The sequence below is a fragment of the Mytilus galloprovincialis genome, chromosome 5 (assembly GCF_965363235.1).
Source record: "Mytilus galloprovincialis chromosome 5, xbMytGall1.hap1.1, whole genome shotgun sequence".
NCBI lineage: Eukaryota > Metazoa > Mollusca > Bivalvia > Mytilida > Mytilidae > Mytilus > Mytilus galloprovincialis.
Genome location: NC_134842.1, coordinates 43,946,567 through 44,090,745, shown reverse-complemented (window position 1 = coordinate 44,090,745; position 144,179 = coordinate 43,946,567). Strand labels below are relative to the sequence as shown.

The window sequence follows — 144,179 nt, the reverse complement described above, 5'->3', positions numbered from 1 at the left end:
ATAAACACTAAATCATTTTTTAAATTATTCCTTCATCAAGTTGAAAATAAACTACGCTAAACTATTAAGTTTATTCTACAACTATCATAAACTTATCAATTAGTAACGATCAAAGGACAATTGTTTATTGGATAAGGTTGATTGAACATTGATGCTTGGGAATTTGCAATAAGCCTTCGGTCACGTGCCTGCCACATGGCACGCGCTAAAAAAAAGTAAGTCAATTTCAAAATTATGATATATATTGATACCAAATTTTATATTTATGAGTTATATACTTAAATCTTCTCATATCCATGATTGTGGTCTCATAACATCGTTGTAATGTCCTTAGTGCACAAACTTTGTTCTTAGTGCACCAAGGATTTGTATAGTCCTTCAGTGCACTAAGAAGTCCTTTGCGGTATGTCTACACACCGTACAAAATTTGGCTGTGGTGTAAAATGTTAAAAAAAAACCATAAATTATAATAATTTTCAATTTTTTAAGATTAAATTATGCAGGGAAAAGTGTCTTTGCTTTCTCGCAAAATAATTTACCTTTTTTTTACACAAAGTTGTCGATAAATAAATTGAATACCCTGCATGTCAATAGCATATTATCAAATTGCTGAAACAGAGGCGGATTTAGAGGGGGGGCCCAGGGGGCCCGGGCCCCCCCTTTTTGGGAAAAAATTTGGTTGCTTATATAGGGAATCATTGAAGCGTGACTGGAGCGGGCCCCCTCTTAGGTCAGTCAGTGGGCCCCCACTTATGAAAATTTCTGGATCCGCCACTGTGAAAGATCTCCTAAATGTAATATATAAGCTATAAAGGGCCCCAAAATTACTAGTGTAAAACCATTCAAACGGGAAAACCAACGGTTTAATAGTTTTGTATTTTATATAACTTCCCAGATAGGTTGCTACATTCGTTTCCCTTACACCCACACTAATGAGCTGTGATTTCTGTTTGAATTATTTTTTTATGAAAGGTTTATTTTGCTTTGTATTGTTTATCATAAGTTTCAAAAGCTGCGTCTACTAATGCTGCCTCTTTAAAGGTCAAATGAAAGTGAGCCATTTTCACTCTACTATGGCATGGAACTAGAAAACTTTTTGCGGGGTATAGTTATAATATAACTGTTCTTTATACTTATAATTCAACTGCAAGCCGACAAGTTCAATTTGCTCTCTGGATGACTTTTGGTTCGTTTTTGTTTTGTTTGTTTGTTTGCTTTATTATATTTTGACGTCAATAAAACCAACAACAGTTACTCCTTATATGTTAAACGTAATTTACAGAACTCAAACTATATATCGTCGCTGTTATGCAAAAACCTCGTACAATGTATCTCATTTTTTTGCGGAAATCTTTTTATCGATTATTTAGGATTAAATATTTATGTTCCACTGTATGCGAAAATATCTGATCTTCTAACCAATCATTAACCCGAATTCTGACATGTGACGAAAAAGTGTAGTCGGATTTGTGAGACATTTTGTTGTGCGAAAATATCGTATCTCAAACAGAAAAACACATTTTTGACATTATAACAGGTACAGTTTTATCAATTTCAGGTTCTCAAAGATAATATAGCTTAGAAATAATGAAAAGCTTTGAAAATACAATATAGGTGCAGAAAGTTTTGCTCGTCTTGATAATTGATTGGTTAGAAGATTAGATAATTTCGCATACAGTGGAACATACATATTTAATTCTAAATAATCGATAAAAAGATTTCAGTTTTTACTGCCTGGTGTAAAATTATCAAAACCTTAGATACGAGGTTTTTGCATAACAGCGACGATATATTAATAAGAATGAAGGACGAAAATGCAGGTTTATATGTAGTATAATGAAATCAGAGATATGTATTTTAATTAGATTGTTATTACAGCTCTTGTACAGCTACAGTATTATTTTCTCTTAAAAACATATTTGTTACTTTTTCCACTATTCACGGTCATATATCGAAAATTTAAAAATCTAATAAAAAAACAAATAAGCTTTTAAATTTGTGATTTCACAAATTCACCATAATTATGGCCATGCCACATGCTATACGGATTCAGATTTTATTTTAGGAAATCTATTACTACACAATTGTATGTGTACCAATCTTTATGAACAAAATTTAACGTTATAATTCCATCTACAAAAAAGAGTGACAGTGGTGTTCTGTACCGCCCGGAAATCAATGCGTACTAGTTCTGTGTACAGGGGCGAATCCAGTCATTTTTTTAAAAGGGGTTCCCAACCAAGGATAAAGGGAGAAGATCCAATCTTATGTTCATATTTGAAAAAGGAGGGCAAAACCCCCATACCCCCTCAAATCCGCCACTGTGTGTACCAACGACATGACATTTTACAAATACGCAAACCGATACTTGATCTGAACGGACCGTTTTCAATTTTGTATAATAGAAGTAGGTGAACTATACAGCAGACATATATATGAAGAAGAAGAAAAAAAGAGGAGGTACACGTATGAGAGCCAAATGCGATATATTTCCACCCAAGACACAATCTGTTAAAGTAAGCATCATAATTTCCACGCTGAAAAGTAAGCTATAAAGGGACCACAATTTACTAGAGTAAACAATTCAAACCAAACCAAACAAAATGAGAAGAAAAAGTATCTAATAAATAAAAGAAATATAATGCAAATTTCGCTAAACATATTAGAGTTCACGTCCCTGTCGCACATACACATGGCTAACATCTGTATGGTTTTATTGGGGTTGGCAATTGTACGAGTCCTTTAAATTTTATTTAAAAAATCCAATATCTCCATCAGAACGAAAAACAAAACGAACTCCAAAGAAGAAAACAAAATGAAACTACAACTGCTTGCTTCATAACCTTCAGAACAAAGTGAACAGTTTAAAAAAAAGTCCAATTAGTATTCTACAGTAAATATCTTATGATGGAATAACGATCTTTCAGAAAGATGTTTGTACATGGAACAAAATAAAGAGATGTGGTATGATTGCCAATGGGACAACTTTCAACTCAAGTTCAAATGAAGTGCATGGATGTAAGTAATGATAGACAACCGTAATGCCTTCAACAATGAGAAGAATACATGACGTATAAGCGGCTATAAATTGTCCCGCTTGATGATTATATGTTGTTGTTTCCTATAGAGAAATAAATAATCGATTTAAATTATTTTTACATCATAAAAAAGGTACAATATCATAAAATCAATTTTGTGAAAAACGATGAAATTTTAGTGACCCCAATATAAGTTTGAACCCCTCTAAATCTTTCCCGTTTTTACGAGCACAAAATTCAAGGATCCCTATTTTTTTTTAACTGTCTTTATGAAAGTTGCTGCCCTCGTAAATTTTAGCACCGACGGTTAGCTTTACACTAGTAAGTTTGTCTTAAAGGTAATTGACTTTGTGTTAAAACTGTCGTTTCGTTGCTGTCTTGCGGACGAATACCCGAAATATCCGTGTCATCATCAATCATGTATGTAGTAATGGCTTTATATCGGGTTATTCAATACTCTGTTCTTTGCATAGAAATAATTCTTCGTTAATCTGAGCATTGAAAGAATACTTCATATCACAAGCTATAAATATGGATACAAAAAAAAAAAAAATGAAAATCTAAGCGATATTGATAATACCGCAAAGCATGAAAAAATGTGTTGTATTTCAGTAAATAACACGTGTTTTCATTTGATTGTAAACATGTTGTAGCCCATCATGCATTGTTTCTTGTTTAGTGGATTGGTAAAAAAAAGAGGTCAAAACAAATTACGTCACACGTAAATACATTATAACAAATGCTCGGACATACGTATGGTAATTCATGCATATCCCTTAAAGTTAGTGTTCTCGACCTGTTCAACTATTTTATTACTTCAAATAACATACGTGTGCATGAATATGAGCAAGAGTCAAAATTCATATTATACCGATGCCACACTACAGACTCTCCTTGGCGACGTGGAAAAGTGTAAAACTTTGCTTTTTGGAAAATTGTCATATGTTGCAACCAATTACATACAAATTATCTGTCAGAAATATTAACATCAATTCTCTGTAATAATAGACCAAATATGAAAATCTTTGGCCAGATTATTTTTTTTCGATTACGTTTTTTTAAGTGGAAATGTTCCAAACTAACAGTCAAATTGAAAAAAAAAATCAATAAAAAAATCTGTATAGTCTGGTTGCCATGGAAACAACGTGACATCATTTGTATATATTAGTATAGCAAGGAGAAATGGCTAATATTGTATTTTATGGTAAAAATGAGAAAAAGCATAACATTTTTTGTTATTTTCATTGGTATAAGAGACGATTTCAATCATTTAAACTGCTAACTGACACATTTTTTTAATAAAAACAATTTTTTGATACATAAGGTGGTTCAATTAACATAAAAATCGGCATGATTTTTGCCGATTTTTGGTATTTTTTACATTTAATTTTACCAAAAACGCAGAATTCCTCACATAAAAGACTATAAAATATAAACGTTTTGTCAACAAAATGGTGCAAAAAAATTTTTGGGTAAATGTTGCAGAAAGTTGCCAATAGAAGAATTGTAGTCATTGTAATTCACCCCGAAATTCCCCCTTTATTAGGCTCTATTTGTAAATAAATATGTCATATGACTATTTTCATGATAAAATAGTCCTTTCTTATGAAAAAACATATTTTTAGATGTGTTGAGGGTAATTATATCATATAACATATTCCAGCAATTGAAAATTTCATGCTCAAACTAATCTGGATGTAATTTTGAAAAAAATGAGTTATTTCGACGTTACGCACGGTATTGGTGCCACTCAGCATTACATGACGTTCCTAATAAAACGACGATTTTGACGTTGTTCCACGGAAAGTTTCAAACGTTGACCTTATATTCTACTCATTTGAAAATGCCGCTTAAAGTAAAGAGATGTCCGAAGTTACTTCTTTATATGGTTTTATTTTTTCAAGCCGGTGCAAATGCAAAACTCCATTGAATTAAAACAAAATTTTAGATACATGAACATTTTTTTTATTTTTGCGAAGAATTGTCTACAACAATAGCACAAAATGACAATTTGATGTCTTGTAAAATGATTTAAATATATAAAAAGAAGATGTGATATGATTGCCAATGAGACAACTCTCCCCAAGAGATCAAAATGACACAGAAATTAACAACTATAGGTCACTGTACGGCCTTCAACAATCAGTTTCTTCTATTTTTTAAAATTAAGCAATGCTCTCTCTGCCAGAAGACGTCTCCTATCTTTGCTAGTGAAATTGTAAATATTTCGTTTCTTGTTTCTGTCTCTTTTCCCCAATTACACGTTTGCATATGTTGTTGTAATTTGGTAATTTCCCTCCCTCAATTAATATTCAAATGCTTCTTGATTTGTCTTTGATTATGTGAAAGATGTAGGTAGTATATCGCAAGCTATTTCTTTTCATAATCTTATTTTATCAACACTTTAATCCTGAGACTATTATACTAACGTTAATATAAAATTCCAAGAATTTGTTTTTATTTAATTTTTCTTAAACAGTGACTTATAATTACATTACAATTAATATTATTTATTTTTACGTATAAGTAAGTCCACAATCTTAACATCAATCCCGATTTTATGGAAAATGTTTACTATATCATTATTTCAAAAATCTCTAACAAAAAAAACTTTACAAAATTTTTTAAATCAGGATTGTTTTACCAGGCAAATAATTAAGAAAATTCATGTTATGTAGGAATTTACACATTTTGCACATAAATCAGGCCGTTAGTTTTCTCGTTTGAATTGTTTTACATTTGTCATTTCGGGGCTTTTCATAGCTGACTATCAGGTAAGGGTTTTGCTCATTGTTGTTTGCATATAGAAATTATTAATTGGTCTTACACGGCCGCATCTTCTACCTAATTGTTAAAATGAGAACCGTTATTCTGTATTGTTTTGTTTTTGCTTTCGGAAACATATTTAGCAAGCTATCCTTTCATCTGATATTTCCCCACAAACTCAAGCTTCAAAAAAGGGTCGGCAATCAATACATTTTTTTAATATTTGAAATTATAGAATTTGGCAAAGTATGGAAAACTTTTACACAGACCAATACCTACATCACAGATTACCAGCAGGTCGAAATCCGATTTTGAATAACACAATTATTTTTTTTACTAGATGTTATTTTTTTTAAGTAACTGCTATATGTGCATGTTTACATAGTTCAGTGTTTTCTCAAGCGAACAACTATGGACCGTCAGGAATGCATTTCATGCATTTTTTATACTCAACAATATTTTTGGTTCCGCGCTTCCATTTTCAACATATAACTGAGTATCGGTTTACACAAAATCTTCTTTGACATTCATCTGATTATTTTTATGTTTTCGGTTTCAATCTTTTTGGTTTCGTTTTTACATTGTTTTAAAAGTATAATCAAAGTACTGAAGTACTGAACCTCGGATGACCGAAAGTTCTTGTTGATGGTCACAAGCACTTGTCTCAGAAAAAAAGTCACATTTCTATACCGGAAAACGGAGGCTTATGTACAGAGATATATTTTTTCTGAGACAAGTTCGTGCGTGGATGATGAATAAATGACAAGGAATTCAACTTCACTGCTTTAATATCTATTATATTGTGGCGATACAAATACGTATACTCTGGTTTGTTGTTATATATTATATTTATAATTGTATATAGCAGTTACATGTTTGTATGATTTTCATCCAATTGTATATAAAATGTTCTATTCTACGATTCTAATAAAAGTGCAGTACAAGTGCATGGTGGAAACTCTTCTATAACAATTCGATTTTTCCAATAGACTGGATTTGAGTAGACATTCATATTTTCCCAAAAAAACTTTCTTCTGATATTCTTCCGCATGCGTTAACACAATTTTTCTGTACGTGTGCATTTTTAAATGCATATAAATATTTGTAACGACATAATATTTTCGTATTATAAATTTCTGTTCTTATGAGTATTCATTGAAGAAGTGAATTTATAACAAGCGATAAGAAATATTATTTTGCACTCGATGATATCCGCGTATTTATACGATCGGTTACCAGTCAAAAACGAAAGTCAAATCTCTATGGCAACAATACATCGGAATGCCCTCACGGTCATCGCGATGTAAAAATTAAAATTCAAGCTATTTTTTGTGGCGTTTTGCGAAGATAAAAAGAAATGATCTACTTTACACCGCAGATTGATTGGTTGATTTTTTTCTAGAATGAGTTGGGAGTGTCTGTAAATTAATACCTTGGAGCTAGCTGCTACATGTTTGTGTGCCATCCATCATATATGTTTGGACAACTACTCTCTCACTCTCTCTCTCTTTCGTTCTTTCTCAAATTATGGTAAAAGAAAAGTTTCAAATTTCAATATACTAGTTTCATCACATGCCTATGTACCAGGCAATTCTGTTGGAGATTCGAGAAAATAATCTTCATTCTGCCACACTACTCCTAAGCGTAATAACCTTATTTTTCAAACACATATTGCTAGATAGATGACTAGGAATTGTTCTACTCAGAGTAGATAAAAAATTATCTTTAGCTATACTGAAATGTTTATGACATACAAGTATTTCTCTGATAAAACGTTTTGTTAAATGAGTCGATGCGACAAAAAAAAAAAAAAATGATTGCACGTTTTTAAATACTGAAATGTTCACGACTAAGGTGTACTTTTTCTCATACAATTTTTGTGAGAATTTTCATTCATGTGTATAGCTTCGAATTACAGATACTATCTGGCTTAGGAGGATAATTAAGAAGATTTCACTTTTGATCGCATTTTCTTTTTCAATGTATCTTGCTTTTATAAAGTGGGAGGGTGGTCATTAGTAAGTTATCTCTTTGTTATAGCTCCGAGGCCTTGTCTTTATGACGTATCCGAGTTAAATATTTCGACATCTTATATCCTTGAAACAATGCAGATCTATATTTTAATGCATATTAAACGAGAACTTTATTTTATATAGATCATACAATATCATGAAATTATGTTATGCCAAATATGCAAGAAAATTCGTATACAGTTTAACGTTATTATAACGCGAACGTCAAATTACGGTTACGGGGACATTTCATTGGACATCTTAGATCGTTTCGGATTTTCTAACAGCAACTCAAACAAAAGTACATATCATATCATTTTAAAGGAAATTAAATGTATTTTCCATTCATATCAGTAAACAGGTGTTAAAAAATTGAGATATAGTAGAATTTCGTTTGATAAAAAGTCTCTGAATTATTCTTTGTGTTATTTTGTCCATCGGGACATTTTATTGGACACAGGGGAAATGACGATGTTTTTAAAATAGGACCGCAGTAATTTAATGATGACTTCAGATAGCTTCTTCAGGACATGTATAATTTTTCTGATATTATTAAAATCCATTTTCGTCCATAATATCTTATGAAAGTGAAGACAGAAAAAAAATTACGGGTTGAGCAGCTAATTGGGACATTTTTTCTCTTTTTTCTTTAAATTCTTTTGACGACCTTCTTTCTCTTAAAATCAAAAACGTCTGTTACTTCATTTTAGGTTAAATGTATACAAAACAATTGCAAAATTTTTAACCATTCTACTTACTAATGAATCCGCACTGGGATTTTAAAGACTCGCATAAAACAAAATTGTAACAGCGGGACACCCTTGAAATGACGTTATAGGCATCGAAATGAGCAAAGTTTTTCATTAAAAAATAGACAAAGCACAAAATCATCTATGTTATTGATTTCTGTGGTTTATTTCCTTTCGAATGATATGCATAACATGGATATTTATTGTATAGGATAAGAGCTTGGATTTGAATAACCCGCCTTCTAACCCATATTTCCAAAGTGACACCAATATTGTGCGCAACGTCTCCCCCTTTTTGAAAATCTTCGTTCAAGAGATAGAAAAAAAATATATTCCACACATAGTGACATACTAAATTAAATTATAAATGTTGCCTGTCCATTTTTAAAACAATTTCCGGACATAATTTGTGACATTTATAACACTGAAATATCAAGAGCTATCTGCCCAGAAATTTTCAGATGAATTGGATAACCGGTTGTTGGGTTGGTGCCCCTGAATTGGTAATTTTTAGGAAATTTTGCCGTTTTTGGTTATTATCTTGAATATTATTATAGATAGAGATAATCTGTAAAAAGCAATAATGTTCAGCAATGTAAGATCTACAAATAAGTTAGGATGACTAAAATGATCAGTTGACCCCTTAAGGAGTTTTTGCCCTTTATAGTCATTTTTTACCAATTTTTCGTAATTTTTTGTAATCTTATACACAATTCTTCTCCTCTAAAACTACTTGGCTAAATTTAACCAATCTTAGCCACAATAATTATTAGGGTATCTAGTTTAAAAAATGTGTGCGTTGACCCATTCAACCAACCAAGATGGCCGACATGGCTTAAAATAGAACATAGGGATAAAGTGTAGATTTTGGCTTATAACTCTGAAACTAAAGCAATTAGAGCAAATCTGACAGAATTAAAATGTTTGTCAAGTCAATTTCTTTCTGCCCTGAAATTTTCAGATGAATTAGTTAACTGGTTGTTGGTTTGCTGTCCCCCTTCCCCCAACCGGCCCCTTGGCAGTTGACCCCTTTAAGAGTTATTGCCCTTTATATTCATTTTTTTAACAATTTTCATTAATTTGGTAAAGAGGTATGGCCAATTTCCCCTCAATTCTTTTCATTCGATAAGATAAGTAAATCATGTTTTAAATAGCCCGATAGATGCTTATTATAGTATATTAAAATATGTCACATAATCTATTGTTATACCTTGAACAGGTATTCCTACAAAAAACAAGGCCAAGACTATTGATTTTTTTATATTGATTTTATCTAATTGTTAACACCCTACATGCGCATAAGGTACCATAACACATAACTTGTCAAGACGCCAAATAATATTGAACAAATTCAAATGGGATGTTGTTTTTCTCATTTTGAATATATGTATATCTGGTCTTTTAAGGTTTTATCGTCGATAAAATAAGATAAGATAAGATAACATATATTTTAACCGGAGAACATCTTACATCAGCTGGCCATAGAACACCTTGTGTTACTAACACATGTGATATGGCCTTTTCTGGCATTTTAACAAATCGCCCCTTCGTTGTGATACAGATGCAACAGCTTCTTGATGTTTTACCTTCAATCATGATTTGTAGTGCAATTGATTTGTTCTGTGGTGTTGTCGTTTTTTTCTGATGACTTAGGTACCGGTGTAGGGACAGTAGTATGAATTTCAGTACTACTATCTACACAGTTAGTGAATTTGCGACAAAACTGATTGCTGTTGACTGCATTTGTTACATATCATACATTCATATATTCAAAAAAAGTTTCAAAATTGTTTGTGTTGTTTTGAAACTTGTATGCAATGGCCTTATTTTAATATGTTATGTGTATATTTCACACGCAACATTTGGGATTTATTGCTATAGAATCAATTCTTGTGTTATTGGTGATGTACAGGCAGGGGTACTACTTCAGTTTGACGGCAGTTGTTCCCTGCATATATGTTATCAATGTAAACTCATAATTATAAATTAAGTCAAGAATATGGACAGTCATAGGAATACACGCAATAAGCGATACAGTATTTTCTTTTAATAAAATGATTTATACTATATAGTCAAAATGAACCAGACTGCCTCTATAGATTAAACAAACACCCGAAAAAATATGATAGAAGTATTAAAATCTAATATAACAACACAAAAATGCAAAATGTCTTAGCGAGATTCGAATCCTAACTTGAAATCAATTTTTCATTTGTAGTTCTATGCTCTACTGATTTAGTCACCGCGATACTTGACCATAATATTCTTAATAAGGAGCTATATCGGTACAATTTAGAGAGGTTACATTTTTTTCCATTAAAAAGTGTTTTTTTTATATAATAACATGAATAAGGACACACTAAACCAATTTCATGTTTGAGAGAAAATGTAGTATAAATTGCCACAGTCACGAAAAACATAACTGTTTTTTTGGTTTGAATTGTCCTTCTTGGGGGATTCCCTGTTTTTCCCACTGAAAACGCCCTAAATTCCGCATATTGAACTTTCATCCTTTTTGAGGGTTAAATTAAATATTTATCACACATATCATAATATATGTAAATCGAGATATTGATCAAAAAGCATTTTTATTTTTTGTTTTTATAGTAAATTTTATTCTGTTGGCACTTTTTGAAATTGGCCCACAGGTGAAAAAAATCCGGACAAATTGACCCTACCTCTTTTTGTAATTTTTTACAAAATATGTTTCTCTGTAACTAAAGGGCCTTGTTTATTATAGATAGAGAAAATTGTAACTAGCAAGAATGTTCAGTAAAGTAAGATCTACAAACACATCACCATCACCAAAACACAATTTTGTCATGAATCCATCTGTGTCCTTTGTTTGATATGTGCACAAGGTGAGCGACACAGTCTCTTAAGAGCCTCTAGCTCTTATTCTTGTTTATAAAATATATTATTTAAAAATATTTTTACAACTGTATCATGTGTATGATACATATATTGATGTGAAACTTAATGGGTATTGACTCAAACCTTCAATACAAAATGATTTAAAGTTCAAGCAATTTAAAGTTTACACATTTATTAAAAATAACTTGAATACATGCGGAACTTATCATGTTGGGCCAAAGAGGATAAGTATCTATAAAGGCAATTAGCAATTGTCTATATATATAACAAAAAAAAAAAAAAAAAAAAAAAAAAAAAACACTTAAAAGAAAATACCAAAACCTTTTTTCTTTTAAAAATAATTCAAATATAATATGAATACGAAAGAACACCAGTAGCAAATTAGCATCTGCCTAAAGTACACTTCATCCCAAAATTACGTTTTTTCAACAAAGATGTAGTATTTTGTCCTCTAACCTTTACTTTAAATGAATTGAAGAAAACAAATTAACAAGTCATATGTTCAGTCTTGATTCAAAAGAGTTTTTACTTAATTACTCAAAGTATACCCTGTAAAATAAAATTGATTCTCAAAATCCCCAATTTTTAACATAAAACCCAAATTTTCCATAAATATAATGAACCTAGTAATGAACCCATTTTGTTTATCTCTGTATTGAAAGAAAATCATTTGAAGTATCCATACCAAAATTCTTTGATTTTAGTGCCTCTCTATTTCTAAATTTTTTGTGCAAAAAAAAAAAAAATATTATGTCACTACCTCCCCCACACCCCCCCCCCCACCTCTTTTTTTAAGGTTTGTTCGAAGGTTTTTTATTGTCAACCATAGGTCAGTCATTTGAACAAACATATTGAACAAACACCAACTTCAATATAACATGTAAGTTGGTTTATATGGTTGAAATTGTCTGGTATGATAGCAAACATAATTATGAAAAATTGGCCTAGATGAACTGTTTACACCCTTTATATGACCCAATTTGAATAATCCGCCATTGATTTAAAATATGTTCACCCAGATATATTTTTTCATAAATGATTAGATAAATACCTAATCTTTAAGTGTAGTGAGTCATGTTTTGGCTATATTTCTTCAAAAAAAATGTTTTAGGAACCAAATTTGGTCGAATTTTACTCTTTTTGCTTAAGATCCACAGTACCTAAAAAGCTATTAGCTCTTCTATTTTATACTGTATTTAACTCTTTTTGCTTAAGATCCACAGTACCTAAAATAGCTATGAGCTCTTCTATTTTATACTGTATTTAACTCTTTTTGCTTAAGATCCACAGTACCTAAAATAGCTATTAGCTCTTCTATTTTATACTGTATTTAACTCTTTTTGCTTAAGATCCACAGTACCTAAAATAGCTATTAGCTCTTCTATTTTATACTGTATTTAACTCTTTTTGCTTAAGATCCACAGTACCTAAAATAGCTATTAGCTCTTCTATTTTATACTGTATTTAAGAGGCTGTCCAAGTAAATATCAGGCAAATCCTATGATATTGGTGGCACAACATAATTTTTTTCCCACAGAATTTTTAGTTCCAATGCAATGTTTATATCATACAAAGGATATATATGTCAAAGATATTTTTAAATCAACAGTGGATGGCTCAGAAAATTATTTTAAAGTTCACTAACAAGGCAACAAAATTTAGTACAAAATGAAGAGTTATCTCCCCTTTTCAATGAATTTTCAGTGCTTTCTATGTATTTTTTTTTCTCTTTATTTGTTGCAGTTAATATAAAAACACAATTTAACTTTGAGAAAGAATGAATTTGTGATATGAAATAGATGAACAAATTTTGAAAACAAAATATATCATGTGCCATCCACTGCCTGGTTTTTCCATGGACACCCTCTTAACTCTTTTTGCTTAAGATCCACAGTACCTAAAATAGCTATTAGCTCTTCTATTTTATACTGTATTTAACTCTTTTTGCTTAAGATCCACAGTACCTAACATAGCTATTAGCTCTTCTATTTTATACTGTATTTAACTCTTTTTGCTTAAGATCCACAGTACCTACAAAAGCTATTAGCTCTTCTATTTTATACTGTATTTAACTCTTTTTGCTTAAGATCCACAGTACCTAACATAGCTATTAGCTCTTCTATTTTATACTGTATTTAACTCTTTTTGCTTAAGATCCACAGTACCTACAAAAGCTATTAGCTCTTCTATTTTATACTGTATTTAACTCTTTTTGCTTAAGATCCACAGTACCTAAAATAGCTATTAGCTCTTCTATTTTATACTGTATTTAACTGTTTTTGCTTAAGATCCACAGTACCTAAAATAGCTATTAGCTCTTCTATTTTATACTGTATTTAACTCTTTTTGCTTAAGATCCACAGTACCTAAAATAGCTATTAGCTCTTCTATTTTATACTGTATTTAACTCTTTTTGCTTAAGATCCACAGTACCTAAAATAGCTATTAGCTCTTCTATTTTATACTGTATTTAACTCTTTTTGCTTAAGATCCACAGTACCTAAAATAGCTATTAGTTCTTCTATTTTATACTGTATTTAACTCTTTTTGCTTAAGATCCACAGTACCTAAAATAGCTATTAGCTCTTCTATTTTATACTGTATTTAACTCTTTTTGCTTAAGATCCACAGTACCTAAAATAGCTATTAGTTCTTCTATTTTATACTGTATTTAACCGTATGTGATTTACTTTAATAAATATATTTTTATAAAGCATATTCTGTTGTTCATTTTTCAATGATAAACTATGTAAAGCTATCTGCCATAATAAATGAGCTGTTCATAATTAAAATTTTGTCATTTTGAGGTAAATTTGTCCTTGGTTGCTAAGGAAATTTATGTTCCTTAGCAACCGACAAAAAGGACTGGGATGATTAAGATTTGAAATTGATTTTTATGAATAATGCAACTAACTTTGATGTTAGAGTAAGTTTTTCTATCACATTATTTTTTTTTTTATGTGGTCAGCTGTTGGTTGATGCATACAGAGAATTGATGTTAAAGAATTGAATAACTCAAGGATTTGTATATATATATAGTAAATCCTTGATGTACCCTATAATCTGTATTGCTTTTGGAATTTGGAATAACGTTTTATATTATTGAAGTTTTTTTTTGGCGCAAATAAAAGATTGGATTTTTTTTCAAAATTAGCGCATATGCAATGCACTCCTCTTTAATTTGAAGTCCTCCAGAAAGGTTAAATTCACCAGTATTGGTATGTCTGGTGTATGTAAATCACACCTTGCATCTACAATAAACGGAAATGACACGGCCGGGTATTGTAAAGCTTTTGAGGGACTTTTAATGTCAAATTCATATCCCTGGGCGACGAAATTATCGGTTTGTAAAAAACACCGTGTGTACACTGACTTATAAAAGTGTTTTAGTCTTTCATGCTGTCTAGTCTGAGCAATTTTTGTAGGTTATAAATAAAAAAGGAAAACCGTCAAAAAAGTTATGTGAACGGAAAATGGGCTTTGTATACGTGTCTCTAAGGATATAGAAAATGTAGCATATGTGTAAATAATGAACATTTATATTATTTAGACTTTCATATTGTTGTTTTTTAATATTGTATTAAACAAATTCATGAAGATTTAGACCTTGGCATTTCGAGTAGACCCCTGTTTCTTGTTGAAGACTAAACATGCTGTCTTGATTTACCTATGGTGTTTTTGTCGTTTGGTTGCCGTCAAATTGAAGTATATCCCATATCTCCTAAATTATGTGCTTTAAAATCAGCTTATAAGAATTCATAATTGAAAGGGTTATTTGCATGAGTATAGATCAATTGTATGAATATGCTAATATATTAATCGGTGTGAGCTGTACCACATATTTATATATGAACTTTATTAATTTCGATCTCAAACATTTCCTATAAAGGAATAACAATTTTAAAATGTCTTGATAAATTCCAATGATCACAAGTCTAATCAAAATCCAATTTAATTATTTCGTGATTCTAAAATACGTTGTTCTTTTTTTTTTTTTTTTTTTTTTTTATCTGATATGACTTTAAAACACTGATTTAAGATACATTATGTTTACAAAGTATCACAATATTCCTAGTTTAAGGAGAACAAAAGATGTTTTTTTCTATTATTTTTTTTTACAAAGTTGTTAATTGTTTAAATTTGTCGTAATTTGTTAGTCAGTCAGTGTCGGATTCCGGGCGACATTGCGCACGCTTTGCCCTTTAATTTGAAAATATATAATATTAGCATTATTAAAATCTTTTTTTTTATCTGTGCTACACTCGATGTCTTTGCTTCCGCTGTATCAAAGCTAGTGAACTAGTCAAAATGTCCGTACAATGTATAGTAATATTTATTTTCATGACTTGTTTATTCTTAAATATAAGCGTTGGCTATTCTTATCTGACAAGTCCACACATTGACTTTTAATTAGTCTAGAAAGTTCGATATAGTGTTCCATTAATGTCGTCAGGCGCGTAGCTACGTGTACGTCAAAACGCCATGGCGTACACTTGAATTTTACACAAAAATTATTTTGATATATACAAATTAAATAGAACTGGTTGGAAGCACACGATCCTTGTGATTAATTCTTCGATAGTTTGTAATTGAAGATAAAAGTGACGAAATTGACTTTTTATCAAATGGTATCATATGGTATATGTGTTCATTTTCGGTTATAGTCCGGGGCCCGTATGCATAAAGCTACTTAAGTTAAGGCTTGTTCCGAACGGGCGGACTTTTCTACATGTCCTACGATAAATTAGTACTACGATTGGATATCTTTACTTAACCTGTAACATTTATGTCGTGGAAGCAAAACAAAGAGATCCTAAATTTCGTCGTCGGCGGCTTCATTACTTAGACTCGGTATTAAAAACAATTTAAACACCAATAACTTTGTCAAACCTTTATGAAAACAGAAGTTGGACAGCTTTTTATGATCAAAAGAGTATGCAGAGCTTTATGATGAAAAACTATAAAAATTTACTGATAAAAGCTTTTAAAGCAATATAAGTAGATACAGTATGGGGTTAAAGTTTGTTTCACATCAATTACTTTTTCAAACCCTCAACCAATTTACGGAACTTTTGCAAAAGCTTTTTTCACGACTTATTTATTAAGCCAAATTTTAAAAGTATAATTTTATTTCTTCATTTTTGAGTATCATACTGACAGACAGATTTGTCTTATTTTCAATTACAATTAACAGACGGTCTGGGATTATATTTTTTTTATATGATAAATTTATAAACTTTCACAGATTGTCATGAAATTTTGACAGTAGCGCTAATATTCAAGATAAAAAAAAAAAGATCTAAAGAAAACTTTTGATTATTTTTATACTGTATTTGATTGATAAATGGGATTCACTTTATGCAGTCAACGATTACACTTTTACACTGAAAGCAGCAATTACTGGCGAAACTTAGGGTCCTACGGAACTCTTCATGAATTAGACTGTAAGTAAAATTGAGAATGGAAATGGGGAATGTGCCAAAGAGACAACAACCTGACAATAGAAAAAAACAACAGCAGAAGGTCACCAACAGGTCTTCAATGTAGCGAGAAATTCCCGCACCCGGAGGCGTCCTTTAGCTGGCCCCTAAACAAATATATACTAGTTCAGTGATAATGAACGCCATACTAATTTCCAGATTGTACACAAGAAACTAAAATTAAAACAATACAAGACTAACAAAGGCCAGAGGCTCATGACTTGGGACAGGCGCAAAAAAGCGGCGGGGTTAAACATGTTTGTGAGATCTCAACCTTCCCCCTATACCTCTAGCCAATGTAGAAAAGTAAACGCATAACAATACGCACATTAAAATGCAGTTCAAGAGAAGTCCGAGTCTGATGTCAGAAGATGTAACCAAAGAAAATAAAAAAAAAAAAATGACAATAATACATAAATAACAACAGACTACTAGCAGTTAACTGACATGCCAGCTCCAGACTTCAAATATACTGACTGAAAGATTATGATTTCATCATATGAACATCAGGCACAATCCTTCTCGTTAGGGTTTTAGTATCATACCATCATAACATATATGAGAAGAACATAACCCGTGTCATGCCAACAACTGGTTTTTGAATAAATGTGTTTAGTTCCGATGCAAAGACCCTATAAGTGAATCAATATTAACGCCAAAATATGCAATCTTTAATGACCTGACAACAGTATTGTAACTATATCCCTTCTTAATAAGTCTATTCAAAGATTTTGTTAGTTTTTGAGGTGAATACTGACACCTTTGTGCTTTATAAAGAATATTTCCATAAAAAAAATGGATGTGAAATACCTGAACGTATAAGAAGTCTGCATGTTGAGCTATATTTACGAATGATGTCCTTATACCGATGATAAAATTTAGTAAATGTTTTGACTAGTTTGTGATATCGAAAACCCTGTTGTAATAATTTTTCAGTAATACATAAATGTCTCTCGTTAAAATCTAAAACATTGTTACATACACGAGCGAATCGTACAAGTTGAGATATATAAACACCGTAAGATGGTGACAAGGGAATGTCACCATCTAAAAATGGATAATTAACGATAGGAAATGAAAAAATCATCTCTTTTATCATAAATTTTTGTATTCAGCTTTCCGTTAGTGATATAGATATCAAGATCGAGGAAAGGGCAGTGGTCATTGTTAGTATTAGCTTTATTTAAAGTAAGTTCAATAGGATAAATTTCTTTAATATACATACTGAAGTCGTCATTATTGAGAGCCAAAATATCATCCAAATATCTAAAAGTATTATTAAATTTGTTTATCAGATGTTGTTTCGATGGGTCTTTGCTTATTTTTGTCATAAATTGTAACTCATAGCAATACAAAAACAGGTCCGCAATAAGTGGTGCACAGTTAGTCCCCATTGGAATTCCGATAATCATACATATAAAGTATTCACATAAACATATATACAAAGTATATATATATGTTGCTATTGAGTTCTTAATGACAGAAATAATCTATCATTCTCAATAACTTGTTTTATTCCTCGGGGCTTCGCCCAATCAAACCCACTACCAAGAGGCTCTCAGACCCCTGTAGAGTTTCGGGAGTACACGTAGCAATGGCTTAGCTACGCCACTGGTCTTAGTGTAGGTTCGAGAGCTTAGTGCACCAAAGCGGCCTAGGTGGTTTGTAGACGTACCGGCAAGTCCCTGGCCCACAATAGCACAAACGTCCTTTTGATGATCAATTTGTTAAATTGATGGGACTATCATACTAATAGCATAATAGTCCCCGTTAATCAGAGCTCTACCGTTAAATAGTAATTGTTATTAATGTTATTATTTTATTTTTACGCTGTCTTAATTTGTAAATAGTTATTAAGTATAATATAGCGTCTTGTAAGTTATTTTTGGGTAGGATATTGCTTGTTTTATAGTGTATTGGATAATTTTTATTGCAATCAATTTATAATTCATTATAATAAAAAAACTAAACTAGTAGGACCGTATGTCATCGCATACAAGACAGCTGATTGGATAAATATGATAGGTTGTTACGCCTACATTGATACTGATGTCGAATCGAATATCAGCAAACACCTGTCAGTAAAAACAAATTGCAAGCGTGGATAAATTAGAGATATATTTGTGTATTCGATATTTGAAAAATAAGTTAAACTATTCGTTTAATCTTTTTCAGGTGATAATAACTGTTTTGTTTCACTTTCTTATTTAATAAACAGGAGGGTATTTAAATATGAGTGTACCATATGCAACGGAATTTTACAAGCATTTTATATAGCGACTTGTGTTTTCCGGAACGTACTATTTTCAATATTTCACAGACCTCTGAAAAAGTTCGATCATACAGGTTTCATCTACCATGTGCATAAAGAAACACTATCAAATTATATTTGTAAATTGTAAAAGATTAAGAATATTTTGATATCTGTACTAAATAATCTGAAATAAAATAAAACATATTTCTCTCTGTCTGAATTCAATCGTAAGCAAATTTTCATACTTTTTTTTTTTTTTTTTTATCTATTTGCAAACGACGAAGAATTCTCCTTAAACTGTGAATTATTAAACAGACAGACTAACTTTAAAGGACAAAATACAAGCGTGTACTACCATCCAAGGGAATGAGTTTCTATAAAGTAAATAATCTTAGTGGTCATCGATGTGTAATATTTGACACTGGACATTATTTGTGGACTAATGCAATACAAATAATCTATACTATCAATCAAAATTAAATACTTTTGAATGTAACAATATACTACAAATTCATTTGATTCACTGAATTTTTATATTTTTTTTTTTATCTGAATGAAAATGTTATAAACTGCTCCCGGTTAATATAAATAAGAATATGTGGGATGTGTGCCAATGAAACAACTCTCCATTAAGTCACATGGTATAATTTAATTAGAGGTCAAAAGTACGGCATCAACACGGAGCTTTGGTCCTCATCGAACAGCAAGCTATAACGGTCCCTAAAATGACTAGTGTAAAACAATTAAAATGGAAAACAAACTGAGTCTACTCTATAAGTACGCTCACTTCGCTACCTTATTTTATAGCTTTTTGGTCAATTCCGAAATAGAAAGTAAGCGTCTCATTGTTTTTCAAAATGAGTAGTAACACTGGTGCCTAAAAAAATCCGATACGAAACTGAAATATAAACCGTACACTAGATTTTATCAATCGTGTCTTAACTAATATAAAAAAGAAGATGTGGTATGATTGCCAATGAGACAACTATCCACAAAAGACCAAAATGACACAGACACTAACAACTATAGGTCACCGTACGGCCTTCAACAATGATCAAAGCCCATACCGCATAGTCAGCTATAATAGGCCCCGATAAGACAATGTAAAACAATTCAAAATTAGAAAACTAACGGCCTTATTTATGTAAAAAAATGAACGAAAAACAAATATGTAAAACACAAACAAACGGCAACCACTGAATTACAGGCTCCTGACTTGGGACAGACACATACATAAATAATGTGGCGGGGTTTGATATTTTTTCTATGATATGATTTACTCCTGTATTTAGTTCGTGCCAAAAAAAAAAAATGACGATAAAAAAAAATTCAAGGGAGTTATCGACATCGGTCTTTATATGTATATAATGGTCAATATAAACTGTCAATTAAATTTTTAAAATATGCTTATACTGTTGTTGAATTTATTTTAAAAAAAAAATAATGTTTTATTTGTAAATGTAATAATTTAACCCGGTTTAACCTTATACTTTTTATATAAAAGATAAAACATGGAACTTCATTCATCATACGTCCACGAATGGGTAATTTTTTAGATATTTTATGATCATCCGTTTCGGTTGACTGCTTAAATAATCCGTTTATTAAAATGTAAATAACTTTCACCAAGCATCTGTCATCTGTGTAAAATTTTAAAATATAAAGTAAATTATAAACTTAAAATATACGTTTTTTGACCAAATATAGATAAGAACTATTACTCTACATTAGAAACAAAAAATGTTTAAGAACATCTTTGAGATATATTTAATACTGATCATTATATCTTTAGAGGCGGAATGCATACACACAGGACTACTGTATGTCAGAAAGCATGACTGCAAAGTTTTTATGACACATTTTCCGGTTACAACAATTAATCTTTTCTCATATAACCAATGAAATGTTAAAGATTCTATCGGAAATAAATGAATTGTTTTTAAAATTTGCATACTTCATTTAATGAAATAGATATACAGTCATATTAAAAGACCACAAAAGAATATCATCCAAGATATAGAGATTTTATACATAAAGGGGGAGTAACCCCTGATAAAAACAGATAAAGTGTCGCCCGTTTTATTCATAATATTTAAAATCTTAACACCAATGAACACGATCTTACAGCAACAAAACAGGTTTTTCACCTTTGGTCTTATTTGATCTGAACGTAATCTAATCAAGTCTTATTTGAATGCTAGATGAATCTGTCTTGTTTATCTTGACACGACTAATCCGACTGAACAGGGTATATCTTAACAGAGTCTGAGTGTCTAAACTGGTCTCAACGTTTTTCTCTAGCGGTATATTAAGTCGATTAAGACTTGATCAGACCAAAATGACCGTTTCAGACCAAAATCTGGCTACTAGTGCAGATATATAATATAAAAAAGAAGATGTGGTATGATTGCCAATGAGACAACTGTCCACAAGAGACCAAAATGACACAGATATTAACATCTATAGGTCACCGTACGGCCGTAAGACTGCAATTAACTATATACATATTAAAAAAAATGATCTATGTGTCATGATTATAGGGTAAATCATACAGATCAAAGGTGCCAAAGAATGAAAGAGCAAATCTAACTTTTTGATATAGTTTCAAATTAATAAACCAATAGATGTAACATTATCAAGTACATGTAATCATATTCATGGTATTGCCTTCAATCGTGTCTTTATAATTCCTTATAGAAAAGTGTTGGGACAACCGGTGTGGTCGAACACCAACTAAAGAATTTATAAAAAATAGATGTGAAAAAGAAGAGCCAGATACAAGACCATTTAGAGTATTTAAAGGTATCACTCCGCTAGATGTCCTTCCATATGACACAAATCGTTTCTACACATATTCAGGATCTCTCACTTCACCTCCATGTTATAAAACTGTACAGTGGATTGTTTATAAATGTCCAATTAAAGTTTCTGCCAAGGCAAGTATTGAAATAAACGCAATATATGAATTAAATGGACATCTATGAGAAAACCATGCAGATGGTGCTCCATGCAAAGTTGTTTGATTTTGATGAAACTTTGCTGACATGTTCAGGTTGACCTCATATGAAAGTCATGCAAGTTTGAAGCCCTTACACTGCTGGTAACCATGGCAACGATAGGGATTTAGGGTATTTTCGAGTTTATTTATAGATGCATTTACTGAAATGCATAGATTTCAGAAATTTCTCAAATAGAAATAAATACTATAATACTTCTGAGTGTTTAAATACTTTAATAGCACAGATAGGATGTGTATGAAGTATAAATCACATAATTTTATTAAACATAATGATATATATAGAAAATAAGGGTGTGGCAAAACACATAAAATGATAAAAAAAATATGGCCTTTTCATCAAATCACACTAAAACAGACACTACAGCCCAAAAGTCGCTTTAATTTACCCTAAATTTCAGAAATGCTTTGAAACGTCGCACGATACTGGTGTCACCTAACGTTACACACTCAAAGACGTAAGCCAAAATAAAAACGTTGGAATGCATGTTGTTCAGATGGCTTTTTACAATAAATTTTAAAGGATTGATTTTTTTCCCTAAGAAAGGATTAATTGTTTTTTTCTTAGATAAAAGATGTTAAGCTTTAGTTTTATTAAAAAATTAAAAATAAAAAAGTAACTTGAATTGAAACCATTTGTTTTATATACATTTTAATTATAAAGGCAATCGATTACTTTTTTAACTATGCACTGCAAATGCACTCATCTTTGCACTCCAGAATGTCAGGGCGAAAGGACTACGGCATATCTAGCATGTCAGTTCTGCACAAGTATATGCAAGGGAATGAGCGGGAACAATTATCATTGCTGGTTTTTTTTCTTTTTATTTGTATTATAGCGGATCCGACTATTATAGTCCGGAAAACACTTCAGTTTCGCGAGAAAATCTCTCCCAACCCCTTCTCTATGAATCGGTAGAGCTTCAAAATAAAACATTAATTTTAAAGTTTTCTTATTACATGTAAGCAACAAAATAAAATAGCCGTATTCCAAATCGTATGTGAAAACCGCAATAATGACAAGTAGACGGAACGTTAGAAGTATATTTTATTAAATAACGTCAAAATCGTATGTGGGGACATTGTATCGGACATTTTAGTTTTATCTAATATCTCGTATATTAGATTTAATTTAAGGGAATTTAATACCAAAATAGAGATAATTTTTTGTACTTTTATCCATTATAAGATTTTTTATGTAGCGAATGGCACTATATTGAATAAACATCATGAAAAAACAGAAAACGTAACCCTACGTTTAATTTGGTTTGAAGGGGACAAAATGTCGGACATTGCTATTCAACTCGAAAAATAAGAATTTATTTTTAAAATTCCTGATTATTGCATGAGGCGAAAGTGTGATCTTTGTACAAAATACTAGTATAAGAATTATTTACTTTCGACATGGGGATTGCTCTGGAATTCCCTTTTTTTGGACAATTTAACAAAAATTACGACAACCTTTCGTGCATGGGACACATAATTTGTATCATCTTGATCCCCTTTTTTTTATATTTCCGTCTTTTCGAGAGAAAAAAATCGACATTACGTCAACGCCCAATTATGAATTGCTTGTTCTATACAAACTTTTATATCGTTTGGTAATAAAATTTATATGTTTTTTACGGTATTCAGAATTTCACAAAACTAAAAGTGTAACGCGGGACAAGGAAATTATATTGCAAAATAAAGGTTTTATTGAGTTTTGATTAATGAAAATGGTCTGTTACATATACAAAATTGCAATAATCTGAAAGAAGAGTTTAACAGCTTTAAAATGATATACAACACTTTATAATATCAACTTTTATGTTTATAAATTAAGAAGATGAATGTGTCTTGTCCGTGATTTTACCAAAGTAACACCAGTAGCGTGCGACGTTTCTTTGCATTTTCTTTGGTTCAAAATATTTTGAAGGGATTTCGGTTGCAAATTAATTTTATAGATTTTATTGATCATTTAGATAGCCTCCCCCCCTTTTTTTGTATTTTCGCAATAAATTGAGGAAAGTCTCATATTTTAATGAAACCAAGCATTCAAAAATAAATACTTGAATTATACAGATTGTAACATGCAATATAGGTAAATCAAATAGAAAATTCAAAGTGAAATGGATTTTTGTGTCACAAACAATAGTAAGCATTAGGCTTAAAAAAGGGGGGGAGCTACCAAAGACAATGTTTTTTTTGGTATTTTTTTTTATTCCAAATTCCGTTAGTACACTTGTCCTTATTACTTTAAAGAGTAAAATCCATTCATTTCTTCCTAGTAATCCCATTTTTGGTTATTGCAGCTTGCTAATTACTAAAGTTGTATTCTGGTTACTGAAAAATGATATGAAAGTCAATGTCAAGTTCATCATATTGAAAAATCTTAAGTATTGACATTCAGAAGTTGTGTCTGACAGGTAAACAAAATTAAGACACGTTGCAACCTTTTACTTGCATGCTGGTTACCATATAAGTCATTTTGATCATGAGTACCTGAAACAGTGTGGATAAAATCTGAATTTCTATTGTACAAAGGGAGATAATCCAATAAAAAATGCTGATTTTTAAAACCTTAAAATTGCATGTACATATTAATTTAAACTAACATACATTTCATCAATTTCATAAAATATAAACATATCTCTATTTGGTTATCTGGAGAGAGAGTTAATAGTGCATTTGAGCATATACTATTGGTTTGCTTTTGTTGTAGTACTTTCTAAAATTCTCCTAAAAAAATGTCTAAATTTATAAATTCTCTTTTAGCATTGATAAATTTTTAAATATCTCAATCTGTATAAATGATCATCAATGTTATTATTTTTTATAGCATTAGTATTATATTTAACAATCAATGAAGATGATACAATAACACTAAATGGTGCTTACATGCAAGAATAAGATTATTATAAACATACATAAAAGTTAATTTGAATTGACATAAAAGTTAATTCGAACTGACTTAGCAGCACAAGACAATTGTTGCATTAGGTATGGAATTTAGGGAAGTATTAAATTGTTTCCATACTATCTTATAAGAATTTACATACATGTCACTACATGAAAGGTAATTTACTAATAATGCAATCAATAAAACTAGTTAGTCAATCTAAGAAACAATTTCTGACAAATGAAAATATTATTGTGTTTATCAAATGGCCAAGTACATTTGTAATCTTCTTGATTGTCTTCAATACTGACGACCATTTAGTACAGAAGTAATTTTAGACTTCGTATTCGCTGATGAGAAAGCCTTGCCGATGGTGAGACAGTGAGAACATTCTATTTCCTAGCAAATATCTCTCTCTTCTCATTTGTGTTGCAACTGTGTGTTGACTTGGTGGTTTTCAAGACTTCAGCGAGATTCACGTTGTCGTTTTTTTCCTTTTTTTTCAAAGCATATGAGTTCCATTTCAATTTATTTTTATTTGAGCTTGCAATTTTTTATCATCAACAGGAAAAATCAAAGACAGATCAGAGCCTTATTCAAGTATCAGTAATATTATCTAAGTTTTTCTTCATCATAAACATGTTTATCAACAAAAATGTGTCTCAGCAATCAGTCTTCTTTCATGAACTCCAGTTATTTTTGGATCACCAAATGTCTGTAAAAAATAATAAGAAAACAATTGTTATCCATTAAATGATTGAAATTTCCTAAAAAGAAATTACTTATTAACTTGGTCTTAGTGTGAAATGTATTTCGATTATTACAACTCTGACATTCCAGTACATAGAATAAGAAATAAAGTATACTAGCTAAAAATGGACCTAAATTTGATTTTTTTCTTATTCCAAGCTGCAGCAAACTTAATTTTAATAAAGTTAATTTTACAGATTTCATCTTGTATTTATGACGTTATGAGAATACAAAAATAGGGAGATGAGTATTCATTGCAAATGAGACAAATATCCACAAAAGTTCAAATGAAATGAATGTAAAGCCTCTGTACAACCTTCAACAATGAGAATAAAACAGCTCTAGGGTACATTCTATTACAAAATTGAAATGCAGAGATTGCACCTTCATCAGGTTGGGGGGGACACTATATAGACACTGCATTCAAACTTGATTCACATGATACAGTTCAGAATTTGGATTGTGATGAATTATTAGACACATCATACATGTAGGTTTCTGACACAGAATAAATGTGGTAAAAGAACTGATGATTTTGAAATTGGACTTGTGCCAATATCCAAAATCTAAAGTCTAAAAGACATGATTAGATTTATCATATCAAAAAACCCCATATATATGCAATTTTTAATGAATTTAAACAAAGTTTAAGTTTGGACCCCAATTTGAATCAACTTGAAAACTGAGCCCAAATCATAAATCTAAACATGCTAAATGCATGATAACATTTAGCATAGAAAAAAAAAAAACTTCAATAATATTTCAATAAACTAACAAAGGTTTTTTTGCCCCCGTGATCTTTTTTCAATTTGAAAACGAATATTAAAAATTTAAACATATAAGAAGTATTTAACCCAAAAAAGTACAATACACTGTTTAATTATGCATAATATCAAAGAACACCAATTATTCAATTGTTTTATGAAATCAAGTTTAACTTTGGACCCTTTTGACTCTATAGCTGATATAGACCAATTTAAAAACAAGCCAAAACATTTGAAATTGGTAAAACAATAAGCATTGGAAACAAATATATAATTAATTTTACAGCTAATTTCCTAAGGCATGTAACTCTAAGACTTCGGTTAGCTTGCATGGTTTGTTTGTATATTGTACAATTGCAATTGACATAACGTCTAATTAAATTTAAAAGTACTCCATAAAGGTTCTAATATGCCTATATTTATTGTTTGAAGATATCAACCTTAATTACAAAGCTTGAATCAATATTTATACAAACAGAGCAAGCAAACCTACCAAAGTTTTACTCTACACGCAGTAGGAAAATAGCTGTAATAATGGTAAAAGTGTTTTTTTCAAAAATGAAAAATACAAATGTAGTCTTCAGGTTTACCATAAATGCATGTATACTATTAATGAGGATCTCAGTGTCAAGCTGACAAGAACACATATTTTTTTCTAGGTTTAATTCTTATAAAGAGAACAATTTCAATGATGAGTAATGAAAATTTTGTTGTGTAAATTGTACTAATATGGCCCTTAATTCATCATAAAATAATAATTTGAGTGTTCTGTGTGTTATTTTTACTTTTTGTTCACCAGATTGAACTTTTAAAATTGAAGGGTTAATCTAATTTATTGATTATTTATCATGTTTTTACAATAATAAATGTAACTGGTTAATTTCCAATTTCTATATATGATTATATTTCACAAATAATGCCACAACACAGGTCTTATTTGCTGTCTATTTAGTAGTCTCTTGTTATGACTTGTTTGATTCATTTTTTTTACCAATTATATCATATATTTACCTATATGATCTTCTATCATATCTGCTTTCATTTTAACATTATTTTTGTGTTTTTCCATCTTCAACATTAACCTGTTGGTAAGAAATAGAATATTGTATATTTGTACATTTGCATGATCAGTACAGTGAGTTACATCTACATGTACATTGTACATTAAGTTGGCTTAACATAATGCATTGGTTCATTGAAAAAAAGGTTTTGTAGATATATAGATGATAATTAATTTGTGTAAATGTCATAAATGCTATGATATCAATCACATCATCAAGTAATTCATTTCTTCAGTATTGTTATTTTGAATTTGTTTTATCTGAGTAATCTGTAATGTAATAATCTCATGTTGCCCCTTCTGGGCCCTTTAATTTGGAATACATTTGTAAGCATATTCTATTCAGATTCTATTTTATTAACGATAGAAGTAAAGACATGTACAAGTTCTCTTTCCATGTTTATAACTGGGATACATGACCTGCACTAAGGAAATGTAAAGAAAAAGTCTCACAGTAACCAATTTTTAGAGAGAAAATAAACCAGCTCATAGTCTGTAAAACATTTTTTTGAGTTTGAGAACCATATATTGTATCAATCTAGCTGCATTGTACAATTTTAAAACATGTAGTACTGGTAAAGGAATGAATAAAGACAGGAAATTCACAACTCTTTGGGAGCTATATTGTGACTTAAACAGTGCTTAATCAAAACCTGTCACAAAAATCTTTAGGGTAGGGATAAAAATAAAGGTAGGTAAGGGTAGTGCGGTTAACACACATACTTTTTAGTACAGTAAATGTACAGTAGTTTTCGTATGTTTATGTAATTTATACGTGTTTCTCGTTTCTCCTTTTTTTATATAGATTAGACCATTGATTTTCCTGTTCGAAGGGTTTTACACTAGTAATTTAGGGGTCCTTTATCATGTTTATAGCTTGTTGTTCCGCGTTCACGAGCCAAGGCTCTGTGTTGAAGGCCGTACATTCACCTATAATGGTTTACTTTTATAAATTGTTATTTGGATGGATAGTTGTCTCATTGGCACTCATACCACATCTTCCTATATCTATCTACTGAATGTTTTCTATTTAAATGAGAAAAAAGTTTTTCTATTAAAATTTAGAAGGCAAACATATAAATCTTTTAGTTTCAGAAGAATTTTAAATCATTATAAATGTATGTCAATGAAAATTAAATCAGTGTTTGCTGCGAGAAAATTATGTAAATACCCCCCCCCCCCTTTTTTTCCCCCAAAGACAAATGGTCAATGCTCTTCTTCCTATATTTATGAGTAAATGTGATGTTATAGTCTCTTTTATATAGGAATTTCTAAAAGTGGTGTCACCTGCAAAACGCCCAGAAAGCGAGATTTTGCAAACTGTTGTTTATTGAATTTTACCAAAATGATGCGACTAAACGGGTTCTACAAATACAAATATAAATAGAAATCCTTATCTGTGATTTAACGTCAACATTAACATCATCACTCGAGATATATTTTACAAGTTTGGGTATTGACTCACTAGCACATAGACCCACAAATTTACATTATTAGCATTTATTACCAATGTTCATATTCACAAGTTTTCTATTATTTTTTTTTTGTATTATCTTTGGACATGCACACATCTACTTTTATAATATGTCGTACCACATATACTAAATTAATATTATTGACATGTGTTAATAATAGCAATTCTTTAACCCAAGTTGTTTTAACGTTTGGCAATTATTTTCCTTTAATATGATAGTTGTATATATAACTTGACACTTATGGATATCCCTGTTTGAATAGTCGCCTGTATATATGGTATCTTAAAAGCAAAACCATGGGAAATCTAACAAATCTAATGTCAAAATTGTAAGGTAAACCCCAAGTATATTGTACAACTTCACGCTGGTTGAAAAAAGATCTGTTCGGAATATACTAATGATATTGATATTATATCAATCTGAATAACTTGTACTTAGTGCTGCAATATAAAAATCTGAATAATTTGTACTTATTGCTGCAATATAAAATATGATTTACCATGAACCATACGAAAGGTGCCACACATGTTGAACATGCACCCCTACTTCCAGACCCTCTCGGTATACTTCAGTTGCGTTACCAAAATATAACTTGTCCATTCGTCTTTCAGCTCTGACTTTGTCTTTGGTGGCGTCCCCTTATTTTTAACTATACAATCATGCATTATCCTTTTCTAACAACTTGTTATTTAAACTTCATCATCTCTCATAAATATTAACCGTAACATGTGAATACACATTATTTTAGTATTAATGTGAATTCGACACAGTGTGTTTTTATTTTCAAATGCTTCAAAGTTAAAAAATAAACGTGAAGGTTTCTAGTAATCCATTACTTTCCATTGTATTTTTGTAGGCTTTAAAAATGTTACAGTTGGTGGAAGATTCACTCTTAAAACCCCTACCACAACTGGGTACGAAAAGACCTCAACAGGTAAGAATTATTTTATGTACAAAATATGTTCTTTAAGATTCAGTTTTCACTATTTTTCTTCCTGTGCACGTTTTGTTGCATTCTTTCATATGCATCATGGTGTTATATCTGCACTCGCAATATGCATTGGTCACACACAGTTCTATTGAGAGTTTTCATTGTTAGGATACATGCATACGAGAAATGATCGGCGAATCAATGAACGCGAATACTGTAATTCAAATGCAGTACATTAATAAAGATTTGCAAATATTGAGGGTTTTTTTTTTCGAAAAAAAATGCGTATGCTAAATCTGTTGTAAAACATTTAGTTTATCAAAAATTCCACTTTTAATCTAAATTTGAAGTTTCAAATGATTTTAACATAAAAACACCTTCATCTATCAAAACGTATCTTTTGAAAAAAAAAAGGATGATTACCCTATGTAACTTAATATACATCAATAATCAATAATAAAACATCGTAATAGACTATTTTTTTTTATCTGTGAAACATGCTGTTGTCAAATTTGATCTATTTCTGTTCACCTTGTCCACTGAAATGCGTGAAAACAATATTCAAAGCAACGCTAGGACAACGTAGTTCAAGTAGCTACGTGTATAAGAGACCGCCAACCATCTGCCAACGCGTTCACCTACGCGTTGCCTGTGGAAAAAGTCTCGTTTTTGGTTATTTCAATGAGTTTTGTTTGCTTAAAATATTTTTTTAAACTATTCCGTATGTTAGAGTACCCAAATCATATGCCAATTAAGCAATAACAAATAGTCAATAATAAAATTGAGAATGGAAATGGGGAATGTGCCAAAGAGACAACAACCCGACCATAGAAAAAAACAACAGCAGAAGGTCACCAACAGGTCTTCAATGTAGCGAGAAATTCCCGCACCCGGAGGCGTCCTTCTGCTGGCCCTAAACAAATATATACTAGTTCAGTGATAATGAACGCCATACTAATTTCCAAATTGTACACAAGAAACTAAAATTAAAATAATACAAGACTAACAAAGGCCAGAGGCTCCTGACTTGGGACAGGCGCAAAAATGCGGCGGGGTTAAACATGTTTGTGAGATCTCAACCCTCCCCCTATACCTCTAGCCAATGTAGAAAAGTAAACGCATAAATATACGTACATTAAAATTCAGTTCAAGAGAAGTTCAAGTCTTATGTCAGAAGATGTAACCAAAGAAAATAAACAAAATGACAATGATACATAAATAACAACAGACTACTAGCAGTTAACTGACATGCCAGCTCCAGACTTCAATTACACTGACTGAAAGATTATGATTTCAACATATGAACAAACACACAGATTATTCACAATAAATTGATAAAATCACTACAAGGAGATGGTTTTCATAAAAAAAACATAGAAAACATGGAAAAGGAACACTATTAATTTTTATGTATCGAATTTTCAATTCTATTAATACCATTTTTAGTTGCTTGTATCTGATCTGCAAAACAGAGAATATGAAACTTCGTTTTATTGTATAAATACATGAGGAGAAACACATCTGCATGTTTCGTGAGACTTGTTCAAACAAAGGGAACATTACAAATGCAAATTTAATCCATGTAATGCTTTTCCAATAAAAAACTAGATTGTGAAGATGGTTGATAGAAAAAAAACCTTGATTGATATTTCTTTTTTTTTCATTTTCAGAATATGAACGTACCTGTTTACCGCAGTTATTTGAAGTGAAATTGATAATCAATAGACACACATAAACAAAAGATGGCATTTTAAGTCATGAGGAATTGGATCCCACCATATTTGATATTATGTTAAAAATAACATTACAATTTAGCAATGTACTGAATACTGAACATGCTCGTTAATCATAAACTCATACATGTTATAGATAATATTGTTATCTTTTAATCCTTAAATTTTACGTTCGACATGGTTTTTATAGGTGACCTTAGGAATCTACGGAGTACCTAACATATTCGTTTATCATAATCTCATTATCAATAGTATTGTTATATTTCATATTTGTTAGTTTTCTTACCTTAAATTGAGCTACATGATACAGACACTATGTATTTGAGTTCATTTGATTAGCAAACACCGCTTATATTACTACAATATAATTAATAGCTTATAAAAGCTTATAAACATCATGCCAGAACAACTGAGAGGCGATATCGACATTTTGCACTAAACAGATGTTAAAACAAGCAGTCAAAGAAACATGCACAATAATATGTTTGACCAAAAGACAAACATCTGACTACAAAACACTACATATTAACTCAAGACAAGAACGGACTTTACCAAAACAACAAGGTAGTTTAGCAGGCTCTGGAAGTCAAAGCGGAGCATGTTCCAAGTTTTACTCCTTTGATAGAAGAAGGTGTGATATGAGTGCCAATGAGACAACTCTTCCAAGCCACAACATGTGAAAGAATCATTATATGTAAAAGTACTATAGGTAAAGTGTGTATTCAACACAAAGCCTTGACTCACACCGAACAGCAAGCTTTACAAGGCCCAAAAAATTACAAATGTAAAACTATTTAAACGGGATAACCAACGGTTTAAACTATGTAAAAGAACTAAAAACCAGGAAAACTTATGCCATTTATAATTTCATTAACCATGTAACTGGTATTGTATTAATAAATATAATCAGACAATCAATTACATTTTAATTATGTTTATCCTTCAGTGAAGAGTTATTGTATATGTGTTTCAAATAAATTGTTAAGTTCCATGAAATGTCACGGGTCTATTATAATAAAAGAAGAGAATAGGATAAAAGGGAGGAGGAAATGTTTTCTGTAGAAGAACAGGTATAAACATTGTCATACATTTTGACCCTACCAAAAATACGAATCAAACTTCTGATAATAACAAGAAAAAAAATATGACTGCTCCCGATATAGGAGGTGAACACACTAAAAAGAAGTCCGTTTAATAGAGGTTTCTTGAATTGATACGAATCAGGTACGGTTGGTACGTAATGCAACCTTTAGTGCTGTTTTCGAGGTATTTTTTTCAGCATGAAATTATTTTATTCATCTTGATAAACATGATAAAATCAAAAGAATTGAAAAACTAGCTTAACAATTTATTTTATAACGATGTCAACGTTACAAGAACTCTTTATTCATGATTATTTATGGGATGACTTAGTTATGTACAAGTGCATGAATCAAGCAGACCTTTTAACGAACTGAGTTAACACGGCCTTTATAGATTCTAAATAGAGATTTGCGTTTCAATTTGTTCAAAAATAATAATTGCTTTCTTACAGAGTGAGACTTTGGAATAATTAAGATAATAACTATAGACTAATTTCTAAAACAAATCATACTTGTCTTGGTTATATTTGCTAACGTGTAAAATTTGCAAAGTTTTCATATTATAATTAGTTTTTGCATGATTTTGAAATTAGATTTTATTATTCAATTAATCTATTTCGATCATTGCAGAAGAACATTTTTGAGATAGAATAAGGTAGCAGATATGTCATGTTGAATGATAAAATGGAATTCTACGATACATTTTTTCCCCCTAGAAATGCATTCTAGAAAGTTAAATTAAAAAGAGATTGATAAATCAGTATTCACTATTTGGTTGGCCATGAACAAGTCAATTCTTGAATCATTGAATGTTATTGACTAGAATAGTTTTGATATAATTGTACTAACACTTGTGTCCAATGAAAATTTATTTGAAAAAAGGAGAATGGACATGGGGAATTCATGTATGTCAAAGAAACAACAATCTGACCAAAGAGCAGATAGTAGCCGAAGGTCACCAATGGGTCTTCTATGTAGTGAGAAAATCCCGCACCCGGAGGTTGACCTCAGACGGCCCCCGAACACAAATGTATACTAGCTCAGTGAAAATAGACTTCAAACTAAAAATACTCATAAACATACAAATGAACTAAAATTAAGAAAAAAAAACATACATGACTAACAATGGCTTCTGTCTTAGGACTGATTAGTGTATCTATTAAGTGTGCCTTTATTCGTACTTTTAACGTTTAACTTTGTAAAATTTCTCATACGTGTGAATGACAAGTTTTGCCAAATTTCAGAAAAATATATGAATTGTATTAAAGAATTTGAACAACAAAAATTAACCTACAATACTAAATTCTAACAAAGAATGCAAAGATATCCTCCTAATCATTTACAAACACGTGGTTTACTTTAATACATTGTTATTTGGATGGAGAGTTGTCTCATTGGCACTCACACCACATCTTCCTATATCTAAGTCAATTGATCTCCGATTGTATATGCATATATGGTTATCACATAAATGAAAATCTATTGAAGATGAGACCCATTTTAGGGTAAGTTGTCCTTAATATTGCGAACAGAAAAAATTATTATTGGACATAGTAAACAGTTTTTGTACTAATTCTAAAGAATTACCCAATGATAAAACATAACTTAACTGTTCTCAAATGAGCATTAACCAACTTTTATATGCCTAGGATATGATGTTATTCAGTGTTCAGATATGAGATACAGGTGGAAACAAAATATATAAATGATGTTTGATTATTGTGAGATATGTCGTAATATTTATATAATACACATAATGTCTAACGCTCTGGACCTGTCCATAACATGATAGAGATATTTTAGGTAAATGTTTATATTTTTTCCAATAATATTGTGCATATTGTTGTTGTCACTGGTATTAAAGAGATAATCGTAACTGGAATTACGACTATCCCAATATGGCGACGGCAGATATAGGTAAAATCTTTACAGTCATTTTTCTCAAATGTAGCATGTTTTTGTCAATAGTTACCTAGCTGCAAGGTTGTTCTATACCATAACATCATATTTGAATCGTAACGGTGCACTAGAATTGCCTAAGCGCTTTGAAAATTGCCGTTGAAAAATTCGGGATGATAATCGTAACTCTATGGCATTTTTTGTTGTTGATAATCATAATTTCTTTATCGGATAATAGTAACTGCAAACATTAGAAATGTGTCTTTCAACATGTCAATGGTATTTTGTGTGTTAAAATGCAAATGTCCACTTTTAAACGATGATATTAACGCAAAAGAAAAATAAATGAAGAAAGTTACAGGTTAAAATCTAGGACAAATTTACTTATATATCTCGATTTATGGACGTTTTTCTATACCATAACATCATATTTGAATCGTAACGGTGCACTAGAATTGCCTAAGCGCTTTGAAAATTGCCGTTGAAAAATTCGGGAAGAACGACAAAATTATTTCATGTCTACCTGTGCGAATTTCAAACGCGCAATTTTACACCAGTACCCATACCCTCCTTCCTTGATGGGTGCATTTTACATAGACAAATATAATCGTATAATATAATCAAAATGAGGATGTTAATTTGATGTATGCCTTTTTGTGCTTCTTCGTTACATTTGTTGTTTTTATAGTGATTAAGATGATAACACGATGTTGACTGCTGTACCCCTATTTTTGACATTTTTACCTATTATGTCTGTTTGTTTTGTTCACGCATCGGTGACTATATAATGGAATTTGATGCGACTGTCATACAAGTGAGAGGTTTAGCTAGCTATAAAACCAGGTTCAATCCACCATTTTCTACATTTGAAAATGCCTGTACCAAGTCAGGAATATGACAGTTCTTGTCCATTCGTTTTTGATGCGTTTTGTTATTTGATTGTGCCATGTGATTATGGACTTTCCGAATTGATTTTCCTCTGAGTTCAGTATTTTTGTGATTTTACTTTTCAATAAAACGTGAGTTCTTGTCCCAGCCACAAAAATATGTTTGATCTTTACAAGTGATTGTTTGTGCAGTCAGTAAATTGAATTAGATTTAACATATTTAAGCAAAGAAACATACTATATCTAGAGGGATTAATAAGATATTGATTCATGAATGGTTCAAAATAACAAAAATTGGCATGTCCCTAGACGCCCTGTTCAACATTCATACTCTAAAATATTGTAAAAAAAGGTGGAAATAAAGTAACTTAATATAAGTTCTATAATTATTCAAAAGTATGTATAGAGGCTACATACATCTTTTAATAAACAGCTTTATACTAAGGATTTTTAATTTTAGAAGGTGTGTCCCTGACATTCCTGACAAAATGTCCACTACGAAACGAAGTCATTAAATTTTGCTAACAGACAGTTTTATAAAATCAATGTTTGCAAGAGATATAAACATTAGGGTCTAACAAAAGATTTTATGCTTTTATAGTGGCAGTTAAATTATTGCCCCCCCCCCCCCAAAAAAAAAAAAAATTAGCACATCAAATGGACCAGAGTGATACCGTATTTTTGTTAATGTCCACTTCGAAACGGTTCAAATCTCCTTCAGTATCTGGTTTTAAAATGAACAAGAATTAGTTTCATGTAATTTTATGTCTGTTTTATCAACATAGAATAGTGTTGATGTCAACTACGAAACTTTTTGTCCTCTACGAAACGGTTTTGTCCACTACCACACTCATCAAAATGTCCACTACGTAACATGAGTTGTACCTTTAAATGTGAAGTACTGTCTAATCCTTATCGAAAAAAAATGGTTCTCAATTTAGACAAAAATGCAATCTTTCTCGTTTATAAAGTAAAACAAACATAGGAGACATTAAAATGCAATAAAAGAGGGACGAAAGATACTAGAGGGACAGTAAAGCTCATAAATCGAAAATAAACTGACAACACCATGGCTAAAAATGAAAAAGACAAACAGACATACAATAGTACACATGCCACAACATAGAAATCAAAGAATAAGCAACACGAACCCTACCAAATAAGATGTGTGTTAAAAAGAAGTTTCGTAGTGAACAAATGTCCCCTACGAAACAGTTTATAAATTATGAAAATGATATCATTTTAAAGAGTATTTAAGATTGCACTTTTTATTAACAAACAGGTCTATGATCAAATGATAATAGAGGTATTCAAAATAACTCTAGAAATAAAATTTTAGACAAGTTGATTTTTCATTTTTTTTTTGGTCTGAAATTCACACTTTTATTAAAAAAAAACGCCCTTATAACTGACAACAATATGCATAATCTTTTAATACATACACGTACCTGTTAAAGATATGGAAAATGAAGCAGCTGTCGAGTCAGTTATTGTGGTAAGTAGATATTTTGATTTCTTTCAAAGTTTCAATGTTGTGTGCGCGTTTAAGTTTTTTTGGGAGGAGAAAAGGGGGAATTAGCAATATCCCATATCCCAAAAGTGCAAAAACTGTAGTTTCTAATTTCTCGTCAAACTGTCTCTGTCCCTGGACTAAACGTTTCCTGCTTCATTAAGGCATAATAGGGCATGGACTAGAAGTGAATCAGCAGTGGCCTATCGGGGGCAGAAATAGCACATATAGCCACCTGCAACAAATGAACTAAAACAATATTTACTATATTTACTATGTTTTTATTCAGGATAAATCAATGTTTTTTAACAGTCTTAATCACAAATCTGATGTAAGGTGATACATGCGTTTCGCTCGACAATTATTGCTATATATCATAACTTCTTTTAAAATTGTCTCTTTGCTCATTCCCATATTTTGTGACATTCCTAGTTTTTGGAGATTTTTGTATTTTAACATAGTTCGTGTTTTCCCCATTTCCCCATTTCTCGAAGCATATTCACCCTTTAAATTTTATGATTTACTAGTATGTAGCTGTTTTCATTAGAACTATTAATAATATATGCACAAAAAGAAGTGTCATACGATGTTGGAGCGTTTTCGTGATTAATTCATTACTTTAATTTCATCATATGCTGTCAGATATACGTTTTCAGTGTCAGTATCAATAAAACACTATCCGTTACGATTATCTTCTCATTTTTAATACCATAATTACGAATTTTTTTTCGAGTTACGATTACCATCCCGATTTTTTCAACGGCAATTTTCAAAGCGCTTAGACAATTGCAGTTCACCTTTACGATTCAAATATGCTGTAATGGTATAGAAAAACCATGAAGCTGAGTAACTATTGACAAAACCATGCTACATTTGAGAAAAATTACTGTAAAGATGTCACCTATATCTGCCGTAGCCATATTGGGATACTCTTAATTCCAGTTACGATTATCTCTTTAATACCAGTGGTTGTGGAATGATGCCCTACATGGATTCTAGATTAGATTCTTACATTTCTTATCTTATCTACTTATGGTATTCCTACAGACTTGCTCTTTCGTGTTTATATTCATCAAATTAGTTTTTTGTTATCTATATTAAGAAAAACATTAGATTTTGATGTGTTAAGAGTTGGATACAGCAGAGTTGAATAGGTGTTTTGCATTAACCTTTAACATTATATATTTTCAATGAGGTCAATTTTGTATTTCAAAATAGTACTTTTTGATTACCTTTTCTAAAAGCTTACCCCCGAGAAATGCAAACTTTACTATTTCAAACAATAACATCTGCAGTTTAACAGGCAAACATAAGATAAAGTATGAATGTGCTTTTTATAAGGTTCGTTTTATAGATGTAATTTCAGGGGAAATACATCTCAATTTACAAATGTTCGTTGCAACGGTTTGTTAAAAGCATAATCGAGTACACACAATATTGTTTGTTATGAAAAGGTAACATATCTACATGAAAGATATACCAAGTTTTAGTTAAAAATCATCTAATAAAATTGAGAAAGGAAATGGGGAACGTTTCAAAGAGACAACAACCCAACCATAGAGCAGACAAAAGCCGAAGGCCACCTATGGGTCTTCAATGCAATAAGAAACTCTTGCACCCGGAGGAGTCCTTCAGCTGGCCCCTAAACAAATATGTAACTAGTTCTCAGTGGTAATGAACGTCAAACTAAACTCCGAATTATAAGACTAATAAAGGCAAGAGGCTCCTGACTTGGGACAGGCGCAAATATGAGGCGGGCTTAAACATCTTTTTTGATTTCTCAATCCTCCCCTATTCCTCTAGCCAATGAAGATAAACAAACGCACAACAATACGCATTGTAAAAATCAGTTCAAGAAAAGTCCGAGTCCGATGTCAGAATAGGTAACAAAAGAAACTAAACAAAATGATAATAATATATAAGTTAACAAAGGACGACTGAAGCTACTGACATGCCAGCTCTAGACTTCAATTAAACATATATGTTTGATAATGATTTATGAAATATACATTGACATTAAGGGCATATATGATTTAATTTCAAAAGTTCAATTTCGGCTCCCAGTTCGTACTACGGTTGGTACTGTAGCAAATCGAGAAACCTCTAATACGGCATATGGCATTGCAACCTACGACACGGTATAACAAAGATAATAACCAAAGATTCAAGAAATTACGGAAAGCTTTGAATGGTCATATTTAAGTGATTTTAAAAAGGATCCTCTTAAAAGTTTAATCTATAAATCAGAGTTCACTAAATGAAGTAACTGTGTGAAATCATTGACAGCTGTACGGTCGCTAACATTAAAAAAAACCTTACCTTATAGCCGACATGACAAATACGAAACAATTCCATAAAGAAATCTAACAGACTAATTATTGACAAGAAAATAACAAAAAATAAACCTGAAAGACAAATCACTTAACTAAGCTCCTTACTTGGGACAGGCACATACAAATTGTGTCGGAGTTTTACATGTTTAAGCGCGTAACCCACCCCTCACCTTGAACAGCGATATGTTAACACAGCTATTAAAATCAGTTGAAAAAAATTTTTAGGACAAAGGGCACAGGGCAATGGTGCCTATTAACTAACTGTTTGCTTAATATTAGGCAGATCGAGAGATCAGGAGGCTCTCACCATTGCCCTGTGCCCTTTGTCTTGAAATTTTGACAATTTTTAGCTGAAAAGTGACAATCTAAGCCCTCCGTAGATATCAAAGATGACTTTATTCTGGGAAATCATTTTGATACAATCTTAATATATACAGAGTCTAATAATTCGTCGAATTTTATGGACATTGAAAGAACATGGATGTCTCACCGTCATTTAAGCGGTCTCAGGTTTTCACTAGTATATATTTCTTTTTTGGGGCTTTCCATATATATTTCTATTTGTTTTTCTAAATGTTTCTAGAGTTATCGGTTTTTGATTTTGTTTTTGTTTTAAAAAATATAAGTTATAAAATTACAGTTTTGGTGTCGTTTTATTGATAAAAATCTATATTACAAAAAGACAAATATGCAACTTACATAAGCATTGATAAGGGTTTATATTCGAGGATAACGAGAGTTTAAGACAACTTGAAGGGGTCATAAAACGATTTCCTACGTATCTTTTCACTCCTTTCAACTATGAAAATCATGCTTTTAATGTTATTAAATATTATATTTTTTTTTATGATTTTCAACTAAATTTGAGTATCGAACCGACTGCTAGCAGCCAGTTGGATATTGAATATCGAATATCAAAAAACGAACCGGCTGCTAACTTAACATCCATTAACTTATATCGTTTCAAAAAAAAAAAACATTCAGCAAATGCACAGACCGGACATGATAGGGTATTTATTCAGCACAACAAAACTAGATAGAACATTACAGATTAGAAAGCACTCGTATTTACTGACAGTTTTAAAACAAACCATGCATCTAAGACTAAACAATTCATCATTACATATCCAACGTCCAATGAAATATGTGTAAAGACGGCATTGTCAGTCAGAAAAAAACACCATATGGCCTTGTGCAATGACAAAAGATAGATGCGGACAGAGTGTAGCACAGTAAAAGTTCATATATGAATAACAATAATGTCTGTGATAAGAAGATGTGGGATGAGTTTGCATGAGCCAACTGTCCGTTCAAGTCAAAGTGTGTGAAAAGTGAACAATTATCGGTCAAATTATGGACACACAGATCCTTAGAACACACCGAACAGCAACCTAAGAAGGACCCCAAAATGGCTTATTTAAAACAATTCAAACATGAAAATGAACGGTCATAAGCATGGATTTAATCAACTGGTAGAAAAATCAACAATTATTCCTATAAAACAATATTCAAAGATCTTATTACAGTGTTGAATTGATAACCAGTTATAATAAGTTCGTTTACAGGATTGATAAGTTTACCTGGATATAAATTTCCGAACTCGGTAAAACCATCATCGAACTATGAAGTATTCAAACGTATTAACTCTGTTCAGATTGAACATGTATAAACACACAAAAGCAATTACCAAGGTAGCATTTCTTATAGAATATACGTCTTCCATTCAATTAGTAATACTGTAACTTATAAAGAATTGTTTGAAAATCTTGTACAAAAATACATTGATCATCTGACTAGATATTTATTCTGGTCAAAATTGATTTACGATCAAAGTCAGGATTGATACTTGGAGCAACCATAAGAAATAAACAGGAAAATAAAACATGGTCTTAAGAATATTTTCATGCTCTCAAAAACAAAGTCTTATGACAGATTTGTTGTTACCTGATATAAATCAGACTGAAGGATATTTTGTGACGAGTCTACATACAAGGTCATGTCGTTCCGTTTCAACTAATTGAACCTGGTCTATTAAAACATTTGGTCTGCACCATGACACTGAAGTCAAACAATTAAAATACTGAATTTAGAGTTTGTTAGTGCATATTTTGTTATATAATACCGACATAAAGAGGGGCGAAAGATACCAGAGGGACAGTCAAACTCATAGATAGAAAATAAACTGACATCGCCATGTCTAACAAAGAAAAAGACAGGCAGACAAATACATGAAATATTAGTACACTAAGAAAGAGAACTGAAGAATAAGTAACACGAACCACACCAAACAAACCTGGGGTGGTCTTAGGTGTTCCGGAAGGGTAAGCAGGTGCTGCCTCATATGTGTCACCCGTCCTGTGTATGTTATTTTGATCCGGTAAATATTCGAATTTTGATAGGTCACATTCGTGAAAAGAGAAAGAGATTGTAGTGGCGACATAAGGAACATATACGATATCATCTGTTAACGGTTACACCCCCCCCCCCCAAAGAAAACCGAAAAAAACTTATAATTCAGGAGCATTATTGATGCCCAATTTCCTTGATGTGATATATCAACTCGTGGTGGCGTCCGTAAAATACCATGATATGCTTCACATTAAGTTCACGAGAGATCTGACTCGGATGTTGAATTGATATTTTGAAAAGTCTTTATCACCATTGTTCAGTATGCTTATATTAGCATTCTTACTAGAATATATTTTGTTACTGATCTCCCTCTATAAAACATTTTGCTAACATTAATGAATTTCGTTTGAAAGGTAAATAAGATCAGTTTCGAGGAGGGATTTTATGTATATTTTTTTTTCTAGCAAATTTGCAGCTTTGATCAATTGAAACACGTAGTAGTCTGTGAATGTGTGTAAATCAATCTAAACATATGGAGATGCTCCGACAATCCATAGGAAAACACCTTTCATATCTTTTGAACACTTTCTTCTCTCTTTAGTACCCATGTTTTTGAACTCACGTTGAATAGGTTAGCTTTAATATGAGTGTTATAAGTGAACTGTAGGTCATATACTTAAGGAAGCTGGCTTGTCATCTTTAAGATTTTTTGTCATATTTTCAGAATCCTCTGGTTTTATCCATTTGAATGCCTTGAACAAATTTGCCCGGTAACCCCCATTGTTCTCTTTGTAAATCTTTTACATGTATAATGATAAGCCATCTGTAAAAGTCTTATAAAATTTTAATTACTTTTTAACAGTTTTTGAGAACTTCAACTTGTCAATGATAAAGCTATGAAAAGTCAAGAGAGAATATTTTCCCGCCAAAATTTCAATCGCTTATATTTCTCAAACAAGCACGGTGACCTATATATTTTTTTTGCCCTTTGGACACCTAAATTAATCCCCTAACTATATTAAATAGTGTTTTGAAAAGTTAATTACTTTGAAACTGAGAAGCGAACTCCCTTAAGGTTGTCTAGACATTTATTTAGTAACTATATATTTCATCTTGTATCTTTTTTTTAAATGTTCCAATAAGAACGTTAATTTAAAGCTTGTTAATCTTACTATATAATCTTCGTAAAGATCAAGGATTAGTTATGTTAACGGTTGTGAATATATGGTTGAATGAATTAGTGATTGGTTGATTGATTGACGAATTGAAGTGCGGTTTCGTTTACACACATTGATGATGTGTTACGAAATCAACATGATGAAATTACAAAATAATTTTGAAAAAATTAAAATCAAACAAATCAATTCTTCATGTTTATTAAATAAACCGTTGTTTCAATTCGCTCCACTAAATAAATTTATTTTTATTTTTAACATTGAATATTGTTGAATACAAATGTTTTGTCTTGCTCAACTAGGATTCCGGATCTTCATATAACTTTTAATGCATAATATGTTTTTTTTTATTTGTATTTTAACGATTTATTGCATAATTTCATGGCTATTACAATACTAAAGAAACGGGAAAAGATACATCATCCTCTAACAACTGAAAACTTATCACCTGCCTTCTATTGAAAAGGATCCCGACAACCCTAATCAGATGTGTTAAAGTAAGAGGGATGGTTCAGAAGTGATAGTAGAAATACTAATCTCAAGAGGGTATTTTGTTTGGATCGAACCAATCTTACCAAATGCTCATTCATGTTAAACATGCGACTATTAGACATTTGCGGAAACTAGGTCTATATCTAGGATTACACTTTAGACTTACGAATACAGGTGACAAAAACATGGGGTCATCTCAAAATACAAAAACAAACCAACAATACAGATACAAAATAGCAAATGGTGTCTTCTATATAAAAAAAAAAAAAAGATGTAAGCAGCACGTTAAAATTTCATGTGTCCGAAGCGCTTTTCTGGATTTACCATCAGGACCGAACAAAGCCGAATATTTGAAGACAAGGATTTATAAGGACCGAAGGTGTAGATAGATGAATGATATATATATATATAGTTCATTCCATGTTTTCTATTTCTAAGTAATGAAGATATAAAAGAACTAATTGCTTCACGCCCCTCCCTACCGCGCGTCGCGCCATGGGGATATGGTAATGGTCTCCGTCTATTTGTCCGAGAAACATCACTACTCACATACCGTTTGACATAAAACTGTCATACTTGTTTGGATTATTTGTCGTCATATTCACTCGACTTTGGTGTATCGTTAGTTTAATTTGAAAATTTTACGAGAGTCATTGAACTTTGAATTTTTTATTAGCCTTATCGCAATTTATTACACCCAGTGAATGCTTCTCCTCTGATTGCGTTTTACAGAAAGTTCTCATACTTCTTACTCACAATAACCATTATGTGAAGTTGATCATATAATACCGTCATTTTGATCCAGTATGAAATATTTTCATGAGAGTTATGGAACTTTTTTTTTTTAATTGTGTGACAATAACACCTTGTGAACGCAATTCCTCTGATGTCATTTCACAGGAAGCTCTTATACTTGGTTCTATTGTTTGCCATCGTTTGTAATTGACCATATTGTACCTGCATTTAGATTTGAAATAATTCCTTTGACCATTTGTTTGAGTATTGTAACAACATCACCTTGTGAATGCATTCATAGTTTATCTACGTCGAAGACGATTTCCCTGTTTGAAATTTGCTAAGTGCACTAGTCCATTATTAAAAACTATATGTTGACTGCTAACATCCATTTTGTTTTATCTTGTGTTGTTTTGTAGTTATCTTTTCGATTTCATCCCCCCCAAAAAAAACCACATCAGTACACTCTCTTTACTAAATAATGAATATGACTAAAATGCTATCTTATGTATTTATTAATTATTAAGAATTATACTGATGGTTCGTATTTAATTCGACCATTTAATACATCATAAATTTTGGAGGCTTAATCAGGTAATTTCATTTAACTATGAATTAGCCTATCAAATTTTAATTTTTCATCAGAAAATCTTTCTTCTAACAGTCTTGTTACCTGAAACCGAAACATAAATACTGCATGAAAATAATCTAATAATAAACAAGAATGCATCACAAAAGAAGGCAACACAAAAGTGTGTTTTGGTTGTTAGTTGAAGGCTTTTAATTACCAACAAATTTAACCAACGTAAAAATGTTTTAACAGCTTTGCAACTCTCAACATTATGCATTTTTAAAAGTATTTCCGATATCCTTTTATGAGTACTTCAGTAGCCGAGGAGAGCATACATAGGGTGTCCTGCTGATTTGATCCTGTCTTGAGAAACAGTTGAGATAGAAGTTCACTTTACGGGTACAATTAAATTTAACTGTCTTACAATACAAACTTTATAGATATAATTTCAATTAAAGACCTAAGCACACCTAAAATAATGCACGAATTATATTATACAAATATCTTTTTAAGGCAACACATAACAAGGTAGGTTGTGGTTTTGTGTACTATTGTTTGTTTTTTGGTCTTTTTCTTTTTTAGCCATGGCGTTGTCAAATTATTTTCGACTTATGAGTTTGAATGTCTCTTTGGCATCTTTCACCTCTCTCTTGTGTCCGTTCGTCTTATACAGGTAAGTGGGTAGAAATAATATTTTTACCAAATAGTTTATACTTGAATGTACTGTCACAAGTTTAAGGATTTTTTTTTGTTTTTAAAGCTCTTCAAATTCGTCTTTGATTTGGCCTTCCAACTGTTTTAATTCGAGCGCCACTGATGAGTCTTATGTAGACGAATTGAGCGCCTCGTGTATTAAATTAAAGTAATCTATCTTTGATCAGAATTAACTACCACTGGGTTGATGCCAATGTTAGTGAATCCGTCATGATCAAAGGTTTCATCAACTCAGTAGTCATCACATAAGAGACTCAAATCAAATACAAAGTTGGAGAGCAGTAAAAACGGAAAAATGAAAGAATATATGCGCATATGAATTTGCATCAGTATTGAATTATGGTACGTAAAGGAAATCTTTTTCGGGATGAATTATTGAAAATCTGATAAATGTGCGAAATTCAACTAAAGAAAATGTCTCATTTAAAAAAAAAAATCTATCGAAAGTGTTTTTTTCCCCAATGTTAACGTTTTAGTTATACAGTCGTACAGTTTTGTGCATCAAATAAATTTGACATGAATATAATCAATAAACCTTTTTTACATGCTTTTATTCTTCTATGGATAGCATTTACATTGTAGGTGATTTTTCAATATATATTCATTGAAGATATATCTGAATGAACAGTCTGATAAACAAACATAAGTTAAAACTTTATTCAATGAGATATGAAAAGACAGGTCTCGTTGATATAGGGATACAGGAATGCGACATAATGGAAAGATGTCCCTTGGAATCCTAGTTCCGTTCCTTTGATCTTCGAGTGAGTTAAATTCTCTTAATTTTAGTGAAGTGTGTTAATTGAATGATCTTTTAGTTATTGCACTATCCAGTCCCGCCGATAATCGCGTGTCATAGGAAAAACATAGAATGAGAGGAGCTTAGACCAGTGCTCTAACTTCCATCTCAGAAGTAGTTATTTCACTTTCTAGCTCCGCCTCTTTGGCCTAGTAAACAATGAAATCAGTGACCATAAAATGTCCTAATAAATTTAAATAAAATGAATAGTTACATAACAATTTATCAAAAACTAAACTCGGGATAAGGGAGGGGTGGCTTACCTTAACGCTAGTCAAACTTGTAAACCTAACCCTAAACTTCAATAACACATTAATTGCTCTCTAGTCTTTAAACCTTGATGAAAGTATCACGGCAACAATTATGAAGTATAAAATCAAATTCTACAGAAAAAAATCTATTACACGAGTCCATTTTCTGAAAAAAAGAGACGTTTTGTCATAGAAAGCTCCACTATTTGATTGACATATTTAATTCATTAAACTTCAACCTTTGGCATGTGTCATCGCCCATTAATGTAACAAATCGTATATAGCCACGCTTTTGCATTATCATATGTTTACCTTTGATAACTATTTAAAATACACTCAAAGCTACGTTATTTCTTAAAAAAAAGCGTGTTATATATGCAGTTTTCATTTGTTGAAACTGTAGAATAAAGGAGTAAATGAGCTTTATCTTGCAACTTGAACGTTTGGAAAATCTACTTGCTTGGTGTCTAAACTTACTGCGTCGAAGTAAAATGGAATACCACCTATGTCAAAGTTCTAAACCATATAAAGCATTATTTATGTTTCTCATGGAGAATTGTTTTTTTCGAAGTCAATTTTGTTTTAATTTAACTTACTATCTACACAATCTACACAGCTTGCAAACATCACACACTGTCGAGTTCTGAAGGACAGTTAAATGATAAAATTTCGTTGCTTGGTGTTCTGCAGAGAAAAGAGAAAACTGTTTAATAGACATATTCAATTCTATATTTGATGTGATACCAATTCTATTAAGCTCTCAATAAATGAGATCACAGAACCCATATGAGATTTACTGGCCTTATATAGGCAATAAAAGATAAACACATCATGTGAAATTTTATCGATGATCGTGAAAATTAGAGCTATGAACAATAAGAAACGATTTGAGAAAAATGGATACAGAGAGGTCAAATTGCTAATGATATACCAAGTATAAAAAGGTTAATGATTTTGAATATAAAATATAAAATTATAAACTTTATTAACGTTTTTCCAAATGTATGTACTACATGTATAGAAGATTCACTCAACGACCGTGCTGAAACTCTAAAAAGACATTCATGATGTATTAACTTTTTTCTCGAAACAAACTGTCCATATACCTCGTTTTGGTCATATAATGTACAATATGTTTAATATGTAAGTTACCGTCAATATAATAAACCATCGGTAATTTTGTCTTGTATCCGATATTGATTTTAGATTATTAAGTACCATCCAATTAAAATATTTTAATGAAGTCTACCATACTACATATTTTATTGATGGTGAATCCCCAATATTTTTTATCGGCCCGTTAGAAGTATATTGACTGGGACCAAAGTCTTTATACTAGCATGGGTCGTAAAAAGCATGTATTTCCATTCCCAATTTTATTAATCTATACGAAAAGTTTGATATTGAATTTTATAACAAGATATCATTCAAAGTCATATGTGTAGCAGGATCACCTTAATCTTACAGATCACATGAGATAACCCTCGGGTTTCTATTGGATTTGTTCTGATCAGTCTGCAGTTTTCTATGTTGTGTTTTTAAGCTGTTGTGTTTTTAAGCTGTTGTGTTTTTTTGTTTTTATGGCGGTTTTAGGTTTTTTTGTCATGAATTGTCAGTTCGTTTTCGACTTATGAGTTTGCATGTTCCTTTGGTATCTTTCGCCTCTCTTTTCAATAATCATTATAACCCATATAGTCTTTTCATCTCTATGTTATTTTGACGTTATGTTAGGTATGGGTTACCTTACCAGCAAATTGTCGGTGCTACAGCTTTTATTTTATTGAATAGTACAAAACAGTGTCCTAATATAGGGAAATCTAGTACACAGGAAATAATGTCGCTTAACCATTGGTAACATTTAATTATGCCAAAATGTTTATTCTTCGCAATATGGTTGCTGCACTTTAAAACAGTACAAATTTTAGAGTTCATTAAATGCAAGAAAGTAGCACCACGACCTAACATATTTGGAAGAGATTTTTGATACAATTCATCAATACGTTTAACACTTTAAGGATCATTCGTGAGTCGGCCTTTTGGCTAGCGCTATATTTCCAAACAGGCCTTCAATCACAGACTTTTTAAATGTTGGTATTTAGAAATATGAGGTAAATTGCAATCTAAATTTTGAACGTATTTTCTAATGGAGACATGTGACAAAAATGATCAGTAAGACATGAAAGGCAGAATGTTAACGAAGTTGTTGGTTTACTCTTTTCAGGAGTGAATAGATATAAGAAGATGTGGTATGAGTGCCAATGAGACAACTCTCCATCAAAGTCAACATTTTTAAAAGTAAACCATTATAGGTCAAAGTACGGTCTTCAACACGGAGCCTTGGTTCACACCGAAAAACAAGCTATTAAGGGCCCCAACATTTACTAGTGTAAAACCATTCAAACAGGAAAACCAACGGTCTCGTCTATATAAAAAAACGAGAAACGCTAATGAACCACATCAATAAACAACAACTGAATATCAGGTCCTTGATTTAAGACAGGTGCAAATAAATGCACCGGGTTGAAACGTTTTATTTGCATTATATAATGATTTGAATACATGTATTACAAAGGTTCCACTTACCAGGTTCGTAGTAGTCATAGACTCTAACAGCTGATGGTTTCAATTTAGAAACTAATCCAGTACGGATGGCTTTCATCGTTATACAAATAGGAGTTTGAGAAATCTGCAATAAGAATAATAATTCATCAAAACAGTGCGATAATATGTTAAAAATTGATTCTCAAGAGTTGAATAAAAAGTCATATAATACGTACTTACTCTTAAAAATAGATTCTATGATAACATAATTCATTTTCTATCTGAGATGGAACAGTGGTATGTTCCTTTAAAAATTAAAATATTGTGCCTCTTCATGTGGCTCAAATATGAATATTCTTCATTCATTGCCATTAGAGAAAGAAAACACACATACAACAGTTGAAAACACTTCGCCAAAATGTGAATTAGACAAAAATTTGGAGGGAAAATAAAGTGCTCGGGAGGGTTCAGTAGTTCCTGCTCATCTTGAGACGCCTGATGTGTTACTCTAAATATATAAATTGATTCAACAAAGCCGGTGATAATCGTCACATAAAGCGGATTGTCTTACCTTTTGACTGTTATAAATCGTCGGTATATGTAAATTCTTGTACGATAGTTCATTACTGGATATCAAAATGTAAAAGTGTGTTGCATCTATACAGAGCATTTCTGGTTAATTGAAGATAGCAGACAAAACATTAATAATAGCAATTCAAAACGAAGGCCAGAAAAGATTACAAAATTTTCATATGTAATGCTCCTTTATTTTCTTTTGACGGTTATTGAAATGATAATCGGTCTATGAATCGGAATAAGATAGTGATACCTAAATCAAATGAAATGAAGAGAAAAAAGAACAGCATCATGAGCACTTGATACGCCCGTCGCTTATTAAATGAGTAAGTCACAAATTAAGAACCTACATTTAACAAATTAAGAAATTGTATGTTACAAATTAACAAATTAACATATAAACGTATAATGATGGCGGATATTCTTTCCCATACCATACGTGGTTTTATGCATAGTTAACATATATATCTTGATCTTTATTTATTACTGTACAAACAAAAGATTATGATTATCATCTGACTTAAAGAAAACGTTTTAATATCGTTGTCTAATCAATTAACATATTACTTTTATTGTATGCATTTATTTTCATCATTTATATAATGTCAATATGATATTGTCAAATCATAAAATAATGTAAATCTACAGTTATAATTCGTTGGGGTTTTAATTCGTGGATAATTCTTATCCACGAAATAAACGAAATTAAATCCCCAACGAAAACTTCTGGTTTTACAATATATATCATGCCCTTTAGTTTTTCAGAAAACATTACGGAGTGATGTATACGTCAACAAGACAGCAAAACAACGATCTCATAAGACATTCTGAGGTGCATGGTCGAAATGCATATTTTGTTTTCTTCCCGTCATACACAACATGATAGTTTTTTTTGTTTTGCTTTTTTTGTTTTTTTTTTAAATTCAAATCCAAAATTGTCAGATACATTTTAAGTGCACATTGTAACACTCTTTTGTATTCAACAATTTTACTAAATGTCAAGAGTCAGCATAAATATACATTAGGAAGTTTTATATATGTCCAAATGCAAAATTCATGGTTTATTTTTCGAATAAGTTTTAACCTATTTATACTGTCTTACCAAGTCAGGAATATGACAGTTGTCATCCATTCGTTTGGTGTGTTTTAGCTTTTGATTTTGCCATTTGATTAGGAACTTTCTGTTTTGTATTTTCCTCGAAGTTCGTTATTTGTTATTGTACTTTTTACATCAGATAACAACCCAGGCATGTATTTTCAGATCATAAACGTAGTTGCATATCGCTACAAAAAACAGCACCAAACTTGTTGTGACTTTTTTTGTAGTATTCATAATTCAGAAAACGTTTTATTTTGGAGTTTAAAGTTTTCACCTCATCAAAATATAAAACAACTTTTTTGTTTTCCTCCTCAATTTTCTTTATTTCCCGCATAAGAGCAATTTCATCTGTTTTAGCTTCAAAACCGGTTGGAATTCCAATCTCTTGAACTGTCATTCCACTGGATCCTCCTAGAAGCCATCTTTAATAAAGAAATCAGTACTATTACACACAACATTTTAACACAAGCTAATTAAAAATAAATGCAAACAGCACTTTAAGTATAAACAAAGAGAAATTTAGAGTATGAAAAAAAAACAAGAACAAACTCATCCTATTATGGTAAAACAACTTAAAATATCATAAATATTTTAAATAAATCTTTGAATAAATCATCACACAACTTGTCCCACTGAATTCACCCTCGACGCTGTAATTATAAAATAGTTGCAACGATCAAATATATCCAGTTAATGTTTTATAAAGAAATTTCACAACAAAACTTAAAAAAAAAGATTTCATGAAGCATTAGATGTTTACAGTTTCTCTCTTTTTGCTAAAGATTTTAGCCCTCAACACATTAAAAAAAAAATCACTTTTACTTATTTAAGTTTCTATATATCCATAATAGTTTTCAGACATAAGGCAAAAACACAGAAAAATTATAAATCGTCATTAAAAGGCAACACCTCTTATAATTATATGGAGTCGTCTGTCGATTTTGACCATTGGATTTGTTTGTATATCTTGTCTTGTAGATCATTTTTGATATAGGAAGTTTCTTTCTATCTATTATATTTTTTTTAGATATAAGGCAAACATGAAAAAATTCAATACAATTCGCCATTAAACAATAACTCCCATAAGAAGACGTCTGACAGTTCTGAAGTATATCGACTATTTGAAGATCTTATCCTTTTGAACATTTTGGATGTTGACAGATTTTTTCCCTTTATATCGGGGTTTTAAGATTAAAGACCAATCTTGCATTTTACCCCTATGTTCTATATTATGATCCAACAGCTTAAGATGTATTAACATACATCACAGACATGCAAAACAACTGACTAAAAAGGTCATTTGTGCTTGGTTTATATATCATATTTCATATCATTCGCTTTTGCAGTTGCGCTTTAAACGTGTAATCACATACATTGTGTTGATAGAATGTAATCAATGTTGTACATGTAACATGTTCAATAAGATTTTAGTAATGAAAATGTTAAATGCCTTTCAATGACATATATTGTAGTATCAGGAAGCAGGAATTTTGAAGTGATACATAGGAGTATAGTGCACATTCTAGGTCAAGAGCAGTGACACAAGCGGTTTTCCTTTGATCATTATAAGTGTAGCATATAAGACAATTAATAGTGCCAACGTTATAAAAGGTAAATATAAATGTTATCATAGTTTATAAAATTAAGAGCGTTTTCATTCATCCACTATATTTTAACACTTAAAATTGGGGGCATGTCGTGTAATGTTTACCAGTAGAATGTAAAATTCACAAACCTTGTACAGATTTGTAGCTCTATCAAGTCAATAGTTTGCTTCAAAATCCTTATAGAAATATCAAATGAAGGCAATTCTCGTTTTCTGTGTTCTTTCTCAACATTATAAAATACAGCTACCTTTAATCATAATATAATAAAAATGAGTACATTTCTTTTCTTCATTTAAGTTGTTTTCAGAGATTTGATGAATATATAAAAAAACAAAAAAACAAGCAACAACTGGTAAGACTGATAAAACGCAGCAAAATTAAAATATAAAAAGAAAACAACTATGAATATAATTGAAAATTTCAGAAGTAGAAAGCTCCATTTATCATCAAAAATGGGCCTTTAGAAATAGTCTTAAAATATTTTCAAAAGCCTTTAAAATAGTTACTAGAAAATAGAATCTTTTATTACATGAACCATACAACAAAAAAGACCAACAGAGATAAAACATTGAAGGTAACTGTAGCATAGGAGTCCGTCAACTTAAGGTTTTTTTCTCTCTCCGAATTACAAATAATTGAGAGCAATAAGTACATACGTCAACTAGAGCTATTCCATGTCCACTGGCCAGGATTTGAACTTGCGATGGAAAAGGTTGTTGCAGCTAGAATTTTATATAATATATGTATATATAAATACATATAATTGTACAATTATAGCTCGAAACCAAGCATTGAAAGTATACTACACTTTTGAAATTGTTTAAAAAGAGGTGAAACTTACTAAATTGGCAATCATAACTTAAGAGATAACTAAAGAGATAAAACTGCACACCCACTATGAAATTGTATTTGATAATCTTACGAAGTACCTATTCTGATTGTTGAAACAATTCTTTCTTTGAGTAGCATTCGATATTTTTATCTTTGTCATATACTGTTATTTGTTTTGGCCAGTGCATACATACATGTATCTACATACATGAATATCTCTAACCATGACAACCGCGAGTAAATCAATACAAATAATACCAAAACAAACGCTTTTTTTCTATTGGACAGTTCTATATGATATCGCAATCGGACGTGTTTTATAACCATTGGAGAGAGATTTTTATGAGTAAATGATCATTACGTGGAACATATAGAATACGTTAAACATATATAAAATGAACGTACTTCAGCTGCTTGCAGAACTAAGGCTTTTACAGTGTTAACAGTGAAATGTTTTACTTGTGAACCTGCTGTGACCGATACAGTCATATTGGGTTGTTGTGAACGGATTAAAACATTGAACTCAGACAATGACTCTAGTGCTATCACTGTATCCTAAAATAGAATGTATTTATGTATGTATCTGTAGTTGTTAAATAAACACTTTACAGTCCTCGAAGATGAAGGTCAAACGGTACTTTTGTTTAACAAAATCAAACTAATAAATGTTTCTTTTCCCAGCTTTCATCAGTTTTTAACATGAAATATATTCCACCTATAACAAACTGATTATCTTTATACACAGATTTCATAACTTGATTTTGAAAAGAGGCATTCTATTCAGAAGTGAAATACCTTTTCATGATTAAATCAGAAAAGGGGGGGTAAGTATCCCTTCTAAATTAGAAACTGAACAAATCATTATCAAAAACCATGTTAAAATTCAATATAACCGTTATCTGGATTACAAATGGTTTGAACATTCCCGATGAAGGTAAATCCAGAAAAGCGCTTCGGACGCTAGCAATCTCAAAGTATAGATTATCTGAATTTTAAAAAATCAATTTCGTAAACTATCAGCCTCTTACAATAATGTGAATCTTTTGACGAGTGAACACAGCGAAAGTCAATTTTAAGCTGAAATAGAATTTTTGAATATTTTAATATATAAATGAAATTCGTATGGAAAGTGGTAAATAATAGTTCACCAAATGCTAAAAATATATATTAAAAAAACCCCATTAAAGTCTTATATACCTGTGTTGACACAAATCCACCATTAGAATTTCTTTGTGTTACTAACCATCTAAGCACATCAGATCCATCACCCGTTGACTTTAAACGAGCATAGATTAGAAGAGCATATGCTGTCATCTCAATATCAATAGGCGACTGATATTTATTTGATGCTGACGACGGTAATTTACTCCAATATTTAGTATTTCCTACAATGTACAATTTACCAATGTGTTTGAATGCTATATTATAGCAATCTACAAAACTATAAGTATGTATCAGCAAATAGTATATTTGATTTGTCTAACATTTTAGCCAAGATTTATCTATAGACGAATTACAAAATGAATTAGCAGTAAGATTAAAGGAAACTCTCACTATTCTTTTCATCTATTGTAAATAGGCAAACACTTTCCCTACCTTTTACAATGGCCAGCCTATTTAGTTTATCAAATATTCTGTTGAAAGCTAAACTACCGGAAACCGACAAAGCATAACTAACGATCGATAACCCATAGGCATCGTTAACATTGCTTATATGTCTTTCTAGGTATTGCTGTGCCTTTCCCAAAGCATCGACGATCCTCGAATGTATAGGCTATACAAATAGAAATAAACTTTGTTTTAAGCCATAATAGCTGACAAATAAAAAGTAGTATTCAATATTATGGTTTATTAAGTTAGGAATCAATATAAATTTAGTAAGGCAACAATATAAATTTAATATTTCGTTCTTTATAGCGCAGGTGAAACGAATTTGGCATTAAGAACTCTGTTATTGTGTCTGACTTCATAAAGTTTCATTTATTAAACAATAATTATAACTGTTCTATAGAACCCAAATTCAAATAGATAGCTCCGAACTTAGTATAGTTACATGTAGTGCAAAACATACATAAATCTCTTTTATGATGCAGTTCGAAATTTTATAGGTGGATCGTTAGTACGAATTTGGTGTTGAATATCATTCGATGATGTCACAATCGAGGGAAAGATATAAGTTGTATTGTTACATTTTTATTTAATATATATTGTATGGGTGAGGAGACAATATATGTATGTTTATTTGTGTCTTATCCACGCCTTTGAGCAAATACTACTTTGTTTAAACTAAAGTAAGAGGTAAATAGAATAGCCAGATTGGATTCAAAATCGGTAGTAGTACCATAAATAGTCAAGAACTCGATAGAAAAAAGTCTCTGGCGGGCTTTAACACTTAAAATGGAATACATTCCAAGTCATGGGTGTTCTTATGATTGTTACAATACACAAACTATTAAATTCACAAAAATAATAAATACATAAAGTCATCTTGGTCAATTTCCCACTCTAAAAGGTCTTAGTTTTCCCGTTTGAACTGTTTTGCATTTGTCATGTAAGCGTTTTTGTTGCATGCCATCCGGTAAAAAAACATTTCATTGTTGAAGGCCGTACTATGACCTATATTTTCATTCAATTTAAATTGATTGTTATGTCATTGTCAATCATACCATCTTTTTTTTAATTGATGTCTTTCATTATCTTAAATATAGTACTAGTAAAGTAAGATGGCTCTGTGTCTGAATTATTTTAAAAATCATGTGTGTTCAAATTCATTTATCAATCTATTTTGATTTCAATAATGTTATTTTGGGCTAGAACAGTCAACTATCTTAATCAAAATCTATAATTATGTGTGCAACACAACGTGTACATTATAGATATATTGGATAGTTAAAAAAACATACCCCTGTTAAAATCACATTCTCTTGCAATGCTATTAAGACGAATGCTGTCAAACTTTGTCCATTAACTGATCCTCCCTGCAACCATTGCAAAATCAAATGTAAAGAAAACTTGCATTTATTGCACGCATAACTAACATTTCATTTTAAGTTATAATTTGAAATGAAATGAAATAACCAAATTAATGATAAATAAAAAATCAGAGATACGAATTTTTGCTATAACTATCAAATGAGTTTAAATATTAATGCCATGATAGTTCTTGCATCATTTCAAACCCTTATAAAAATGGTCAATATAAAAATGGACGAACAAATCTATATTTCGGTTAAAACATATTTATTTATTTCAATACAAACCATTACAATGGTCATACTGCAAAGGACCTTACCTGCATATTTTTGTGTATAATGCGACCTGGTTCTGGAAAGGAGCCATCTGATGATTGTTGATTTATCATCCAGTAGATTGTTTTTTCTAAAACCGTATTGTCGATGAAAATGTGTCGTTTTGCTTTGCTAAATGTTTTAGCAACAAATGCAGATAACCTATAGTTATAAATTACTAAATGCAACTACATTTTTGAAATAAAGGTGACAGCATCTTAATAAATAATCGTTCTTTTTCTTTATAAGACACACGGAAAATTGTCAACACTTGTCTAGCGATCAAGGTCGACCGGAAGACTTAATTGTTATTCTTGTGATAACCCTTTTTTGATTTTTACATATCTTTTCTTTTTGTCTACGGAATTTTCTTCCAAAGTCCCGATGACTTTGTTTTATGCTGATTACAGAAACCGTGACAGCAAAACCGAAATGTCGGAAAGCTGGCATAACTCATAGTGGCATTAATTGCAGTTTGATTGACCGAAAGGATTTTCAAAATCCTCGATCTAAACTACTATATGCAAAACTTTATCCGATTCCGTCAAAAGTGTCGAACACAAAGCCATAATTCGTAAGTCTCCGTCGTTGAACACCATACATACAAGTTAAGAAAAAGTTAAAAAAAACCCATGAAAATTGTCATGGCTATTTATGCTATGTTCATGATGTTAGATAGTAATATTGTATTGATTCATTATTGCAGTATAGGAATAAAACATGTCACGTACGATGATTTCTGTGTCATTTGGTCTCTTGTGGAGAGTTGCCTCATTGGCTATCATACCACATCTTCTAAATTTTATATAGAAAAGATGTTTAAACATTTTTACTTAAACATGGTAATTTTAACCCTTAACCATGGAAAAGTAAACTCCCTCCTTAAGATATCAAATCTTAAAATTGTCGTATACATTAACGCTATGCTATATAGTAATAATGAATTGATGAATATTTGGTAGCAATAAAAAATTATCAAATTGCCATAGCTATACCAACTATGATACATATAAATAATGCATTTAAATGTTTCTTAGAGGAATAAAAAGAATTTTAGAAGACATTTTAAAATATTTTACTTAGCCATGGTATTTTGAACCTCCTATCATTGAAAGTTAAACTCATTTCCTACCGACACCAGCGTCACAAATTGCCATAGGTTTTCAAGTAATGTTATATATACTTAAAATGCATTGAATTAAATTTGGTAGGAATAAACAAATATTAGAAGATTTTTTTTTATTCTAACATATTTTATTAAGCAATGATATTTTGAAACCCTAACATTAAAATTTGAACGGCCTCTCTGGACCTTAAAATATCAAATTGAAATTGGCTTTTCAAACTACTTTAGACACTCTAATGCTTTCATAGGTGTTTGATAATGATAAATCATGTTAGAAAGCAGATAAATTGAGATTTAATGTTCCATCGGATGGGTTGAGTTTTCAATGTTGCATTTAAACCCCGGGGTCACTACTCGGCAGGGTTCAAAATACCATATGAAACTGGGAATAGGGAATTTACAATGCAAAAGTTGTCATTACCATTATGAAAATTGTATAGAAAACACATACCACATACTGCCAGCGCTGTCTCTGTTACCAAATGCACTAAACGAACCATCCGTACGCTGAAATGTAAGCTCACGTTGGTATCCTAAATAAAACAAACTAGGTTTAGTTACCTATTTATGCAGATTTCCCGACTATATACTTACCAATTGCATCATACGGTGACATTAAAGTTGTAAATTTAAATTAAAGGTATAAGATATCTAAATTTGAAGACGAAGCAAATTAATTTGCATGGTTTCAAAACTGCAACTTTATACATGAGTAACGTGAATCATAATCTGACAAGAAAGAGTGATCGTGTTCAATATATAAAAACTAAACTAAAATATATCGAGTTAATGATCGCCGGTCTGGAAAATTGTACAAATTGCTGTGCCTATATACAAGTATATACAACAATGCAAACATCAACAATGTGTAGTATTATTTGTTTGAAGATTTGAAGTGAAAGGAGCGAAAAGTGACATTCAACTTAAACACCCGTTCTGCCAAATGTGTTCTAAAATGAGTAATGCAATGCATATACTGAAATAAATGATGCGACGGTGATTTTGTTAATTGGAAACGTAGGCATGTCAATTATAATCAATTTTGAACTACGAATGTTAAATGGTCTATTTGGGTTTTAAAGTTGATATATTACCAAAATGTTTTGAAGCTTTTGATTTAATAGAATAATGCATAGAAGTTGTATCTGAAACATATTAGCGATATCTCTTCATTACCTAAAAACAAATATGGGAACTAACTATTGGTTTCCTAAAATGACTAGTAAGCACTTCTGTGTTCCTTGATCACATCCAGAAAAAGATTAATGTATGAGTTGCAGCTAAAATTTCACAATGCATTTAAATATGTTTTTTTAATATAGGATTGTTATGTATTATATATTTGTTTTTCTAGAATTGATGTTGACACAAATTGCGGAAACATGACTATGAAGTAAAGTCATTCTTCCGCCTTTGAAAATCAAAAAAGCTAAGATTTTTTTTTACACGAGCAACACTTAAAGTATTTGTATTGATATATATATGTTACAGTAAATAGGTGAAATTAGGAATTACACGTAATTACTAAACATTTCAGTAATTACCTGTAATTACTAGTCAATTTAGTAATTACATGTATTTACTAGTTGTTTCAGTGATTACAGGTATTTACTGATTGTTTTGGTCATTTTTACAGCTATTTACTAACTTGATATTTTTGTTTAAAAATTAAAGACATAATTCAAGATATCAAATAAGAAAGTAAAGGGGAAGGAATTTTTAGGGCTTACTTAAGGATTGGATTATAAGGCACATTAAAAGTGCATACTCTTTAGTGTTTGCAAGACAATCCAAAATTGTGAAAAACATTTTGGAGAAGTATATGAGAAGTATATAGGTAACTTAGCCTGCTCTTTTTTAAGATAGACATTAGCTTATGCCAAATTTGGTAAATTCATTTTACAAAATAAGTTTAACTAAGCCTCTTTTGTCAGACATTTGCAATGAAGCTGACATTCTTCGAAAACAAATTTATACAAGTTGATGGAGTTAAAAGTGACATTTTCATATTTCCGTGTTTTTGTGTTTCTCATTTTTTATGAGTTTTTCCAAACTAAAGCTTATATACCTGCAACAAAATTTTATCATCGTTTCTACCTGTATAAGAATGATCTTTTTGTGGATTGACTAAGTTAATTAAATTGCCCATTCCTTTTCTTTTACTTTCATTGTTGTCATTCTTTTCCTTTTTGTTGAGCTTGCATCTTTTGTCGCAAAAGCGAAACATAGCTTACCAACCTTAATTCCGACGCCAGCGGCGTAAACAAATATTCACTTTGTTGTTAAAGCTTTTTTTTTAATTTTTATAAGTTTCTTAAATTATCCTGAATTTCTACCAAACTCGAACAGAAGCTTGTTTATGATCAAAAGATAAATTTCAAGAAGTAAATTTTGTAAAAATAAAATCAAGTGTCTCTGTATTTTACTTAAAATGGACTTAGTTTTTATGCCAGTTAACATTACATTCACACTGTGGTTAAAGTTTTTTTTAAATTTTAATAACTTTCTCAAAATATCCTGGATTTCTACCAAAATTGGACAAAAGCTTGTTGATGATCATAAGACAATGTCCAGAAGTAAGATTTGTAAAAAAAAATATCCTTTTTCGTGTATTACTTATAAATGGACTATTTGTTTCAGTCAACATAATATACAATCTGCAGTTAAAGTTTTTGAAACATTTATTAGATTTCATTAATCATCCTGAATTTTTACCAAATTTGGACAGAAGCTTCTTACGGAACTTGTCAAAATATAGTATCTAGAGGAAAATTTTAATATTTTTTTCTTATTTTTGTTGGACCTGCGACTCACAGCAAAAGTAGGCGAGAAACTGGGTTCTGCGAAACCCTTTCGATTTTGATAGCTTAATAACCATCGGTAACCAATTTCCAGCTAGGGGTTGTATTGACGGCCAAATGAATATATATTCAATGAGGTCCAATTATTAACTTGCAAGTGCACAACTCTCATCAACCATGTTTCTCAGCGTATTTAACAAAATAGAAACAGATAGGCTGCTGAAAGTGAAATATAGTTTCACAATATAATTTTCATTAATGATTTAACAACAACAAAAATCATATTTTTTTCATTTCGTAGCTAATGGAACTATAGCAAAAAGGTACATTTTAGGCTGATCACTTTTTAAGAGTACTCACTGAATTTCTAGTTAGTATTACCATAACTTTTGATCAGTTAACCATATTACAACATTGTTTTAACAGTTAGTAAATAGGTGTAAAAATTCATTTCAAAATTAGTAATTACTGGTAATTACTGGACCGTTTTAGGAATTACTTGTATTTACTAAGTACATCGGGAATTACATGTAATTCCTAAATTTTAGTAATTACGTGTAATTCCTAATTTCACCTATTTACTGTAACATATATATATATTCTGAATTGAGAGTTTTGTACAAAAAATCAACTGTATATATATTCTGATATACAGTTGAATTTTTGTACAAAACTCTCAATTCAAATTCAAGAATTACGATTAAAGTCATAGCTCGTTCAGAAAGAAGCCCGAAATATAAGTTTTGTACTGCAAGGAACCGATGTTATTTGTATTTGAAAGTTACATTCAATGATCTTAATGCATTTGTATAAAATATAAAATAACACACCTTTTTCAATATAAGTCTTTAACTTATGTTCAAGTTCTTTTGTCAATTGGTTGGTTTCTGTCAGATAGTGTGCTACAAACACATCAGGAGCAAGTCCAAGCATAGTTTGTTCACCGCAACCTGTAGGCATGCGTAGTAATTGCTCTAAGTTTTGCAATGTTGGACCCATTACATCACCTTAAATTACAGGAAACAGATACTCTATGTTGCAAATCAACATGCAAGTATAACCGTGGATTTTCCGACAAAGAACGTCTGCCGTAAAGTGGTCACATTTAATGCAAATATATATAGTAAAAAGATTATGACTGAGGTTTATCTCGTGCTAAGAACACCAAACAAAATACACTATTTCACTATAAAAAGAAAAAGATAAACAAACGAGTCCCATTTGTGCTGACTAACCATCCTGAATTTGTCGAATAATCCCACATTATTTATTTTTTTGTGTTTTGCAGACTTTTTTTTGTATTTTTAGTTTTTTTCCATGGCATGGTCAGTTTGTTATTGCTTAGATACATGCAGGTTATTTTAAGTTTTTTTTTAACAATTTAATACTTGGGCGAGTTAAAGCTGGACATACTTCACATTATATAGCTACGATTGTTGTGAGTAAAACTCATCCCTACACCAAAATAGTTTGAGGACAGCATTCAAAAATACGATTGTTTAGTCGCTACAATAAGAAAATATCAAAGCACATACTAGTGTCTTGAATTATTGACTCTCTATATTAGCCTCATCCTTTACTAATCACTAACCAGTAACTGAAACTCGGACTCTTTGTGAACCACTAACAACTAACGCTGGAAAAGATATAGGGACATCTTTGTTTCTAGGATGGCCTTTGTCCACACCCAACAAAACAGGTGTGTTATGCTCTTGTGGAATACCTTCAGGCTTTAAAATAAAATTATGAGTGATGATGTCTAATATATATATATATATTTCAAATCTTTTGTTTTCCTATGAAAGTACACAGAACATAGGTTTAAACAAAATAACCTAAATTCTTTGACAAGAATACAAATATGATACATTTTGTACATCTAAATACCAAAGGCTGCAGTCTAATATTCATTTAAAGAATTTTCAAAATTAGTTTTAATGTTGGACGGCCAAAAAAACTCACGTTATACATGTTATATGTACACTGTATTTGTTATTTAAAGATACTTACTATAAACTATCATACATCTTACCATACAACGTACATGCTTTGTAATTTGACCTCTTGATACTCTTTTGAATTTTTGTTATTTAATGTTACTTATTAAGGGTTATATCTCGTCTATATATCAGCTTTGATAAGTGTTTGGTTTCACTTCGTCGTACTATGAACAACAAAATTATTTATTTTGTACAATATATTTCCATTTTCCACTTAAACTGTATAACTTACCAAAAAAATATTTGCATTTACCTGTGTATATTATTGTATATTCGCTCAGTCCTCAAAATATAGAAAGTGCAAAAAATACACATAAGCGATATAGGTTACATTATGTTTGGGGAAGGTTAACTTTCTGTTAATAAGACCCGTCACGGCCTGGCTGGGAAATTGGGTAGGCAAATGGTCACATCAATCTGTACCGATACAGGCTCTAACTGTCCTCATTTATACGCCATAACTCATGGTGGGGCTCCTTATAAAGAAGGCTCATACGAAGATAATAATCAGATATGGCGGCTTTGTGTTCAAGGTTATTGATTTTTTTAAAGTGTTTAACATCTTACAGCGGTATACTACTGTTGCCTTTATTTATTCATTTATTTTATTGATTTTGTGTTTACATTGGATTGTAGATCACATTTGTTGTTCAGTGCATGTTCACTAGTGGTAATTAAGTCTCCCAAACAAAGTTTGGAGACTTATTGTTTTTGCTCAGTTCTTATTATTTTTCTTCTTCTTCTTCTTCTTCTTCTTCTTCTTCTTCTTCTTCTTCTTCTTCTTCTTCTTCTTCTTCTTCTTCTTCTTCTTCTTCTTCTTTAAAGATAAACTTGTCCGCAGCGTTTCTCCAAAACCGCTTGTCAGATTTACTTAGGGTTTCATAGAATGGTAGACTAATATGTCTAGGTGAGCCATCAATCTTTAGTTTGTGCATTGGGGTCTATTAAGGGGTATTTTGGGGGGTAGCAAGGAGGGAGAAGTTAACTATAGAACCCAAAGGGATTTTATTTTCTAAAATTTTCAAATGAATATAACTTGAAAACTGTAAGTGATAGATACACGCAGTCTTCAGAAATGATTATAGGACAATAAAACAAATCACATGAAATATAGGGGGAGTCCCTGGGGGTGATCCCCACCCCGTTCAATTTGAGAATGTGCTATTATCTTGTAAACGGTCCAGATCCCCACCCCTAAACCATATATTTTCTTGTAGGGGACAATAGAACAAATGAAATGATATAAAAGGGAAGTCCCTAGGGGGTCACCCCACCCCCTCTGGTTTGAAAACTTATAAACGGTCAACATCCCCACCCCTAAACCATATATATTCTTGTATGGGACAATAAAACTAATCAAATGAAATTAAAGGGAAGTTCCTGGGGGTCACCCCCACCCCGTTCAATTTGAGAATGTGCTATTAACTTGTAAACGGTCCAGATTCCCACCCCTAAACCATATTTATTCTTGTAGGGGACAATAAAACAAATGAAATGAAATAAAAGGGAAGTCCCGAGGGGGTAACACCATCCCCTCTTGCTTGAAAACTTGTAAGCGGTCAACATCCCCACCCCTAAACCATATATATTTTTATAGGGGACAATAAAACAAATGAAATGAAATAAATTGGAAGTCGCTATGGGGTCACCCCACCCCCTCTTGTTGGAAAACTTGTAAACGGTCAACATCCCCACCCCTAAACCATATATATTCCTGTATGGGACAATAAAACTAATCAAATAAAATTAAAGGGAAGTACCTGGGGGTCACCACCACCCCCTCCTGTTTGAATACTTGTAAATGATGGAGATCCCCACCCCTAAGCCATATATATTCTTGTATGGGACAAAAAATCAAATCAAATGAATATGGGACCATATGAATGGCGAGTTATGGGAGCTTTGTTTGGGAGACTTAGTAACAGCATCCTGTTACAATTACTTCTTGTTATTAATATGTCTTTTGATTTAGTTAAGCAATTTCAATTGACATTTTATAGTGTGTCTTTCAATGTTGTAATGTTACACTATTGTTTCAGATAAGGGTGAATGTTGGTACCTATTAAAACGTTTAAACCCGCTGCATTTGTTTGCATCTGTCCTAGATCAGTAATCTGATGTTCAGTAGTTGTCGGTTATTGATGTGGTTCATAAGTGTTTTTCGTTTTATTTTATATAGATCTGGTTTACCGTTTGAAGGGTTTCACAATAGTAATTTTTGGGACCCTTTAAACCTTGATGCTCGGTGGAAGCCAAGGCTCCGGGTGTAATACCGTACTTTGACCTATAATGTTTTACTTTTACAAATTGTGACTTGGATAGAGAGTTGTCTCATATCTATTATACAAAAAATACAAAATGTTGAGTTAATGACAGATGAACCAAAACGGCTTGTTATGCCGTTTATCAAGAACCTAGTGTTAATAATCATTCACGCAAAGGCATGTTTACAATGTTACAAGGATATATCAACCCGAAAGAAGTATATTGACAGAGGACGAAGACCAAGGTTGATATACCTGGCCCTATTAGTATCAAAATACTCAGAGCATTATATTTTCAATTTATTTAGAATTTTACAGTATCATATTGTCACTTTGACAATAACAACATGGTATCTTATTAATGTTAAGATTGTTTTCCGGTAATCGATCATAAATATACACCTTTTATTTTTCTTAACACTATCATGAAATTCATCGGATTATTTCATGCACCACAATTAACGATAGGAACATTCGTCAACAATGATGATTGGATATACATACCTCTACAAGTAATTGTCTGCGCACACCATCCCAAGCAGTCGATGATTGGGCAGTAACTTCAATATAAATTGGTCCAATTGTTCCAGGTATGATTGGAAAGAAAACAGATGTAACTTCACCGGGAAAGACCTGTTTAAAATTGCATAATCACGATTAAAGTGTTGTTGCGATATGAAGTAAGTATTTTAAAAGAAATGAACAGTGTCAGAGTATATGAAATTAAAAAAAATTCTAAGAGTGAAAGAAAATAAAACAACCTAAATTGTAGCCATATAACTATAAAAAGATTTCGTTGGGTGGTTGTTAAAGGATACATAGACAGTTTCTTACTGATAATCACATCTTCTCGCCTAATTGATATACGGCATTAATGCGTGTATCTATAATACTAAAATAACGAGGTCCAATTTGTCAGCCGTCATGGGGTAAAAACGACAAATCAAAGAATTCAACTTTATATATAGCTAATATAGGACAATGGTGTAGATTAAAAATTACAACACTCCAGACCCTTTTGTTTTCCACATAATTAATATTGCCAATAATTGAAAAGTTCCGTCTCGAATCCGATATCGATATCAATAGTTTATTCACCTGTTATCTATTAACTTATCTGTACGTTCCGCATCTGACAGGCGCACCACCAAACGGTGTATTTAGGATTTTGCTATATACAATACACGGGTCATAATCACAGGGATGACACTACTAAATTCAATCATTGTCAAATTGTCCCCTATTGTAGTATTTTAATCAGTAAGACTTTCTCAGATAACAGTACGATTACTAAAAATCTGGACTTAAAATAAGGCGTATAGGTATAGTTTTCAATTTGTTAGCGGGCATGACGTAAAACAGCGAATCAAATAATTCAACTTTATTTATAACTAATATAGGACAATGCTGTTGATAAAAAATACTCCATTCCAGGACCTTTTGTTTTCCAAATAATTAATATTACCTATAACTGATAAGTTCAAGGTCGACGGGTTCAAACAGAAAGATTTGAAAGCAGAGAAAACTGTGTATCTTATAATTGGCATGACTTTATGAGATGACAATATCAATACTAAAATAAGGCTTACGCATAGTTATATACTTTAATTCAGTCACGGACCCGCGATATTACGGGTGTGTTCTAGTATAATGTAAAGAATAACCTTCACCTGTTTTCCTTAACAGAAGGTCGAGATGCCACACACGCGTTAATAGTCCAAGACGACAAATAAAGGTTTATAAAAACCTACGGAATTGCATGAGCATCAAAATATCGAGACATTATTAATACGAACTTCATAGACAATAATGCTGCTGTAAGTTTGAATTGGTTTAAACTGGGTATAAAGCAGTAGTTTCAAACTATAAACTGTATGACAAATACAGTTTTGAAAGACCTAGTGAAAGAAGCTTTATGCGGATGTAACAAATTACCAAGGGATTTTTTATATAAATGTCAGAAGATCATGAAAAGATACATCATGGGGAGTAGCAATGTGTAATCACAATGACCATGACTACGTTTGCGTCATGTATCAGAGTTGAACATATTAATCTCGTTTAGGGAGCAAATGCATTTCTTTCGTTTAATCAAAGTTTCGTAAATGATTATTGTTAGTTATGGGTTAGTTTTCCGATAATGCGCATTCGCAACAAAAAACGGAATGAATTATCAGACTGATTTAAATGTTGTTAAAATGTATTTGCATAATTGTTTAAGTCTGATCCATGGTATCACTTTCGTTTTTATAAATTGTCTTTCGGACATCCGCCATTTATATTCACTAACTGTTTATATGGCAAATCTTAAATGGTTTATGTGTGTGCGTGGTGTTTAAGCCTTATCTATTAGTATACATGACCGATCGATTACGATTAATTGCAGGAAGGAAACGATAATAGCAGAGTCTGTTGGTTGTCTAAGTTTCCATACAATTCATTTGTACTAGGTACCTACAAGTTTGAAGCTGAGACATCAAGGTGATATATGGCTATGCAATAATTCTCGTATTCTTACTCTTCATACGTACGAAAGAACTTTCTGTTTGGGTTCTCGAAATCAAGTGTTTGCTTCCATCAAATGATCGTACAATATTCTTGAAGTCATTGCTCTTTCTTAGTATAAACATTACCTAAAATAATTTAAAACTCTTATACAATTCATTTCTTTACAGTAACATTTTGGATTATTATTGATTCGGTTTATAGAATGATTACAAAATTTTCTCATGCGCATGGTTCTTGCATGCTCATTTAAAGTAAAAAAAGTACAATTTCAGTGAAGACAGTTATATAAATTTGTAAGATGTGATATTAATGTCGTAATAGTTTAGTTTATATGAAAACTAAATTTTTGATTCACCAAAAATGATAGATAAGCAACATTGAAGATAGATTTAATAATCGATTAATTGATGCAATAACGTCGAGTTTCACCTGAACACTTCATTATTATTGTTTGTGTTATTGTGTGTGTTAATTATGCGAATTATTTCGATATATGCTTACCGCCATACCTGTACCAGTGGACTGGTAATTAAAAACGTCAACCTGTAAAGATATTTCCTCTCCTCTCACAACCGAATATGGAAAATGCATACTGATAAAAAAATCCTTAAATCCTGTGATCTACAATGACAACACATTAGAATCTACATTGCTCATATCGCCTCAAATGTGTGCTTAATGGTTTAAACAAAAAGTTACCACAACGACTTCCATATATTTCTCGTCAAGATAAGATAAATGTCACACCTCGTATACAGAATGAATTAAAAAAAAATACGAATAAGCAGCTTCAAACTTATTACTTTGTTTCTTTTCTTGATAAATATAACAAATAAGTAGATGTGGTATGATTGCCAAAAATTGAAATAAAAGTATGGGAGCTATTATATGTAACCGTATTCCTTAAAGAACGAGAAAAACCTATACCGTATAATGGGCTTTAAAGACCCGAATCATATTAAAAGACATGTATCGCGGAAAATACTTTGCTTAGTATCTTAAATTTCTTCAGATGATACAAATATAAATGAAACCGATGGATATTTGAAATTCTTATTGGTAACTGACATCACTATAGCAATAAAAATATATAGCAATTTCCAGTTTGATGAATTCTAGTTGTATTCTTATTACATATCCCCATTAAATTGACGGTTGTATGTGAATGTAGATAATATGCTGCAAGAAAATACTTGTACCCAACTTGTTACAGTTATATATGATAATAAAATTTGAGGAACTAACTTTATCAATGTTTTTATGATTTTGCTACTTCAAAAATATAAATAGAACTTGCACACTGAGTGTTAAGCAACGGGCAATGGTTAAGTAATTATTGAAAATTAGAGAAATATATCCATTCATAATTCGCTCCTGTGCAAGATACCGTAATATGAAATAAATTAAAATGATAGTTATACCCACCTGAGCAGATGATGTGCTTAAACTAAATCCTGTGTCCTGGTTTAAAGCGAACGCACTACCAACCCATGATGTTATAGTGTCCGGTAAAACACTAGTTATATTGACGTAACCATTTCCTCTGAAGTATGTAATTTCTTATGAGAGACAAATATTTTACAGTGAAGATACATATTTTTTTTTAAGATAAATATAATACCCAAATAAAATTTTAATAAAAGAAATGTATTACGGAAAATTCTCTGTTTAGTATTATAAGTTTCATCAGAGGATACAAATATGAATGAATCCGATGAGACAATATTTGAAATTCACAAAATATTGGTTCTAAAAAATTTCTTATGAAGATCCCAATAGGCACAGAATATTACAAATTTCTTACTAAAATGTATAGACATTTTATATGTAGTTGTTTACTCTAATTTAAGGAATTTCCTTAGTACAGGTACATTTTTTGAAGGTATGTAATTGACAATAAAGCAAAACGAAATAAATTAATAATCTTATCAATTTGCTGAAAACAATTGAACTTAAATTTACTGACCGTATCATATAATGGAATATTGTAGGAAAGCAATTTGTATCTCAACAAATCAAAACGATTAGAAATTTCATTATCTACTGCAAAATAATATTGTATTGACATACAAAAAAAAGTTAAAATATGTTTAACCCTGCTTGTACATGCCAGTTTTATGTCATCTAAGGGTTGCGATAACATTCTGCCATTCATAATAATGCATACTCCATGCTAATTGTTTCATATAGTTATCAATTGTTTCACATTTTTTCATTTCATGCCTTTTACAAGCTTACTTCATATATTGTACAATGTGTAACAGTTTTAATCTTTGAAATTTGTTATGTTTGTTTGTAATCGATTAAACGACCTTGCCGATTATGACTTCTTTTAATTTTTTTTAGACCATCTAAAAAAGTTTCATACTTCATAATATACTGTAAAAGCGGAGTTGCCAATTTTTAAACATGGATATCATGACATGAATATCAATATTGTGGTCATTTTTATAAATTTCCTGTTTACAAAACTTTTAATTTTTCGAAAAACTAAGGATTTTCTTATCCCAGGCATAGATTACCTTAACCGTATTTGGCACAACTTTTTGGAATTTTGGATCCTCAATGCTCTTAAACGTTGTACTTGTTTGGCTTTATAAATATTTTGATATGAGCGTCACTGGTGAGTCTTATGTAGACGAAACGCGCGTCTAGGGTACTAAAATATAATCCTGGTACCTTTGGTAAAAGAGGGACGAAAGATACCAGAGGGACAGTCAAACTCATCAATCGAAAATAAACTGACAACGCCATGGCTATTTACCCCACTGGGTCGATGCCACTGCTGGTGGACATTTCGTCCCCGAGGGTATCACCATTCCAGTAGTCAACACTTCGGTGTTGACATGAATACTAATAATGTGGTCTTTTTTTTTATAAATTTCCTGTTTACAAAACTTTAAATTTTTCGAAAAAAATAAGAATTTTCTTATCCCAGGCATAGATTACATTAGCCGGCTTTGTCACAACTTGTTGGAATTTCGGATCCTCAATGCTCTTCAACTTTGTACTTTTTTGGCAATCCAAACATTTTGATATGAGCGTCACAGATGAGTCTTATGTAGACGAAGCGCGCGTCTGCCGTACTAAATTATTATCCTGGTACCTTTGATAACTATTTAAAGACGTCAGAGTTTAAATCATGTTGAGGCAGTAACACATTTGCAGATCTAACATCGGACGAATTATATATATATATATATATATATATATATATATATATATATATATATATATATGAGTCTGAAAGATTGTGTAACAATACCGATAAATAGATGGAAAACAAAACACTAAAAGGTGTTGAATATCATTGCACAAAGATGGAAAAACTGAACTTTCCATCTTTGTGCAATGATATTCAACACTTTTTAGTGTTTTGTTTTCCATCTATTTATCGGTATTGTTACACAATCTTTCAGACTCATATAATTTTTCCTGTTTGTGTAGTATTGTCAATTTTGATGATCCAATACCTATTAAGTTTACTGGTTGGTAGATTCGTATAGACTCTATATATATATATATATATATATATATATATACATGGTGTTAGCCCTGTATAAACACATGTTATCCCACGGAGAATGTCTATCATAAGGTTGTCATATGTTAAAACGTGTAGTATAAGATTAGAATTGGATGTGGCCGCATGTAAATTAACATTTTCAAACGACTAGATTTAACTGCTCGGAAAGGTTCAAAATCTACCTGAAACTATACATCATGTACTGTGTAATAATAATACTTTATTCCGAAAGCAATACAGCTTATAGGAAACATATACACAATTTTACACCAATATAAGAATTGTACAAGAGATATATAATATATATAAATATAAAGATGTGCATGAAAGAAAATATAATACATAATACTTAATACAAAATACGAAATACGAGCGGAGAATGATATAATACTTAAATGCTTAAGTTAAGACCCTAGATATATAGCCTAGAAAAATGAATTGCATCGACCATCAAAGGAACATGTTATGTAGCCAAGGTGGCCATGTCGACTCGACGCAAGACACGGCGCATGCGGTGTTTCAACGAAGTCAAAGACGCGAGGGTTCGAATCCTGTTGAGGAAAGAACAGAATTTGTTCTCACATTTTAAGGCTACATTTTAAACAAATCGTATCTATATTCATATAAACGTCCATATAAATAGCAGGACATAACATACAAACCTATTACAATGTTCATTAATCAGTACATAAATTGCATGTTTGTGTCTTAATCATAATCAATTACCGAGTTAAGCTACAAAACCATATCCATGTTTCTGAAAATGTTTTCCTTATTCGTTGAACAGGTTGTATGCGTGGTACTGGCCTCAATGTTTGCGGTGGGAAAGGAAAATAAGGCGCAAAAGTTTGCTGCCTACCAGGAGATGGAGTTTGACCAGGAAACGGTCCTACTAAAATAAATTTTATCTATACAAACATTTCTGATATTTGGAACATTGTGCAGCACTTAGACAGGAGATGCTACGTACACATGTTCTATGATATTTATTGCTAACCTCAAATGTAAACAAACACAAAATGTGTCCCCCTGAAAACTAACATTTTAATTGCCAGGATGGTGTCATATTTTGGGATTAAGTGTTTAAGATAAATAAAATGCGCTTCAGATTCAAGAAATGTATTATATGACGTATCATATCTTATCAGTAGCACTTAGTCGATATTATTGGGGTTCTCTCGCCGAGGGTATTGATAGCGCAGTATTTTAATTTTCAGTAATAAAAAATAAGAGGAAGACAACAAGGAGACTTTCAAAACAGTCTACGCCTTGGCAAACACGAAAAACGACAAAAAAAAAAGAACAATTCATCACAACACTGCATAGAAAACGAAAGACTGAGCAATACGATACCCGTCAAAATTAGGCGCGAACTTGTTTGCCCCGGATGGGTAAGCTCTTTCTGCTCCAAATGTGGCACCGCTCATGTATTTTTTTTTGTGATACATACATGGGGTAATTAAGGAAGTAATAATCCATTTCCCTCAGACAAATAGACCTTATATAAAGTTGACTATATTTATTTTTCCGGTTTGGGTACTCATCATTCACTCTTATGGAACGCCTTGAATGTCTTAGAGTGTAAATGTTTAATGTGTTGTGTCGCTTTGTTTTTACATTCTGTTATTTTTTTACTTTCGATATGTATAAGAGAATTTGTTTCTTTACACTGCATTTCTGTGTTATGTCGAATTCGGTATTTGTTTTGTTAGACAATTGTATGATATGTCTTTGCTATTCTGTGTTATTGGCAATAAGCATTGCCTTATGTTGTAACTACTGTATATCGTGTGAATACCTCTAAACTTTATGACCAACCACCTTTACATTCTTTCACGTATCTTCTATGTTGTGTGTGTTCTTTCTTTAAGCAATTCAGTTAATAATTATATCCTGTCATAAATGTGATTGTTATGTTGAATGCTATAAACGTTTTGTTTTGATACATCTCTGTTCTATGGAAACCTCATTATTTTATATTTTTTGGCTCTATGTTGTGTCAATACAAATGCATCTCACTTTTAAAAATATGATAAAATTTTATACTTTTTTGTGAAAAGTGGTTGCTGCTCTTTTTCTCAAGTTTTCCGTTTGAATGTTTCACGGATGTCATTACAAATTTGTTGACCGTTATATGATATCTGTAACAGAGTTATCTGTTTGGCAGTTAAAGTTGTAAAACTTGAATACGAGAAGTGTATACGATAAATAAAGCTGTGATGTTAGGGAAGAGGACTTCTATCGCATTTGCATGCACATATATACATTTTTGATTTAATTCTTTTTCAGTTAGTTTCAGGTCTTTCATAAACAGCGTTCACCCAATCAACAACCATAAAAAATTTCCACACGGTTTGTCCGATTCTATAAACGGTACATGTGCACCATATTTCATTTTTGAATATGTATGAAATATTACGCTAATTATGTTTTTTTTTTATTGTGATAGCACATACAAATTTTAACTCTTTTCAACATTAAAATCTCCGGAAATGCACATTATATTAGAAAATACCACACATTTAAACTTGTTAACATCAAACAATGAAATTCAAGGTAAAACAATCAGATTTTGTAATATTTTGTTATGTAATCGAATTACCCATTTAAAACTTTAAGATAACTCAAAATGCAAACACGTTTTGAGAAATCCGAGGCATGACCAAGTAAGCAAGAAATGACATTTCTTCAAATGTATTATGTATACGAAATATAAAAGTCTTTTTATGATGTTTTTTTATTTGGTTAAGTGTCGTCATATATTTATACTGAAAATAATTACTAGTAGTTCCGAAATGAAAAGTGTGTATAATACGTTTTTAAAACTGTTTCTTTAAACAAGGGCAACAGTAGCATACCGCTGATCGAAACTCATAATTCGATAGAATAAAACAAATCCGGGTTACAAACTAAAACTGAGGGAAACGATTTAATATAAGAGGATAACAACGAAACAACATTAAAATGTTACACACACAGAAACGAACTAAGCATTAGACAAAATCCGATGAGAATAACAAATATACATCCAAACCAAATACATGAATTTGGGATAGAAAAGAAGAAAAGAGGGACGAAAGATACCAGATGAACAGTCAAACTCATAGATCGAAAATTAACTGACAACGCCATGGCTAAAAATAAAAAGACAAACAGACAAATAATAATACAGAGGACAATACATAGAAAACTAAAGACTACGTAACACGAACCCCACCAAAAACTGGGGTTGATCTCAGGTGCTTTTATAGATTACACACTATTTTTCATTAAAAATATGAATAACAAAAAAAACAAATCAACAATAGCAATTCCCTTAAAAATACAAGGTGCCCATTTATTTTTATTCACTGTTGAATGTTAGAACAAGGAATGAACATTGATGGACAAAGAGTGTCGGACATTTTAACTAAACAAAGAACATATGTTAACTAAGCCTGCAATAATAAAATCCATTGAATTTTTGAAATAAGAAATGCAAAGTAAATGTTTTTGTAAATGAATGTATACGTCAATTTGATAAAAACACATTGTTATTGACTATGATTTCATATTAGAGACATGTTTGATTCAACAATGCAAGCTTAAATTTTAGTTTAAGTTTAATTAGCTTTTGCATTTGAGAGAACTGATATTTGCATATGCATACCAATATAAAAAAGAAGATGTGGTATGCTTGCCAATGAGACAACTTTCCACAAAAAACCAAAATGATACAGAAATGAACAACTATAGGTTACCGTTCCGCCTTAAAGAATGAGCAAAGCCCATACCGCATAGTCAGCTATAAAAGGCCCCGAAATGACAATGTAAAACAATTCAAACGAGAAAACTAACGGCCTTATCTATATAAAAAATTAACGAAAAACAAATATGTAACACATTAACAAACGACAACCACTGAATTACAGGCTCCTGACTTGGGACAGGCACATACATAATGTGGCGGGGTTAAACATGTTAGCGGGACCCAAACCCTCCACTAACCTAGAACAGTGGTATAGCAGTACCGCATATATATATAAGAACGAACTATCAAAATCAGTTGAAAAAGGCTTAACTCATCAGATAGACAAAAATACAAGTGGACGTGCCCGGGTACTTGTACATCCAAATAACAAAAAGACACTAGGAACAGATCTGAGAGTACTCGCAGTTATCCGTCAGCTAGTTCAAAGACAATACCAACTAATAAAAAAATCATGCATCTAAGACTAAATTATCAATCCGTACAAATCCAACATCCAATGGATTTAGTGTAGAGACGTCAGAAACAGTCAGAGAAAAACATGACCTTTTGCAATGGTAAGATACACGTATCGACAGATTGTAGATCAATGAATGTGTATATGTATATAACATATTAGTAATATTTAGTTTGCTTTTAATTTACTGATAACTAAATCAATACTTATACCAATAAAACAACATTCAATGATCTTATTACAGTGTTGAATTGGTAACCTTTTAGAATAAGTTTCTTTAAAGGAGCGATACGTTTACAATGATCATTTCTAAATTTCCGGGCACGCTTTTCCCCTCTCAATTGAATGACAGTTTCGAATCCATAACGTAAGGATTGACAGGATACTGACACAGTAAATGCACTAATATGACCACTTGGACACTGAGACCACTTAACGATTCGGACGATTCTTGTAAACAACTTAGCAAACCGAGGAGACGTTAACGTTTGTTCATGGAAACATTTTATGGTTCCAGTTACAGATCGGGACAGCTATCTATTTATCAAATATAATATACAAAATTAATATGAAATAAAAAAGCACATAATTATTCAAAATAAGTTAAAAATAGATTAACACATATGACAAAATTGTTCATCACAAAATATCATTTAAAGTACTGTAAAATGTTACTTACAATAATTAAAAGTGGTAGTGTAAAATGGATACGTAGGTGCAGCATATTCGTAAATTGTAGCATCAGTCAGCATCATGTATTTGGAATTCTTAAAAAGAAAAAAAATAGATACGATACAAGTGAATATAAGACAACAATGTTATACTTGGCAGAGGCTCAAGAGAAATGTATTAAATTTCAAAAGAAACCTGTAATAAAAATACAAATATCGGATGCCTCCATATATTGTTAGCCTTATAATCTGAATGTCATTGGTTCGGTTTTCATTGATCGTTACTCAATATTCATAAAACAAGTAAAAATATGCTGTAAGATGTTGATGAAACATAAAATGTTTTTTTTATGTCCTATTGACTTGTCTCCCGCTTTGCTATAATGATCATGAGTATATTAATGAAGGATATTTCTTATCAGAAATAATCAAAATTAACTATAAGATGCCAGCAAAATCGCAGTACAATATGGGAAGTGTTGAAACAAAGACTTTCTAAATTTGATAGGCAGTTCGTCGACTGAGCATGTGCGAAAGTGTTTAAGACAATGATAGATAACGGTCTCCGACTTAGGATATTTTTTTTTAAAACGGTGAAGTTGAAATAATTCCTTCGTTAATTTTACGGACGCCATCAACAGTTAGTTGACAGTTTTTTTTCCCGATTCACAGATGATATCAGATATGTTCCTGATGTCGTAACTACAATCCTGTTCCCTTTTCACGATCATTTGTTATCTACTGAAATCGACAATTTACCGAGTTTGTAATAACATGAGCAACACGACGGATGTCACAAGTTAAGCAGGTTCTGCTTATCCTTCAGAAGCACATGAGATCATCCCCAGTTTTTGGTGGGGTCGTTTTAATCAGTATTAAGTTTTATATTTTGTGCCTTATGTACTAATGTTCGTCAGTACTATTCTTTTTTAGCCATATCGTTGTCATTATATTTTCGATCTAAGAGTTTGAATGTGTGTTTGATATCTGGCCCTCATTTTACAAATATCTTACATGGTATTAAAATTTTGCCATGATAGCAAATCCGGATATCCCTTTTAAAATGAATTGTGTTCCAAAGTTGCCGTACAAAGTTTTGGTTGATTAATTAAGTTTCGTCAAAAGTTAAAGACATATACCCTAAAAGCTAACTACATAAGTACATGTATGTTTAAAAGTCAAAGGAAAATCCTATTTTTCTTTAAACTCTATTTTGTTTTGGTGAATATAAAATGTAATCATTTAAGTTTTACAGGGTATTGTTTAATTTTCACAATATGTTATTAAAAACTAATAATCTCTAACCAGGTATGCACTTTCAAATGAGCGTGCCTCCCGCATGATAAATTACTTTATAGTTTTTTTCCCTGATCAAAAGGACATATTTTTTTAATTCTTTTTAGATAAGTCTCGATCATGTCGATATATTTCTGATATAAGGTTTCTTAACTGTTGTCACATCAGTTATGTAACTTGTGTATGTAATCATAAAACCTATAAACAAGTATGAACTCTGGATTCATAATTATTAGTTAGATACCAACTTTCGTGTATTTCGTGGGTAGATGGGAACCATGACGTCAAATATTCAGCGAAATAACAGTTTACCTAATGCTTTGTGTGCTGAGATTGGCAAAAGCACCAAAAAAAAAATATCCACGAAAATGCAAGCTTCCCTTAATTCACAAAAACTGATTTAAGTTTTATTATCCTCAGTATAGGTGTGTTATTCAGGTGAAGGAATTGTTTTTAACTTGACTTAGACAAATCAGTAGATTTATTGTTAATGTATTGTGGCAGGTGTCGTGTCAGATAAAAAGAAAAGTATATAAATAGTTAAAACTAAAAATGGAGACGTTATTTGGTCACGTTTGCTTCAGACTGGTCGACCATCGTTCTGGCTTTGGTGGAGTTTGGTTCAGACCTTTGATCGAGTATAGTAAAGACAGAACAAAATAGGTCGAAAACTTGTCAAGAATAGTTTACGACTGTTTCAAACTGGTTGAGTAATAATAAAGACTTTTTCAATGACAAAAATAAGAGTCAAGTACAAAGTAAAAATGTCGAATTTGGTTAAGTTTTGGGTTGAGTAATATCAAGTAGAATTCAGACCAATTCAGACTGATCGAGTAAAAATATATATGTATAACATACATACCAGCAAACTTAAGAGGTACTTGATCGTCTAGACGAACCAGTACAAATAAGGAAAATAATTACTAAAGTCTCAAGATTTGTGTAAGGATATCGGAATGTTTGGCCGTTGTTTTTATGATTTTAACATATTCCTCGTATATCCCTTCTTCATTGTTGTTTTTGTTCGCTTTTGTAAAAGACATGTTCAACCGTACTTGCTTTTTCAATTCTTTTTATTTGTATTGTAAACGAAAACATGTATTGGGAACTATATTATATTTTCTAGATCTATGATAAGTTGCTATAACTAGAAAGTTGATGTCATTGTTTTATCAATTCAGTAGTCATGAATTCGGTACTGATATTATATATAACAAACCTTTCTTAAAATGTCCGTTTATAAATTAAGAAATTACTTAGATACTAAGGTTTAAAAAAAAAAAAAACTCATTCCAGGTTGACATATTGATTTGCTATTATCTTTATGATATTTAGTAATATGGGTCTTCAACTGTGTCGGTTTTTTCACATCATAAGCTCTCAATTTTTCGGCTTTGAGCATGCCTGGTGAATATAGAATCTAGATGAGCGCTTCGTATGCATTACATTTATCACGTGTTTATATTGTTGTGCTCATTTTGTCATTGGTGTGTTTTCGTAAACAAGACCCAATAAAAAAAAATTGCTATGCAACTTTCTATAAAAAGAAGAAATTACGTAAAATTTGTATCTTATTATTATTATCATATCTAAGACAACCTAAAATATATGGCAGTTTTATTAAGATGATAGTTTGAAACGATATTGAAAAAAATGCGTTTTAATTTTTCTACGGTTTTAATCTATGTATCAGATAAATCATTTCTTTTATCATTTCTTTCTTACATCCCGTCATCATGTTATTGTGGTATGGTTAATTTTTGTATTCTTGTCTTTCATGTTTTTTTAATATGCTGTGTATATAAACCTTTTTGAGTTTCTTTGTTGCATATTTGTTTGTTTTTATAGTGATAAAAGTTAACCAAAATGTTATCTGCTGTACCCCAATTTTTGATAATTTTACCTATCATGTCTGTTTGTTTTGTTTACCCGTCGTTGTCAATATAATGGAACTTTATGCGATTATCATACACATGATAATTAAATCTGAAATGACACATGATGATTAATCACAGCAATGGATAGTAAATAACCCCTGGATAAAAAGTCCAAATAACGTGAATTCAGCCATATCAATATTTGGATCTACTGAAAAACGACTACTTCGAAATTCTAAGAATATGCAAGTGCCTACGATGAACCGATCCAGATCACTATGCATTTTAACAGCTACTTCTGGCGACAGACCAAGGGGAGCGATTTCGACGCTTGCATTACATCAAACAGCAAAAATGTATCAACACATCTACTCAGATGCATAAAAAATGGTGGTAAGAAACAGTTATGTATATGATATATTACAGTCAGTTGAAAGTGTGGAAAATGCTCGTTTGATAACTAAGCAGACCGAGAAAATGCTGGCATGTGGAGGTTTCCACATTAAACATTGAATTATATCTGGAAATGAAAAATGCAGCAGTACATTACAATCCCAAGATAGCGGTGGTTAATTTAGATGAGTTTGCACATGAAAAAATTATCGGAATGAGGTGGGATCCAAAACTAGACTTGTTTGATTTCAAGGTTAAGATTAATTTTTACCCAAAGTACAAGAATGTTCGGAAAGGAGAAAATATAAGGAAATCACAGATTGAAAGTAGCGTACCTACAATATTAACTCCTCGAATGGGACTCAGCCAAGTTGCTAGTGTATACGATCTGTTAAGACTTGCTACTCCGCATACTTTAGCGGCTAAGGTTATGCGAAAGCTATGCATAGAAAACAATACGAATGACAAAACTATAGTCAATTCTCGATGGGATTATGCCATGTCAGCAGAATCACGATTAGAATGTATATATTTTTTCAAAGAATTTTTCGACATAGAACAGTTGAAATTTCAAAGATGTTTAAAACCCGATAATGTGGTTGGGGATCCCATGCTAGTCATATTTTCGGAAGGAAGTAAATTAGCTGATGGAACATGTGCATATGTCAGATGGGATTCAGCACACGGAGGATTTGAATCACGATAAGTGATAGCAAAGAACCGTATAGCACCAACTAAACAGATGTCTGTTCCAAGAATGGAATTATGTGGAGCTGTATTGGCAGCTAGAATTAGAAAAAAGTTAGTTGAGGAGATGGATTTCAAATTTAATAGTGTTATAGACATAGTCGATTCGATGATTGTTCATGTTGTTAGGGCACAAATTCAACGAGAGAGTTATGGATTCGGCACATTTGTTGCTAAAAGGGTAGCAGACATTCAAAATAAGACTGAACCGTCCGATTGGTGGTGGATGCCAAGTGAATTCAATGTAGCGGACTTCGCGACAAGGATTACATCTTCTATTGATTTGGTTAAGAACTCAATATGGAAAAATGGACATAAATTTTTTAATGATCCAATAGACCAGGGGCTTTTAAGGCCAGATTGTAATTTAGGTAATGACGAGCTACCCGACACGATAGGTATTATTATGTCATCTGACATCAAGAAGAACACCGATACAATGCCTGGTTTGGATTTCGAAGATGTTAAACTGGAAAACATTTCTTCATATTCAAAATGTTTGCGAGTAACATGCATACTGATGAAGAAAGAATGAGGTTGGTATAGTTGTTGTTGGTAAAATATTAGCTGATTGGCTGAAAGCAACATTGAACAGAACTGATTTAATGCTGTTACCTAATAAAGGACATTATGTGTTGTTATGTTAAAAGTCAGTACATGATCAGGATCACGCAGGAGTAGATGTAACATTAGCTGAAGGGACAAGCAAATTCTGGATAACAATGGGACCATTAACTTTGGGACGACTTCAACTGTCACCAGCGTTTTGGTACTGTTCAGTTGACCTTTTTGGACCTCTTTCAATCAAGGATACCGTTAAGGGGCTCACTTATGGAAAAGCATATGGCGTATTGTTCAATAGCATGAGCAGTAGAGCTGTGTATGTGGATCTCGCTGATGGATACGATACTTGTAGTTTTATTATGGTTTTACGACAAGAGGAAGTGAAAACAAATTGCATTGGGATACAATCAAAGTGTTTGGGAATGATTATGGTATGGAATGGGAATTCACGAAAGCAGCTGACGCCCCTTGGGAAAATAGATGCAGTAAGGCATTGACTAAATCTGTCAAGACAAGTTTGAGTCTTTCCATTGGACAGTCAATCATGACATTTTCTTAACTACAAACCGTGCTATTTGAAGTAGCCAACATTTTGAATGAGCGACCTATAGGAACTTCAATGTCTGATCCGAACGAGGGAACCTACTTATGTCCGCATGATCTTTAATCTTGGAAGAGCATCTTCGAATGTGCCAGTAGGACATTGTGATGAATCAGACAATTAAAAAAAAACGTTGGAAATGTGTGCAAGTATTTAATACAGGACAATAATCTATTGTGTAGTAATTGAAAATCTGGACAGATAGTTGAAGCAAAGTCAAGTAGAGATGGTGTGACGAGGGATGTAACCGTTCGATACAAGAACATTGGATCTGGAACTAAATAAACCGGAACTCAGGACTTCGAAGATCTGCACATAGAATTGTAGTGTTGCTTCCAGTTGAAGAACAAATTGGTAACAAATGAGATGTAACTTCACAGACACTTTATGGCTGGCAATGTATCGGATCGATAAACCTTATAACTTTGATTGATAATTAATTTTGGATTGTATGATGATTATTTTAATCTGATAGCATTTCCTATATTAGTATTGATTTTATCCTGAATTGATGATGTGATAAAGTACAGCATACGTTAAAGAAGTGGTACTCCAAATAATAGAGGTATTATTATGTGTATAAAATTTCAGTATACAGACTCGCTTCTTTCCGCTCTCTCGATTAACACTGGAATGGTTTTTGAACTTGTTTTGTTCATTCTGGAAAACCAACAAGTTAATAGCAAATGATTGATATGATATAGGCCGTCAATGCATAAGTGATATTAACATTATTGTTTAGCGAATGTTTGAACTGCTCATTGTGTCTTATTAACGGTTATCAATCGCGATGTCAACATATATATCAAAATTGTGACTTGTGTGTTATTTGAATATTGTCATATTGTGTATTTTTAGGTTGAAACATTATTTACAATAAAAAGTTACAGCCTTTGACGAATTATCTTCATACAGTGAGAAGCAATATTTAAAACCAGGCTTGATCCACCATTCATTTCATAAGAGAGTGCTGGTACCAAGTCACGAATATGAAAGTTGTTATCCATTTGTTTGATGTGTTTCAGCTTTTGATTTTGCCATTTGATTACGAATTTTTCGTTTTGGAATTTCCTCAGCATCCGATTTTTATTGGATTTTGTCATTTAACTCGTAATGAAAATGAATGTAAAGTTTATACTGGCTCTCTTTTTCGCTTTTCGCTACTCTCTTTTGGCTAAAACGTTATGCTGTTAAATAGCTATTGTAGACAACCGTCAGATGTTTGAGTAGCTAACTTTGGTTCAGATGATGCGTTTGGACCTGATGATTTTTCCACTTTTAGTTTGATTTTGATTTTATTTTTGGAGTGCAATACTGTTTGTTACTTTTTGCAATGTATTTATTCAAATCTACATGGAATACCATTGCAAATTGCAAATAAGATTAAAATTATAACCAACATGTACATACCGTAACAAAACTTTTCACATCTGTTGCTTTTGAATTCAAATTACTCATTGTTGGAGTAAAACTATTAAGAATCTGAAGAAAAAAAAACAGACAATTTGTTTTAAAAGTTTTTGTTTCTATCAATTTTTTTTTTTTAAAGTTTTTGTTTCTATCAAACATATACTAATGTATGCAATGTTTATGTTTGCATTTTGTTGGATTTTTCATGATGAGGGCCTCAGGGAAGATTAGTTTTACAGCTAACTGTGTAACTCCCTAAAAAAAAGTATTGTTGTTGTTGTTGTTGTTGTTGTGAAAATACAACAGGTGAATATAGATTTGTCATTGCGAAAAAAAATTGTTTGAGGAAGTAAAAAATGTGTATTCGATGTGTTCACATTTTTCAATTATTTGATATATTTGAATCATGTCAATAATTTCTTGTTCGATTATTTTTTTTTGCAATAGGGATTAATGAAAAAAGCTGTAAATAGAAATAAAATGAATCCAGCTCTAATTTACTTACGAATGATCTGACTGATAGAAAATTGAGACATACATTACGTCACAGAGTATTTAACACGGAGCATTGGCAAGCTATAAAGGGTTTAGCAATGACCAGGGTAAAACTATTGAAAGAGTAAAGCCAACGGTTTAATATATATGAAGACGAGAAACGGAAATCACCCATGAACCACATCGACAACCGATAATTAATGAACAACAGGTTGTTCGTGACTTAAGACAGGTGCAAACAAATGCAGTGATTTTAAACATTTTAACACGCGCTAACCTTTACCCTGATCTGAAAGACACACTTATCCACGATTGAATGTGTGTTGAAAAGTATGTAACGGCAGGGTTTTTTACAAATAATATCACATTAACTCAAAACCATCAATGTGGTATGGAGGTCATGGTCATATGAATAATATATACTTTACAATCATATAGTTAACTTAGCTTATTGCTTAATATAGTATCCGATAACATTTATTTGGTGTAGTACAAAAAGCAGATATTCCTTGCAATACCGACGAATGCTCGTTGTGCAGAATGACATTTAACTGTCAGTAAAGAATATACTATGTGGTGCTAGATGGGGTAAATGTCTTCAGCAAATTGAATAAGTGGTCGTATATCTTCTCACTTTTATTGGAAAATAAAACCAATAGGAGTAAGAATATAGCTTTGAAAACCATTGTGTGCATTGAGTTGAGCAAACTGAGTTCACTTTATTCAATATTATGAGTTTCTTTGTTGAATTGAATATAGCACGGATCACGGTAATATATTGATATTAGGTTTAAGCACATATTATATTTAAATGGTGTTCCACATGGAATTTTGAAATATCTCCGAGTAAAAACCTAATTGAGTTATGATATTTACTAGAAAGATTTTGACATCTTATTATAATCGAAATATTTTCTTTAATATAAATAATAAATGTACAGGTCAAACATAATATATAACAGTAGTTTGTCTGATTGGCAACTTTTATTCACCAGGAATAGTTTTACTGTTTACATTATTTACCTTAAGTTTTACTTTATAAACAATTTAAAGTTATGTTACACAAATTTACACTTACAATTGATCATAATTACCACCGTATTTTTGAAGGGTTTATGATTCTCTGTCCTGTCACGTAAAGGTTTGTTAAGGCATCCTAAATGATATCAGTTTAACTTAAAGTTTAAGGTCGTACGATGACCAATTATTGTTTTCATTCAAGTCATTTCGTTTTGTGTGGATGTTTGTATTATTAGCAATCAGACAACATCTTCTTCTATTCATATTAAGCTTTCATTATAGTTATTTATAGACTGTCTTCTAATGACATTTGTCATCATGGTGTTAGCGATTTTCTTATTGCCACTTTGTTCGTGATTCGTTTTAAAATATCTACTTTCTTTATAAAAATATATATATATCAGATTTTGAAGTTTCGAAAAGAAAATTTTGGCAACCCAATAATTTTGATTTGATGGGAAGGGGTGTTGTTTTGAAAATATGCCTTTCGAGACTCAGAGTTTTTTTTGTAATTAGTTTATTTTTGACATCAGTTTATTTTTGACATAAAGACAGAAAATAATCAAGCAGTATTACACACATGTGCAGGTTAAAGTATTGTTTTACAGATATAATTATATTACTTCAACACTAAATAGCAAGTCTTGTCCCAATCATCATTTATAACACATAAATCTTCAGACCATTATTTTTGTGTTCATGAAGGATTTTCTTTATAATTTTCTAGAAATAGTTGATTAAGATATTTACATGTTTTTTTTTATCAATTTTAAGTTTTTCTACAATATCATTTTCTAATCTAAGTTTGAACTGCATACTGAGATTTAAGGTGTTCACATGTCAGTATTGTTTTTTTTTTCATTTGAGATTAGATCGTGTATAAGAAATATACCACCATTACAATAATTTTCATAATTAAATGGCTTCCCAACATATGTTATTGTTAATATTCAGCCAAATGGGTTGTCTCAGGATATTTATGAGATGGTTTTCATTTTTCATCTTTTCTTGCTACAAGTTAGACAAAAAATTTCCCTTCATTAAGAATTTAACTTTTTTGCAAATTTTCGCAAACCCTTTTTTGTCAGGTACAATATATTTTTCTATATAATTTAATAATAAAATTTTGCCAGGGAAAAGATTCAAGAAATCTAGCAATTTATAAAGCATGAAATTTTTAAGGGACATACAAATAAAGGCAACAGTAGTATACCGCTGTTCAAAACTCATAAATCCATGGACAAAAAACAAAATCGGGATAACAAACTAAAACCGAGGGAAACGCATTAAATATAAGAGGAGAACAACGACATAACACTAAAATGTAACACATATAGACAAAATCCCACGAGAATAACAAATATAACATATATATATAACATCAAAACCAAATACATGAATTTGGGATAGACAAGTACCGTGACACGTCTTATCGCAATGTGAATTTACACTCAAAAATAAGAGAAAACAAACGACACAACGTAATAATGTAATACACACAGAAACGAACTATAATATAACAATGACCATATTCCTGACTTGGTACAGGGCATTTTTATAGGAAAAAATGGTGGGTTGAACCTGGTTTTGTGGCATGCCAAACCTCGCACTTTTATGGCCATGTGAAATATAACATCAAAATGACAACACAGGACTACAATATAAATAAATTGGAGAACACAATTGACAAAGAATCACACGAACAACAGCCAACAAAAGGCAACAAGTTCAAAATTTTAATACGCCAGAAGTGTATTTTGTCCACACAAGACCTATGTGTGACGCACAGATACAAAAGTTTGAAAGCCGAAACGAGTACAAAACTATTTATATGGCGGATTTTAACCCTCCCTCATCATACTTTTTTTTTATAGTAACCTTCCTTTTTATTTTGTCTGGTTTTCCATCCCATAAGAAATTAATGAAAATTCCTTGTATTTCTTGCATCACCTATAGTGGTGGATTTGGAAGTACTGTCAGAACATGTTCCAAAAGTGGGAGAGACAAACTTGAATACCTTCCACAAGTAATTTTGATATATTTTTTCTGTATAATTTTTATTTTCAAGATTACATATAGTTTTTTCCCTTCAACTTGCCATTTTGTCTTGCTCTTATCATATTTCCATTACTTTTTTCTTCTCTTAAAATTTCAAGTTCTGTTTCAGCTTTTTCAATATCAAAGTCTAATTTCATCTGAATTATTTAAAACAAACAGGCTGTTTAATTTTTCTAATTTTTCAAAAAGCATATCTTCATCTTATCTTTTTCTTTTTTCTGAAATGGAGAACAAGAACTTGTTTTCATTTTAATAGTTTCCTAAAGTAATTGATTACCAATTGTGTATGCCTTATCAAGGTTTTCAAGATCTTCATTTGGGTCGCATTCATATTCAGATATAACCTCTGTAATATTATGGTTGACTTTTTTAATACTAGAATGCCAGATTCATGTTGCCAGGCATGTAGTTTGTTTGCAGTGCATATATTTGTTTTTAAAAAATCAAAAACTGGCGAAATTGGAAGAGGTGGAGTGTTCTCCACTGATATTCATTATGATTTTATTTTCATTTTATTTAGGTTTTTGTCACACACGTTAATATATGCATGCGGAAAATGACAACATTTTACTTACAGTGTTTTCCGTGATGTCATTTCCTTTATTTAATAAAGATACACTTTTGTCCCTCCCAATCATGCAAACATAAGAATTTGGATCCGCTTTGATAGTTGTAGTGATGTTGTCGCCAGGTTTTGCTGTCGCCTTGTCAAACCGAATAGACACCTAAAAACAGAAATGAGACAGAAATGTCGATTAGAAATTGAAGATTTAAAACTAACTACATTTTAACGAAAACTACATCAATTTGTTTTGAAATTCGGATGTGTTCAGATACTGTCCATATATAAACAGTTTGTCAAATCAAAGTTTTTCATAAAACATAAGTTATTCATCAAATAGAACTTTGCATTTATTTTTATTTAATCAACAACGAATTCCCTTAAGAAAAGTATAACGTTGAAGTATCAAAAGACAAACTTAATTTCACTTTTTAATTCTTGTCTTGATTTAAACGCAGATATTGGCAGCTTCGACACTTAAAGAAAAATAAATAACTTCAATTATAAGCTAGCTGGTAAGTTCACATTATTAGTATTATCGTATTTAATGCAGTTACAGTTAGAGGATCTACTACTATGATTAAAATTTACGTCAGTCTTGTTGAAATTAATAATAGAAACCATACAATTCTGTTTATTTTAATCTGTCTATGATTTTGGAGGTGTTTAAAAAAATCTACCTATAATTTTAGTATGACAGGTATAGGCCTAACAAATTAGTTTAACTATACCAAAGTAATGTTAGTAATTTATAATGCTTATTTACAAATTCCGTAATTCATATTTGTTTTTAAAACTGATATTTAAGTGCAAATGTAGTAAAGGTTTCGAAGGAAACCAATCAAAAACAAGATAGTGGTTCATATCTTTAAAAACTGGCTTATTTGTCTAGAGTCCTGTTTTGTGGAACACTCAGTTGTATACTTACCGTGTCTTTAAAAAGACCATACACTGTTATAAATTCAGAATCTAACACGATTTCTCCATCTAATTTAACATAGTATGCTATCAATTGAGCCTCGGGTGCCATATTCCTCGCTCCTGGTATACTGAAGTTAAAGTCTTTTTGTTGTAAACCATCAAGTATTGAAGACGACACTAACGTGTCCCGGGATAAAACCTGTTGAAACATATTTTGATTTTAATGATATCAGGAAAGTAGAAAGTAAATAGAGCTTAACAAATCTTAAAGAAGATACTTTTTAAGAAATGCTGCTTTACTGTACTCATGAGAAAAATTCAATGAGGCTTTATTATAATTTCGACTAAGAAATCCGTTTGCTTGAAATTTGTGTGTAATATTTTAATTGTATATGCGATTATGTTATATATATAGTAATGATACATAGGAGCTAGTTGACAATAGTGAATACTTTGTACTAATGCATCTACAGATTGTTAGGCATCGGTAAACTACTGTTGCTTTGATGTACAGAGCATACCTGCACAACAAATTTCAGAAGTGGTTTTGTTGACTGAATGTTGAAAAACATAGGACTTCCTACCTATAATATAGATAAAACAGAAATGCTTAGTTCTCGTACAATAAAAATATACAATTAAAACAATGATACAGAGTAATCATAAAAGCGCCAATTTAAAAATTAATTAGATGTACGTGAACATTTGTCATGTATCCAAATATCAGACCCTGAAATAATTCAATTTCAAAATACAGTAATAATAATCTAACCATAGTCGTATTTATAACCTTTTTTAGAATCATTGTTTATCATTGCTCTTCAATTATGTATATTACCACCGCGGTGAATATTATGTAGACAAAACGAGTCTAGCGTACTAGTCATTGATGAATTTTTCAACCAGCCTGCTTGTCAGAAGTTTTGTTTTGGCCTGCAATATCATTGTTTCAATTTTGTAAAACTACTTTTATAAAATGTTGAATAATTCTAAAAAACAAAGTTTTTTATAAGTCATTCCTCTAAACGAGCCACGTAGCTGATATGAATCTCTCATGGTAGGTTGAGAAAAAATTCACGAGCACAAGGTGATCGTATTTCTAATATGGTTAAAAAAACTATTTTTTTACCTTTAGATTATTTTCTGAAATTGTGCATTTTGTATCATAATGAATTGAACGGTGAGCATCAGTTTTCTATTTTCCCTTTTTTAATAGACTTTTCAATTTTCAAATAAAACTGTAAACAGCGATACACCATTAGATGATGAATTAAGTAGGCTGTCATGTTTTTTCAATGTAATCAACAATACTAAATTTACGAACCGATAAACATTGACACAACAAAGTATAGTAACTGTTGCTCTAACGACAATAAACCTTTAGCATAGCCTGCAACATTATGTCGATGAAGAAAAACACTCATAAAAATGTAAAACAGATCTTCGAATATCGTTTTTATTTGTACAAACATTAATTTTGTTTTCTTTAAATCAAAACATTACAAGATATATTTGCTATATAGCTATGCATTATACGGTCCTATTTTATATCGATACTTATGCATGGTATTTTGCCATTGCACAGATTTTGATTTTCTGTATATATTTATGTAATATTGACAACAAGTCGATTGGCTTTGAATCAATTTATAAGATAAATAAAACTACTTTTAGCTACTGCAGGTTCTCGATGGTTGTTAGTTGCATTTATTTTAGCTTCTTGACGAGCTAAAAAGTAAAGCTTGTTCAAATGATTTCTATAGTTTGGTTGTATGTAGTGCTATATCATCACTGTCCAAGGTTTTCGGAGTGTTAGGTGACCACAAAAATATGTTAAGTCAGGTCATATTCTGTATACTTCTGTCGGAGCATGTACTTCATTGATTGTTGTTAGTTGTTGTATATCAAATTTGTTTTATCGTTTGAATGGTTCCTCAGAAATCAGTATGTTAGTTTTGATTTCGTCGCTTGAAAATGTTTATGTTTCTCATGTCTGGAAAATTTATAGCTTTATACATGTAATATGCGGTACTAGTTTTTATTATTGTTTAAGACTGTACAGGTCTTCAGTTCCTAACTTCTCCATCATATTGTTGGTTGAAATATTTATCATTGACTATCAAACTACATGATTATATTATGATTCTATTCTTTAAATATATAAACACTCTACATACCGTTGGAGTCACTGAAAGACTTCTAAGTTGAATGAATGTATTGCTGGGTGACTGATATTTAAATATACTCTTGAAGGCTTGGATCTTGCCGAAAACGATCTAAAAATGTACATATTTGATTCATAATCCAAACCTTTTGACCCTAACACGATGATTGCTTTTTAATTTAATTAGTAACTGAATTTGATTTTTGCACTAAACAGAAATGTCAATGAATAAAGTTTGTCGTTCACTCGTATATAAGGCAATTCTGTCATTTATTGCACATTTCTTTTAAAAACACATTTTGAGGTTTCATACAAAAAGGCATGCCAAATAGAATCTGCGAATTAAATAGAGCAGTAATATTTGGTCAGTCAAACGTGTTTATCTATATTGTACAAAAAGACAAGCATTTTGAAGAGGTCGTATGCATTCATGGTATAAGAAGAACACATATAACCTAAATAGGAAATTATTTATTTAGATATACCATGAATCAATTTTGACATAATGAAGATGCAGAAATTGTTTCAATCAAATTTGGTGTTTTAATTTTCTAAAATGGCAAGACCATAAAAATGAACAATCTGCAAACAACATCTTAGTTTCCAAATGAGAAGCACATTAAGATGTGACGCCAGCATACTGCTAACGAAATGACAATGCTTGAACAGTCCAATGAACATTTGGCATTTAAGACTCCGAGGTTAAAAACTTGTTAAAAATGGATAAATATAGCGTCTCCTATCTAAAAAAAGATTGTAACAGTGTCGTCAGATCAAAAAACGTTCTCTTATCCTATTGTAAAAATTAGTGTTAAAGGGAAAATTCCGATACAAAGTTTTATCGATTCTTATTTAGATAAAGGTATGAATATTATGGATATTTAAATGTCACATTTTGAAAATAATCTAGGGATAAATAAAATACAAGCAAGTTGTTTTTCTAGAATATCAAAAACTGTCCATAAAATAACCTGCCAGATGAAATCTTCAATGCATGCAATAAACCATTTTAGATATATTCATATTTATCTTAAAACGTTAAAACATTAATCACATAGCACGTCATGATATTTGTTAGGTAATTTAACACCATACGTTATCGCTATGAACTCATCTTTTGGCTTGAGACATGTTCCTATTTCGTAATCATATCGTAACTGTAATTCATCACCTTAAAGTCAGCCTGAATTGTATTGTTTGGTATGACAATTTCCACAACTATTTTCCCAGTTTTTGAGACTTGTATATGTTTGTCGGCCAGCCTAGTGCTCAATGTAGCTGGACCGTAATAGTATGTTGGAATACTAGATGGAACTGCGTCTTTATAGAAAAGGGTTGTTTCCAAAATAACAATGGGATTTGCTGTTTTGATAGGCGTTGTATCTTGTCTTGTAAGAGAGGCCTGCAACAAAGCTAGTTACGAATATTAAATAATCAAAATATCAAGATTAGATATAGTAAAAGGTCAATGATAAGTTGATATTAACATGACAATTCATTTAAACATAAAGAGATGTTTTGAATCTTGATACCATAGGGCGACACGATATTAACAACATAGTAAGTTATTGTGCTAAGTAGGAAGACTGTGTCCTTTCACCAAACAGGTTTTACCTAATTGAATTTTAACTCACCTCTAAAACTGAGCAACTGGTAAAATATGTTAGCTCATTGCTTCAGTAAAAGTTTGATAGTATGAAGTGAGTACAGTGTATTAGAAATAATATTTACCATCCAAATCCAGTTATTTATTGTGTGAGTTATGAAATGAGAATAACATAATCACTTATTTGTACAATAACATGAGGCACTAGTTTTAAGGCATTTGACTTGTATATGAAACCTTATGTTAGTTTAAATTTGACTTTTAAGTTCGGGTCTATGTACTTTTAACAATATCATTAAATATATATGTTTTAGATATACGTTTAGTCTCGTTTCTCATACATCTTTACGGTCTATTATAACTTTTGAAATGGTAAAAATTGACCATAATACTGTTTCGTATTTTTTCTGTTGACTTTTCTTTAATGAATACTAGTAGTTTTACGACGTTATATAATATATCTCATTTCTTTTCTATACTTATAATTCAGTTATTTTTTAAAGTTCCTTTCAACATTTATAAATTATACTTCTTACCTTTATAGTATATGGAAAACCAGGTTTAAATGATTGTTTTGTGTTCTTCAGAAATTGTAGTTTCTCATCTTTATCTGCAAATTTAGTGTGCGCTGAATTCGATAACGTAATACGAGTCAAACTTTCAGTAACATTCGCTACGACAACTAGCTTATGCGTAGTACTAATACGACCTTTTGCACTTGCAAGTGGTATGATGAATTTGGCTTTTCCGTCAGGCTGAAGCAGAAACAAAACAATCAAACTGTAGTCATATATAAGATAAGAACCATATTTGGATGAACTGTGGTATACATCTTAACGGTTTTATAATGTAAACAGCGAATTCGTCATACCACTAATTTTACAAATTGAAAACATACGGGGTAATAAACCAACAAAGGAATAATAGTCATCAACGGCCTTGATAGTCATTAACAATCTGTTTTGCCAAGCAATGCAGATACAAAAAAAAAACCACAAAAACTGATATTCACTCGAAAAGAAAGGAATGAATATATATTTTTGCATAATAGTTTAAAAATTATTTTGATATTTAAAGAAAATACAAACAATCAACAGATTATTATTTCTGCCGATAGTCAGTAATGGCATACAGATAAATCATCCATATGGCTACCAAATGACATACATATTTACATGTAAAATTTAAGTCATATACGAAAGGATATACATATTAATTTTCCATAAGGTACAAAAAAGACATACATCTAAATCTTCCACAAGGTACGAAATGGCATGCATATAAATCTTCCAAAGAGAACGAAATGACATACGTATCAATATTTCTTTCAAGGTAATAAATGATCAAGGTACGATATAACAACGATACGAAATAACCAGGATACCGAATAGTTTTGATTGTACATAGAGCAAAATGAAGGGTAGGAAAATGTTGTGGCGCAAATTGACTATAATTTATGGAATACACTGTATTATAAGCAACAGAATAATTACAATTAAAGCGCGGTTCAATTTTCTACTACCTTACGAAATTGTGTTCACATCATGTAAAAGCTTCTCTATATCTATTTACGGCCTCAATGGTAGCGTGTTTTTTCACCAGTATGAGAGGTTGGGGTTCAAACAGCGGCCTTGTAAGACCAACGACTTTGACGTTGTTATTTGCTGTTTCTCTACTAAGCACGCGGCATCAAGGAGTGATAACACTGACTGGTGAGCTGTTCAGGTTAATGTGTCTGGGTAGGGTGATATTTCTTTTTGTTAATTTTCACCTTTTTAACTTACACGTTAAAAGTCCAACTCAGTGTCTCGGACTAGAACAAAGCAGTGTTAATATTCGTCTTAAATAAAAACGTTTTCGTCCATAGTATGCATTTAATTAGCAACTTATCTAAGCAACTTACGCCCATCGATATATTATATAGCTGTATCAGTGTCTCCCATCCTGAATAGCTCCAGTCATCGTATTTATAAGCCAGTCCCGCCTCTATGTTAACACATCCAGTGACAGGCTTTCCATATGTGTACCTTATCATAAACAAACAATTTATATTTGTATTATATATCAAACTCACCAAAGATAACCGGCCTGCAATTTTCTGTACAAACATGACATTCGATTCAAAACTGTTTGAAACCAAATCAAATATAAAGTTGAAGAGTATTAGAAAGACAAAACATCCTAAGGAATGCTGCCTAGTTAGGCTTTTCCAATACATAACATGGGTATATATCAATTGAACATATCATAACAATTAACTGATCTCATCATTAAATTAACACATTAAACCAAGTAATATTCAAATTCTGGGTTACACATATCCTTTCTCTCCTGCAAGCTTTATACTAAACATTTTAAATATAAAAAGGATGATTGCCATGGTTTTTTTTAGTATCTACAAACTAATTTAAATAAAAGAAGATGTGGTAAGATTGCCAATGAAACAACTCTTCGCAATTGACAAAATGACACAAAAATTAGCAGTTACAGTATATATTTAAAATATTCTATCGGCATTCGCCTAGATATGTTGTACAGTTTTATACGACCCATCTTGTAAACATGTACACAAGTAGGTTTTTATGAGACCTCTCTGATCAGAAAGACAATATATGTAATCCTCTGAGATAAATAAATCATCCATTCATATTAAACCACATGTACTTACATAGCTTGAACAGTACCATGTACATCTGATTCTCCCATTAACACATAAGAAGGAAGTTCAATCGACACTTCAAACGTTGGCAGAACTGAAACAGAAAAGAAAAGTAGCAGCCGGGAGAACCAATATAATATAGGTAAATTTTGAAATTATCAGAAGCTATATAATTAGACGGTAACTCGGACATTTCATATAAAGATACAAATATAAAATTTGAATGAATATTGTTTTTCTGTGTTCAGTTATATTACCATTGTCGATTCCTACCACTGTTTAATCCAATAGTATTCAAAATTTCATCAGTTTATATTTAACTATAAATATCATGAAGATGTGAAGACTTAATTTTGACTTAATCATTGTAAATTATATGTTACGAAATTGAGCTTCCGAATATGATTCAGACATCAACCATCTCAAAGTGGAAACGCATTAAAACAACTATATAGTATTTAATGTCACCACAAAAGTTCTGACTACGGGTTGTGATACCCGCGGAATGAAACGTGATCAGCAGTGGAAGCCCCCAAGTGGTCATACTAACTAATTTAAGATACCAAGATTATAATTTGGTACGTCAGATTTAGCCTTCGTTTGAAAAGTTGCTTGGTGCACTTTTAAATTCAAAGCTGAAGAGCATTCAGAACTGAAAAATCTGAAAACTACGGTTAAGGTTTAATTAAGAATTGAATGCTCTTTTTTGTAAATTTATTGGGGTGTAAAAGCGTTGACCGAAGTACATTTTGTATGAAGCGCGGAAGCGCTTCATACTAAAAATGTGCGCACGGTCAACGCTTTTACAACCCTATTTCGTTACAAAAAAGCATTCGATACTTATAATTACTTTTTTACCTATAAGATCATGCAAACACGCCTTTTATCAAGTTTTTATTTCATTTACCTGTGCACTTTATTGTGGGACCTCGTGTCATCATGAATGAAAAGTTTTATTGTGTGATACAACTGCTTAAGGAATAACATGTGATGTGCAATTAGCCAATCTGAATAAAGTATTATGATGAAACATGCATCTAATGTAATTATAGGTAAATATATATTTAGGTTCAGAATTTTCAAACATAGAAAAAAAAACCAGTTAATTTGCAGCAGATGCACATATCAATGCTCTTTCGTGTCAACACAACAGTGGTGACTCATCAGTTACATCCAACAGTTGTGAATTCAAGTACTCTTGTAATCGCCTCTGAAACATAATCATTACAAAACGGTTTTTTTTTACATAATTTAAGACCAATTAAGATTAAAAAAACTGTAGATTGAAAAACATAGCTCCAGAACAATCTTGAAAACCTCACTGTTTTGGAGACGTTCTCATGTTTATCATTTTGACTTTCACATCGTTGACTTCAGAAATTCTAAACACTTTATAAATAAGCGAAAAAAGTATCTTCATATCACTTAAGGTAGCTCGCGGGTATTAATCTATTTTTTTTTAAATATAGGATTTCGCTATATTTTTCATATGCGTACTAGAAAAATACAATAAAAAAATGGGGTCACCGTTCATTTAAGCTCACAATCTGTCTTCAAAAGAAGCATGCTTTTTTGTTAAGGTACTTTATTTTCTGTTGAACTAATAAGAGAAAAATAGGTTATATCGAAATAAAAAAAAATGGAAAATGATAATAAAGATTATAGCTAGGTCACCGATAAATTAAAAAAGACATTTCAATTTTAATGCCAAAAAATGACATTTTTGCGCCAAAGGGAGATAGTTTGGAGCTTTTTCAATGATATACACTTTTTGAAAGTCATCTTGGGCCAAAACGAAGCGATTTGTTTGGTTGATTTTGGTACCATATCACAAAGTTACAACTAATAGTGTAATAAATAAAATTTATAATGAAAAAAAATGTTTAAAAAAAATCTGAAATTTTTGTACCCTCGAGCCTCTCTAAATAGATAATCAAATCTGCTATTTTTGAAAACAATCATATAACAATTGTTAAAAGTCCATGATTAAATGAATATAGGAAAAGAAGTATTTGAACTTTTTCAAATATGTCAAGTACGTAAACTCCAACCTGTACAATACCTTTAATAAAGTCATAGTGTTCAAATGAAATGATAAATGAAAGAGCGGATGAACAAAAAGAAATGTCTCAATTGAAACTTATTGAGATGCAATGAAATAAGTTCTGATATTCTATTAAAGAACTATCTAATAATTTACTTGGTGGGAAAACAAAAGGTAAACAAACGTCTTAACAACCGCCGAGCTTTAAAACGTGAAAGTTACTTGTTTATTAAAATGTGAAAAATTCAAAATGGTAAAACCTTTAAAACAAAAATTGGGCAAAAAACGGGATTATAAAAACTAACCAATTTAAAAGCATGTGCATAATTCATTGCATGCACACAGGACTTTTGTAAAACACCCGCAACTCGGTAAAGTAGGAAGTCATAGAACTAAAAATGACTGTCTTACCATATTGGCTTACTACAACAGTTTTTGTTGTCGTTTTCCCCTATAATAAAAAAGAAAAAAACGTATTTTAATAAAGGTAGTATATCAACTTAACCCAGCTTATTCGTGTTACTTTAATAGATCGTTATCTTTAATTTCGAATAAGATAAGTAGGTTCAAAATAATAAGACGTCATTTGAATACTTTAGATACCATCTGGTTTAGAAACTTTGATTTTGCTCTAAATGATTTTAAACATAATGATATTTGAATTGCTTTAAAGTTTTAAAAACGTATTGTCTACAAGATGCATGTCGATACTTATACTCAGGTATTACACATTCTCATTCTTCTATCAAACTGTGTGCATGTACGACTTTAAACGGAATTTGTTGGTTGTGACTTTTTAATATATATTAGTCGTAAAAAGCCCATGATTTATGTGTTAGTTGTAATAAGTAAATAAGTTTTCTTATAAAATCACTTATCATAGTAAAATGGAGTTACAACTGCCAACTAATATGTTGTACCTCCAAATTTCCAAGTTCTAATGCAAAAATTAACGCACGTAAACGTAAAAGGAATGAACACAAAAATATCAATATTTTCAAAAATTATATACATTTTGATCATATTCAAGTCGTAAGTTCGTAAGATAAGCACTAAAGAGATGATTTACTGAACATTTTGTTTTTGTCAAAAAAGACTACCATGTCATAATCAAATGATCCCTTATCAATTATCAAATCACATCAAATGTATGAAAAAAACATAAATTCTAGAAACGACATAGCATTGTTTAATACGTGATATGGAAAAATACATACTTTTATTTTAACATTTAGTTTCCAGGTTCCAAGAACAGGGTGAGTATCCATTACCATTTTATCAGTGTAAACACCACTGGTATCACTGACACCACGCCATTGCTTTATGAGGTTATCATTGGGATCCTTGTAAAACATAAAGTAAAGTAATTCGGTAGTATGTTTAAAGATTTATCCATATCAACTTGTATAAGTATAAAGGTACTCGTTGGCCCAGTGGTCTAAATGTAGCTAAGAAACTTATCTTCTGTATCACTCGCCTGTAGAACTGAAATAGTCATTTAAATTTCCACCAGTGGAAGTCGCGTTCGACTACAATCTCCACCATAACGCAAAATAAGGTGGGCTCGTGATTTAGCCTTAAATACGACCTGTTTGTGCATTTTACGAGTAAAGGTGCATGTTAACAATTAATGTCAATGTTAAACGAATTAAAAATTAGCACGAACACAATTGTATAAGGCATACCATAATTGACATATCAAAGGAATAAAGTAATTGACAGACAAAAGTCATACCATAATTGACATATTAAAGGCATACCGTCATTAACAGATTAAAGGCAGAACTTTATTGACAGACCAAAGGCAAAGTGTTAAGATAGATAAAAGGCAGGATTTAAGTTACATATCGTTGATATATCGATGATAAAATTAGTTATAAATAAGTTGCTATTTCTGTAAGAATAGGGTCCATTTGAACGCCATCATGTCCTTCATGTTATCATGTCCTGGTGAAGTTAAATATTTGCCAGAAAACTTGACCGATTTCGTTTTATATTACACATGAAAATTTAAAACAGTGAACATCCTTATCAATTATGAGATGATTAGAAATCATTTGCCACAGTTTTATAGAACGTTTTCCATGTTTTTAAGGGGTTTTAGTATGCAATACAAGCTGGTCAAACATTTATTGAAGAATGGAAACTTAAAGTTATAGGTTCATAAAGTTTTGTTGAATTTTATCACAATGAAGTTCTTACTTATTACCAAATCAACGCTTGTTTTAGACGGCAATTTACATTTTTGATATCTTCTCTCAACTGTAGTTGTTCGAATTTTTACATTACATGTATAAGCAATTGAGATTTTGTAAACGTGTATTCATATTACATGAGTATGCAATATTTGCAATTTAAATGTATAACGCACTTAAATTGCTTCCAGAAAATGTTATTTTTATTTTCAAATTGATAAACTTACTTGAATATCTATGTCCATTAAACTATGATATACAGTTAGATTTGGATACAGAGCAAAAACCCTAAAGTTAACTGAAATATTAATTATAAATGTAAGATATCAAATATCAAAATGCACACACAATTCTTAAATAAACATTCAGAAACAGCTTTATAATGGAAGCTAGCTTGAAATAAAATGATGATTGAATGACCTTCTGCAGAATAATGAATTCAATTAATAAAATATTCTTATGTTGCAAAAAAAAAGAAGAAAGACAATTCTACATATTTAACTTATCCCTGTTTTAAAAGTGTTAATCAACTATATTTTAACGTGTTACTCACTTGTTTGTCCTGCTTTGTATTCCCCTTTATCGGTCTGGATATTTACCGAAGCTTTGCTTTCAAGAAATTGGAGATCGGCTTTTTCAGCAAAAAATAGACCATCTGTTCCAGTAAATTGTATTCGATATGAGCCACTTGTGAGAGTATCTGGCACCTAAAGCAGCATCAATAATTTTTAGGTTTTCGTCGTGATGTAAAATATAAAAAAATACACAAACGTTTTTATACATTCTTCTTTATGTAATAAAGATATTATCTTTTTGAGATGGGATGACACAATCACAAAAATGCACATCTTTAGTATTCTGTAAGTTATTGGTTTTGTTCAAAGTAAGCGGGGATTGAGATATACTTGTTTCTTTTGAAAATAGATTAATGCGATGAATTAAAAAGAATATCTTAACTAAGGTCAACGTAATGTGAGTGAATTAGAATCGTATTTCTTTATAATTTCTTTATAATTTCTTAATTATTTCTTAATTCATTAACGACTATGTTATAAATAAGTTTACATAAGTCAAATATTCGATTTTGAACGTTTCTGCTGAAGCTAAATCCAGAAAATCGCGCATGGGATATATGAAATTTTTAAATGTTATCGTATTTTTTGTTTCCTTATTAGAACCCAAACTTGTATATTGTCACGATTCCTTGAAAGATATCACAGGAATAGATAAACTTAGCTGTATTTGGCAAAACCTTTTTTTTTCGCCAAGTAACATAAACATATTTTCAATTGAAATTTTTCTTCTTTCAGTTTACATTTCCGGAAAATCGTTAATAAAAGTAGAGGAGACGCCAAAGGTTAGCTTCAAACACTTGCGTCACAAAGTGGTAGATAAATCCTTTATGTGACATATACAGACGCCATTTAACCAAATCATTTTGTCAAACAGTACAATCAACACCTTTATTAATTGGTCCTTTTTGTCTACAGCTATGAAATGTAATCAGCTGATTATTGATTTTCTGTCAAAATTTTAATGAGTTCCAGTGAATACCGAGTATTGTCAGGTAAAGTCAGGTAAAGTCCGAGAAACCCATTACAAAATAAATAGACAAGATGGGTGAAATTAAATCATTATACATATTATATTTTTTTGGCCAAATTTTTTCGCAAATGATGAATTTTAATAGCCACAATTATTATTTTTCGCAGAAAATGGCGACCGCCAGCCGAAACCCTGTCGTCAATACTCAACCATTGCATTCTGTCTTTAGTTTGACAGTAACTCTTGAGTTTTGTAAAGACCAAGCACGCGTTCAAAATTTTAATCCTGACATAAAATTATGATGAGTTTATTAACTATACTAGACTTAAACCGGGATCACGAAAAATGATTTGAAATTTGGATTTGCTGCTTCTATGCTAAGAACGAGTCAGTAAGTAGTAAGTGCAAACATTCGGAGACATAATAATGTATCTGAAACAGAATAATATTTTTGGGTAGGGTGAAATGTTTGCATGTAACCTTGTGAACTAGAAAGGTAAAAACCGACTCGGTGTTTCGTTCAAGTGCAGATAAGGGTGAATATTATTTTACATAAACATTATATCGTCCATAATATGCATTTATTTTGCCGCTTTACGTTATACAGTAATCAATCATTATCATCAACATGTTAAAAAAAAATACTTGGAACAAAAAATTAGATCAACTTATAAGTGTATGCCATTGTGAGTATACAGTACAAAAGTATAAGTGACAACACATATCAGTCATAGTATAAAGCATTTGACAAAATTTGTAAGTTATAGTTTATTTTAAATGTCATGAAAGTGGTGTAAGTGAACGATAAGTAAATAATGTGATGACAGATTACGCCTAACCACCCACCCTCTGTTGAAAGTTACCTGGTACACATATAAGCATTAAATTAAAGTCAAAAATGTTTATGTACTTACATGCAGTTTTAACAAATTTGTAGATTCTAAAATAATTAATAAGGATTATACAGAGAAAAATATTGTGTCTAGTATAACTTGCTGCATAAATAAATATTATCTAAGAAAGTGAGTCACGTCAATATTCATGAAGGGACGCTATCTACATGTATATAAAAGAAACGATAGACAATGTCTTACTAACAAATAGGCAATACAAACGTAAACAGAAGATAAATGCAGATTGAAGTTAATGTGACTTTATGTGCTGCAAAATAAAAGAGTAACACTGTGCCTGAATTACATAATTTATTGTTTAATACATTAACTACGCAATCATATCACAAAACATTTCAGTAAGTTGTTAAGTATGAAATAAACAATGGCACGTTTTTTAATAGAAAAATTAAAACATAAGAACATTTATTTTGGGAATTTGAACACACACAGATTGAAAATTCTGACCAATTAGTGTAAATTTATCACAAGAAGTTTTTTTGTTTGGTTATATAAAGTTTTGTTCTCAACTGATCCTTATTGTTAATAGGTATATGACTTAACTGTATCTGTTGTATACCTTATCTATGGTAAATGTTTTTGCTGTTATTTTCTTTTTATTTATTATAGTTTGTGCATTTAAACGCAATAACGGGTAAAATACTATACATTATAGGCAATTTAATCCCCATAGAAATCCAATATTAATTTCATCAGGAAATTCTACCGTAGATGTAATTCGGCTATTCTATTCATTCTCTGTCCATATTGGTCATATTTTTTCTTGCGTGTTTTAATAGTTATATATATTTCAAACTTCCCGGTCAAAGACTCATCGTCAATCTGAAATGCACTGACCAAAATATAAAGTGTTATGTTCATGGCAAAAAGAGTTTAAAACATTTGTTTTATCTTACCCTTGCAACAGACGGAACCTTAAATATATTTTAGGTGGCATTGGGTCATTTCCAGGTGTTTTTTTTTGTATTTTGAGCAAATATTTGTGTTCATTTGACAAATAAAAACAAATCACTTTCTGCTTATGACCTGATATGCTTAATGATACACAAATCAACTCAAAACAGTGACCGACAGGCTCAAAGGCGTCATGTTCACTAAAATCATGGTATTTTCTATGAAAATATGAGCTCTTAAGATAAGATAAAGAAATTGAAGGAGAATCGGTTATCATGAATTTATGTGCGTTAATATACGACTGCACACCTTTTGTTTGAATTTTAAATTATTTACTGATAGCCGGGACCGTAGTTACTGTTTAAGCTGAGTGTTTTTTATATCACATAATATATATATTTCTATATAAGTGACAAAGTAATCAAATGTAAAACAAGTTGTAATTTACATTCCATGTGCCATATCTTATCTAAACAGAAACTGTCGAAAAGAAAAACGAACCTGGTTTGAAAACTTCAACAATGGATCCAACAGAAATACCAGAAGGCATCTCAACCAATTCAGCCTTTACACTTACATCGCTTTTTGCATGTAAGATGTGAATACCAATGTCCAGATTTATTCCAGGATGCAATGTCTTTGGTGCAAATATTAAATATGAGCTGTTGAAAAAAGGTATTGAACTAAATTTGTGCATTATGAGTTATATTGCAAGACTTGGTTATCAGTACCTATATCGAATGATCAGCACAACGCTATAAAATGCAGCAAAAAAAAAAATATATAAAAAGGTCATAAACAATTTTAGCGGAGATTATCTATACATAAAAATTCAGACTCATCATATCAAATTTGATTTTGAAATGAGCTATTTGTGACAAGTATTTTTAAGATCTAAAATATAGTGAATTAAGTCTATTTTTAAAAACTAACAATCATGTTTTTTCGATTCAAAACTCTTTAACTTTATTAAGTGGACCCCTTTGCAATTGGTTTGTGAGCAAAGGCTATTTTGATCGAGAGGGTAGGAATAGGACTCTTGTATCATTTTTTTTTTCTGAATCAGGATGATTATTCTGTCGCTTCTCTGTGTGTAAATAACTTTTTCAGTTATTATTAGATGAATTGCAACACTGTTCTTATGTCTTGGAGTATTGTTTTTTTTTGTATAAATATTGAGTTTGTTATCAGTAAATCAAAATCATACTTATAGTTTTGTTATAAACATATGCACTATAACAGTACTATAATCTGTCGGGACCTTTTTTTGACATCGCACATGGTCATGTGTTTCCGTCACTGTTAATGACGTCTTTACACTACAAACATTGAATTTGGGATATGTACTGACTGATATTTAAGTCTTAGATACTTTCATCAGTTGGTATAAGTTAAGATAGTAATGATACAGATACTCACTTGCTAGCAGCGCCATTTGACACCAGTGTGACAAAAACTATACAGAAAAGCATACTAACAAAATCTTCTTGTTCTATAATGAGAAAATACGATACCGAAATATAGATTTTTTTCTAATTTATCAATTTTAATGTTTTCTGACGAATTTGAATTTAACCTAGAATTGGAACTTTTGATATGCATGTATTTTAAGTGTATTTTTAGTTCGACTCATCTTCGGATTGGACCCACATCCTTCTGTAATTATGGTAAGCGTTCTGCCATGTCAAATATATTTTGAAAAAAAGAGACTATTATTGTTTCACAATAAGAGGACGACTCCTATCGGGCAATTTTAGGGCTTTGTTTATATTCATTGGATGTTGTGTCTCTACCGTTCGAAGTGTTGTGTATCCTTTGTCCTGGAAAACAAAACAATGGTTCCATTTAATATTTTTACATTTGATCAAGCTTTTGGATAAGAGAATTTACCTGTACCAACATTTTGTTAATTTGATAGTCTTGTTGTTAGACAAGAGCCACTATCAATCCGGATGTATAATGAACAGATGTGACAGCATTTTCGTAAAGGTGAAACTACATAATGGTGTCACTTGTTACGCAGATAATCAGGTCTTAAGCACCAGAGTCCATCTTCTGTTTTTGCATGGTTGTGTTGCTCAATCCTTATATAGTATATAATGTTACAATTAAGTGTTTAATTATAAGTAAAAAATTATCCAAGGTACCAGGCTTATAACTTTATTCGCCAAACGCGCGTTTCATCTACATAATACTCATGAGTGACGCTTAGATCAAATTAGTTAGAAAGCCACACAAGTATAAAGTTGAAGAGCATTGAGGACCCAAAATTCCAAAAGTTGTGCAAAAGTAACACAGAAAGTAACATTAGTAATGCATGCAGTTATTCAATGTTATTTTTAGATCAAAAGCGTACTTAGTTGAATTAAAAAAAATATATTAAAACGTATCAGTGCACGTTTGGTATCATTTTAAAATTTAGCCATTTTATTCATGTAGGCATATTTATAGTAATATTTATTAACGAATATTGAACTTTCCGCTTTTCTTTTTTTATATTCATTAAGATGTGAGGTGTACAGAAAATAGTGTTCAACTAAGTGACATATTTGGCTTAATTTATACTCATTTGTCAAATCGATACACGAAATTAAATATATAATAATTTACAATTTCCAAAATATTTAAATATTTTCTTTATATAAGAATGACCTTTTGGAAACAGATAAATCAAATTAATACCAAACCCAAACAAAAATAAAATAAAATCCACAATGCATTTATGAATCTGCAACAGACATCCTATTACTGCTTATAACAGCTGTAATACAATATGATATGTGTCCACAGTTCTATTCAAAACAACTTTTTTTTAATCATGAACTGCCGACAATTGTCTTTAGTTCCGAATAAGTTTGAAATATAATTGAATTTCAATTATGTAAACAGTAGATCAGTGCTTCATCATGTTCCTGCAATACCAACAGCCGAATAAGGTTGTGCAAGGAAAAACGTTTTACATTACCTGCCATGAAGTTTGTCTTATCATATAAGTCTGCACTCAGTTTTTCTTTAATACTGATTAAAGTTCAAGAAAATGAACCCGGATAAAGTTTAACCTTTGTACTAGCCAAGTTCTATAAAGTGCACTAGGAATATATGATAATGTTGATCAGATGATTATATTAGGTAGAAAAATTGTGCTCACGATTTACTAACTTGGGCGCAAGAGCTACAGTTGGGTGCAGACCAAGCATTACATAAAGTAAACGAAAGTTAACGCCGCGTGCACATATTTCGTTAGTTAACTTCAAATCTCCCGTTTACTAGTAAACGCACGTTTACTATAATTACGTTAACGTGGCTGAAATGGAAATTTCTAATGTCTACATTAGTAAACGGGCGTTTACTATGTGTCCGTTTAGTCAGTAGTAAACGGGCGTTTACTTCAGAATTCTTCAAATTTATTTTTACGTGCACTTAAAAGTAAACGGGCGTTTAGTACAGATTTTACAAGTATATTTTTACGTGCACTTGAAAGTAAACGCACGTTTACTTTTCGCGTTAACTGATTGGGTAAATTTAGAAATAAACTTCAAGTTCATTTGCACATTTATTTTATAAAAACGACCTTTAGTCTTAATATTTTACGTATATGTGTTTCAAACCAGAACAATTCAAAAACTCTTTTAATTCGAACTATTAAATTACACAAAATCACTTTCATTAAGTCCATTAACTTTACTGATTGGCAGATTTTCTATATTTTTCTTCCAAAAGTTACATGTGCAAATATCGATACGAAAAGAAAGGTTATCCGAGACATCGGGAGAATATTTTAATATGATGGGATATAAACATCATGGTTTATATTGTTTCGTTCCCCATTCATAATTGTCTCTTCGAATTCCTACTATAACTCGGGGTATTTAATACATAATTTTTAATCGAAATTCACCTTGTTTGCCTTGGATTTATATGATAAGATTCTGTTTTGACAAATGATAAAAAAAAGACGTAAATTGTACAGTGTATTAAAGGGGATATCGATAAAGGGTAATATAAGTATGTACATTTGTATCGGTCATCTCGTCAATTTAAATGTTCAAATATTGCTATCTTTACATGGATATAATAAACTAATTTACTATGCAGCTATATATAGTGCTAATATGGTCTGTTTTGGTTAAAATTCGAGTCAGTCTGAGGTTAGAAAACTACTGAAATTTGTTTCAATATTCAATATTTTGAATAAAAAAAGTACATGCTGGCACTCTAAATTGATGCAAACAAAATTTTTTAGTCATAATATTCAAATATTGCTACCTTTTTCATTATACAATCCTTACATGAAAATATAACTCATGTACTATGCAGCTATATAGATTTACATAATAAAATGCTTATATGGTCAGTTTTGGTTGTTGCGAACAAATAATCTTATTATGAGTCAGTCTGAGGTATGAAAACTACTGAATTTTTTTATGATTTAATATTTTGAATCAAAAAGTACATGCTGGCACTCTAAATTGATGCGAACAAAATTTTTTAGTCATAATATTCAAATATTGCTACCTATTTTCTTATACAATCAATCCTTACATAAAAATATAACTCATTTACTATGCGGCTATATAGATTTACATAATTAAATGCTTCTATGGTCAGTTTTTGTTGTTGCGGACAAATAATTTTATTATATGAGTCAGTCTGAGGTATGAAAACTACTGAATTTTGTTTATGATTCAATATTTTGAATAAAAAAAGGACATGCTGGCACCCTAAATTGATGCGAACAAAAATTTTTATTCATAATATTCAAATATTGCTACCTATTTTATTATACAATCAATCATTACATTAAAATATAACTCATTTACTATGCGGCTATATAGATTTAAATACTAGAATGCTTATATGGTCAGTTTTGGTTGTTGCGGACACATAATTATATTATCATGATTATATGAGTCAGTCTGAGGTATGAAAACTACTGAATTTTGTTTACGATTCAATATTTTGAATAAAAAGGGACATGCTGGCACCCTAAATTGATGCGAACACAATTTTTTAGTCATAATATTCAAAAATTGCTACTTATTTTATTATACAATCAATCCTTACATGAAAATATAACTCATTTACTATGAGGCTATATAGATTTACATAATAAAATGCTTATATGGTCAGTTTTGGTTGTTGCGAACAAATAATTTTATTTTATGAGTCAGTCTGAGGTATGAAAACTACTGAATTTTGTTGATGATTCAATATTTTGAATAAAAAAGTACATGCTGGCACTCTAAATTGATGCAAACAAAATTTTTTTAGTCATAATATTCAAATATTGCTACCTATTTTCTTATACAATCAATCCTTACATGAAAATATAACTCATTTACTATGCGGATATATAGATTTACATAATTAAATGCTTATATAGTCAGTTTTGGTTGTTGCGGACAAATAATTTTATTATATGAGTCAGTCTGAGGTATGAAAACTACTGAATTTTGTTTACAATTCAATATTTTGAATATAAAAAGGACATGCTGGCCCTCTAAATTGATGCGAACAAAATTTTTTATTCATAATATTCAAATATTGCTACATATTTTATTATACAATCAATCATTACATGAAAATATAACTCATTTACTATGCAGCTATATAGATTTAAATACTAGAATGCTTATATGGTCAGTTTTGGTTGTTGCTGACAAATAATTTTATTATATGAGTCAGTCTGAGGTATGAAAACTACTGAATTTTGGTTATGATTCAATATTTTGAATAAAAAAAGGACATGCTGGCCCTCCAAATTGATGCGAACAAAATTTTTTAGTCATAATATTCAAATATTGCTACCTTTTTCATTATACAATCAATCCTTACATGAAAATATAACTCATTTACTATGCAGCTATATAGATTTACATAATAGAATGCTTATATGGTCAGTTTGGTTGTTCCGAACAAATAATTTTATTATATGTGTCAGTCTGAGGTATGAAAACTACTGAATTTTGTTTACGATTGAATATTTTGAATAAAAAAAAGGACATGCTGTCCCTCTAAATTGATGTGAACAAAAATTTTTATTCATAATATTCAAATATTGCTACCTATTTTATTATACAATCAATCATTACATGAAAATATAACTCATTTACTATGCGGCTATATAGATTTAAATACTAGAATGCTTATATGGTCAGTTTTGGTTGTTGCGGACACATAATTTTTATTTTCATGATTATATGAGTCAGTCTGAGGTATGAAAACTACTGAATTTTGTTTACGATTCAATATTTTGAATAAAAAAGGGACATGCTGGCATCCTAAATTGATGCGAACACAATTTTTTAGTCATAATATTCAAAAATTGCTACTTATTTTATTATACAATCAATCCTTACATGAAAATATAACTCATTTACTATGAGGCTATATAGATTTACATAATAAAATGCTTATATGGTCAGTTTTGGTTGTTGGGAACAAATAATTTTATTTTATGAGTCAGTCTGAGGTATGAAAACTACTGAATTTTGTTGATGATTCAATATTTTGAATAAAAAAGTACATGCTGGCACTCTAAATTGATGCAAACAAATTTTTTTAGTCATAATATTCAAATATTGCTACCTATTTTCTTATACAATCAATCCTTACATGAAAATATAACTCATTTACTATGCGGATATATAGATTTACATAATTAAATGCTTATATAGTCAGTTTTGGTTGTTGCGGACAAATAATTTTATTATATGAGTCAGTCTGAGGTTTGAAAACTACTGAATTTTGTTTACGATTCAATATTTTGAATAAAAAAGTACATGCTGGCACTCTAAATTGATGCGAACAAAATTTTTTAGTCATAATATTCAAATAATGCTACCTATTTTCTTATACAATCAATCCTTACATGAAAATATAACTCATTTACTATGCGGCTATATAGATTTAGATACTAGAATGCTTATATGGTCAGTTTGGTTGTTCCGAACAAATAATTTTGTATTTTCATGATTATATGAGTCAGTCTGAGGTATGAAAACTACTGAATTTTGTTTACGATTCAATATTTTGAATAAAAAAGGGACATGCTGGCATCCTAAATTGATGCGAACACAATTTTTTAGTCATAATATTCAAAAATTGCTACTTATTTTATTATACAATCAATCCTTACATGAAAATATAACTCATTTACTATGAGGCTATATAGATTTACATAATAAAATGCTTATATGGTCAGTTTTGGTTGTTGCGAACAAATAATTTTATTTTATGAGTCAGTCTGAGGTATGAAAACTACTGAATTTTGTTGATGATTCAATATTTTGAATAAAAAAGTACATGCTGGCACTCTAAATTGATGCAAACAAAATTTTTTAGTCATAATATTCAAATATTGCTACCTATTTTCTTATACAATCAATCCTTACATGAAAATATAACTCATTTACTATGCGGATATATAGATTTACATAATTAAATGCTTATATAGTCAGTTTTGGTTGTTGCGGACAAATAATTTTATTATATGAGTCAGTCTGAGGTTTGAAAACTACTGAATTTTGTTTACGATTCAATATTTTGAATAAAAAAGTACATGCTGGCACTCTAAATTGATGCGAACAAAATTTTTTAGTCATAATATTCAAATAATGCTACCTATTTTCTTATACAATCAATCCTTACATGAAAATATAACTCATTTACTATGCAGCTATATAGATTTACATAATAGAATGCTTATATGGTCAGTTTGGTTGTTCCGAACAAATAATTTTATTATATGTGTCAGTCTGAGGTATGAAAACTACTGAATTTTGTTTACGATTGAATATTTTGAATAAAAAAAGGACATGCTGGCCCTCTAAATTGATGCGAACAAAAATTTTTATTCATAATATTCAAATATTGCTACCTATTTTATTATACAATCAATCATTACATGAAAATATAACTCATTTACTATGATGCTATATAGATTTAGATACTAGAATGCTTATATGGTCAGTTTTGGTTGTTGCGGACACATAATTTTTATTTTCATGATTATATGAGTCAGTCTGAGGTATGAAAACTACTGAATTTTGTTTACGATTCAATATTTTGAATAAAAAAGGGACATGCTGGCATCCTAAATTGATGCGAACACAATTTTTTAGTCATAATATTCAAAAATTGCTACTTATTTTATTATACAATCAATCCTTACATGAAAATATAACTCATTTACTATGAGGCTATATAGATTTACATAATAAAATGCTTATATGGTCAGTTTTGGTTGTTGCGAACAAATAATTTTATTTTATGAGTCAGTCTGAGGTATGAAAACTACTGAATTTTGTTGATGATTCAATATTTTGAATAAAAAAGTACATGCTGGCACTCTAAATTGATGCAAACAAAATTTTTTAGTCATAATATTCAAATATTGCTACCTATTTTCTTATACAATCAATCCTTACATGAAAATATATCTCATTTACTGTGCGGCTATATAGATTTACATAATGAAATGCTTATATGGTCAGTTTTGAGTGTTGCAGACAAATAATTTTATTATACGAGTCAGTCTAAGGTAAGAAAACTATTGAATTTTGTTTGCGATTCAATATTTTGAATGAAAAAGGACATGCTGTCACTCTAAATTGATGCAAAAAAAAAATTATGTCATAATATTTAAATATTGCTTCCTTTTTTATTATACAATCAATCTTTATATCAAAATATAACTCATTTACTATGCCGGCTATATAGATTTACATAATAAATTGCTTATATGGTCAGTTTTGGTGTTGCAAACAAATAATTATATATTACGAGTTAGTCTGATGTATGAAAACTACTGAATTTTGTTTACTATTCAATATTTCAAATAAAAAGAGGTCATGTCCGTCAGGCTGGTACAAAAATTGCTGTCAATTGTTACGTATTATATGATCAATTATGGCATGAAAATATAACTGAATTACTTCTATATAGAATAAGATAACTTGTTAAGAGGTAAATATTGTCAGTTTTGGTTAATGATATCAAATAATTTTGTTTTACGAGTCAGTCTGTCTAAGATGAGAAAACTATTATTTGCGAAGAACAAGAAATTTACTATAATTATTGTTCAATGAAATACAAATGTGTGGCATTTTTAAATAACTTTAATCGTCAATATGTCAAGCAGAAATGACCGGTTGGTCAATTAATTTTGATGTTCCTTATCATTTCATATTTTAGGTCAGTGTATCCAGGTTACGATGACAATCTTCGTTAACGGCCGTTTACTACAAACAGTAAACGCGCGTTTACTTATAAGGAAAATAGAAGACGCGCATTTTTCCACGTTAACGCGGAGGTAAACGGGAAAGTAAACGCCCGTTTACTCTTTACAAAATTAGAAGACGCGCCGTTTTTGCGTTAACGCGGAGGTAAACGCGAAAGTAAACGCCCGTTTACTTTTAATGTCTACTGCAATTTCGGAGTTAACGCACAGTTAACGCGGCGTTTACATGAAGTGCACGCGAGTAAACGCCGCGTTAACTTTTTCGGCCCGTCTACATGTAATGCTTGGTCTGCACCCAACTGTATACAATAAACTTAAGTGCACTTTATCATCTTGTGCGAATGAATAAGTTACTTGTGCCCACGAGTTACACAACTTGTGCTTCGGAACTACATATAATAACTAACTTGTGCGGAGGAGTATTTTTTTGGTGCCCACGAGTGCACTCGAGTAACACACATGTGCACACAAGTGACTTACCTGAGCACACGACTGACAACTTGTGTGTATGAGTAACCCAATATAATAACTAACTTGTGCGGAGGAGTATTTTTTTGGTGCCCACGAGTGCACTCGAGTAACACACATGTGCACACAAGTGACTTACCTGAGCACACGACTGACAACTTGTGTGTATGAGTAACCCAACTTTGAACTTCAGATTCTATGTAACCTGAATCAAAAGCTTCCATACATTTTTTTTATATTTCTGTTTGTAACAAAACTGAATACCACCTTTTCTTTTTTTTTATTCAATTCTAAAATGAATTTAGTTGCTGTCTATCATCTTTGTGAAAAGTCCTATGAGGTCAACACGATTTGGTAATAGAAGGCTGGGTCGTAGCTCTAGTCCTTGTATAAAATGCCTTGTATTGTCGGACTACAAGTGGAATAACTGTCTGACTACCTCTCAATATATTCAATTTCATACTTGTGAAAAACTGCACTCATTTAATTATTAAACGAACCTTTTTCGTTGGTTCTAAAAATATACGAATTTGTCAAACAATCCTAATAAATTAAAGAATGCATACGTGAGACTTACGTAACAGATAAAAATAAATATTTAATATCTATTTTAATTTCATATTGATCTGGATTCAAAGAGATAAAGCAAGTAGTAAAATTCAAGATTCACTGTTACAGTAGTAATAGTTTTAATTTGTTAACTGTATTAAGATGAGAAGATGTGGTATGATAAGCAATGAGACGACTATTCATAACAGACCAACCGACAAGAATACATATATAAGAGGTTACCGTACAGGCATCACCAATTGACCATTTATCGTCGAGTTATGAAAATAAGGACATGTGTATGATTTTATAAAGACAGCTATACACCAAATGATATGGATGCAAGCAATTATTTTCAAAAATGAGAAAAACAAATACCGTATTGTCGGCTATAAATGCTCCGACATAACAAATATTAATTAATTTAAAAGAGAAAACTAACGGCCAAATTTATAATAAAAAAAATTCTATATAATATTGATTAATATGTATTGTCGTTTCACAAATTCTATAATATGTAGATTCTATGATAATAATTTAAAAAAAGACAAAAGACGAAAAACACAGTTTCTGTTTAATTCGTTTTTTAAAGATACGCAGTAGTTTCTTTAGTTAAAACAATCAATTCAATTCTATTTAAATGTCAAAATATATTGTTACGGTATCGTATTTATTCCACACGCTATTTCCAAATTAGAATAAATATTGATCAGACCATGAAATAATATATAATGAAAACAGTGCGTTAACGCAAAGACGAATTCCATTCCTATAGAAGTTATTAAGGTAAAAATAATAATGTACTTTTAAAATAATCCATTTTGCTCATATTGTTGTTACTTGTATTCTTTTATGTTTCATTTAAAAAAATAATTTCTATTGCTCAATTTCAGAATCATGCCAACATTCAGCTTTGCCACTGTCATTGTTGCCTTTGTGGTTAGTGTTTATGGACATGATTGTACAAAATATAACCTGACACCATCAGACCAATCTCTTATTGATATGATGAAGCATTACTTGCATACCTCACGGAAAGCGGATTGTCCTGTAACACCTTCAAAACAGGGTAAGTATTTGTTTTTAAAACAAATACAGCATTCCATTTGCCATTGAGTTGGCACGAATTGACGTTAGATTTTGGTAGTCAATGCAAAAAAAACCCACAAAAATACTAAACTCAAAGGAAATTCAAATTGGAAAGTCCCTAATCAAATGGGAACATCAAAAGCTCAAACAAATCAAACGAATGGACAACAACTGTCATATTCCTGAATTTGTACAGGTATTTTCTTATGTGGAACATGGTGGATTAAATCTGGTTTGATAGCTAGCAACTATTTACAATAGTTAAGTTAAAACCTCGTAAACTAATAGAAAAAATCAAAAAAATCAAGATCATAAAAAAAAAAAAAAAAAAAAAATATCAAATAACAAGGCAAATTCAAAAGGGGGAAGTCCATGAAAAATGACATTATTAAACGCTATCAATCAACGTAACAAGTGAAATACCTATACTTAGACAATATACGTATAGTGTCTTGAAATATGAAATTTATTTGTATGAGGCTTAGAAACGGGAAAATGCGAGGTTCTACCAAGCATTTTCCCGTTTCGTGCCGAATACAAATAAATTTCATATTTGAAGACACTATACGTATATTGTTTTTATACTGAAATCAATAAAATAATAAAAAAATAATAAAAATATGAAACAAATATTATTAAAAAAAAAAGTGTTTGGAATTTCCCTCTTGGGGTACCATTTTAGGGTATTTCCCTATGAGCGTAGTCTAGGCGGTAAGCATTGACAATTTACGGAATTAGAAAGGGAAAATGAATTTAATTAATAGCATTTGATGAACATGGTATATAAATTACCAATTTGAAGACATAACAGGTTTGAATTCCTAAAAGTTTGACCATTGTTACTACACGTTGTCATGGTTGTGACTTGACGTTGTAAGTAGGCGGGGCTTATAGGTGAGTTGAGGTCATTGACGTATAAAGCTAACGTTTATACGTATAGCTTTATCTGTATAGTAAAATAGCTGATTGCAGTATAAAATTGTTTTATTCCTACAACAGAAACTTGTCGACCAAGCAGCATATATCTATATTCTTCTGTTATTCGTGCACCACCCGCCGTTTAGATCAGTCACCAATTGAGGAATAGGACTGAATCGAAATAATTACAAATAAGACGACCATACTGGCATGTAAAGACTTATGACCGCAAAACATAATATTTTAGAAAATTCTTTCGTACGAATTTGTTATTTTTTTTTTTAAATTGTATACGTTTAATTTATGAAAATGAGCATTTAAGTGATTATAGCCACACCAAACAGATTGTATTTTCGTTAAATCATAACTTTAAACAGAAGTTTATGACACTCACGTTCAAGTATTTTCAGTAATAAATTGGGAACGCCGGAGTATGCTTTTTTATAATTCATCTTTAATACGGTTTCAGAATGTAAATTAACTTGTATATTTAAGATATTGGTGTGACATATATCAGATGGGGGAAGAACACTTGTCCTGAAAATCGGACATTGTGTATGCAGGTATAGTATGTTTTATAATAATTACATTATAATTGTCAGACAAGTTCTCACAAATGAATGAGAGCGCTAGATATAATAAGATGCAGGCAATTTTTTGTGTTCTCCCCTCATCTGAATTCGAACTCGTGCTACTGGGATATCGAGACATCACCGCCTTCACTGCCGCCATCTCTCTAGACCACTTGGTGACATACAAAAAATGTAGACTATATTAATGTACATTTTATATATTAGTATACTAAATATCTTCTGAGGTTTTATTCTATTAAACTGCTGTCTCATCAACAACAACAACAACTGTCGTACATTTTGTAACACACATAGAGAAAGTGTGGTATATTTTTTGAGATGTAACATTTTGTTCACGTATTTGTTGAATCTAAAAAAATGGAATTGCTAGGTCAAGGATATGATTGAATATTTGAAAGATATACTTACACAAAAAAAAAAACGTTTGGTAATGTTACCGTAACACATATTTAAAGTCGAACTTACTGTTTAAACTACTGGCATGTTAATAAATAAAACAGTGGTTTATGATATCGTTGGTATTATTACTTACACATATACAATTTGAATTATAACATTTGTTATAAGATAACTACTTTAAACTAATGCAGGGCAGGCTGGCGGTAACTATTTTACTAACAAAGGAGGAGGTTCGAACTACCTCTGTTTACCCAGTGATCCTGAAAATGGCGAAGCATACTCATATGGAAATGATGTACTATATGGTGCCGAGTATGAGATACATTCCAGCACTAAACCATCAGGTTTACCTGCTAGTTTGGCCAATGGTAAACATTTATCTAGATCGCTACATAGTGTTGTTGATTATCAATTTCAACATGAACATTGCTTTGAAAGCAACGGCTTTGAATAAAATTGAGAATGAAAATGAGGAACATGTAAAAGAGACATTTACCCGACCAAAAAACAGAAAACAGTCGAAGGACAACATTGGGTCATCAACACAGCGAGAAGATCTCGCACACGGAAGTCGGCTCAGCTGGTCCCCTTAACAAAATGTGTACTAGTTCAGTAAAATGGACGTCCTACTAAGCTCCAGAACATGTAAATGAATCAAAATTTAAACAAGTTGCTTTCTTTAAAAAAAGAAAAGCAATACATGAACCTAAGACTGCTGACTGCCGGGTCACCAAAAGATTGTTGCTGAAATTGTGTTTGCTTTTGAATTGAAATAATTGACTGTGAATAGAAGAAGCCAGTTGAAAGTATATATTTACAGCTTCTATTTAAATAGTTATTTTAAAGCTCGACTATCATATGTATTACTTGGTAAAATAATGTACATATTTTTTCCGATTATAACCCTTTGGCAAATCCCAATTTCTACTAACTGGATGACTTATGCAAATTGCACAAACCTATCGCAATGTAAATTTTTTGCACTCAGTTTGCTTTATAATCTGGAATTCTGGATTCATTTATTTTATCTATCAATCTTTATAGTTTGTTTCCTACATGAATGCCTTTATATTATTAACTCGTATTTGAAGCTCTCTTTACTCATGGTAGATGTTGTATGTGGTGAAACCTGTAGCATGCAATTGATTGGGACATCTTATGAAGAGACTTATTTTGGTCTCATAAAACATCTCAAATTTTAAGGATTTCCTGATTTTACTTAAATCAATTCAAACATTCTACAGAGAAACTTAGTTTTGCCGAAAAATTTCCTAACTCAGAAGTTTATGAATACCTGTACACACTTTTAAAATAACCAATTTATATTCAAAGGTATGTAGATATAAAAAGATACCGGCAGAATTAAAATGATGTACGCCAGACACGAGTTAAGTCTACAAAAAAAGCATCAGTGACGCTCGAATGAAAAAAGTTAAAAGGCTAAAAAAATAACAAAGTTACGGAATCTATTCCTTGGGTAGACAATCCTTAGCTTTTCGAAAAGGTCTATAATAGGACAGTGACTCAAAAAAGAAACAAAAGAGAAACAACTCGAGGTCAGAATACCGTTAGTAATGATGAAAGTCACATGTAAAGCTCTTTCTGCCGTGTCCTGAATTTAGATAACAAAAACGAAAATAAGCTTTCACGAGTGAATTTAATTGTATTGCATGCAAGTAGTATTTTAGCGCACGAAATAGTAAATAGAAAGCATCTCACTGATACCCAGGAAAAGAATACGCATTTGCGTCAGCACAGATCTTAATTTAATAGTTGAATTCGAATGTCAAACGGCCTTCATTAAATGTTTTGACTCCGGATTCATTGACATTTTATCCGGAATTTTTGAGAACGCAAACCGATAGTGTGCTTTTGAAATGTGACCTATAATGTGAATGAATCAAGACGTGTAGGATAGTTGGTCAACACAATGAATACAATTTTCAAAACCGTACCATAGTACAAATATGTAGATGCTATAACAAACAAACAAAAATTGAATTAAAATTTTATAATAAACTAACGTTCCTGTTAGTAATTTTTTTTTGAATATCAATAAAAACGAACGTCAAGTATTTACAGATTGACATTTTATTTATCGAATGAATCTATTTTTAAATTCTAACATTCCACTATGTGAATATATTACTATACAAAATATAGGCAAAGACTTCTAAATCCATACTAAAACAGTATAAAATAATCAACATTATGGATTATTCGATGAAATTTTATAGGAGTTATCTACCTTTACAAAATAAATTTGTCGGTATGTGTTTTCAACTCATCAACTATTAACCATATAACTCTGGAATGTTTTTTATTTGAGGTCCCTAGGTCCTAACTTAGAAAATGAGGTCAAGGTCAAATGTCAAGGTCAAGTTCTAAATTTTGACTTTTCCTTGTTTTGAGATTTTCTCCGACCACTTTTAAAGATATACATTAAAGAACAAGTGCAAAATGTTTGCTTTATTGTAATGAAGATATGTTACATTTGGTCTGATACAATTAAATGGCATCTTATAGGAGTTAATGCCCCTGAACTGTCTTAATATAAGGTTATTTGATTATAACTTCAACTAAGTTCATTATAAAGCCATATGACCTTGTACAAAAACTTAGGTGACATATGACCTTGAAAAATGACAACCGGAAGTGACCTTGAGAAAACCGGAAGTACATATTTTTGCACTTTTTTCATTTAAAAGTACTCGGAATCCATATATTTTGTAATAAAGATACATAAACGTATCCTTCAAGACTAGAAGTAACTTGCGATAAACCGGAAGTAGCCAATTATCTTACGTTGTACACAAACAAGTATATACAAACTATATATTTTTGGAATCAGAGTGAAGTAAGCTATCAGTTGAGACAGGAAGTAGCACATTATCTCCTTTAGTTCACTTTAAAGCATATCAAAACTATTAGTTATAGTATCAGCTTGAGAAACTAGCTTCTTTTCAAAATTTCTTTGATGTGGAAAGACCTTCAATTGTTCTCTGAACAATTGGTTTTTAATTTATTTTTACGGTTGTTGTGAGTTTAAAATCATGCTTTATGAATTGAAAACACTCAAGTATTTTTATTCGTGACCGTTTGAAATTTGAATATTAATTTCAATAAATTTATCTTACTTTCCGTTTGATGGATCATATATTACAATACAGAAAAATGAATAGAAATTATTACTCATAAAACCAAATTACTAACATGGTATGAAATAATTAACGTAGAAATATACTGATTATTGTTTATAAACATTTTTTTGTATGATGCAAGAATTTATTTTGATTTAATTTTTATGTTTCCTTTACAAATGAATATTTAAAAATACCAAAGCAGAAAATCTTGTCCTATAAAATACTTATTTCTTAATTGCAACTCTGAAAATATTCTGATTTCAATCATTGGTAGTTTCTTCAGAAACATAAATACAGTATATATTTTGTATATATTTCTTTGATTCCTCTTGAATGAATAAATACTTTTGATAAGAATATTATCTTTCTGTTTTCCGATCTAATATTAATATTTTAACCAGAATGTTCTCTCCCGTAAGTCTATGATGAAATACACAGTATCCCGTGGTTAAATCTTCAAACATAATTAGTTTACATGTTATCGAGACAACAGACGATACCACGTTATAATTGACCCAGATACACACAGTGTACAGTGGTCGTTTTAAAAACAAATATAATTGCGTCGTCAAGGGCCATCAAGGGACCATATCAAAGACGTAGATAACAACCTGTTAAGACTTGTATAAATGACAGAAAACTTTCGAGACGTTCCGAGAATTTTATTCTGACTTCCGACCGAGAGATATCGAGTGGCCAATAGACACATCCAAAACTCGCCAATATATAAGCATGAACCCCCTGAAGCATGAACCCCTAAGGGGGTTCATGCAAATAAACCATACAAGACTAACAAAGGCAAGAGACTTCCGACTCGGGACAGTCGCAAAAATGTGGCGGGTTTCAAAATGTTTTGTTAGATCTTAACTCCCCTCTCTACACCTCTAGATACTGCATTGTTCTGTGCTGTCGTAATCATTGATTAGAAGTTTATATGGAGGACTTAAATCTATGGTGGGTTCCATATCTATAGCAGATTCCTAATCTATGGTAAATGTGACGTCATGTTATCCCAAATCTATAGCAAAATTGTTACAACCTAATCTATGGCAAGTGTTGTAATGTCCTATTCTATGGCGAATTAATGATGTTTCCAAATCTATGGCAAATTTTGTGCAAATGGAAAACAATGCAGTCTGTACATTTTCGACCAATGACTTGTCTTAAGCAAATTAAAATATACGAAAACGGGATATCTATAAACATTAATTTTGTTAAATGAACATTCCATAATGGTCAACAGAAAAAAAATCATAAATGATAAATTCATATACCTTCAAGATTAAAATTATCTGCTCTGTAAAAAATAAACATTTATTAATCTGTGCATAATACCTGTAAACCCATCCAGTCCGGAATGCGGTTCGATTAAATTGCTCCCCTTGTTTATTTCGCTCTCCTGTCAAATCATGTAATTTCGCGAACTCCAATGGTAGACGCTACAACGATGGGTGTCGTCAAGAAAGTTACGATTAAAGGAATCGGCTAGGAATTAGACGATCACCATTGGTATAGGTGAGTTGTTTAATAGTTGTTGCTTTGTGATAACTGCGTGTTTTGGATTAATTCATAATCAGGAATAGCTGGAAGGGAAAGAAACATGTTGCTACGTGAACCCGGAAAGCGATGGAAGAATTTTTTCAAAAAATCTAGAGACGATCGTTCTGAGTGTGCCACCTTCACATTCAAACGTGTACACAAGCACAGTATTCCCTATATATGTAATGTGTTTTCATAATTATGTGATGTAAGGCAAAAAAAAGGTAGCAGTTTTTTGTGTCTTGTTGTTAAGCATTTCCAGGGGAGATAATGTTATTTTTCACGGTGTGTTTGATAGGTTTGTTACATTGTAACAATATATATAATACACACTCATAGAGTGGATTAAAATAGCCTCCCACACTCAATTAACTGAATTTCAATTATTTTATTTACCGTAGTGCTATTATATAAGACTTCGGAGGTTCATATCACTTATATTCAACGTTTGATATCGGATTTTTTTTACTATTGATGTTGAACGGTTCATAGTAAAAAAAAATCCGATAAAACCGTTGAATGTAAATGATATATGAACCTCAGAAGTCTTATAAATCGTCCTTTAATATAAGACAGGATGTTCATATTATTTACATTCAACATTTTTTATCGAATTTTTGTTTTCTATCATTGTTGAACGGTTCAACGGTTCAACATTGGTAGTTAAAAAAATCCGATAAAAATTAACAGTTCAACATTGATAGTAAAAAAATCCGATAAACATGTTGAATGTAAATGATATAAAACTCTGAAGTCTTACATTATAGGACTATCGTTTATTAGTTCTTTTTCTTAACTAAATGGTTTTTTTTGTGGTGTATATTACAAAAAAGGGGTGTGCTTTAAAAAAAATACCTTAACAATCCTGCAATATCTGTTTACAGAATGAGAGAGATATTTCGTATTCTAAAACTAATTTTTCACACATGTGTGTTAGATATGTTGAAAATACAGACAAATGTTTAGTAGGTATATCCATCCCCTCTTTTCAATTCATTAGTTAAAGATACAGCTCTGAAGAATATGCAATAACCTAACATTGATAATTTAGCTAACAATAAATTCAGTACATTTTTCTAACAAGTGAAGACCAATGAAAGCATTTGATATGATTTGAAAACATGACCAATTAAGTAGGATCTTGTGGTTACGTAGACATAAATGATAATTCAACATTTTCGATTTATATTTTTCTTTATTTCATATTCTAGTATATTTCATAACATGTTTATATTTTGTGATGCATCTAATGTATAAATCCAGTGGCAGATCCGGGAAAGAGCTCGGATTTCCGATCCGTTTGTACGGGGAAAATGTGGTTGCAATCCGGTCCCTCTTTAATTGCCTGTTCGATTTTTTGTTTGCAGTGTCGAAAAGGGAGATAGACAGCAGTTTTATCAAGAAGTTATGTGAAAGTTCTGCTATACATCTGACAGTCAGGAATTATTCTGAAGTAAACATGTCGACCAGAGGCATGGAACAGAGAGGAGAGGTTTTAAAGTTCCAGATGCTAATCTGAGATTCCAATTTGAACTAAAGAAAGCAATATATAAAGATATGTAGGAGAAATAATCTTAGCTATGACGGCGTGCACACAGTTGACGGCAACTGTAAAATGCGCTTTTAAAAGATGTTTTATTCAACCTTGTTTAAAAATCTTTTAAACAGGAAGGGTTTTTGAATGATAAAATAATAAATGCTAGCCATTAAAATCCACGTTATTAGTAAAGTTATCAAAATTCAATATATAAAGTATTAAACGAACTTAGAGAAAACGGCAAAAATATGTGTAACTTGTAACATTAAATAAGCATCAAATAGATTTTTTGACCTAAAATTTATACAAATTCAACATATTTACCCGCATTTTCGTATAATAGAATTTTTCGGATTCGGACAATGACGTTATTCGAAATTTACCCCCCAAAAATCAAATACAGCCATAGTGAATGCGTTTGGAACGTAGTTCGTTATGTGTAAGAAGTAGTAATTTGGGAGGATTAATATTCGAAAATGGAAGAATCGGCAAGAAAAAATATGTGATTGCTATTTTTTTATTACAAAATAACTTGATATTCCAAATGTGCATATCATGAGGTTTTAAAAAATCTGCAAAATATGAATGATTCAATAGTCCAGACTGAACACCTGAACCTTTTTAATGTCCAACTATCATGTTACAATAAAAAGAAATGATTTTTTAACGCTATTTTCCGAATAGTGTCCCCGACATAGTCGCTAATCATTTCTATTACACTGCTCTTAGCATATATTTATTTATATTTCCAGAATGTGCATTTGCTGCACTCTGTTGTTAAAAAAAAGAGGAGTATAATGAACGTTTATGTTTAAAGTAATGTGATAAACTAAGTGTCCAGTGTTTTTGTTACGCTTAACGTTTTCTGGGGGGAAATGGCGACGTCGTAAATGATTTCAGTTATTTGAAGACGTTACGTTTGTGGACTCAGATTTATGCACGCCGTCTATATGAATAAAGTTCTGCCACAAAAGGAACTTGTTTTTTTTTTTTTTGTATACAGAATTTGTCAAACGTATCCATAACAGAAGAGATGTGAATGCATCCTTCATAGTCTTGTAATACTGATGGTAATAATTTATATAATTTCTGAGATGATATAGCAGTGCCATTGCAAAGAACTTGATCATCTGAACTCTTCTTTTTTTTTAAATTGGAGCCCTGTTCAAGAACAGTTAAAAGAGCATATGCTTAATTTTCGTTATCTTTTAGAATCATCATTTTTTTTTTAAATAAAACAGGTTGTACATTCTACATAAAATATGTAGTCGGAAAAATATGTTTGATTAAATATAGGGAATCACCCAAGCACGACTGGAGCGGGGTGCCCATAGCTCAGTCAACGCCCCCTACCCCCCCCCCCCCCTAATGTAAAGTTCTGGATCCGGCACTGAATATTGGCTTGAACAGTGCGAAGGAAGTCTTCAAATGTATATATATATATAAAAAAAAAACATAATGAAAGTCTTTGTGCTGGTTATTAACATACGGGAACGAAAATTTAACTTCAAATTGTGAAAAAGAGTGATGGGTAAGATTCATTCCAAAAAATATCGTCTGATCCAAAATTCGTTCGAAAAAATATTGTTGTCCGGCAAAATTTAAGACCCCAAAAAATATTATGAATTCTGATCTTCTAAAACCTTATAGTGTTAAGTTTTGAAAGAAAAATATATTTGATTGATGGAGGCGGACAATAAATGTTCGCGCTCAGACAAAAAAAAAACATACCCCCTTTGAAGTTAAATAATTAACTTACTTTCTTGTTGATGGATTGTTTCCTGGCTTGCTTTGGTAGAGTATTGTTGCATGTTTCACTCTCGAGTAATATATATATATACTCATGTGTAGTACATGAAATATGAAGACACCCGTGTACTACTAGTACTTGACTTGAAATAGTGAGCATGTATGAGAAAAATAGAGTGAGCCACCGTATACGGTAGGGAACTTTGATATTCTTGAATCTGTTTCTGAGTTGTGAAGAACTAACATACCACTAACAGTGGGACGGTTATTCAAGTAAAGTACTATAATACAATCGAGTCTTTATGTGATAAACTATAATAAAGTTGAGTCTAATGTAAAACTGTTAAATAAGTAAAGGCTCTTAATGTCTTGCAAATTTTCGACTGTAGGTAAACTATTAAGAAAAGAAAAAGATATAAATAGTAAATTCAAATCGTATGAATAATATTGGCGAACAAAAAAAGTATCACATTATGTCGACGGACAATTGTAAAATGCTATAATAAATAGATAGAATAAAAATGTATCGAAAATATAACACAAAAGAAATCAGGAAATAACTCGATGCAATCCCAATTTAAGATGCAAACACATAAAAAATAAATAAAAAATCACACTATGTCGCCACATGACAGAAAACAAAAACCAACTGCAATCAACAAATAAGACGCAAAGAGTCACAAGAAATAAAAAAAAATCCATTCGCGGGCAACTACCGAATTATTATACTGAATGATCGAATACAAACAGCCAAAATATGACACCAAAGAAATAAGACGCAAACTAAATTACAAGATCAATAAATGATGTATAAAAAAATAATACCGAAAGTACAATTGGTTAACACAAATAAAAGGAATACAACGATATAAATCTATGCTACCCCAAAAACTCAACTTCACAATGGTCAACCAATCCGGGTTACTGTATAACTAAGGTGTAACAAAATGTGTATAACAAAACTTTTTAAAATAATACAGAAATTATGACTGTCGGTGTAATTGTAATTGTTTAAGAAAAAAACATGTCAAACATGCAAATATTATTTAAAAAAAATTAGTTTAAATCACTTAAAAGTCATGTGATGTTACATATATAGGACGGGTGTGTTCGATGCGTAAATTAATTGACAAAACCCCGTCATATAACATCCAACTTTGCAATTGCGTACAAATGTCAAATTTGGGTGTGCCACTTTGGGAATGGTCTTAAACGATTGACAATTCATTTCTCAATTTTTGTAATTTTTCCCAGATTTTTTCCATGTCGGGCAAAAAAAAGTAGCAGTTTATAAGGAGCCCCCCTAAATGATGTAACAACTTGACTTATGGTCGTTTTAAAAACGATTGTTTGCAAGTTGCATTGTTAACAATTGTACAATATGAAAATTAAACAACGGGAATGCAAATATTTATAATGACTTTACGGAAAGTAACTTTTGTGACATCTTGACAACCATCTTGACAACCGTATACAAAGTTCATTTCACTTTTCTGCCTTCTAAACATAAGAGGTCGAATTCTTTTGTTCTATTTAAACCGCATATCGGACTGCATCCATTAACCCAACTAATAATTCCTTTAACAAACAAAAAGGCCGCTTTTTATAAAAACCAAAATTAAAAAAGTAACAAATAATATTTAACAGTTTGAATTTTCAAATAATATTTATTTCAGCGATATCGTTAATACATCTTTTTATTCGATGATGATTTAAATCAAATTTGTATCTGGTAATTATCTTTTACTTTTAAAACTGTGCCAGCCGTAGACAGTAAATTACTACTAAAACTTCTTTAAAATATGCGTAACTGAAAACAGCGGTACCCTTATTCAGCACTAACTTCGGCCGGTATAGCACATTTGCACATTTTGTCCCTCTTCAGGATAATAGGTCACATCTTCCTTTTAACCACCCGCAAATTGTTATAAGGGAAATACCTTCATCTTGAATGATGTTCAAATCTATGGGTTCCGCCATCGTTAGCGGCGACGAAGCTGTAATATGGGTTATTCAATTGTAACGTTATATGTTACTCTTTCCCTCAGATCTGCCATAGATTTGGAGAAAACAAAAATCTGCCATAGATTTGAGTTGTTTGTCGTTTGTAACGTCACATTTGCCATAGATTAAGAATCTGCCATAGATTTGGAACCCGCCATATATTTGAGTCCTACATATATAAGACAGACATGTGTTTTGACATAGAAATTGCATATTGTTTTGTATTTTGTCTTTTTCTTTATTAGGAAGGAAGTCCTGTTACAAAGGATGGCAATCCGAGTACAGTGGCTTCTTGATGAGTGCAAATATAGGACATAACATTAAAGACTATATCTGTATGGACGGAGAGGCAGAACAATTGGACAGTCGAAACTCCGACGAAAATGGTGCTTTGTTTTATCCTGTCAGAGCTAAATGTGGAAGTCTGAGATGTCCCCCTTACAAAGATAATACTGAAATGCTTTGTACCGTTTGTACAAAATAAAAATATAACGTTCTCGTCTTTTCACTTATTCTAATTTAAAATTTCGATCCTTTGGTTTAAAGTCACGTGTAAAAATAGCAGGCTTCCATCTATATCGTCTCATATAAGTTGCGTCTGCAGGTTTGTTAATTAATATTGATCGAGGAGTAATGATGCTTCTGTAATTCTCGTTTTCTATGAAAGATACTATGAGAGCCATATCGAGATGTTTTTGTTATTTTTCATTTTTCCCCTTGGGTTTGTAGTGATGTAAAAAGAACATTTTAAAATGATTGATTAATTATCTCATATTCGTTAGGCTTTGTTTTATCTATCCATTCTAATGACGTAATTATGCATATAAAACTATACATTTAGGGCGTTCGAAGCATTTTGTGGATTTACCTTGATCAGGAACGCTCAACCCCAGTGAACGTACATGTATATGTACGTAGAAACGTGAAGAGCTATACGACTAAAAAGTACAATAAAAATAGCCAAATTCAACTGCAGCCAAGTTTGTCTGCTGAAGTTGGAACCTTAGTTTCCCAATAATTTCTTTATATTTCAAATAAGAATTCAAGAAAGAAAAAACATTGCGTAATTGATCATGTCAGTACCGAATCACGGATTTCTCAGCTGATTAAACAATGGCGGACTTACTTTCAAACAGCAGTGGTATAGGCCAAGTGGCAGAAATGAACTTAATTACAATATTTATACATGTACCTGAACAAATGGACATTTTCCTGTTTGTTTGCAATATTTTTAGAAAATAAGTGGTTATTATGCTCCTCTATCAATATTCGGTACCAGAAAATAACTGCTTTGTAGTCCGAGTCTCCGAAATATATATAGATATATATATATTTATTTAGAAACTACCCCTTTACAACGGGGGCACTTGCGGACATGGTATCCACAAATGCGTCTAACAGCATATGCAATGAATATATACAGACAGGTAAAAATATTCATATAACATTTTCAGAGTAAAAAAATTGGTACATTGTAAAATAAGACATCATCTTACATAAGAGAAATAAAAAGTATATACAATTAATAAATATCAACTTAACTAAGAGTTACGTAAAACAAATTACATAAACAAATAACATTTAAAATTTAGTTTCCAAAACCAATGATCTCTTCGAGTGCATTTCACTTAACATTTTTTTCATTTAAACTGTCCGAAGAAATAACTGGTTTAATTACTTGAGTATCTCTTGCTTGATTTAAATCAACATTAAACAGATAGAAGATATAGGCAAACAACCTATTGCTTTTGAGGTCAATAAGTTAAAGTTATTACAAAACAAATAATTGTGTGTTTGCTCAATGGTTCAATGAAATTGACAATGGAAAAGGTAAAGGTCATTGTTACAAGTTTTACAAATTTCAATCAAGGTATCTATGAGGGCACAGGACGTTTACCTGACAGAAAATTACGTGACAATTGAATCACGATTTTCAGACATTTTGCAGTAAGCGTACGACACATGGTCCAGAATCCTTCCATGCCCAATGTCCACTATAATGAACAGTTTTACTTGACTCATCCTGCTAGGTTTATCTTTCAGAGGGTATCATTGAATAATAGTCGGCGAATGACAGTAAGATTCGTTATATTGATAAACAGGCACCCACTCAAGAATTGGGAAATCGAAACTTTGAAATGTGGACAGAATACTAGCCAGAACAGATAACAAGAGCTATTTTTTCACTCCTTAGGCTTCAACTATCAAGCGAAAACATATATCAATGCGCTATGACCTGAATGTGATTTGAAAGGTACTATGAATAGATTTTAAAACTTTCTCACTATAAAGAAAAATATGACTTTTACTCTGCCAGGTCAAACCTGTCGGTCCCAAGACCGTATAAAAGAGGAGGTCAGTTATAAAAACCAAATATTGCAAAAGAATAAATGTCCTCTTTTAAAAGCGCAAATGTCCTATAATTTGAAGCGCATGTGTCCAAAATAAAAAGCGCAAACGTCCCACGCCGATCTATGATGAGTTTATTAATATAGACAGATTTTGAAAAAAAGGTTTCCAGATGGTCATTTGATCTTCTCTTGCATTTTATTGAATTAAACTAACACAGAAAGAAGATGGAGGGATTGGAAGGAAACCAATTGGTTTTGAGATCATTTCAAAGGTCAAGGTCACTGTTACTAAAATAAAAAATAAAATGGTTTCAGGTTGGTATCAACAAATGAACTGTAACATTACTCGTACAGGTAAAAAACGAGCAATAAAAGTACACATTTGTGTTTGTCTCTCAAATAACACTAGTTAATGAAACCTTGAAAAAAAATTGTTTCTCTCACAAAGTTACAGTTTTGGGGAGCATTATTTACTTGTATGGTATGTGGAATTATAAACTCATCATAGTGACATGTACCAGACTTACAATTTTGTGTGTCAGACACGTTCGAAGTTGAAGATCGCTTTCAAGAGCTTTATATTCGTAATGTTTTGCCAAATACAGCTAAAGTTATCTTAAGTTTGATAACAGTTTTTTTGTAATTCATGTGCTGGCCCCTGGGAGTGATACCTTTCCTTTGAGTATGTTTTAAACATAGAAATAAACACCTCTTAAAATTTCTGTGATAATTTAGTAATTTATCAAACGTAGGTTGTATTGGTCTCGTTACCTTATAAAGGGAACAACTTCAGACTTTTTCAAATCTAAATATTTGACCGCGGTCCTAATTGTTTACTTTAAAAAATTATATGTAATAATTTCTTGACCAAGAAATTTTAGTATTCGTTAATATATGCATTACGTTTACTTTGCCTTTGAAGTGTAATTTTACTTGTAATAAAGTCCCGATATATATCTTGAATTGTTGATCTTTTTCCCATTTTCCTTTTCCCAACTTACTAATACAGTTATCAAGATAATAGGCAAACACTCGAAAATTATTCAAAAATCGTCAATTAAAGAGAACCAATCCAGTAAAAAGTTATTCAATGGTATCGGTCATATAAGAATTTTTGTAGATCCATATTGCTTATAATTGTTGTCATCGAAGTTTCTTATAAACTGTTGGAGATGTATAGGCAAACATAGGTTTCAAATTCGTTATTTCGGGGCCTTTTCTAGTTTACTATGCGGTATGGGTTTTGCTCTCTGTTGAAAACCATATGGTGACCAATAGTTTATAAATTTTTCGCCATTGGGATCTTAAGGAGAGTTGTCTCAGTGGCAGTAATTCACACCTAATGTTATAAACACACGACAATTAGTAAAATTTTGTCTTTAAGGGCAATAACTCTTATAAGGAGTATCCTGAAATATGTAGTATGCAGATCTTGACATTCTGAGCATTTCAGCCACTACTTACATGTATTATTATTTTGAATTATATGACAATAAATGCATTTTACCCGTATTTACTGTTGTTACCCACAGGGGCCACGCTGGTTGATTGTATACTAAATTCTGTTTAGATTATTCAATTCAAGTTTGCATGGAATTGGTAAGATGGTTTCAGAGAAGACTTCGGAAAAAATAAAAAATAAAAACCTTACGTACGCGTGGATAACAACGTGATAAAAAGTTTTTTTTTTATGTGAAATCTTGTTTAACATCTATAAAAGAGAGCCTGGATATACCTGTTGGCAATTCGTGACGCTACAATATCAAAATATAATGTAAGCAAGAAATTTGACGACATAATTGAGTTTTTACCAATGTAGGTAAACAGTTATCGATCATTAGAGACATTTATAAATCGTCTTCGAATTAGAGAAATCAATCTACAACCGCGTAACTCGTTCATAAATCAGAACAGTATAGTACTTGTTATTATAAACATCTTTAATTGATATATTTTGGAAAATAACAATGTATATACATGTATAACTGTAGAAAGAAACTTAATTTCAAAATAACATCGGTTTTATGGACAACAAAAATAAATAACTACATGTATACTACACAATATAATTTCGAAGTAAACTCTTCATTTAGAAAGCTAAAAGTACTTAATTTGCAGCAAATAGAATATGCCACTTTGATATCAGCAGCATATTACATATGTAACAATTTGAATAAAGTATAGCAATAAATTTTAATTTTCATCAATGCATGAGCCATGCCACTTAAGGTAGTTACATCTATCCCTTCCATCACATACACAAATGGTGTAAATGTTCAAAATCTATATCATAGAAAGAAAATCACAATATCAAAAAATATTTATTTCTAATTATTACTGGAGATGCTTGAACTTGCATTTAGGAAGTTCTTGTTTTATATATTCTGTGATTGTTATTCTAATATTGCCACAGCTTCCTACAATTAAGACTTTTGCCAAACGAGGCCAGTCCTTCATCCATTTTAAAGCTCTGCATGTACACATAATTTTATTATTTTCTAAACGTAGACCCTTTAAGGACGGAAGATTTGATACTGCTTTGGGTACTGTAGTTAGATTGGTGTTATCAAGTATTAACGATTGAAGGGATACCAGGTCCAGAAAAGCTTCATCAGATATACTCCGCAAGGGGTTTCCAGAACAATCTTTCAAGTTTTTTTTAAATTATGAAAATCTTCTATCTTGATTTCTTCTATAAGACCATTCATCAAATTCAGAAATGTTAAACTTGTTAAATTTTATATTGTCCTTGGAATGTTCGTTACCTTTGTATTCTTTAGAGCCATAAACCAAACATTAAAAGAAACATGCCTATCAAACACACCGTCCTCAACATACGAAATCGGATTATTTTCAATGTCAAAGAATGACAAACTAGAAATTTCAGAAAATGTCAACGGAAGTGATCTTAAACTACAGTTCACGATGCTTATACTCGAAAGATTGTGGTCTAGCGGGACGGCTGCAGTGCAGGCGATTTGGTGTCACGATATCACAGTAGCATGGGTTCGAATCCCGGCGAGGGAAGAACCAAAAATTTGCGAAAGCAAATTTACAGATCTAACATTGTTGGGTTGATGTTTAGACGAGTTATATATATATATATATATATATATATATAGAGAGAGAGAGAGAGAGAGAGAGAGAGAGAGAGAGAGAGAGAGAGAGAGAGAGAGAGAGAGAGAGAGAGAGAGTCTATAAGAATCTACCAACCAGTAAACTTAAAAGGTATTGGTTCATCAAAATTTACAATACTACACAAACAGGAAAAATTATATGAGTCTGAAAGACATATATTTATATATATATATATATAAGTGTCTAAGAATGTAACTTTAACACACTATTGAGTGTTATAAAATTAGTTGTTATATTTTATATATTATTCACGCAATATTTCGCTAAACAAATTAGCTTCATCGGGCGTGTGCATCTATCTAGGTGAAATCGGATGCATGACAAAAAAATATCTTTGTAGCTTGAGCTACACAAAGTTCGTGTAAAAGTTTAACATATTGATTGATGGAGTATATAAACATATTTTTGTCGTTTATTGTACATAACAATTTTTAGATCTTAACAAATAGTTGTTTTAGTTAAATAGAAAGACATTCATGATTTATTCCTTTGGTTTTGGGTAGAACTGTGTTTCATCCCTCTCATTAAGTCCATCAGGTTCAAGAGTACGTAGCTGATGCATCCAGAACCTTTCTCTCTGTTTTCTTTTTTCGGTGTCCCAATTTTGGTTTACCTCAATTATTTGAAAGGTGATATTATCAAAAGTATGTCCTGTTCTTAAGAGGTGTCTCGTAATTGGACAGTTTCTTCCTTTAGTATAGAACGACCGGTGATTGTTAAGTCTGATGTTGAATTTAGTTTCTGTTTCACCAACATACTGCAGCTTGCAAGTTCCGCAAGTAAGAATATAAATACTATTTTCCGTTTTGCAATTAGATGTAACATAGATGTTGTATCGCTGCTTTGTTACTGTGCTGCTGAAAGAGTGGCCAGTGTTAGCGGCTTTACAGCACTTACAATTGCTTCTACCGCATTGTTTAATACTTCCAAATTTAGAAGTTTCTTGTTTCTTTACTTTTGATGTCACAAGTATGTCTTTGAGATTTTTGGGTCTGCGATAGGCAATAATAGGAGGTGATGGCAACATTTCTTTTAAAGAGGAGTCATTTTCGATAAGACGCCAGTGCTTTCGGATAGTAGATGAAATATTTGTCAAATCGGGATGGAAGGTTACAACAAACGGAATTCTATCTTCACGGGTCGTCTTATCTTTGTATTCCATGAGGCTAGCTCGATCTTTTTCTTGGGCTTTATCAAAAGCGTCTGTGATGTTATATATATATATATATCATATATTATTCATCTATAATAATATATTTATGAAGCTACTTTACTCTGTCAATTTGAAATATTTATAAATTTAGATCGTTCAGTGCTGTCTATTTGGTAATTTTTATTGACATAATCATTCTTGTACCATCATAATTGTTGTTTCCGATAAAGTTTTAGAATAGTGCCAGTTCATATCGCACATTATTATTTGTATTTAAAGCATATATTTGAACTCTCTGTTGTAATAAGCCATAAAACCTATGTCATGTTTAACAAATTTTAAGAATGGTGCAAGCGTCTTAACTGATGTTCGGTTTGACTTTTTTATTGTATAAATTTCAAGATTGTAATAGTTTAATCTAAGAAGACTTATATAGATGATTCATTTAACATCAGAATTTTGCTGAGGAAGGATATCTGTAATCCGAAATATGTATAAATAATTACATTTATAGTTACCTTTTTTTTTGTATTTGGTGTTGTGTACACTTTTTTAGGCGTTCATATAATTTATTAATTGTGTACATACATCGTTACTCGTAACGATCCAGCGCCCTCGTGGGGGAAATTGTTGACTACTATTCAGACGTTTTATATATATATTATCAGCAGGAGCAATAGGCTTTCTCCGCGAAACAGAGTACTTTTAATGAAATGGTTAGTATACGAAAACCAGAAAAAAATATTGTTCAGAGGATACTCTACAAACTCTTTCATTTGAAATAGTAATGTTGGTGTCGTTTTTGTTGTGCACGATTACAACTTTGTATCCGCAACTGTTCCCTTGCCGACTTAAGATTGTGATTTTGTTTAACAAATTCTTCTCGCCGGCTACTCTTTTGCATTTTTTCTATCACTATCAATCAATTGAATAGATTTGCGTATAATCTTTCACAACGTCGCAGTAAGAGATCACGGGTTGTTCAGGGGATTGGAACACCCCTTTTCTGCCGATCAATGCTTTTGAATAGGGACATATGGTCGGACCCCCCCCCCTTTATCCTTGATTGGAATCCCCTTTTGAAAATGGCTGGATCGACCCCTGCGTCGTCAGTGTACTCTATATTACAATTCCAGGAAAATAGTACCAGTCTCTGAACAGGGGTGCAGCTCTTGTTTCGAGCATACTAGTCCCATCCGTGTTCATGGGGAATAATTATCGACACTGCAAAAAAAAAAAGTCCATACTTATGATTCCCAAGATCTCGATTATAATAATTGCATAAAAGAAAAGCAACTCGGAACTCGTTTGTCATTTTTTGTTTGTTGCTGTTAAAAACATAGATAGCAAAGTTCTAAACAAAATTTGCATTTGAGTACACCTATTCTTACATTTCAACTGAGTTTGACGAACAGTCTAAAATATATTTCCGACATAGAGAAGTTCGTTGATAACTAGATTTGTTTTTGATTTTTTTTTTTGAATAATTGTGATTTATTTCTATTGAAACCAAAAACGTAGACAAAAATGTTTGTCCTATTCAAGAAAAATAAAAGATTTCAAAATTATACACAACGGCAAGTTCAATTTCACGACGAATACATAGCTCAAAAACACCCGTCCGCTGTATTTCCTCATTCTCTTTAAAAAAAAAGAAGAGAGGAAGTGTGTCTTGGCATAAACATGCTAACATGCTCCATGGTTGATTGCACCTTTTCTAACACAAAGTATTGCTGACTTTTTTCATCAATTTTCCCAATCTAGCTACTGCAACGAAAAATGCGACATTTTGTGTGTCTTATGTTAAATTTATTTTTTAAATAATGTTAGTTCATTCTATCATCGTACAATTACAGCATTTTTAATCTGGATAACACCGTATGCAATAATTAATGTTAACACATTGCTGCAAATATATTAAAAAAATTGTTATTCAACTACATAAAAAAACACTACTATTGTTACATTGTTTTGGATCGAAGGTTTAATTTCACACTTTGAGAAAGCCCAAGATTTAAATGCTACCTGAAAGTGTAATTGTAATCCTAATCGTAGGTGTATGGCAGTTTCCGCAAATGTCTATTACAGGCATAGGGTAATTGTAATTGTAAAGATGCGTGTTTGAAAGTCAAAGCACCTATCAGTGTAAATTTGTACAACTGCTATATCATGAGATACAAAGACAACTTCTTTTTTTTACACATCCCAAGGTAAATGAGGTAATGATTTTTATTGTATATATTTCGTTTATTAAAATCATTTAAGATAAATGAGATAATAATTACCATGTGTTTGTTTCGGTATTGTACATTACAAAAGACATATACATTTAAACAACAAACTTACATTTCTAATATAGTTGAGATTTGAAGTGAAACGGTATATCATAAGCCGGTTTTTCTCATCAAGAATTAGGACAGTAGAGTAGATATATTGACTTGGATATTGAGTAACACTTTTCCTGAACCCTAAGTTATCCTTTGTTGATATAATTGTGATTTTTGTCCCATTTGAATTGACAGGTAGGCAGTACCCTTGTCACCATCTTACGATGTTTATATATCTCAACTTGTACGATTCGCTCGTGTATGTAACAATGTTTTAGATTTTAACGAGAGAAATTTATGTATTACTGAAAAATTATTACACCAGGGTTTTCGATATCACAAACTAGTCAAAACATTTACTAAATTTTATCATCGGTATAAGGACATCATTCGTAAATATAGCTCAACATGCAGACTTCTTATATGTTCAGGTATTTCACATCCAATTTTTTATGGAAATATTCTTTATAAAGCACAAAAATGTCAGTATTCACCTCAGAAACTACCAAAACCTTTAAACAGACTTATTAAGAAGGGATATAGGTGCGATATTGTTGTCAGGTAATTAAAGATTGCATATTTTGGCGTTAATATAGATTCACTTATAGGGTCTTATCATCGGAACTAAACACATTTATTCAAAAACCAGTTGTTGGCATGACACGGGATATGTTCTTCTCATATATGTTATGATGGTATGATACTAAACCCCTAACGGGAAGGATTGTGCCTGATATTCATATGATGAAATCATAATCTTTGAATCATTTTAATTGAAGTCTGGAGCTGGCATGTCAGTTAACTGCTAGTAGTATGTTGTTATTTATGTATTATTGTCATTTTATTATTTTCTTTGGTTACATCTTCTGACATCAGACTCAGACTTCTCTTGAACTGAATTTTAAATGTGCATATAGTTATGCGTTTACTTTTCTACATTGGCTAGAGGTATAGGGGGAGGGTTGAGATCTCATAAACATGTTTAACCCCGCCGCATTTTTGCGCCTGTCCCAAGTCAGGAGCGTATGGTCTTTTTTAGTCTTGTATTATTTTTAATTTTAGTTTCTTGTGTACAATTTGGAAATTAGTATGGCGTTCATTATCACTGAACTAGTATATATTTGTTTAGGGGCCAGCAGAAGGACGCCTTAGGGTGCGGGAATTTCTCGCTACATTGAAGACCTGTTGGTGACCTTCTGCCGTTGTTTTTTCTATGGTCGGATTGTTGTCTCTTTGACACATTCCCCATTTCCATACTCAATTTTAGTAAATTAATTAAGGTATTTTGTTATTACAACTACAAAATTGTGTAGTTGTCCTTCAGAGGAATGTGATAAACGATAAATCAGATATGTGCAAATTTATCTAATTAGCTGAGTCAAATCATTGTGCAACAATTAAGGAGATATCGATATACAATATCATAAGGACATATAACATGCATATTTGTTAATAATTTTTCCATCAGAAATATATCATTCAAGATATTTTTTCATTTGGTATCTTTATTTCATCTTTATTTTAACTTCTAGAGGATGCACCCTAAAACAAATATATAGTCTGGAAAACGTCAGAAACCGACAACCAATCCTCTTTACAAAATTTTTTCAATCAAAATAAAAGAAAACAGACAGCCGGCACATAGATGTGAACAATGCAATGGTAGAGATTACTGGTGGGATTACTATACTATTGTCTTTTATTGGAAGAAAAAAAATTGTGAAAGTTACATCCAGACATATATACTCCAGGATAATCTGAACGATCAGTGTACAAATACGCACTCAGCTGTCGACATTTCTTTGAGTAACAGTACACTTTGTTTCTGACTGTGGGTTATAGTTTGGTATGGATGTGTGCCTTACACATGTTACATTTAATACATGCAAAGAAACAAGGTGAAAACCTTAGTCCATATTATGATCTACTTGACAATGTTTAATGCATTGTTACTAACTATACTTCAAATATGTTTTAAACGTTTGATAAGCCATTGACAGGGTATGCATTAAGTACAATTAATAAGGAATGAGAGAGTTGAAACACAAAATCATTCTTATCACTTGTCCTTTCTTGTACCATTTAATTCATATACACTGCATCTGGACTTGAAAGACGCACACACAAAGACACACACTTACTTAAAGAATGTTGTTTCAAATGGATCACAAAAAAATTATACGAAATCTCTAAATCTAGGTGAAATTATGGAGTGTAAAAAACGTTTTTAACGCAATATGTTACTTGGTGGAAATAACAGCTGATTATGATCAATATCATATTACAAATACCACAAACTAAACCTCTGGATATTAAGTATGCTGTTAAGGAGGTTGCACATAAGAGGAAAATTGTGACAACATTTGATGATGTTACGATGTTATAACTACTAGTCTGCCAATTCCAGAAAAAAAGAGCTCAACAATTTCGTATATTTGTATAACAAAAACAAATTACACAATTAATTATATATTTCTATAAAAAATCCTTTTGATTATGAAGTAAATGAACCGTTGGTTCTTGCAACAGTTCTTGACCCACTTTTAAAAACAACAGTGGTGTGACAAAAAGCGAAGTCACTCTGCGCATTTACGGAAAGAAAGAACAAAGATTTAGAAGACAACATATAGTTGAAGATGGTGAGTCTCTGTTATCAAAAGAAAATTAATCTTAAACAGATTTAATTTCCTTTCTAGACTCTCTTGCTACGACAACAAAAAAAAAACAAGTTCTAAAATCGAATGTTAGGAAGAGAATAACTTAAATGAACCAATTGAATATAGGGAGTGTGACCCCTAAGAATTTAAGAAATCTAGAGTATATATCAACAATTGTCAAAGCAGGTATTAAAGTATTTTTCCATACAGACATCCTTTTCTGCTGTGGAGAGACGTTTAAGTATTAGTAGAAATAAAGGCGACAGTAGTATACCGTTGTTCGAAATTCATAAATCGATCGTGAAGAAAACAAATTCGGGTTTCAAACTAAAACTGAGGGAAACACATCAAATATAAGAGGAGAACCACGATACGTACAGTCTAATGTAGAATACAATCAAAAACCTTTCAAAGATTAATGATGAATTAGTATTGGAGGAAAATAACCAGTGACAAAATTTTCATACATATGTGTTGTGAATCTTTGTAGTTTATCTAATTGAAGTATTCGAAGTCATTACTTTACATGTATATCATATAAAATAAATCATTACGCGATAGTGCTACAATAACAAAATTTATTCATTCAAATGTAACCATTAATTCAATTAAATAATTTGAGATATAGTGTAATCGTTAATTAAATGTAATCGTTCAATTGACAAAGTATCAATAATTTAACCAATTATATTGTAAGTATATCTGCTTTGGGATTATTTATACATTCGGCTCCAAAACAGGAAATATTTGATGTTATCTTCGGGGAAACTGAAACCAACTCTTTTTTTTCAAACGTTCCCCTGCGCAATATAATGCCATGATTATGTGCTGAACACTCCAGCATTTCTCTTTTCAGTAAATGCAGAGATTGACACAGCTTAATATATGCAGTCAATATATATTTTTCGATAACCGGTTTGAATATGAGCCACATGTGAAGTTCTACTTAACACCGATTTTAAGTGATGACAAGAAATTGCGATTTATCCCTAAATATGTGTACACTTGTTTCATTCAATTTTAATAAAAAGATATCAATTGAACTTTAAAATTCAACAGTTGTGTTAATCAGATATGAAAGATCATTACGGAAAAGAAAAACAATTTTCGTCACGAGATATCACATATACATGTACACGTAAATGTTATAATGTTATTATGTGTCATTATGAAGGACAAAGATGGAATTCAATAATGATACATACATTTATATTGAGAACTGATGCATTAATTTTAGCAATTTTGAAAGCAGAAATCAAATTCATATCAATTTTGAAATTATTATTCTGACATTTATATCCTGGTATTTTATCTATGATGAGTTTATTTATAATATTGTATGCATAACTACCATAGAAAAAGATGTACACGTACATGCTCTATACCTTGAATAATATATCAGTCAATTAATGTCAGTTATCATACTTATCAAAGCATTGTAATTAATGATATAACAATTAAATATGCACATCCGTGTCAACCTATTAACATAATGTCAGCATTTATATGGAATGATTAATACTATTTTGTTTGCTTTTTAAACAAAGAATGTGTCAAAGTCATCAACTAAAAATAATTTTCCTTGAGTTCATGTGCACTTGAAAAAGTCCTAAAAGACTTTTCATGTGAACACGATTCAGCTATTAATTAACAAGTGAAAGCATTGGTTTTAATGGCATCGGATGTATGAGCGCGCGTGTGTATATGTGGGTGAAGAAAATCATAATATTGTACCGTATCAAATATAAGATAATATTAAAATGAAAAAAATAAAAATTATAAAAATAATAAAAATTTCAGTAAGACAAAACTATTTAATATAATAATTCTTTTTGATTGTTTGATAGAAGAATGTCGCTTTATGCTATGAAAAGCTAGTCGTTTTATAAAACAATTCTACTAACGAAATGCATATCTATCTATAAATGAAAAATTTCTGTTAACAAGAGTTATATCACTAAACAAATATGCTGCGATTCTCTGCTGATCATGGCATAAAGTATATATCTTTTATTTATTCATGTTATAAGATTGCAATCCACACGAGTAGTATGAATCTTGATGCTATACTTTCTCTTAATGTTGTGATCAGTTATCTATTTCTCTTATGCTGAGATATTCCTCGTATTATACGACACGGAGTGTGATACGAGAACTGCGTTAATTTTATTGGCTTATCTAGCATTATCAGACGAATGTACGACATTTCTATTTGCAATTCGTTAAACCATTGACGATTTTTAAAGGGAAAGACGATGTACATGTCGCCAATTGCAACGGTCATATGTCATGTATGTGATTTCTTCAATAATATGTAAAATATTCACTTTTTTTGCTTGCAAATCTTCTTATTGTCAACTTTTATTTAATTCTGAACCGTACCCAAAGTTTAAAAATGTCTGATGTTCAAGTTTGACTCCTAAATAGGACATATGACGTTACTTTTTTTCAAAAGACTAAACCAATGATTCGCGAAATTGTTCAATCTAACACAATTAAATTGTTAAACCTTAGAGATTGTGTTATCACTTGACATAAACTCTCATTATCTGATTTATTCAATAGTTATAATGAACTCACCGAGGAAAGTTTATAGCTATACACCGAGGGATAGGTGTGTCTGGGAAAGAGACCCCGTCGGCCTAAGGCCGGAGTTTTTTTGTATCCAGACACACATTATCCCGAGGTGTATAAATAACTTACAACCCATTCCAAATCCTATATTTGTAAACATTGATTATTAAATTAAAACAAAACAAAACGATAGCATAATCATTGACAATATCAAACCATGATTTATAAGATTTTTGTTTTATTACATGAAACCCCACTAGTTAACTTTCTTTGGTTATCTTCGTTAAAATTTTGACAAGTGAGTATATTTTACAAATATCAAAGTTGTTTTACATATTTCCGTTGAATCCATGTGCTAATATGGACCAGCAGGTCAAGGTTGACTGTTTCGTGTATTCTTATTGCAATAAAAAAATCATGCGCATTGTATACAGTTGTCATTATGAAAGGGTATAAGACGGGCGACATTTTCTGACCAGCGTTGAATTTGGTAGAATCGACTGAAGATAATGCAATATTATAACCCAAAGGACTAATCTGTATCAGTTTAATAAAGGTAATCCTAACTGTATTTTATATCTAATGGTTTTATACCCCCTTTTTTCTCGAGAATAAACAAACTAAGGGATACATGTAGCTGTGTCTGCATTATTTACCCGACTACCAGACACGCTCAACATACAAAGATACATATTTAATATTTAGGAACCATATTTATTGAGGCAATCAGGGGGTGATCCAGCTTGGGGTGTCCATCTTAAACTAAAATTTGATTGTTTAATACAATATATAATCTTGATACAATTAGAAACTAAGAAGTACAACAATAGAACTGAGATGTAATTAAATTAACATTTGATAACTCGAGTTGAAATCTAGAAATATCAAATTCTTACTCGTCATGAAACCTATAGATATATATAGTCCGCGATAAAATTATATTGTAGTGCAATTCTATAATGACATGACTACTAATTAGAATATGCACATACTTTTTCTGAATATAATTTATACAGTGTGCAACTTTGATCAACATTTTTAGAAAAGTCTATCATCTCCAACTCAGAAATAAGACAAACGTGTGTAAGTGAGTATATACTTCAGTTTCACATCTTCACGATATTCATCTTATTACTGTTGCCAATAATTCTTGTCCGAGGAAATATTGTATAAGGCTAGAAATATCGAGTTTCTATTTCTAGCAAGTGGAAACACAACTTCGAAATGCTCATGAATTATGTCGGGGCTTATCTGGTAACACAATAAACGCATCAAAGAAGACATGGATGTAATTTCCAACTGGGTAGATGCAATGAGGTCGTTGTTACAAATCAGAATAAAAAAAAACACTGAATGTGTCAATACATACATGTACACTTTGGTGGCTAAAGGTAAACAAGGTTTGGCACTCTGCACAAATGGTTCAATATTTCCAAGCAGAACTATATTGAGTATGTATCAAACTGAATAATTGCAGACTTTTTGGTGTCTTCGAAAATTATCCCTACTTTCAGGGTCTCGGTGTTAAAACTGACGAAAAAGGTAGATAAACGTCCTATCATAAATTCTGATACATTTTTTTTCATCAGTACAATGAAGTGCAGCCTTCTGGATGGAGACAGACAAAAAGGAATGATTCGGGATTGGTCATATTAGTCAGTATCTTTCCTGACTGATAAGGCATCTTATCTGCAACATACACGTGAGTATAGAAAATTATGTAAAATGTTTCAAGTAAAAAAGAAGCACCATCCAAAAATTGTATCAATTGTAAAATATATCTTTTGTTGTTTTCAAAAATACACTTGTTACAAGAAATTACGACTTAAATTCAATTACACTATAAAAATAAAGTAACAATTTTGCAGATTAAAGCACAATCATTGTTATTTGTGTGTATTTAAAAAGATAGTAATCTATTTGATACATAACTTTCCAAATCAAGTAACATAATTTAAGACGTCTCAATTTAGCAAAGAAATAAATTTCTGAGCTATTACATGGTACCAGATAGAACATTGGGCTGACTACATGTTTTTTTCGCGAATATGTTGGACTAGATATTACTTGTTTTTGTTGATGTTGTATTGTTTCGTTGAATTATTTGAATTTCCGTTATATTTGTTAGGTTGTATTGTTATTCTTTATTCATATAAGAGGCAAAATACGTTTTTCAGTTGTTTATGTAAGAAATGAAGATTCGACAAAATCCACAAAAGATGACAAAACTAGCTTTATTGTTTCAAAGAAGCAAACCTTCAGGTTAGGCATTGTTAATCCCTCAAATAGTGTTACTTTGTCAAAAGTGTAAGTACAAATATTGTTTTATTTACCACTAACAGTAAACCGAGGTATTTTGACACCGTTGGTAGTTAGAATGATGAAATTTACCCGAAAGTGCGCGGATTGTTGTAACTTTATATCATTTTATGTGCTTGGAAATCGTTTATCTATTAAACATACATTAAAAACTAAAGGTCAGCACGAACCGTACTAAAACCAGGGGTTATCTCGTTTCTCCGGAAGGTTTAGCAGGTTTTGTTCAAATTGTGACACATGAGTGTCGAACGTGGAAATTTATATTTGGTGACATGTACAGAATTGGGACACATGAATGTCGAACGTGGTAATTTAGATTTAGTGACATATATTGAATAGTTAGGAAGAACTGGCGACTGAAATAGACACAAAATAAGTTTTGAGATCAACATATCACGAATAATGTCACCTTTAAGCTCTATCAAGACCAATCACACTATCAACATCTTTCGCGGTTTAAGATCTTATAATACTAAGTATCAGATAAAATCTGAAAATTTGCCAATAATTTGTGTCTCAATTCCTGTAGTTAACATATTGATAATTTTGATTCGCATGGCCTTGTTACATGTTGACACAACCGAGCTGAACTCTTTTTTAACTTTTTGGAATTTACCAAGTTTTTGTTTGAAAACATGAACATCGTTCAACTACAGTTGCCTCTGGTGTTTTTTTAGCGACATACAAATAAAATCGCAGCCGGCTTAAGTCAAGAAAACGCAGTCAAGGGTATTTAAGGTTGGGTTTTGTGAACTGTCGATTGTCTGTGTGTGTTTTATTTTTTTCACATGTCGTTGTCAGTTTATTTTTGAATGTCCGCCTGATATCGTTCGACTCCCTTTCATATGCTTGCATCTATTGTAATAAAAAAAAAACTATAAAATCACGACAGTCATGTTCTTTAAACACTTTGGACTAATACTGACAATCAAGATTTTCTAAACCATCGGTGTACAAACATATGGATTCAAGCAATGGTCAGGAAATTGCTATAACGTTTCTACATTACAAACGTCATGTGAGGTCTGAGTTACGGAATACAGCTACGTTTATTTTGTGATTTGTTAAGCTATCCTGCATAGAATTGTTTTTATTATCTTGCATCACTAAGTTAGGGATTCAATAATCAAAACTTTCTCCAGTTTTAAACGAATAAAAGGCGGTTCTATCATCAGACATGTCTTTTTAAAGTTAATACAATGACCAATATTCCTATATTAATACATTTTATTTGATAGATATCGTCATGAAATTGCAAACTCAATTGTATGTCTGTTTTGAAATAATTGTTTTGCCAGTTTTATATGTACTGAGTTCAACGAAAAACGCAAACTTAATTTTCGACTTTCATTGAGGTATACTAGATCGTTATTTTAACATATATACATATTTGTTCATCATTTATTATATATTTTGTAAGGTTTTGAAAGTCGTTGTTCTTACTACTTTGAAAAAAAACATCATTCTCAACTGAAAACTACCCTTCTTTTTGTAAAGTCGAATACGCGTATAAAACCACGACAAGGATTAACACTCTCTAAAACATGTATTTAAGTCAAGACTGTTTTATGCTTATTTGTCATACAGCAACTGTGAACCTTTACTGATACTCAACCTGTATTCCTTAATTACAAGGACGTTTTCACGACAACAGGAAACATTACACAGACTACAGTCATGTGATCATGGCAGGTGTATACTGTCGACCAGAGATGGCTTTTTAATTGACTTTTGTTTATAGATATTTTGAGATAGAAGAAGCAGGACAATATATTCCTTTCTAGACAGGGTTAATTTCACATTTGTCCTAGAAGAGCACGGATAGTATAATTGTTTTCATGTTCTCCATTTATAGATTGATATGTCCAAAGTGTATTTTGCAAAGACGAAACGTTTTGAAAATGATATCCAATGATGCTGGATAAAATCTTGTTACAAGTGGTACACAAACTTTTGACCACCACTCTATTCCAATGCACAACCGTTTTAATTTCCGACGCTTTACATTCAAATTAGCAATACTACCATACATATACAATTCATGGCTTAAGTCATGTTCTTTAAACACTTTGGACCAATACTGACAATCAAGATTTTCTAAACCATCGGTGTACAAACATATGGATTCAAGCAATGGTCAGGAAATTGCTATAACGTTTCCACATTACAAACGTCATGTAAGGTCTGAGTTACGGAATCAACTACGTTTTTTTTTTTGTGATATGTTAAGCTATCCTGCATAGAATTGTTTTTATTATTTTGCATCACTAAGTTAGGGATTCAATAATCAAAACTTTCTCCAGTTTTAAACGAATAAAAGGCGGTTCTATCATCAGACATGTCTTTTTAAAGTTAATACAATGACCAATATTCCTATATTAATACATTTTATTTGATAGATATCGTCATGAAATTGCAAACTCAATTGTATGTCTGTTTTGAAATAATTGTTTTGCCAGTTTTATATGTACTGAGTTCAACGAAAAACGCAAACTTAATTTTCGACTTTCATTGAGGTATACTAGATCGTTATTTTAACATATACATATTTGTTCATCATTTACTATATATTTTGTAAGGTTTTGAAAGCCGTTGTTCTTAATACTTTGAAAAAAAAACATCATTTTCAACTGAAAACTACCCTTCTTTATGTAAAGTCGAATACGCGTATTCGGAAAACACATTAAGTGATGGGTTTCCACTTTTTAAATGAAAAACTGAATAAGGAAAAAACAAGATACAAGTTTTTAATCAATGTACTGTAAAAAGAGTATTTAAATTTATTTAGATATTGAAACTTGTTTTTCCTTGAAAACGACATGTGATCTTTGAAAAACTGCACCATAT

The 144,179-nt window shown here is 31.2% G+C and overlaps 1 protein-coding gene and 1 long non-coding RNA gene across 2 annotated transcripts; one reads left to right on the top strand and one right to left on the bottom strand.

The window, feature by feature from the left end:
* Nucleotides 1–44,742: 44,742 nt before the first annotated feature.
* Nucleotides 44,743–104,589, bottom strand: LOC143075874 (CD109 antigen-like). The gene is made up of 37 exons (XM_076251460.1): nucleotides 104,550–104,589; nucleotides 103,004–103,076; nucleotides 102,086–102,246; nucleotides 100,694–100,719; nucleotides 98,788–98,941; nucleotides 98,462–98,532; nucleotides 97,257–97,382; nucleotides 96,451–96,490; nucleotides 94,005–94,089; nucleotides 93,240–93,363; nucleotides 91,873–92,091; nucleotides 90,902–91,132; nucleotides 89,744–89,842; nucleotides 88,088–88,150; nucleotides 87,574–87,765; nucleotides 86,659–86,808; nucleotides 82,511–82,582; nucleotides 75,631–75,718; nucleotides 71,473–71,638; nucleotides 68,646–68,763; nucleotides 67,722–67,841; nucleotides 67,244–67,345; nucleotides 65,217–65,345; nucleotides 62,040–62,178; nucleotides 61,279–61,455; nucleotides 58,099–58,180; nucleotides 56,527–56,683; nucleotides 56,138–56,212; nucleotides 54,831–55,008; nucleotides 54,432–54,619; nucleotides 53,640–53,789; nucleotides 53,060–53,125; nucleotides 52,532–52,650; nucleotides 51,071–51,218; nucleotides 49,164–49,266; nucleotides 47,177–47,264; nucleotides 44,743–44,918 (listed from the first exon to the last, which is right to left on the bottom strand). Coding segments are annotated over exons 1-37 (4,287 nt in total). The 5' UTR covers nucleotides 104,557–104,589; the 3' UTR covers nucleotides 44,743–44,917.
* An 8,183-nt stretch (nucleotides 104,590–112,772) lies between these two features.
* On the top strand, nucleotides 112,773–115,164 carry LOC143075877 (uncharacterized). The gene is made up of 3 exons (XR_012978443.1): nucleotides 112,773–112,911; nucleotides 114,345–114,412; nucleotides 115,033–115,164. It is a non-coding gene; the product is annotated as an uncharacterized LOC143075877 (long non-coding RNA).
* Nucleotides 115,165–144,179: the final 29,015 nt, after the last annotated feature.

Bases quoted from the DNA above. Each gene is read 5' to 3' on its own strand.
- LOC143075874 (XM_076251460.1), bottom strand. The intron at 75,719-82,510 runs GTATGTACATGT...TTTCTTTTTAAG, and splicing joins ATGTGAAAAGTTTTGTTACG to AATTCCAAATACATGATGCT. The intron at 61,456-62,039 runs GTTAGTGATTAG...CTGTAATTTAAG, and splicing joins AGTCCGAGTTTCAGTTACTG to GTGATGTAATGGGTCCAACA.